At 38.3% G+C, this 144,179-nt stretch overlaps 1 pseudogene; it reads left to right on the forward strand.

The window, feature by feature from the left end:
- Positions 1-19,541: 19,541 nt before the first annotated feature.
- Positions 19,542-87,292, forward strand: LOC133756676 (POU domain, class 5, transcription factor 1-like; annotated as a pseudogene).
- The last annotated feature ends 56,887 nt before the right edge of the window (positions 87,293-144,179 follow it).

A 144,179-nucleotide genomic window follows, 5' to 3' on the forward strand; every position in this document is an offset into this window, starting at 1 on the left:
AAATTAGGAGCCAGGAGCCAGGAGCCAGGATCTTCTTCCAGGTCTCCCATGTGGGTGCAGGGGCCCAAGGACCTGGGCCATCTTCTGCATTCCCAGGCCACAGCAGAGAGCTGGATTGAAAGTGGAACGGCTGGGACCTGAACTGGCGCCCACATGGGATGCTGGCACTGCAGGTGGTGGCTTTACCCACTATGCCACAGCGCCCACCCCATATCTTGTATTTTTTTTTTAACTCTGGAAGCTAATAGGGCTCTGATGAAAAGAGATGAGTAAGAGAACATGGTCAGCCTGTGAGGGGCTGGGCCCCCGAGTCTGAGGGGTGAAGAGGGTAGGGAATATAAAGGCATTATTCCATTTATTTCCTGTTGGTACCACCAGATTGATAGCAGGATCTTGATGTGGATAGTGTGAGGGCCTGGTGTTGCATGATTTGGGAGGTGGGTAATGGTCCTAGGATTGTAATAGCTTTGGTGATAGCAGAGACCATAAGTAGAGGAACTGCCAGCATGGCCCCCATCCATGATGGCTTAATATTCCCTTAACATGACCAGTCCTCTTCTCTCTAGGCTATTGGGGCTGAACTGGATGTAATTTGGCTTCATAAATAAAAGCATGTGAATTTTGTTTTACCTTTGTGCCAGTGAGAAAATGAATAAATGTTGCTCATAATAATGGCTCCACCTTAATGTAGTTTGACAAAATCTAATACTACTCTTGAGAGTCCATTGAGCAGGGTTCCATGTGTACTGTATTTAGACAGATTGATTTAATATTGTCAATCAATGGTTTCTCCAGAATAGTTGAGAATACAGATTAAAACATACTGTGACTGATCCTTTCTTAAAATCAATTCATAAGAAAAAAATGAAAAAAAAAAAAAAACCCTAGAAGATGCTCAAGTCTGAAACCAAAATGACATATGTTAAGCTGGACAAAAAGTATAATTCAAGAGCTACAGGGTACATATCATGAAATAGAAAAATCATATAAATTTGTAAATCCTAGGAGCTAATATATCTATATTATTGGAAAAATTCAATCCATGCATATTATACTGCACTATACCTTCATTGCCTGACTGAGAGTGGAAATTATTCTCATCAAACTAAGTTATATAAGGAACACTGTCTTGGGGAATACAAATCCAGACCCTTATAGCAGAATTTCTTTTTTTGTGTGTAAGAAAAATTATAAGAGAAAAAGCTGAGAAAGACATGATCCCAAAGGAAATTGAGAATGCTACAACACCAAGTTAATTTTTGTTCTACCAAACGCTAAGAAAATAGTTTATTTCTTCTGAGAAGCAGAAAAGCCACTTTTCTTGGCCTGAGTTTCCATAACTAACATGTCTTTGATCTTTTTACAACAATATTTTACAAATTTTAGGTGGTAGGTAAACACTTTAATAAGCAAGCACTAATTTCCAAAAGTAAAAATTGTAAAAATGGCCATTTTTAAGATTAAGAAATAATAAAGTCAACTGTTCTATTAGTGATATTGACATTTGTATTTACATGATGTGATAAACCATAATTCCTACCAATTTTACACACACACACACACACACACCACACTCATACACACACACACAGACTCTTATGCACATATACTATGTTTAAGTAAAACTTCTCAGGAACCTGGTAACAGTCGTACCATCGATAGTCATTTACCAAGAGCCCAAAGTAATAACATTCACAGCTCCTTTCTGTTCCAGGCTTACACAAAGCAATGGTGGTATTTTAAAAATTCATGCAATTCATGCAAGAATGAAGGCTGTGAAACCATTTATATCAAAAGTCATGTAAAACTGATGGTTTATTGGGAAAACATAACATCACAGAACTTCAGACTTATTTCTATTCTTATGCACATTAAAATTTATTTGGATATCAAAGATTGGGCATGTAATGCAACTCTTATATAAATGAAAGCTATGTCCTTAGAATTGTATCTATAAATCACATTGAATCTGTTAAAAACTAATTAAAACTAAAAAATCAAAAAATGAAAGAAAGATTATGTGTATATGTACTTGGGAGAAGTGATCCTCTTATAAGGCTATCTAAGGTTTGAGATGGATGTTCTCATTTTATTTCATCAAAAACTAAATGAAAAAATTATTAATGAGTCAAGTTTGGTTAAAAAGGTATTATGTGATTTTATATGAAACATTTCACATGGAAAAAGAGAATGTAGAAAACATGCAAATTATTTACAATATCTTATACTGTGTGCATCATTCTCTATATATTCCTGAATGCTTTTAATTTATATGTCTGCTGACATTCAGTTATGTTAATAAATAATTTTTCATAAAAATGTGGAAGTACATAGATTCCCATTACAGCTATATTCGTATTTGTTTAGCTCAAAAAAGGCTTTGACCTGTAACCCAGGTGCCTCTAATTACCTGTGAAAAATGATACTCAGTGCCTAGAAGAAAACAAATAGCCTCATATAAAACTAAATCTTGAAAATGGTGGTAAATACCATAGCAATAAGCACCATTACAAAGAAACATTCAGCTTAGCAATACCATTTTTTTTTGTTCTTAAAAGTTGACACAAAGAACAATGTTTTGTTACCTTGGTTACTGCAAATTCTATACAATATACCTTATTGGTCTCTTAAGGCAACTTGTGTACATGAGAGTGTTGCTGTGGGAGGTAGTAATACAGAGACGTCGATACATTTTTACAGATTTCTTGGTGTGCTGTTATGAAGTAATTTTTGTGTATATTCACCAACTAAATAAAAATACACTTATGCAAACATTCTGTGCTATAAAAAACCATCCCTAAGTATACCTCTGCATATTTGTCAATTGTTCCCTAACACACAGGCCTTTTGACTTGGAAAGGAAATAACAAGAAGTTTTGTGGTCAGCATGAACTTTGAAAGTGGCTCAACATGCTTTTATCCCCAACTGTGGGATGTGAGAATTACCAGGCTGGAACTCGGAGAGAAGCAGCTTTGGAGTAATTTCCTTATTACGCTCATTGTTGGCCCTGGGAGGAGGGGGAATGAGTCACCCCCATGGGACGGTGGAGAGATGGAAGCGATGAGCCATGAAAAGACTCAGAGTCTAGACTCCCCTTCCTTGCACTGCTACTGCTTCCTTGGGAGAAGGGAAACTGACATTCTGGCTGCCCTGGCCACAGGCAGCTCCACGTTGAGGAGGCAGCCAATGGATGAGATGGCAGCGTGAGCAGCTGTCAGTCTGTCTCCCCATCAGAGTGATGCTCTGGTTGGAATTATCCCTACCAAATAAGGCAGTAAGAAGCCCATTCCCTTTCCTGTGTTGCCTCTCTACCTCTTCATCTGCAGCCCCAGAAATGTTTGCAAGTAACCTGGTGAAGAATAATTGGGAGAAGAAACGATTAGCTGTCCTCCAGTAACTGGTCTCCCTTTCTTTCTTTGGTTACTGAATTCTGAATCATACTGACTTATTATTGTATTACCAACTGCCCTGCAAAAACATATATTATACTTAGCCTCCCTCACAGCTAGATGTGGCCATATGATCAAGTTCTGAGTTATGGGACTAGACCAGAAGTGATAAATGGAACATCTGGGTCATGTCCCTAAAGGAAAGGATTGTGCCCTTTGTTGCTTGTTCCAACTTTTTTTCTATTGAGAATATGGCTGCTAACAGTTATCTTGAACCATAAGGTAGAAGTTATGGGTTGAAGAAGGCAGGACGAAAGAGATGTGAGTTCTTTGTAACTGTCAAGTGTCTGTTCTTCTTCTTCTTTTTTTTTTTTTGACAGGCAGAGTGGACAGTGAGAGAGAGAGACAGAGAGAAAGGTCTTCCTTTTGCCGTTGGTTCACCCTCCAATGGCCGCCGCGGTAGGCGCGCTGCGGCTGGCGCACCGCGCTGATCCGATGGCAGGAGCCAGGTGCTTCTCCTGGTCTCCCATGGGGTGCAGGGCCCAAGGACTTGGGCCATCCTCCACTGCACTCCCTGGCCACAGCAGAGAGCTGGCCTGGAAGATGGGCAACCGGGACAGGATCGGTGCCCCGACCGGGACTAGAACCCGGTGTGCCGGCGCCGCAAGGCGGAGGATTAGCCTATTGAGCCGTGGCGCCGGCCAAGTGTCTGTTCTTGTTCTAGACTGCAAGGATTAGATTTTCACAGGAGGGAAATAGAGTTCTAACTTAGCTAATGCATTGTTACATTGGGTATCTCTGGTAGAGCAGTGGAGCTGTAATATCCTCAAAATTTACATGTGATAAATCAAATTTTAACACAGAAAAAAATCACCTTGAGGTCATGTCAAAACACAGTAAATGTGCTGGATAAATTATATGCCAGTATGGTTAAGCAATGGTACTCATTTTGTCACACACTGATCTGGACATTGCTATGAAGGTAAGTCCTCATTGTGATTAATCTCACCCAGCAGTTGACAGTAAGTAAAGAATTTACTATTGATAATATGGGTGGATCTCTTCCAATTGACCAAATGTCTTAAGAGCAAAAAGCAAGATTTTCCAGAGAAGAAAGAATTCCATTATTTTATCTTATTTTATTTATTTATTTGAGGAAGACCTACAGAGAGAGGGAGAGACAGAGAGAAAGGTCTTCCATCCGCTGGTTTACTCCTCAAATGGCTGCAATGGCCAGAGCTGTGCTGATCCAAAGCCAAGAGGCAGAAGCTTCCTCCAGGTCTCCCATGCGGGTGCAGGGGCCCAAACACTTGAACCATTTTCCACTGCCTTCCCAGGCCATTAGCAGAGAGCTGGATTGGAAGAGGAGCACCTGGGACTAGAACAAGCTCCTGTATGGGATGCTGGTACTGCAGGCAAAGGCCTAGCCTACTATGGCACAGTGCTGGCCCCAGGAATTCCATTTTTAAAATGAGATTTATTTATTTATTTATTTGAAAGGCAGAATTACAGAGAGGTAAAGACATACACACACGCAAAGAAAGAGAGAGAAAGAGAGAGAGAGAGAGAGAGAGAGAGAGAGAGAGAGAGATTAAGAGACGATCTTCCTTCTGCTGGTTCACTTCCCAGGTGGCTGCTATGTCCGGGGCTAGGCCAGGCCAAAGACAGGAACCAGGAACTTCATCCAGGTTTCCCAAGTGGGTAGGGACCAAGCATTTGGGCCATCTTCTGTTGCCTTTCATAGGTCATTAAGGGAGATAAGTTGGAAGTGGAATAGCTAGGGCATGAATAGGCGGTGCTTGTATCAGAGTATCGGATGCTGGCTTTGTAGGTGATGACTTTCCCTGCTATAGCACCATGCCAGCCCCAAGAATTCCAGTGTTAACTAAAAATATATTTGAATGGGGTGGGGGAGGGGAGAGAGAAAGAAGGAGAGAGAGAGAGAGAGAGAGAGAGAGAGAGAGAGAGAGAGAGAGAGAGATGCCAGATATGTCATTCACTTGTTCATTATCCAAAGGCCCATTACAGCTGGGATTAGATCAACCTGAAGCACTCTACTCTGTATGCTAAAATTATAGAGAAATGGTTGTTAGGAAATACAATTTAGATTCTGACAAAACTTCCCATGAAACATTAGGAATGCCATTTAATGTTTAGATCACATTGCATCATCTCTGAGGTGAGAATATTGGGCTAAATGATTTCCGTGACCCCCTCCAGATCTAGTCAGTTCTAACTCTGTGACCTTAACCTTCCTGGTTAGAGGCTCAGGTAGGAAGGCAACATGGGGACAGAGATGGTGGCAGGGTTGACCAAGGAAGTGTGTAAAATTGTATGGTCACAGGTATGGCTTCTTGGAGTGCTGGTACTGGTTTCCCATGCCTTTCTTCCTACTAGATGTTTATTATTTAAGTTGTATGTATTGCATTAAGTTGGTGATATGTTACATCTAGAAACTCAGTGTCTGAGGTGATAGAGTTAATTATAATCCTTTAGATTACAAAGTAAAATCTAAGTGCGTAATCTCCTCTTTCCCCTCCCAGAAACCCATGTCTCAATGTGAAGGGCAGAACAGGCCTAATGACAAAAAACAATCTCCTCTTGTCACTACTTTTCATATTATACACTCCACCTGTGTTTCTAGGAATGTACAATAAGCTTATGAAGAGGGTGCCCCATAAAGTTGGAAGTGGAATGAAAAAGCTATTTTGGTACAAAAATTTGAAATTGATGGATAGTTTTTTTCATGATGTGTGTTTTATATGAACTTTTAAAAAGTCATATTCGGGAGATGATTCAAGGATTTTATTTAGCAAACTTGAGCATTCACAGAGTTTGGGTATGGAAAACTTTGATGATAGTGTCATTATTTTGTTTATTATTTAAAAATAACATCAAAAAGCCATTTAAAATCATAATTTGTTCAACGGTTCTTCTATTTGAGTGCTGTGTTTTACAACACAGACAATTCTTTTGACAGTATGTCTGTACCTGTCAGTTTTTCTTTAAAAATCTTAAATTAAAAAGTATTTTTTAAAAAATTTGGAGCCACAATCAAAATGAGGCTATAATCCTTCTGGAATGGTGAGAATCTATTTCTATCTATAATACAGAGTGTTGTATCTTAAAATAAGCATATTTAAATGTACAATGCAGCCTTAAGTGGCCACAGAGACAATCTTTATTTAGGGGTTGTGATTTCTCCACTCTTCCGTTTTCCTGTTGCTCTTCAAAACATGCCATAAAAAATGGGTTTACTGAGTTGTACAATACACCAGGAGACTGTTTGCTGATGGTGCTTTGAACAGGGTTGTATCAGAAGAGCAAAGGCTTTGTGCTCTGGGAACTATGTCTGCTCATTTGAAGCAATGTAATATTCATACATCGAACGCCTAAGATTTCCTAACTTTTATTTCATGCCGGCGTCAGTGTGTAGAAGTATGTGCACATGTGCTATGTTTCTATGTGTGCTCATGTGAGTGTGTGCATGTGTGTCATGTTGAGTGTTGGAAGTGGAAAGAAACCAGTCAGTTTCTCCTGGCATGTCAATTTGAATGCAGTCTAGAGCATTCAATCATTACCTTATTTTCTTAGTGTCAAACACAGTTTTGCCTCCTTGTTCATCTCTAACAGTATTGCCTGAGAGGCACCTTCTGATAACTATTATTCCACTTTTAGATCTAAAGGGCAAGGCTGCTAAGAAAATAAAATAGCAAACAACACAAGGCATCGAGGCACTTGACCAGAGATAGGAACCTGTTGCTGCCTTTGACTGAATATTTTCTTTCCTGTATTTCGGGGTGGAGGCAGCAAGAAAGGTGAAGTCATGAGGATAAGACAGAACAAAAAATCTGTGAGTATCCAAAACCCTGTACTTTTCTTTATTTGAGTCCATTTCTTTCCATTTTTGAACTGTTCCTAGAAAGGAAAATTACACACAAAGCTTAAAAGGGAGAGAGAGTTGGCATCAGTGGGTTCTGTTCTTCAGCTCCCATGTTAGTATTGGCCTGTTTGCCCTAAAGGAAGTTGACATAACCTTTTATGAACTATCAATTATTTATTTGAAATCCTGACATTCTCCAATTCTCCACAAAACAAACAGCATCTTTCACAGTGTGATAGAAATCACTGTGACAGCTTGATTTGCATGTTTGATTTATAAAATTACCTTTATTAATTTTATGAAATGTCGAGGGTTGAATAACTATGGAAGAAAAAGTACATCTAGCTTCTCTTTGTTGCATTTCCCCTATCTTGATTTTCATCTATTGAGGAATGACAACATAGGGGAACTACTCCCAGTGGGAAGCAGGCTTTTAGAACTTTGGCTTAGCATAGGATACATTTTATTGTAAATACACCACAGTTGTGTTGTTTTAAATTAGTCATAGTATTGTTAGCTGATTTGCACAAGGAATTAGCTTCATTTGGTGGCAGAATTGATATTCATCCAGTCTCAACTATCTCACTCTTACTGCAGTGTTAGTCTAATCAGCATATGAGATCAACCGCCTATCTTTGGGCCTCTTTTGGACTTTAACAATATAATGGGGCTATTCTGTATTTAATTCACAGAATCTGGTATGTCTCCAACAGTTTACCAGATGGATCTCTAGTCAGTTTCTTCTCAAACTCTTTATTAAATATTTATAGATCCAGATTGCAAATAGGCCCAGCTTTGCCCCAGGAGGAATGTGCACAGATCTCTGGACCTGGGCAGATCAGCTCAGTCAGTTAGGGGAAAAGAGATAAAATCTTTTCTCTTGGAAGTTCTGGAAGGAGCTTGAATAATTGCGTTCCTGGTGGTAGTGAGATCATGAGCTCTTGAGAAGCATTCTGGGCAGTGAACAGGTCACCTTGAAAATAGGAAGCTGTTGTTATTACAGTGGAAAGGGAAAGATTCCCACCAAGTTCACGAGTGTTTGGAGCCAAGATTTGTCACTCCAGGAGAAAATGTGGAATCATAACAGCATTTTTGCTTAAGTGACACACACACATGGGGAGTTGCCAGAACAAAGTGTTAATGAGATGAGTTTGTGAAAAATTTGGAGATTTAGAAACACTTAAAATATCATTCACTGGACATATAGAGAAAGGTGTTAAAAGTGAAAATGCCAAAGTTGTTCGAATCTTTTGCTGAATTGAGGGTTGCGAGGTGTGGGAGGGGATGCTGAGAATGGTCACTGAGGCAGAGAGGAGTCGTGTTGCTCTCAGAGTGAGCCAGCCACCCGCTGCCTGTCAAACGGGGCTCCGTTAAGAGCAAACATGGTGATCAGTGGGTGTAGAACTGAGAGAAAACCCTTGCGTTCAAAAGGGTGTATGGTGCTTGCAGAATAAATGCCAAGACTACAATGTTCACACTAGATATGACTTTGCAAGCTTTGGGTGTTTGGATAGATTCTCTTAAAATTGTCCCAAAGACTAAGACACCAATCCAGAGAAGTATGTTGTGCCAAATAATACCCACATGCTCAATTTGAATGCCACGAATAAATGACCAACTCCTGCCTTTCAGTGTATTCATTCCAGTAGTACCAGGAAATTTTTAAAGATCTTATTAAAAATTTTAAATGACAGTACAAATTTGGCAATATGTGAAACCATGAATGCCCTTTTCATTTGGCTAACTGCATGAATTAAATTGAGTTACATATAACCATAAATGTACTTTATGACAAATAATTTTTACTATCATAAATACTGAGTTTGATGCTTCTCCTTGAGCCAAGAAAGCTAGCAGCTGCTCTTCATGGTAAAGTATCTTCTTCTATTTCCAGTTCTATTGGCTTAACTGTTTGTCACCATCATTTTATGGTATACAGGGCACTTTATTATGGACTGCAGAAGTATAAAAGAAATGGTTTATTGACAAATTTTTGCATTTGGGAAAGTTAACCTTTTAGTAGTGGGGGAAGGGAGGGGAAACATACATGAAAACTCTTAGAAACATTTCCACAGAAAAGTGTGTTTGACATGGCAAAGGGCATATACAGAGTGAATGAATGATTAGGAGCAGACAGAGTTAATCAGCATTTTTCCTGGATGTGTGGATGTTCCTAAAGGGTTATAAAGGTAGGTTGAGCCTTAGCATTTGGCATAAGTTGGGAACAAACAAGTATTTGCTGTTGATTATGTGTAAGGTAGGCTCTCTGAAAATAGTCTTCTCGGCCGGCGCCGTGGCTTAACAGGCTAATCCTCCGCCTTGCGGCGCCGGCACACCGGGTTCTAGTCCCAATTGGGGCTCCGGATTCTATCCCGGTTGCCCCTCTTCCAGGCCAACTCTCTGCTATGGCCCGGGAGTGCAGTGGAGGATGGCCCAAGTGCTTGGGCTCTGCACCTGCATGGAAGACCAGGAAAAGCACCTGGCTTCGGATCAGCGAGATGCACCGGCCGCAGCGGCCATTGGAGGGTGAACCAACGGCAAAAAGGAAGACCTTTCTCTCTGTCTCTCTCTCTCACTATCCACTCTGCCTGTCAAAAAAAAAAAAAAAGAAAGAAAATAGTCTTCTCTTGGGAGAACAGGTTAGCCTCCCAGTTCTGGGTGTTGATCAGAGCAGGTGTTAATTCCGGTTGCTGTTGTGGAATTGGTTAAAGCATCTGGGTGTGCAAGGTTAAGAGTCTCACTCAAGCACACCTACAGGCACTGCTGTGTTTTGGAGAAAGGTCTGGGTGAAGCATCTGCAGTGCAACACCTTATCTGCATTGACAACACATGATTCAGCAGGCCCAGGAACTAAGGACACCTTTGGGTGTACAGGGTTACCTTCCTGTGGATGGAGGTGAGGCAGGAGGATCTGCTGTCTCTCTCCCCAGACTGGAAACTACTGCAAGGCTGGCTGCATCGTGTGGCAGCAAGGCACTTGTCCCTTCTAGAACCTGTCTCTCAGGATTCCTTTCCAGCCATATTTGGGAAATGGTTTTGTGGATAAACCTATAGCAAGCTTGCTGCAGCAGGTTGACCCTGGGTTGGGTTTGAAGCCATTCTGCCAGTCTCTCAGAGGACATCAAACAGCAAATGGAGCTTTATTATATGGAATTTGTCTAACTTCATGTAAATTCTCAAAATGAAGATTATCCCATCTGCCCACACTTGAGTCATGTGAGGGCTGATGTAAAGACACAGTTATCTATTGAAGTCTTCAGAAAGAAAAAGCAATAGAAAGTATGGTTATATTTTGGAATTTGTTCTGGGGTTACTTTGGGTTTTATTTGTCTTTTCACAAGCATAGCCTCATTACCGAGGAGGTTTTTGGACTTGGTTTTGAAACAGAGATGATAATTGTCTGTTAGATGGTAAGAAGGGCACTGTGGGAAGTCAGGCTTATTGTCCACAAAATCAAAATAATAAAATTCAAACAGTATTTCTTTTCTTGAGTTGTTAAAAGCCATAACTTCAAGAAAAGAACATTTTTTATTTTTCTTCATTCAGAGTTCACCAACTCAGACAGGCTGAGCCGGGTCATTACCATTCTCATCAGTTCAGATTTATATGATGCATGCATTGAAATGAACATCTGGACAGTTAGAGAATGCATTTCACTTGAAGGCCCTTGTAGCATTTTTTTTTATATTTAGAGCACCCTTTTGGAAAACAACATTAGTAGAAAATAACATACAGCATAAGAGAAATATTTTTTAAAGCAAAAAATTATTAGAAATGTGATTATTAAGGATTTTTATTGCCCACAATAAAGGTATAAGTAGGATCATAAAGCACCATACAGAAATAAAATCTATTGAGTATTTAAGCTTTATCTTACATCCAGAGAGTCAGTGAACTTGAACTCATATGTGACTTCCACAGCAACTAGCTGTAACCACAGTTTCCAGCTGCCTCTCAGGGCCAAGAGGAGATTTTCAGCCTGGATAAGTATTTCATAGAGACATTGGAGCCAGGTGCTTTATGTAGTAGGATTGGTGATTCAGCATGTGGCATTTCACAATGTGAGTCAGAATTAAATGAATGTCTCAGTATTATAGTTGGGGAGCTAATGGAAGGGCCACCTCTCGGATGAGTCATTCAACACAGATCCTGCTCTGGGCCACTTGCTAAAGATTGCGCAATCATTTTCACAAGCAGCTAAGAGGATAACCTTGATATTCTGCCCTTTCTAAGTTCAGATGATCAAGCTGCTCATCTCTGTTTCCCTAAAATAGATTCAAGATACAAAACTACTGTTCATCTTCATTATTTTTCTTTTGCATGTGTGTTGTGTCCTATTTATTGCATAGGAAAAATACAATTATTATATTTTAACTCAATATATTCTTTTATGGGCAAGCTACATTTGATATTTATAACCTGTCTTTCCTCCAAAAATATTTCAGGCAGTTTATAAAAGACACAGATATGCTAAAACTAGTCAAGCAAGGGCAAATGAATGTGATTACGGGCTATGCTAGGTCAAGAGAGAATTTATAGGCTAAAGATAGCTTCTGAAACTGAGCATCAAATTTAGCTTTGAGCTTCCTGAACATTATTTTCAACACGTATCATTTTGCCTTTTTTTTTTATAAATGTCAGTGTCTGCATTAGCATCTTCTATTCTAGAATATAAGCTCAAGAGGGGGCTGGCACCAGTGGTATATACCACACGACACACAGGTTGAGTATAGTTTATCAATCATATTATAAGTTTTATTGAGGATAAATCAGAATATAACTTGAGAGAATCTATGTAGGATGAGGCTTCAATGGAAGGGAAAAGCAATTATTTTTCTCTGTCCTCAGTGAGGTCACTAGTCAATTAGCTAAAACAACTCATACACTTGAAATACATGTGTCTGTCTCTCCCCACAGACACATGTAATGAATGTTAGTAGACTCCTCAGTGGGAGTGAGTGTGAGAAAACGCAGCTCTTAATAAATGTGTATTGGTGTTTGAGTGGTTGTAAATGAGTGGTGGGAAGCTCATTCTCAAGGGAAATATTTTGCTCCTGTAGCTGGATGCTGCCTAGCTACCCCTGAACAAGGATCAAAGAAGCAACCAGGACAGTCTCTGTGCGATTAGGGTTCTGTTGGATGTCTACTCTGGGCTCCATTAACCTATGCATTATTGTATCATCTTGACATTTAAAAAAGGAAAGAAAGACGAAAAAAGAATAAGAGAATGAAGAAAGAAGGGATAGAGGGAGGAATTGGGGGGGGTAGTCAGGAGAGGGAAAAAGAAAGGGGAAGAACTTTTAGGCAAATTCATTAGCCTTTCATGTGAAAAATATGAAAATCATGTAAGTAATTTTTTTTGTTTCCTAAACTTAATTATCACAAAAGAGTTAGATATTTGAGGTTTTTCAGAAGTAATGGTCATGTATCTCTCTCTTGTGCTTTAGGAAATAATTTTTGAAAGTAGACTAAAGCGTCAGACACAGATAAGTGAATCGGTTTATTACTGTCACAGCTGAATTGAAGAGCAGTATCAGAATATCACCATGCTAGCTTCTCTATCATTTTGTCTAAGCCAGAATGGGATGACCCAATTGGGAGACTGAGTCTCTGGAGGTAACATACTTGGCAGATTTGCTGTTTGATATCCTTGTCAAATTTAGGACAAAGAGACTGATCTTCAGATCTATTCTAGAAGCTTGGCCTGGCCCTGTGGTGGCCATGCCACTATGTGGGAGGACAAATCCAAAAACAGTGAAAGAGAGGACTGTACCATGTCTGGTCTTAAACACCAATTTCCATCTGTGTTGCAGGGGTCAGGAAGGGTGAGGACAGAGACCAAAGACATGCCCCAAGTTGGGTGGTTGCCTTGCACTACATGTGAAGCTAAACACACACAATGCACACATGCACGCACACACACACATGTGCTTGGGTTCTGCATGTGTGGCTACACTTGACAAACAGGAGAACAAGGAAATGAAACTCCCTTAAACACAGGCCTTGTATATCTTTATAGCAATTTGTTTGGTATACAGTAGAAGTTCAGTGGCTATTCACTGAATGCATTACTGAAGAATTTATTAGATATTACCCATGGGTGAACTTCTCCACATTTAATTCTCTGCCACTTTATAGGGAAAATGATACTTTCTTCACGTGGAACCTGAGAACCATTTATTCTAAGACCTATTTTTGTAGGACCACACCTTGCTTGAACTCCTCAGGGTATGATTGGGCTGGCTGGTGGGCTTGAAGGTTTAAAGCCAGTCTCTTTACAATCTACATCAAGCAGAGAGTAAAGATTGGGGCTCTGTGGTGAAGGGTATATGAAAGAAGAAGGCAGGTGGGCAAGCCAAAGGACTGCTTTGTGTTGGAAGATGTGATTTTCAATCCCAGGACCAGCCAAATCTTCACTGAGGTCTACAATGTCCACTGATAACTTTTGTATTAGTAAATATCTCATAGAAATTAGTGAAACGGTTAGGTTCTGCCTTCTGGAATCAAGAAGCTAAAATAACTTTATAGCATAAAAGCAGCTGTAGCTAAAATTAGATTGTGTAGGCTCCTGAAAGCATTGGTCAATATCCCTATTGATATGTCAACACAAAATCTATGAACTCCGCTAACAGTGAATTTTTCTACAGAGGCTGTTAGTGTAGCTACCTACCCTACATAAAACTAGGCTAATTCCTCAGGGGCCTGGTTAGTATGGCATTACATCAGAAAGTCAATAATAAGGCAATGAAGTTATCAGAATTTCCATTCTAAAATATGACACTTTAAACCTCGAAGCATGAATAGAAATGGAATAATATTCAAACTTTTTATCAATTTTCACAAGTTATAATGGATATTGCAATTATTTTGTGTAAATTACATTACCAATTCTAAAAGTTGCATAAATTTTTAAATTTCTGGAAGGAAAAGTGTTATAATTTGACTTGCAAATATTTTTAGCAAACAAAACAAGTTTTAGAAGTTGACAAAAATGGATATAGAATGTATACAAATATAAAATGTTATTTAACAAACTAGGAGAGCTAAATCTTCAGTGATGCCGAGAGATTTGTGCGTGTAAGGAAATACAAATTTAGCTATTATTGTTTGCAAACTTTGTAGCTATACACAGGAATGTGTCTCTTCCTTTCCATTTGTGTTGTTGACAACCTCTCATGCCTTCATTTTATCTGACCTTCCTTATAATGGACCAACTTCTTTCTCCCTGGTCCTCAAACTCGACTCAATATCAAGATCCTAAAACACTCTCCTGTTTAAAAATAACAAGAAAAAAAAAATAGTATAGTGGTTCCCAATGGGTCTTCTGATACTGTATCTTGTGATTCTTTTATGGTTCTGTGTGTCCCTTTTGTCACCTTTATTGTTCTTTCAAACTTAGCTGGAGACCAAAATCAGGTAACCCACTGTTTTATCAATATTAAAAATACATATTTTTTGTTTGAGAGGTAAAGTTGCAGACATAGAGTGAAGAGACAGGGAGAAAGGTCTTCCATCCTCTGGTTCATTCCTCAAATCGCTGATCCAAAGTCAGAAGCCAGGGGCTTCTTTCGGGTCTCCCACATGGGTGCAGTGCCCAAGTACTTGGGTCATCTTCGACTGTTTTCCCATGTCATAGCAGAGAGCTGGATCAGAAGATGAGCAGCCCGGGCATGAACCAGTGTGCATTTGGGACCCAGGCGTTGCAGGGGGAGGCTTAACCTACTATACCGCAGTGCCAGCCCTCCTGTTTTCTTTTTCTCTAGGACACTGTAGACTTTAGTTCTGATCTTTCCACCTTAAATGCTCTTGTCTAGAACTTTGAGAGGATTCAGAATTTTTTTCTGCTCTGTGGCCTGAAGAAGTCTTTAATTCTGACATCGAATAGAAAAGCAGGATATGTTTTGGCTTTGAATGTTCTGTATTAATTTTGCTTGGATTAGAGTGTACTTTAGAAAATTTTTAGCTATTTTTTTCCTCATGATCTCATGGAAACTTTCTTGTTTTGTATTCTTTAATATGTTTTTGGCTTAATGATTGGCTTTGTTTTTCAAGGAAGCTTGTAATGGTAAGTAGGCTTATATTTATCTGTCCTGAACATTATCTTACTCTCTTCTCTCCCCTTCTATTTCCCTCCTCTTTCCCTACCCTTTTCCTTCCTTCCTTCCTTCTCTGCTTCCTTACTGCCTTCATCCCTTGCCTCCCCACTCCCCTTCTCTCTTTCTTTTCATATGTTCTTCATTCTGTGTATTTATTGTGTGATCATAAAAATCTCTTGATTTAGAAAGGGTATTTTATTTTTAGCCGTGTCTGTAGTATTTCTCTTTGTTTCAAATTTATTACTGTGTTCTTTAATATTCTTGCTTTGAACATCAGTTTTATATAATGCTGGATATTCACTTTTTATATCATTCCATTTTCTTATTTTACATTTAAATGATCATCTTATTAAAGCTTTCATAACACAACACAACACTTTGTATTTATGGATTTTTTCTTCTTTCTTTGTTTTGCTTTCTTTCCTATTTTTCTTGACTGTGCATGTTTTCCTCTATTTTTACTTATTATTTATTTAATTATTTTTCCCCCCTGCAATGTCTTTGAATTGGCATGCAGATTCTTTTAATATTGCATATACTGATGGCCCAAGGCTTATAATGCTTTGATTTATGATCTTTAGACTTTATGATGGAACAAGAGCAATACACATAAAAATCATACGTTGGGTTTTGAATTTGAATCATTTTCTGGGCAAATGATACTGTCTCACAATGCTGGCATCTGCAACTCTCAGGCAGCGTGGTGATCACAAGAGGAAGCATCTGTATTGTACAGTGCATTGTGTTGTTAAGTGGTGACAGTCTGTAGTGTAGATGTAGTAAATGCATTTTAGGTTTATGATATTTTCACCTTAGGAAGGGTTCAGCTGAATGTAACCCCATCATAAATCAAGGGGCAGCTTTACTTAATGTAAGTTATTTGGTGCAAACCTGATTTGCTGATTTTGCTGATAAAATGTAAGACAATTTTCTTTTAGTCCTATTCCACCATGACAGATAACTGTTTTAGTTGCCTCTCCTTTGGGCTTGTAGTTTGAATGTGGGTATTGAAATGGAGCTAAACAGTGATTGCGTCAAAGATCTTAAATCATGTTTTCCTCTATGGAGTAGGATTTGAATTGGACTCAAATTCCCGTTCATTATGAATCCCTGCAACCTTAACTGTGGCCATTCTCCCTTCCATTTCTCCTCTTATTCTCCCTCGCAGGAACTATACCCACTACTTTTCAGTTGGAAGAAGAAAAACCCAAAAGTACAGTTTCAAAAGTTTGCTTCTCCAAAGTTTGGCAGTGTTGGTGAAAACAGCCACCATATTATTGACTCAGCATTATTGCTTCTAAAATGCCACTGACGGCGTACAGGACAGCTGAGTTGTACACTCACTATTTTATCCTAGAATGCTTTGTTGTTCCATTTTGCTTTCTTTACTTGTCAATGTTTATTGTGTTCAGCTGTGCACCTTGCAGTTGTTTATCTTCTTTTTAGTTGCTGCCAATCATGAGATACTTTATTTGGAAAATTTCCTTAAGTTTGTTCATTTGGGAAGACAGAATGGAAAATGGAGATGATGTGATATGGCTGCATTCTTCCATTTACCATCTTTTCCAAAGTTTTGCATTCAACTTATACTTTTTTCCCCTCCATGTTTATTTACAGATGTACTTATTTTTGAAATTTCAGCTGAAACTACTGCTCGGACATGTTTTATAATTTGATGCCTGTTGAATGAAGTGATTTTTCTTTCTCATTTATTCTGTGTTCCAATTTTGAATGTAAGCTCTATTCTTAGATTCAGGAGTGATTATGTAAGTGTGTGTCCAGTCTGCCCATATGGCTTATTGTTTTGCTAAATTTGATCATGGGGCCTCTTATTCATGTTTTAAAAATCCTACAGTTTTTCACTTGCTGCTTTCATATGCTGATTTCATATCGTGCTTCATATTCATTATATTGTAAAGGTTTTTCCATTACTCAGGGAACAAATAGAAATTGAAATGTTGTATAGAGACAGGAGATGAGGTTTTATTTAATTAAACAAAAATAGTGCTCTAGACCTTGCATTGAAAGGCAGAGGGGAGGAATTATGGAAAGCCGTACTGGTAAGAAGAACGCTAAGGGATCATTTAGAAAGACATAACAAACAAGATTAAGATCAAAATATTTCTTTTGAATGATATTAGTAAACGCAGAACATCAGTAGAGCTGGTTCCTTTTTATTGCGTGGCTCATAAAAAAATGTTAGGCTGCCATGATTTTCTAACTTTGTGGCCCTGGTTTGATTTAGACAACCTCGTTGTCAGCACTGGCCTTCTGTATTAAACATAAGCATTACAGGTGGCTGCAGTTGCATTCGAAACCTTCCATAGCGTTTGGTTGGCATAGCAAGAGCCTTGCTCACCAGGTGGTGGGAGGGGACAAGAGGAGAGGGTCTCCTTAGGTAACAACATATACTTTGAGTTTGGTGAATAATGATGATAGAATTGGTACACATTAAGTTACTTGTGCTTTTTCCTTCGTTTTCTTGATGTTTAACATGGTTGAACACGAGTTTTTCCTGTGGCATAACTGGTTACATTTTCCACTGAGCCTTGTTAGCTCTTGTTTTTGAAGGAAAAAAAAAAACACTAAGAAATATGCAAAGTCTCCTTGAGTGAATAATCTGAATTATAGAGAGAATCCACTGCTGTCTTTCTCAGCGGTGATTTTCCATCTGAGTGGCTCCTGGGTAGTTAGTGCATAACGCTGTGTTGGTGCTGGCTGGGTGCAAATTGCCTTCCTCTGAAGATGCCTGTTTTGTACCATTACCTGCCTACAGCAGAGCAGGGGCCCGCCAGTAGAGAAGTCTCTTTCACCAAATACCAAACAAATTAACCTTTTACTGTGTTCCTAGGAGCCTCTCACGACAAGGACCACTCCAGTGACATCACTGGTGGCAAAGGTTAGCCGAAAAGTAAAATGAAATCATCCGGCCAGGCGGGCCCTGTGGGAGAATCAAGCCTTGTAATTAGATTGAAGGCTCCTAGGAAACGAAGCCCTGTTGCAGGAAGAGCATTTGCAGAAGCTAATTGGGGTAAGCTTTTGCATCAGAGCCGGTGCACCGCATCACTTACAGCCTTGAAAATAGCTGTAATGATGTATGAAGATTGAGTCAGTCCCTAATTTTAGCAACCTAGCCTAAGCACGATTTACATGACGAACATGCTGTGGTCTGATCTGTGACTCCAGACTCCAGAAAGATCCCACTTTTCAGACTGGTTGGGATGGGAGGGGGGAACGGGATGAGAGTTGCAGGATTAGGGCAACCCTTTGCCGGCAGATGCGGAGTACTGTGGTGGTGGCTCTGCCCTTGGATCTGTTGTTCTGGCCTTGTCATCTAGTGGGTGTGGTGTCTCCTGTGTCCTTTGCCCTCCCACTTTTGTGTTTTCACAGTGTGGAGTCTGTAGCTGAACCTAGTCATTGTTCTACATGATTTCTGTAGTGAATTAGCCAGCGAGAGAGAGAGAGAGAGAGAGAGAGAGAGAGAGAGAGAGAGAGATCCAGTTATAAGGAAATTGAGATCAGCAACTTCCTAGCTGTAAGAACTCAGACCAGAAACAAACTGAGTTTGGTGGAATGAGAAAGTCAGCAGAAGGGCTGGCGCTGTGGCGCAGTGGGTTAATCCTCCGCCTGTGGCGCTGGCATCCCACATGGGTGCTGGTTCTAGCCCTGGCTGCTCCTCTTCCAATACAGCTCTCTGCTGTGGCCTGGGAAAGCAGTAGAAGATGGCCCAAGTGCTTTGGCCTCTGCACTCACGTGGGAGACCGGGAAGAAGCACCTGGCTCCTGGCTTTGGATCAGCGCAGCTCCGACCATTGCGGCCACTGGGGAGTGAACCAACAAACGGAAGACCTTTCTCTCTGTTTCTCTCTCTCAATGTCTGTAACTCTGCCTCTCAAATAAATAAATAAAATCTTTATAAAAAAAAAGAGAAGGTAAGCAGAGAACTAAACTAATCTTGTCTTGTACGTGTCTGACTTTAGCTTCAGACCAGACTTCACTTCTGATACATGTAGTTCTCTTCTGGCACTTCCAGCAACACACCATCTGAGGACTTGGTGTTTCAGGACGACAGCGCACCACAGCGATTTAGCATGTAGGACCTGCCACTTACTACCTGTGTGACCAAGGCATAGGACTTATACTTTCTGAGCCTCCAGTTCTCCATCTTATAAGATGAACTTGGCAGAACCATCTCTAAAACTTGAGCAGTTAGGTATTAGCTTTGGCAAAACAGGTAAGGGAGAGGATATGCGTGAGTTGTTATTTACTTTGGTAGTCAGATGATAACAACACTAACAAAAACAGAACAGACTTTTACACGAATGATTCATATGCTAAGTAGGGTGCTAAGCACTTTGGATAGTGAGGTTATGGAAAATGAACTCCATGGCCAGCGTCGCGGCTCAATAGGCTAATCCTCTGCCTGCGGCGCTGGCACACTGGGTTCTAGTACCAGTCGGGGCACCGGATTCTGTCCCAGTTGCCTCTCTTCCAGACCAACTCTCTGCTATGGCCCGGGAGTGCAGTGGAGGATGGCCCAAGTCCTTGGGCCCTGCACCCCATGGGAGACCAGGAGAAGCACCTGCCTCCTGGCTTCGGATCAGCGCGATGCGGTGGCCATTGGAGGGTGAACCAACAGCAAAAGGAAGACCTTTCTCTCTGTCTCTCTCTCTCTCTCACTGTCCACTCTGCCTGTCAAAAAGAAAAATTAAAAAAAAAAAAAAGAAAATGAACTCCAGACTGCTCTATGCTCACTGCATGAGAGAGGAAACTGAGACATTTGGGTACTGTCACAAATCTAGGAACACAAGAAATAATGGTTCTTCAAAAAAATCACAGACAGAAGCCTCATAAAAGGCTCATCTTGTGAAACTGTGTGTAATGATACTGAGTCATTCATTTTCGGCACATCACTATAGCTATCCTAAACTAAACCCCTCCCCTTCAGCGCACATTAAATCTGTTTATTTCCCATATCTGGATTCCTTTTTACATTCTGCACTAGCTAATCTCTGGTCCTATTTCAAATCAGAATCTGGATATTATTTACCATCTGCCTCTACGGGATGCACTTGCCAAGTCCCTTAATTTGCTATAATTGGCAGGTTTTCAGTGTACATAATTTATATAAAAAAAGCTACCCTGAAAAAGAAGATTAATTAAACCGTTTCTTCTGGGTCTCTAAAAGTGTAGTGGTTTCCAAGAGGACGTCTTTAAGGCCTTAAGGTCTTCTCTGTGTATATGCTGTCACAGCTGAGCACATTAAAAATGTATGTTGGGTTGGTCCCTGGTGCCTCTGAGCTGGTCAGAAAGATGTCATTGGCACCTGGGTAACATCACAAATACTCACTGAATTAAGCAGCTCGCATTTGCATTTGCGTCTTTTGTTCCAAGCTTTCCAAACACTAGAAACTACTAGACTGCAGGATAATTTATGGATACCTCTGTGTTGGCAATTCTGTCACTGATATGATAGGAAACACTAGAGAAAATACACCCAGATGCACAGAATTCTAAATAGAGTAAGTGAGAGACCACAAACTGATTCAGACAAGCAGCACATGTGGCTAGTAAATAGACGATTGACAGATTTTTTTTTTCCCTTTTCCCTTTTTCAGTCTTCTGCTAAGCTCATGATCCAGAATGGGACATGCCCTAGGCTTTTGGAGGCATTCTGGTCCTTCCTCAGCTTCTGGAAAATTCTACCTGGGAGTCTATTTCTTAATCCATGCCTATAAACAACTGGCAGATTATTATCCACTCCAATGGTAGGAATCTCTATGTTCTCCACATTTTTTTGAGTGACTTACTTACCACTTTTGGAGTAAGTTCTGTAGAGTCACACAGGGATGAACACAGAGTTGTCACATATTGTCACTCTTTGTGGAATGCCCATCTTTCCATTCTCGTCTAATCCCCACCTTTCCCTCCAGATCTCAGTCCAAATATTGCCATGCTTGATGCAGCCTCATCTTGGCCTGATGTGACGTAGGTGGCTTCTTATGTGCTTCACAAAAGTCTCTGAAGCTTAAGAAATAACTCAAACATGTGACCAGTTCCTATTCATTTTCCCCAAGGACTGACTAAGGGTCTACTTAGATCACCTCACTGCTTGCTATTAATTAAAAATCCCAGACCATGAAGTTACACATTAACTTGTAGCTTTTTGTATGTTAGAGCTGCAAATCATCTCTGCCAAGTGGAACAGATTATCCTAAAGGTTTATGGCCCTGTTGGATGTGAGCCAGTTTTGTCTCTATGCATCAATCTTATCCCAAGATTGTATCTATCTATACAGCTTCTAAAATGCTCTTTCATCTGGTCATAACATCTTACTTATTAGTTAATGAGTTGAATACAACATGATTGTAGTATATATGTAAGTGGGAATCCTGGTTTTGAACTTCAGGGGGCTACAGCACCATCTATACTCTTCTGGACTGACTGGAGTCTTGCATTGAGTATAAGCCCCATGAAGGCAGGGACCTTGCCTTTATGACTTTGAACACTCAGTGCACATGCTCAATGCCTGAGTCACTCAAAATGTATGTTGTGGGAATACGTGATTGTATACTTTAGTCTCACTCAGTCTCTGCATTATCGTTGCAGATCAGTTCAAGGACCCTATGCCTCAAAGTACAGCTTCTACTTTGGGAGAACATAAACATGGACTCAAAAATGTTGTGAAAGTCTTTGGTATGACTTGATGAACTCTTGTGTTGTAGCCTTCATCTTAATCTCTATTTATTACTTCTCTATTGCTTTGTAGTGTCTTTGGATTAAGAATAAACAACTTTATTCAACACTCAATATCGATCTAAGCCAGGACTCCTTCCAAGGGAAAATAGAAATTTGTTTTTTAACTGTAATGCTTAGTTGTTGTGGTTGACTGAGAACATGAAGGGAATCTTTTTTTTTTTTTTCTCCAAAGAACACTTTGACCCTTTGTGAGGAAAACAAATTCTAAATAAAGCAGTTCTATGCCTAAACTGCTTTTATCAACCTCTGTGACGTTAAGCTCTAAAAGTATTTGCCTAAGAACATTAATCAATATGCAACTTATGATTATTTGTTTTGAACGATAGATTTGGAAGATCAAATCACAACCAGTAATATTCTATATATAACATCAGATTCAAAGTATGCATGCATATAAGCAGGCTTTCATGTGTGTCCTCAATAATCTATGGCAATTTCTGCACATTGCCTTCTTGTCCTTTCCTTTCTTTTCTACATACTGCCACAACAATACATTTTCTGTCAAAGTACCACTTTAAATGGCTATTTTTCATTTTGTCTATATTTGGAAATGTACTCAAAGAGAGTGCTGAGGAGGAATAATGACTAGGATGAGCATTTTCAGAAACTCATTTGTAAACCATATCATGGAATGAAAATTAAATGTCCTTCCAGTAGGTATCCAACAACACTTATGCTAATTTCTCATATTTGAGAACATAAAAATAACCAGATTAGTTAGGCATAAGCTCCATCTACTATGCACAGATTGTCAACAAAATTTGTGGAAGACCAGAGACATTGACTTTTAAAATATTGTTAGGGTTGTGTTTTCGATCAGCAGTTGGTAAACTTTTTCTGTATAGGGCTGTAGTAAATATTGTTGACTTGTGGATCATAAATGCCAGTCTCACAACCATTCAATTCTGCCATTTTCATCTGACAGCAACCATAGATAATATCTAAACAAATGGATGTGACTATATTTCAATCACTGTACTTTATTTATAAAAACAACTGATGAGTTGGATTTGGCCCATGGCCTACAGTTTGCCTATGCCTGCACTGCCTTTATGGGTGTTTCTTCCAGTTAGTTCACCTTCACTATATATATATATATATATATATATATATGTATATATATATATATATATATTTGTATTTTGTAGAGTTGTCAGAAAGAATCCACCCAAATTTCCTTGGCCTGTGGAAGGTAAAAGGCAACTGTATGCATATATCTATTTACTCAGGAATGTAAATGTTACTTTAGGAAAAAGAGATACTAAAATACTTTGAGGGCAGGTGATTGGTGGTGATTAAGATGCCCCTTGGGATGCCTGCATCCCTATCAGAGTGCTTGGGTTCAAGTCTTGATTCTACTCCTGATTCCAGCATCCTGCCATTGTGCACCCACTCTGGGAGGCAGCTGTTGATGGCTCAGAGTCAAATCCCTCCCATCCACATGGGAGACCTGGGTTGAGTTCACAGCTCCTGGCTTCAGCCTAGCTCCGGTGTTGTTGGCATTTGGAGAGTGAACCAGCAGATGGAAGCTGTCTGATCACCTGCCTGCTGCTTGCCTGTCTGTCTCTGTATCCCTGCCTTTCAAATAAATATAAATTGACAAAAACAAAACAAAACAAAACAAAAAAACTACTTTGAACATATATATTTTGTTATAAGTATTGCATTTATGGAACTATCTCCATGTTGAGTAATCAAATGCTATGATAGGAAAGAGGGAATAAAATTTCTCTTTAATGCTCCAAAAGTGTCATTAATTCACAACAGCATAGGATAGGCTGGAGTTTAGGCCATAAAACAGTTCTAAGGCCATGCAATTTTACTCCTTACTTCAAGGCAGTAGTATCTAAAACATAGAAACTACACACCTATTAGTTCCAAGGCTTGGTGATAAGTTGCTTAGTGCTTTCTTCATATTACAAAGAGGATAAAAATCTTTAGTCATTTTGCTGTAGGACACGAGAAACTTGCCACTCCCGTCTTGAGATTCTAACTCAGTACTAAGCTCATTAATGATTGAGTACATTAAGGATGTCCTTTATGTCAGAGATATTTACTGTGTATCCTTTTGCCAGGGATATTTAATGCATGAATCCAACTACATTTCATCTCCAATTCATAATGGAAAATTAAACAAACAAATGAAAGAACAAAACACAAACTGGCCATCCAAAGCCTCTGTCCCAGTCCCAGAAAATGAGATGATGGAAAATTCCCAGTGAATATGTGCTAAAATATGGTTTGGACAAAGTAATTTTTTCCTCCACATTGAATCCCGTTGTTTCGTATTAACCAAAAGGATTTGGTTGTCAAATTAAAGATCATTTTAATAGAGGATATCTAATAAAAAATGGGAGGTATTGTCATTTCTGGGCTTCCCCTCACAGCATGCCAGAAAGAGAAGAAATTCTGCAATTTAACTCATTTAAATCTTTGTCATTATCCTTATCTCAACACTCACCTTTAACCTTTGTGTTGTGGCTAAGAACTTTGGATAAAGCTCACTCTCAGCCAGCGGCGTGGCTCACTAGGCTAATTCTCCACCTGTGGTGCTGGCACCCTGGGATCTAGCTCTGGTTGGGTCGCCGGATTCTGTCCCGGTTGCTTCTCTTCCAGACCAGCTCTCTGCTGTGGCCTGGGAAGACAGTGGAGGATGGCCCAAGTGCTTGGGCCCTGCACCCATGTGGGAAACCAGGGGGGAGCACCTGGCTCCTGGCTTCGGATCAGTGCAGCGTGCTGGCCTTAGCTGCCATTTTGGGGGTGAACCAATGGAAGGAAGACCTTTCTCTTCGTCTCTCTCTCTCTCTCTCTCACTGTCTAACTCTGCCTGTCAAAAAAATTAAAAAAAAAAAAAAGCTCACTCTCATAGCTGTTGTTGCTACTAAGAAACTGCTTGGGACTCTGATACCTCTAAGGAACTGGGACTAGTCTTACAGAAATTATACTTTTTTTTGGTATACCTATTTACTGACATTTATTAGGTACTATGTTTTCACCGGCATGCTTTATACACTCCTATTAATCTAAAATTCTGGGAAAATATAAATTGCCATTTCTTTTGGATAAATACCAGGATCAGAGTAGTCACATGACTTAACTTGAGACCATTGGCAGCACCTTCCAGATCTGGATTTCAAGCAGAGGCCTCTCTAGTAGGAAGCCCCATCTCAAAGATATTCGTTGTTATTCCTTAGCAGTACACAAGCTGAAAATGTGCACAACATATTGTTTAGCAAAAATGGCAAGATCCTAACTAGCAGCCAGGTGATATTTCCCCACTTCTTTCAGTGGGGCTGACCACAGCCCCTAGAAGACCACTTTGAAGATACAGCTATATATATGAAGTGGGGGTGTCCTTCCAGCACTGTCCAGTTAGCCAGCGGTAGTCCACCAGATCACATGACATTTAGGGGGAGGAAAGGGCATAGGAGCATGGGAGAGTGTGTTGAGACACTATACAAGAGACAGGAAGGAAGCAGCATCTTCCAGAATGTGTACTGAGAGCTCCCACCGAACTGGAAAGTTCAGGATGGTTGTTCAACACCTGAAGTCTCCAAATCTTCTGTTGCAGAGTCACCTGAAATGCTTTTTAAAAATGCAAAATTCTGGGCTTTGTTCCTTGAGAATCTGATTTCAGTAGGCCTCATTGGTGCCCAGGAATCTTTGTAATCAACATTGATTTTTAAGAATAATTAACTGCGAGTGGTGACAAGAGTCTGGGGCTGTGTAAAGAAGGGAATAATTCCAAGAAAGGGGAGTTTCTAAAGATTGATGCCTCACAGGGGAAGTGCACCAGCAGGTCTTCTGTGCCCTGGGAGGGGTGGGCACACGCAACCCTCCACAGCTCCTTCCTCTGGAATCCGTTGTAATGTCAGCACAGCCTCCTCATGTACGCCCAGTGTTCCCTTTTATCTGGTTTCTGTTTTCTTTCTCCTTACATATTTAATTAACATTCATGGGCAATGATATTAATTTGATTAAACTAAGGTTCCTCTTTCATTATTTAGTGATAACAACATGAAATCACACGAATTGAGAGGCTAGAAAATATAAATCAATCCGAATTAGGAAAAGATTCGTGGTTTAACCAGGTAACATTTCCATGGATGTAAACAAATATATTATGTATAATGAGTTGAAGGAATTGGTATGAAATTGAATTTAAAGCCTTAATTTAAACAAAGTATGTTCTCTAGTTTATATCCAATCAATACACATGGCACACAGAATTTCATAAAATATGATACAGTACATTGCTTCCTCTACACACCATTCACTGTTTTTAGAAGTGTGGAATATTATTGGATGATAAATATAATTAAATAGGGCAAAACCATATGAATTAAAGCCAGGAAGACTTTTTCTTTATACAGAATTAGAGGCTTGCTGTGGAGCTTGTAGGCATTACCACTATGCTATCAGCAAAATGTATTAGACCCTGAGGAATAGGTCTTTATTATCAGTTATGGATTTGGTGGGCTTTAAATTAGAAATAGAAAAGCTACGACATTTTTCTTTGAAAGCAAAGAAAGGAAACTACTGAAAATTTTAAGCAAACAATTAATGTTATCTTCAAATATAAGAGTGTTTGAGTTTGTACACAGCTCGCTCCCTAGTTACAGCTGAGATCCACATTGCATGCACAATTGCATGCAAATTGGACTTAATTTACTGCATGCTTTGCCTCTTCAATTAAATAAAATGAGGAGATGATTTTTACTTGAGAAGAGTAAAAATTCAATGTGTTAAAATGTTTTACCTTTAAATTTCCCATAAATAGCTGTGTACCCAAATGTTTATTTGAAATAATTCACTTAACAAGTATGTACTGAGTTCAGCTTGGCCTAGAAGGTGTGGGTCTGTCCTCAAGGAGGTCTGTCCTCAAGTGGTCTGGGCTCACTGGGAACAGAAAATACATCAACCCAGTAAAGATGATTTGCAGTTTTATCTTCCCCAAAGATCTTCTGTGTGTATTTTCTTGTTCAAACACTATCTTCCCACTTATCTGTCTTCAAAGTCCGCATAATTACCTGAAATATGTAATCTAAACCTTTAAATGAGGCATACTGATTTCTTAGAACTTCTCTTAAAAAGTCTCACAAACAGTGACTTAAAATAGTTCAAATATATAGCCTCATGGTACTTGGAGCAGAAATCCCAAAGAAAGATATTGATTGAACTATGCTCCTAAACCTCAGGGCAGACTCCTTCTTCACCTCTTCCAAGCTTCTGCTTAGCAATCCTTGGCTTGCAGCTGGAGCACTTTAATCTTTGCTTCCAGTGTCCCATGATGTCCGTACCTCCCATGTCCACGTTCAAATCTACCTCTTCGTATAAGTACACCCATTCCATTGGATTGAGTGCCCATTCTATTCCTGAATGACATTATCTTAACATAGCTAACTTCATCTTGAATAATAGCCCTATTTCAAAACGAAGTTCATATGCCGAGGTTCTGAGGGTTATGACTTCAAAATGCATTGGGGAGATAGGATCCATCACTTGATAGGAGGCATTTATGTGCTTCCACAATCCTGCCTGTTCAGCCTGCTTTCATTTCTCCTTCATTATAGGACAAAGGACCTGCCAATTATTGAATTAGTTCTCTGTGGCAAGCATTTTACTTAGTTAAGTAATTAATAATTGGGAGAACTCCCAAGAGGGACATTATCCTCATTTTACTGGTGAGGAATTTGAGGACTAGAGAGTGTTGTAAGTCTGTTTCTAGGATTTACTTATCCTCTGGTTCTATAGCTCTAATCTCATTGCAACAAGAAGCCTTCATGAAAACCCAGACAAAATTGGGTTTCCCTGATAGTCCCATGGTGTCATGGTTTCCCATAATAAACTTCATATCATTTAAATTTATTCATCATCTAACCATTTGATTAGTGTTTGCTTTTCCTTCTAGACCATAAGCTCCATAAGGTAGAGCCCATGCATTTCTCTAGGCACACAGGTATTCAGTATATTTATTTTTTTTGAAAGACAGAAAAACTGAGAGAGAAAGAGGGAGAAAGAGGAAGAGAAGAGAGAGAGAATGAGAGAGAGCAAGAGAGATATTGTACATCTGGTCGCTCAGTCACCAAATGGACACAACACTCAGTCTGGTCCATGCTGAAACCAGAAGCCAGGAACTCCATCCTCATCTTTCACATGGGTGGCAGGGGCCCAATAATTGGGCCATCTTCTGCTGCTTTACCAGGCACATCTGCAGGTTGCTGGATCAGAAGCAATGCAGCTGGGACTTGAACTGCTGCTCTGATATGGAATGATAGTGTCATAGGCAGCAGTTTAATTCACTGTGCCCACAACACTGGTTCCAATAAGTTGTAGAATTAAGATTTGAAATTTTCACTCCAAAGCCCAGAATTGCTGTTTCAATAATAATTAAGGCCTAGACACCTGTAGTGTGGTAAATATTTGTAGGAAAGTTGAAACTTTCCAAGTTTTGATAATGTATCTGCTGAAGAAAACAGAAAAGAAAGAAGAAAGGAGGAAGGAAGGAAGAAAGGAAGGAAGGAAGGAAAGAAGGAAGGAAGGAGGGAAGGAAGGAAGGAAGAATAAAAAAGGGAAGGAGGGAGGGGAAATATCTTTATAGTCTTAGAACAATATCTATGACCTACATTGAGTCTGTTCTCTCTGTACTGATATCACATTCATATGAGAATTGATGTGAAAATAAAGAGAAAACGAAGAGTAGATGTTGTGGCACAGCGGGTTAAATTCCCTCTTTGGATTCCTGCACCCCATATCAAAGTGCCAGTTTGAGTCATGGCTTCTCCACTTCTGATGCAGGTTCTTGATAACGCATCCTGGGAGGCAGCAGAAGATGGTGCAGGTATTTGGGATCCTTCTGGCTATGGCTTGGCCCAGCCCCAGCTGTTGCAGCTATGTCAGAAGTGAGGCAGTGGATGTAAGACCTCTCTCTTTCTCTTTCTTCCCCCACAGCCCACCCTCCCTGGCTACATACAACCTGCCATTCTGTTTTTGAAGTGGGTGAAAATAGATAAACATTAAAAAGGTTAAAATACATAAAAATTTTATGAACTTGCACATGTGCATGGGAACCCTACAAAATATGAAACTTGAAAGAAGACCAGATGGTTGAATTATAAATATTCTCTTCATAAGGAAGAGAGAAGTGGGGACTATAGGTACGTTTGAAGGAAAAGGGAATGATTTTTAGGGGAATTGAGTGGGTCTGATGAATAGAGAATGGTCTGGTACCAAGTTTCTCTGTGCTTTAGGTATGTTAGTTGACCTCAGTCCATTCCTTTATGATATGAGTTTAATCTTCCTTAAGTAAGGAATGTTCAGTGAGAAGACTGAAGGTGATTATGCTCCTGTTTGGCAGATTCAGTATTAGCAAGTCCTTCTCTGCATTTGTTGCTTTCCATGCGCTCTCAGTTTGAAGTTCAAGGAGGCGTATGATGGTGTATTGTTTTCCGAACCCCAATACTCTTGACATTGCATTCAGGATGTCAAGATGAATAAGCCCCATTCCTGATCCTCAGGGAGTTCATAAGCTAGTAGAGAAGACACAGAGGAGGAGGAAATGACTAACTGATGATGAGGCAAGGGCCATGTGGAGGGCGTATCTCAGGGGAGTCAGACCCAAGTCAGGTCATGCAGACAGGGAGACCAGTTAGGAGGACTGCGTGATGGAGTGAAGAGAAGGCAGCCAAGGGATCATTGCCCTTAGGCAGAGAAGCAGGTGTGAATGGAGACAGTCCTTGGTAGAGGGTGGTATGTGCCCCAAGAGATCAGCAATTTGGTAGACAGAAGACTTGTTGAGTTAAATGAGCTGCTTGTAAAAGAATTTTTTCCGGTCAAGTCAATTTATTCATATTCTTACTGATATATACTACATATTTCTGACTCAGCTCAATGAAAAGTGGAGTTTTCAAATGGTTCAAGTTTTCCAAATCCAGAAAGGGCTCTCTTTGGAGGTATGAGTTCCCAGTCTTCTGGGGGTGTTTGAACATGATATGGCTGAGTATTTCAATCCTTTGTTATAACAGTACTTCCCATCATTTTTTTATGCCATGGAACACACAGAAAACCTTAGTATTTCATGACACCTTGAAGGGACAATGAGTAGCACCTTGTCCAGAGAATTTAAGCAGTCCATACCCCCTCCCCTGTAACTCCTTCATGATACAACATATGGAATGTTGTAGAATATAGAATTTAATCTTTCTGGAGTTTTAGACATAAAAAAATCAAGCTATCCTCTAATCATGAGGTTCTTTAAACAGAAACATTTCTTTTCCACATTCTTCATACAGAATCCCAGAGTAATATATTAATGGTATAAAGCAGATTATGTCACTTCCCTCCATAAAACTCTTTACTTACCTCTTAAAACATTTCAAAGAAAATTTGCAATCATTATCTTGAACTAACAAGCCCTGTACAGTTTGGTCCCTGCTTACCTCTTCCAATTAATTTCTTACAAGTTTCTCTTTTTTTCACTATAATCCAGTCCTAGAAATTTCCTTAAAATTTTCAAGTAAGCCAAACCCACTCCTACCTCAGGTTCTTTGCACAGGCTAGTACCTCCAAGGGCAAAGACGAAAGTTAATGCTTTCTCATACTTCTATCTTTGGCTTAAATATTATATTTCATAAGGCTTTTCTCTGACTGCCATAAATATCTACTTATTGTGGTATATATCGCATTGTCTGTTTCATCAAATGTTGTATTTAAACATTTACCCAGTTTGATCGTCTGCTCTCCCAATGCCCCCTCACCCCAGCCCCACACATGTATCACTTATACATAATTTCTCTGACCCGTGATTTTGGCCCAGGTAGAGACCTTGCTCTACTCAATACTCTCAGCCCAGTGCACATTGCACTGCCTGACACACTGTAGGAGCTCCGTACTCAGAAGCTGAATGAATGAGTGAATTCTAACATTTTAAAGTGAGTTTAACAAATGGAATAACATGAGTTTTGTACTTCCAATGAAGTTAGATATTTAATGAATGAGATGAGATAGAGACAGATACAAAGGATGGATTTAAGTGAGTGGACACATTGGGATGTAGGAATTGAGAAATGTGGCATGGAGGAAGCTCTAGGTGTCCTGTGAAATATACTTTTAGAAACCATGCATATGTCTGCGAGTGTGCATGTGTGTGTGTGTGTTAAAGAGAAAAAGAGAAACATGTCATTTCCTTTGGTTGCTTCATTTCCCAAATGCCCACAATGAGCCAGAAACTCAAATCTAAGTCTCCCACATGAGTGGCAGGAACCCATTACTGGAACAGTTACTGCCGTACCCTAGGAGAGCTGGAATCAGGAGCTGGAGACAGGACTTTTAACCCAGGCACTCTGATGTGGGACGCAGGCATCTTATTCATGTCTTAACTATTAGACCAAATGTTTGCTCCCTCCTCCCTGAATTATTAACATGAGAAAGTAAGGTGTATGTGTGGGGGAAGGGAGCTCCAAAGTATTTCAGGAGAACTTATTATGAATAAAAATACACAAAAGGAGATAGGTTCGGAATCATAAGTAACGCAATTCAGTTTATTATGGCAATGGTTCTCAGTCAGGTATGATTTTATTCCCTAGGGCACATTTTGTAATGTCTGCTGACAGTTTTGGTTGCTTCAACTTTGGGGTGCTACCGGCATCTGTTACAGTCTAGACAGTAAGCTAAACAATTCTTCAATGCACAGGGCCCTTCATCTCAATAAATAATTATCCTCCCAACATTTCAATAATACTACTAAGAAGTGTCCTATTATAGAAATATGTAGGAACATCAAAGAAAATGCAACTAAAAGCAGCCTGTTTAGTGGTATAGATAACATAATAGGGCCTGCACCAGAGGCATGACCAAGGGAGAGGGAAAGGACTGGATAGATTTACATTATTTCACAGCTGTCATACTTGGGATTGCCAGGGACAGCATGTATCCACTTCATTTCTGAGACTTTAAGTATAAAGTCTTGTCCCTTTGATTCAGTTCACATGCATTTGGAAGGGAAATACCACAGTCTTGACTTTTTGTCCATAAATGCTTGGAATGCCCCTGAGGTTTCTCCAGCATTTCGTATCACTTGTTTTCATCAGCGGGTGGAGAATTTAAAAACATGTATTATAATAACTAACAACTCTGGAGCTTTGGTGAAGGAATTTGTATTGCACCATATTTGGGGGTGGGATGAGTGGAAAAGGAAAAAAAAAAGTAAGAGGAGAGGGAGAGGCAAACACAGCAAAGCATGGCAATTTTAGAATTTCTATTGTAGAACATTTGTTTATAGAATACTTGGACGATGAGGATATTTGAAAAATAGAGTCATGGTATCTTCGAGTTGGAAGGTTATCTAGTCCAGTCTTTTTTTATTTGAGCACAGAATCAAAACATTAAATGGGATGGCTGACTACTCTTGTCTTTAAGATATTCAGTGCTTGGCCAGCTGCCAGGTTACTCAGTCTGTGCTCACATTTGCAGTGGGTTTCTAAGATTTCAAGATGTTGGCAATCTGACAAAAGCCTATTCCAAATGTAACTGGTATCTTTATTAAGGTATAGCAAATGAGACATGAATAAAAACTGTGCAAAAGAGCCAAGGCAAAAATACAAGGTAATTTTTAATTGGACTTCACCTTTTATTGGGTGTGTGTGACCTCAGCAAAAAAAGAAGCATCCCTGGCCATATTTCCATCCTGGCTTCGTCTAGTCTGGGAATAGCCAATTATCAGTGATATCTCGGTCATTGTTCTGATGCCAACCATGGGAATTTCGACCTCCATGTTTGATAACATAATCAACGCCTCATTGGTCAGTAGCCAAAGCCAGACCCCAACTCACAGATATGGGGGGTGGGGGAGTGAGCTGTATAACCTACTGGCTTGATTCAGGATTTTAAGGCACATTTAGTTCACTTATGCTATCGTGCATTCTTGGAAATGTGTATTTTAAATTGCCCATGCACTTTCATCACGGAAGTCAAGAGCATGTAAGTTCCTTGCCTTTTCTGGAAGGAACATTAGACATGGAAGCTTTAACACTCCTAAGAGAGCAGATGTCTGGTCAAACTTTTGCAATTCATAATAAATGGAGCCCAGGAGAAGGAATTGCTAATGAAGTCTGGGAATGAGTGAGGAGGAAAAATATTCTGTTAATTATTCAGAGAGGGAGTTAATTTAGAAAAAAGGTGATTGGTAATTAAGTTTGTCCTCTGGGTTTCTAGGTGTGGCCACCTGTGACCAAGGTTTGTAGATAATGGGAAAGAGGGAAGGGTACCTCTGCACACCACGATTCTAATGACCACGGGTCTGTGGAAATGCTCAGTTAGGTCATCTTCTTTCCTGTTCTCACTTCCGGCCTGCCTGCTCTGACTTATAGCCCAACATGTCCATAACACCTTGTGGAAAAGACACCACATAATAATCGACGCCATGTTTGTGAACAAGATATATGTCCTCTTTCTCTTTATAATGAGAATTCCATGGGAGACGTGAGGCAAAACTAGAAATTCCTTTTTGCATATCGGATAGAACCAACAGAATATAAAACAGAAAAGGTAATAATATAACCACATATGTGTTTTTCAAGAAAAATTGAAAAGGAACAAACAAACAAACAAACAAAACACACACACAAAACAACAATACCTCCTAATTTACTGATAAAATTCTTTGAGTTGGGTTCAACAGATTTAATAGTCTGTAGCTTTCTTTTTTTTCTTTTTTTCCTTCAACCACCGATGACCTTGGTTTCTTGTCAAAATCACTGGCCAGTCTTGTGGCATAACAGGTGCCTACCACTTTTGGTTCAAGTTCTGGCTGCTCCACTTCTTTTTATTATTGTTTATTTATTTGAAAGGCAGAGTTACAGAGAGACCTGCTCCACATCCCTTCTACTTCCCCAACAGTATGCCTGGGAAAGCAGCAGAAGATGGCCAGAGTGCTTGGGACCCTGCAACCACACGAGAGAACCAGATGAAGCTCCTGGCTTTGGCCTGGCCCGGCCATAACCATTGGGGCCATTTGGTCTCGAGAGTGAACCAGCAGATGGAAGACTCTCCCCCCACTTTCTGTAATTTTGCCTTTCAAATAAATAGAATAAATCTTTACAAACCAACAAAATGTTCAAACAATAAAAGATCACTGACAGCACTTCAGAAACATACAAGGCCCTTATAAACTTTGTAGTACTCAGTTTTCTACCTTTGAGTCCTGATTGTGCTCTGCTAAGTTTATGAGCAGAAAGAAGAGTTTCTCATCGAATGATTTTCCAAACATAGAGCACTCACTTAATATTTCATTTTATAGTATTCTCATACCTCCACCAATTATTTAAAAATTTTAACATTTTAAAAAAAGATTTTATTTATTCCTTTGAAAGGTACATACATACACATACGAAGAGAGAGAGAGAGAGAGAGAGAGAGAGAGAGAGAATATATTCCATCTGCTGGTTCACTCCTCAAACGGCCAGGGGCCAGGAGCTTCTTCTGTGTCTCCCGTGCTGGTGCAGGGACCCAAGCACTTGGGCCATCCTCCATTGCTTTCCCAGGCCACAGCAGAGAGCTGGATAAGAAGAGGCTTGGGGAGCCCTCCTTTCCCTTGGCGGGACACAGGGCTTCAGACTTGCCTTCTTGCCCCCACCAGGCGGTGGTAGTGATGGGCCAGGAGGGCACTCGAACCTGGCTGAGCCTCCAAGACCTTCCTGGTGGGCTGGCAATTGGCGGGGGGGTTGGGCTGGACTTGGAAGTGTAGCGGATTCCCGTGTGTCCCACAGTGGTGTGCCTTCTGTCGAGGGGTGGCGCAATGTGCTTCGCAGCTGGCGTGAGTCTCCTGTCTTAAGGCAGCCTGGAGACCTCTCAGCCCCGGGGGGCCAGCAGGTGCCTCCCCTGAGCTCTGCTCTACCCGGTCTGGTGCTGTGAAGCTGGAGAAGAGGAAGCCGCAAGAACCCCAAGGAGTCTCAGCACATCATAGCTCCACGGAAGAACTCCAACAGTTTGCTAAGCTCGTGAAGCAAAAGAAGATGACTGTGGGATACACCTAGGCCGATGGTGGGCCTCAGCCCGGGGGCTCTCTTTGGAAGAATGTTCAGCGAGAGGAGCCTCTGCGGATTGGAGGCCTGCAGCAGAGTTTCTAGAACGTGTGCAAGCTGCGGCCCCTTGCTGCAGAAGTGGGCGGAAGGAGCTGACCTTAAGGGGATTTGCAAAGCAGAGGCCCTGGTGCAGGGCCGGAAGAGAAAGCGAAGGGAGCGAGAGCACTGCTTGAAGAGTATGTTCCTGCAGTGCGCGGAACCCACGCTGTCACAGCTCGGCCAGCAGCTGGGGTCAGAGAAAGACGAGTGTGGTTCTGCACCCGGCTCCGGACAAACGAGCGATCACTGTCAATTCCCAGCGTGGGGATGTGGGGGCTGCCGGATCTCCCCTCTCACGGGGACCTGGATCTTTTCCTCTGGCGCCGTGGCCCCGTTTCCGTACCCCGGGCTCTGGCAGCCCTCACGTGGCTACTCTGTGCGGGTCTCCGCTCCGTGCTTGCCCAGACGAACAACCAGTACTGCCGGCCCTTTCCAGGAATGGGGAGTGTGGGTCAGGGGAGACACTAGGGAAAGAGAACCTGGGGTCTACGCCAGAGAACCTGCGCATGGAATTAAGTTCTTCATTCACTAAGGAAGGAAGGAGTTGGAAACACGAGGGTAGGGTAAGGAATTTTGGGGGAACTGAGTGGAGGAAAGGTGAAATTCAATGATACTCTTGAGTGTCGTCCCCACATCACTTTGTTTTTAGATAAAGAAGCCTGGGACACAATGGATAAGAAAAAATATTTTATTATTTTTCAAAATTGTATTTCATTTGAATGGCAGGCAGGTAAAAATCTTCCATCTCCTTATTTACTTTTCAAATGCCCTGTTCCGCCAGGACTGGGTCAGGTGGAAGCCATCTGGGTCTCCTGCAATGAATGGCAGAGACCCAATGGGCTGAGCTGTCACCTGCTACCTCCCAGCGTGTGCATTAGCAGAGAGTTGGAATCAGGTGTGGAGCTGAGACTAGAACACAGGCACTCTGATTTGGGGAACAGGCAGTTCCTAGCAGCTTCCGATCTGGAGCCCCCTGCTCCTCTTTTGAAACTGATGCATAGTAATTGTACCTATGTGTGGGGTACATGGTGACATTTCAATACGTGCATGCAATGTGTAAGGATTCGATCAGGGTGACCGATATATCCTTCTCCTTCCACCTTTATCATTTCTTCATGTTCCACCTGTGGTTTACCTAGCACTTTCTGGATTTTCATTTTTTTTTCTTTCTTTTTTTTTTTTTCTTAATTTTTTCTAATCTAAGTTATACAAACAGGAAAGCAGCACAATGTCAAAAAAATCATGACTTAGATGAATATATTTCTATATGCTAAATAAAAAAAAGCTGTACTTCAATGTAATTACTACAATGAAAATTACATTTAACTTTTCTTAGTACAAGAGGCTATATTAGCTATCCTTGACCCAAGTATGTGTGTGTATGTGTGTGTGTGTAAGTTCAAGGCTTATCATCATTGTGAAATGCAGACTTCCAGTTGTTCATGCATAGAACAGCAGCAGAAACTGCAAAGCTGATTGCCGAAAAGCTGTGAAGGATGTGTTCTTGCAACAAAGCACATGGGGTCTTGGTTCCAAGTAGGAAAACAACACTGTTGTTCCATACTCCCTCAGTGAATCACCCTAGGGAATGAAAGGCCATGAGACAGCATGGAAGGGAGCGATGGACAGTGGCCCTGCCTGCCTGCTAATCAGATTGTGCTTGGCTTTACAAAAAGAACAAAATTCACCCTTTTAATAATTCCCTTAGACAGTAAAGCCAAGTTGGCTCTCCAGCCAGCTCTTGTTTGTGAAGTGTAATTCTGTGGTAATGAGCTGGTGACAATGTGAGGAAAATAGTCTAAACATTATGAAAACTATTTCCAAACATGACTAAAGATCATAAGGAAGAGAGAGAAAGAGAGGGAGGGAGAGAGAGAGGAAAGGGAGAAAGAAAAGGAAGCAAGGACACCGTGGAGGAAGTGCTAATGGCTGCTTCCAAGGAATTGGGAGCACAATGGATACACATTATTACCTATCAATATAGTAGGTTCAAGGAATGAACTCTGTTGAGATTTCTAGTCATTTTCATCTTCCAACTCAGAAAGGTGCAACTGTCCATTCCACTGTCTCTTCCTTACTACAGAGATGCTTCATTCTGTTGCAAATGAATGAGTCTCAGTCATTCTCACAAGATTTCAATGTATTTGCCTTTAGCTAAGTTTAATATTTTCTGAGTAGCTATTGATCTCTTCCCATTGATAAATAATGCCCAACACCTGCGCTTTCCAATTTTAATGTATGTAGACTTGGCAGTTGGGCAGCAATTTTGGGAACAATAACTATCAAGTCTCTCTTGCTCCTTTCTACTTATCCACAGGTAATCTTTTAAATGCTGGGAACGAGCTAGGACATAGGGTTGGTGGTAGAATCTGTTTCCCATGAGGAAATATATATTTTTTATGTAGAAAAGAGAAATGGGATATAGTATTTTCTTTTAATTTTTTTCTTATTTATTTTTATTATATTTGAAAGAGAGAGAGAGGAGATGGAGAGATATGTTCCATCTGCTGGTTGACTTCACAAATGTCTGATAACAGCCAGATGTGGGTCAGGTGCTTGGAACTCAATCTGGGTCTCCCTCAAGTGGGTGGCAGGGGCCTACAGATACTGGATTTTCTAGGAAAAGGAAGATATGTGCTCAAGATGTTTTGTCACAGGAGGACAGAAGCAAAATGTGTTGGATAGGCAAGTCAGGAGAAAGAAAGCAAGGCTTTTGTATTCAACAACAGAAAAGGAATAAAAAGTAGACTTTTCACTGCATGTTGTATTTTATCTTGCTCCTAATAATATATATATATATATATATATATATTGTATATAATACTATCCTGTGTGAAAATATGGGATCCTTTGCATTTTTGATCATTTTCATGTAAAGTAGTGAGGAGTTCTCTTTTTCCATTCTTCCTGAGATAAAGCAGGAAAAATACTTCACAAGCATACTGTGTTGAAGAACAGATGCAAAAGAGATTTCAGGAATTTGATCTTTGTATTAAGGACAAGAAACACATTGCTGTTGCTGGCTTTTCCTGTGAGTTTTGAGTGGAAGCTTTCAATTTGTTGGTGAATCTATCAAAATTTAAATGTTAATATTTGCTATTCTGTCAGTGCATAGATGACTAGTAAGGTCATGGAAAATAGTTAAATTCTTTTTGTGCATCCTTTCGCTATCATTTTCCATTTTCTCAGTCTCTTCTATTTTAGTGTATTGAGTAAAAAAAAAAACCAAGGTTTTTGCTGGAGGCCTTTATTGGGGATTTCAGAGGATGATTGTTTTTGATAAAGCTTTTAAGATAGAAGGACCATTTTTCTTTTATCAGTTGGACTATAAAACTAAAACGTGTCCTTACACCGGATGACAAAGTCTTTGTTTACATGTGTACTTAGTTCTGCTGAGCTATCGGTTCTCTGGTGTGTAATATTGATGATATTTTTCTTGCAATCTGTGATTTATATCCTGCATTAAAAAAAGAATCCAAGTGATTCAAGTTTCACACTTTTTCTCTTGTTAAAGGTTGATCTGTAACTCTTGGGCATTTATAAGGGAAGGCATGTTGCTGATGCTCCGGTCAACCACTGTTGGAATTCAAGTTTCTTTTTCCCTGAAATGTGTTTAGGAGACTGGGGGCTTGTTTTGCAGACACATGGCATCAACCATTAACTATCTACATCACATTCCTTGGCAATGTGTAAAGGCTTTCTTTCTAAGTTCAAGGTTAAAATTCTACCTGTTAGGATATTAACTTGACCTTTCTTATTTTTTTTTCTGTTGTTCTTAATTCTGAGCAAACTACACAACCAAAACATAATTCCAGAACCTGGCTGTCAGGAGAAATTCTCTTAATTCTTAATATGTCTTTTTTATTCAGCAACAAAATTAGTTTAGGTGTTTTAAACATTAGACTGATTCAATGTCTTCATTAATAGACTTTTGCTTTAGCTTGGACAAGATAGTCAAAGATTTATACATATAAGTTGGCAACTGAAGACCAGGCTGTTAAGAAATGGTAGATTTATATAATGATATACAATAGTACCTGAAACAGTGTCTTTTGTTTCAAAATCTACTGTTTCTAAATTATTTTCAAAGCTATCATTAAGAGTTTTCAGCAGTAAAGGGGCTAGTGTGATAGCTAGTGTGATAGTGTATTGGGTTAAACTGCCATCTGCAATGGCAGGATCCCATATGGGCACAGGTTCAAGTCTCAGCTGCTCCGCTTCCAATCCAGATCCCTGCTAATGTACCTGAGAAAGCAGTGGAAGATGGCTGAAGTCCTTGGGCGCCTGAACCCCCCTGGGAGATCTGAAGCTCCTGGCTTTGGCCTGGCCCAGCCTCAGCCATTGCAGCCATCTGGGGAATGAACCAGTGCATGGAAGATTCTCTCTCCCTCTCTTTCACTCTGTCTTTTGAATAATATAAATGAATGAGTGAATAAACAAAGAAAATAAAGAAACCTTCTTAATAAAAGAATGCTTTGGATGTCTAGAAACCAATGTATCTGTTTTTGTTCTAAGGGCCTTTTAGAAAATCTCAAATTACTTCACAGTTGGAGCAACTAACAAAAGAAAAGGAGTTGGATGAAATTACACAGCGAGGCTGTAGTAGAAGTCTCATGAAATAGAACTGTGCCCTCTGTGGCGTGTTTGACTGCTCGTGTCCCGAGAGTATTGCTCGAGGCCTGAGGCCTGAATCTAGCAGTCCTGGCCATTTAAGGTCACAAGCAAACAAAGAAAGAAGGAAAACACAGAGACGTGATGCTTCAACACCCAGTAGCTCACCGTGTGGATTTAGTTACCAACATTTACTTAGCATGTGCTGCTCTAAGCACTCCTAGAATATAAATGACCTTCACAACAATGATGCTAGGTAGATATCATTTTACCCCATTATACAGATGAAGAAACTGAAGTACAGAGAATTTCAGTAATTTGCTCCTAAGTTGGTTTCAGCTACTTGATTAGACGTCAGCCAGGTGATCAGAACCCAAACCAGCAGCATTTTGAACCAATATTGCATTCTCTCAGCAGTCTAAGGTGATGCTGTTAATTATGCAGGACCAAGCTGCGGTATGAGACAGGACTCTGAGAGTACACTGTTGTAAAGCATCAGAGGTTTGTGTTGTTGCTTTAAAAACAGTTACTATGATAACCTCTCGGTATTTCTGCTCTTTTCATGGACTGAAAAGAGTAGTAGTTTGGACTCCCCCCTACCTATTTGGAAGCTCTGGTTAAACAGGGAATGCCTGGTGGCAGGAGAATGCACCTAGTTGTCGCTGGAGTCAGGAGTAGAATTGTAACTGAGAAAGTGTGTAGTGCCTGGAGCTTCAGGAGTGCTGACCCCAAAGGCCAGCCACAGGACTCAGACCCCAGTCCTCCTCGCTTCTCCTTCTTGGGCTTGGGCAAAGGTCTTGCTGTGGCAACTCAAACAGTAGTATGTTCTTCATACACATTCTTTCCCTAGCCCTGTGTTCTGGAGTGTTTAATTGGTCTGCAGTGATAAAGCAGGTGAGTAGGACTGTAGTAGTCTGATTCACTGAAAGACACAGGCCTAAGGAATACTTCCACAGCACTTGCTACGTGGGACTCTTTAATATCTTTAGAATAGTAAGGGCATCTCCAAGCGCTTTATTCTGTATTTGCATATCTTCCATTGTAAGATGGAAGTATTGTTCATATGAAGAAAATACTAAGTAAATGTAGTAATCAGCTATGCTTCCCAGGAAAGGGATTGATGGCATGTGGGATGCTGGGTTTTGCCAACGATGCAAGCTAGACATTATAGACTCCCGTAGAGGTTTAACTTGCTTTTGAAGATATTTTAGCATTATTTTTCTTACTTTTTTTTCTCAATTCTGATTTCATTCCTTGGAATTTTTCCACATTTAAACATTCCTTATTGCTACATATAGCTCACGGAATGTTGAATTTTTTCTTCCCCTCCTTTAACTATGGACATATTCCAAAATGTTGCAGTTTCTTCCAATACCAAATTTGATTCTATTGCATTTACAAACTGCTTATGTAGCTGGGTTGAAACTGTGATCTGTCTCATAGATATTACATTGTATAGCAGTGAACTCTTAAAAATTCTGTAAATTCAGGGCATTAACTTTGTGCAATTTCCACCCCAAGCTTATAATATAAGGGTAATATGAATTGACAATAAAATGTATTCATAAGTACAAATACTAGGTTTGAGTCTCAAAATCAATTACAAATAAATTCAATTTTTTTTATAATGATTCCTTTCATTGAGAGAAAATTTGTATCTCCATGATGCTGAACATTTGAGTAGGGAATTTGGCAAATCCAGGACACCTAGAAATAGCAAAATACAACAAATAGAAAAAGCATCAGCAAACATTATAACCACATTTTACCTGTATGCTTTGTTGTCACTTAGATTCATTAACTTCAAAGTGGTAATATTCTCACTTTTATTATTTGAACATATTTTCTGTCTTTGTTTTTCCATCCACATGTCTTAAAACAAAATATTGCAAGCAAATATCGCAAACACATTACAATACAGTGAAGGCTCATAAAAAGGAAATGTTAGCATCTTTTGAACCTGAAAAAATATTTTTGTAATTCGCCCTGTTCCTTGGCAGGAATTATTGACAACAGTGTGACAATCTGGTTCTCATTTTTCTTGCCTTATCACCGCATAAACCTACATTTAATAGACTAAGTCAATAAATCAATCTTTTCTAGAAAGTATGAGTATCATTTCTGACATAGAAAAAGCAAAGGAATGTATAAGTGATGGAATACTGTAGTTTGATGGATGTCAGCAGAAAACGACAGCTTGACATGAAACGTCAAACTTCTGTGTACACTTCCTGTCTGGTGAACTCTCATGGGACCATTACTGAGCAGGGACACAGATCCTAGTGGCCAGCTTCCCTTCCTTTTAACCCCTTCCTCAACACTCATTCCCTCTTTGTTGACGTATTATTTTCTACGCATAAGGCAGACAAAGGAGTCAGCTTTAGATAAAGCTGTTGTCTTCTTGAAATTGTATCAGTGGAATTCATGAAATCTGAGCTCTATATATTAATAAATAAAAAAGTAATAGGATGCTCATAATTATTTAAGTCTTGATTAGCTGAAGACCGTTTCTTTTTTAAAATTTTATTTATTTTCATTTTATTTTGAAAGACACATGCACACACACATACACACACAGAGAGAGAAATACCGAAAAAGAGACAAGGAGACAGAGAGAGATCTTCCATCTAATCATTCACTCCCCAAATGCCCACAACAGCCGGGGCTGGGCCAGGCTGAAACCAGGAGCTCAGACTCAGTCTAGGCCTTCCACATGGGTGGCAGGGAACCAGGTACTTGAACCATCACCTGTTGCCTTCCAAGGTGCACATTAGTAGGTTGCTGGATTGGAAGTGGAGCAGCTACGACTCAAATCAGGCACTCTAATATGAATGTGAGCATCTTAACTGCTATGCCGAATGCCCACCTTGCTGAAGACTATTTCTTACCTCTCAAACAACAAAGTCATGTCATATGGCCAATAGGCTCTTGAAACACACACTGCACACTTCCAGCCAAAACACACGCATGCATGTGCATGTACATATAACCCTAGTATTTACCCACAGCTATTCAGGAATACTTTCAGAAGCTTCCTCATCTGTGTTCACGTTCCTCTCTGAAAAATTGTCACTTTGAACCCCCATTTTCCCTTCAAATGGCTTCTTACATTCCAGTAATCCAGCTGAGTGTCATCGAAACATAAGTTTTCGTAAGACATATTTTATGAACATTCCATGGGGTCCTTGTATCATGAATTTTAAATTGCTTGCATCAAAATAAAATTATCTTTTAATTCGATTTTCCATGAACTTTTGAAGTACCTTCAGATGTTTCTCTCTCATTGAAAACACTACTTCAAATTCTTGGTCTTCACTGATCTTTTCCAGCGGATCTCAACTGTCTTGGCCACTGCAAGCCTTCCAATGATGCAATACAATACACCAGTGCACGCTTCATCTAATTTTCTTTTTATTTGATATTATTTTCTGTTTTTCAATTTAGGCTATTTTAGGTTTATGTTACTGAAGGAAAGGCATAATGTCTTCTGTGTGCTCCAAGCCGACAAGATGTCCTTGACTAAACTAGAATTCCTGGCAGGGAGAAAGGGTGAGACAATGGATAGGAATCTTTAGCCAAATGGACAGAATGATTTCTTATTCTGGTTGTAGGAACACGTGGGACTTCATCCCGCGGATTCTGGAGCTCCTGCTGAAGATCAGCTAGCTATCCTGGTAAAGCCCATGGCAGTTTTCTTTGCAGTAAAAATGGCTTTTGAGATAGAACCAAATTTGGCTTTAGAACTGCAGATACACATGAGAACTTGTATGTGTAGAACAAACAATTTCTTGCTGCCTATTGCTTGTGGGACATTTGCCAAGAAAAAACAATTTGCTTTGCTGAAAGAGCCCAGTTAGCCATTACAGGAGAATGTTTTTCCAAGATTGCTTATCGGTGAATTTAATAGGACTCAGAGGTTTGTGTGGTTTGTATAAAATGCTAGTTACTTTTTAAAACCTCCAGTTTCTCCCCATTTTCCTTTATGAATCTGAAATCTTTCCTAATTGTAGTACAATCAGTAAGATTAGTACATTTCTAAATGAGTAGATAGTAATGGATAATTAAATACTTAATGATGAAATGGATTTAGCTAATATATTGCTGTTCCACACAGACAGCCCCTCCATTCAAAGAGACTCTTCAGTATGATACAGGAGTTCAAGTTGTTAGCTACAGATCTGGTTTTGTAGTTGTGTACTCTGAACATGAGAGGATTTCTATAGGGAAGATAGGTCTTTGTTCCCCCTTGACTGATTGATTGATAGGCTCATTCACTTAACAAGTGTTATTGGGCCACATAGATTCACACAGAGAGAAAAGAGTAAGACTATTTTCGTCCTTAGTGAAGTCAGAGTCCTGTAGTAGGTGGCTGACATGGAAATTAAAGCTTACCATACAGAATACTAAGCAAAATGAAAGAGGCTCAGTGCTTCTACTTGAATCAGACTCTCATGGAAACACTTTGAGTGAGCCCTCAACTTCGCTTAATGTAAATATTTACATGTATAGAGTTTGACAAAAGAGAACATAGAGCTGAGAGACTTTAACTCACTTGTGATAGCATGATGTTATGAGGTCAAACTTGTGATTTGAATTTGAAAATCAGAAAATCTACTTTGACTTGTGAAAAATTCCATTGGTTTTTTTGGCTGATCCAGTAATTCTTCTCAGAGGTCAAGAGTGATATGGAGGGGCCGGCGCCGTGGCGCACTAGGTTAATCTTCTGCCTGTGGCGCTGGCTTCTGATATGGGTGCCGGTTCTAGTCCCAGTTGCTCCTCTTCCGGGCCAGCTCTCTGCTGTGGCCCAGGAGGGCAGTGGAGGATGGCCCAAGTACTTGGGCCCCTGCACCTGCATGGGAGACTGGGAGGAAGCACCTGGCTCCTGGCTTCAGATTGGTGCAGCCTCCGGCCATTGCGGTCATTTGGAGGGTGAACCAAAGGAAGGAAGACCTTTCTTTCTGTCTCTCTCTCTCACTGTCTGTAACTCTACCTGACAAATAAATAAATAAATAAAATCTTAAAAAAAGAGTGATATGAAATTTCATATTGAAATTGAAATTGTGTGAATAGTTATCAGTATAATTATCAATCTAGTAACTGTAAATAAAATCTTTATCAATAGAACATGGATAAGAGTTGCTTTTCCCAATAGTGAGGGTGCATGGAGTATTGAATTTTGCTTGAAAATAAGTTAAAAGTGATAAATAATATGTAAGTTATTAAAATATTAATTATTTTATATTAGTTAGATATTCCTTAATAAACCTATTTCTGATTCAGTACTTATCCCAAAAGATACAAATCTTCAATGAAAGGACAGATGTAGCTGGGGAAAGAAATCAAAATTAAAAAAATAATTTATTTATTTCCCTTTTATTTGAGAGAAAGAACGAAAAAGAGAGAGCTTGATCTCCTATCCACTGATCCACTCCTGGAATCCATGCAATAATTAGGACTGGACCAGGTTGAAGCTTGGAACTCAGAACTCAATCCAGGTCTCATACATGGGTGACAGAACCCCAAGTGCTTCAGCCATCTTCTGCTACCTCCAAGAGTGTTCATTAACAGAAAGCTGAATGAGACCAAGGTTGAAACTCAAACCCAGGCGTTCCAATGTTGGATGGCATGGTCACAGCAGAGACTTGAACACTATGGTAGGGGGCTGCCCTGGTAGAAGAAATTTGAATCCTCTATTCTAGAAAACCTTTGAGGGAGAGTTGAATATAAATGCCATTTGCCTTAGAGGCATTTTAGAATTGTCTCTATTTCTTATGTAACTTTTTGTTAGGAAAGTCTCCCAAGGGAGAACATGGACTACCCAAGCTGGTTTCAGGGTGCTGTTGCAATGGGAACTCCTCCCTACCTCCCTTCTCAAACTAGGAATGAAAGAAGTGTAAATGCTTGCTTTTTCTTTATTAATCTATGTTTTCTAAGTAAGGAGCCATTAGAGGAAAAGACTCTGCTCTTACTTTCACCTCTAGATGTAGGAAATTAGTCATTAATTAGACTAAAATGCAGGCATTACTTGTAAATTTGCCTGTGTTTTCTGGTCTCATTAGTGCTCTTCTGGACTGCAAGATAATGAGCATAATGTAATTAAAGAGTAAACACTAGGCAACTACAACCAGAGTCGGTACTTTTGGTAACAATCAGAGAATGAGTAATTTCTGCTCAATGAGGGTGGTCTTTTCTCGATTTGAACTTTGCTTGTTCTCTTTCCCCCTGTGGCCAGAGACTTATGTAAAAATCCCAGTTTATGCTGTAGTTTGGAGAATAATACACAAATTGTAGTGTTGAGGACAGAGACACAGAGATATGGGGGCGAAAAGGTTGATACCCTAAGGAGAAAGCTGAAATATCATGCAGGTAGAGAAGTCCTGCCAGGGAAGAATTGGCAGCTTCCTTTTTCAGGGAAGGAAAACCGGCTTAGAAATGCAAAATGTGATGGTTCTGTACTTAAGGTATCAGTTTGATCAGTTGGAGACTGAAAGAATTAGAACTGAACATTTTCCTCAAAGATTTAACACGGTGACAGTAGCAAACCCTATCTCATGGAAAATTGGAAGGTGAGGATTTCATGGAGCACTAGTTAAAAATTAAGACCCCAGAAGATCTCTCCATCAGTAGTCAATTTCCCTAACTCTCAACTGAGCATAGAGCTGGTAGGTAAGAATAAAGTCACCTAAAGTGTTTCATGATCTGCATAAAATAGACTATGGAGCAGCATTTACAGATTCAACAAGCACAAGGCATCTGTAAGAGTACTTGATATGACTTGACTTTGTTGAGGCCTGAATGTGATCACGTTGGTGATGCAATCAAAGCATCTCCTGCATAGCCTATCTGACCAATCAGTGTTGGCTCTCAGTGAGCATCTTCTCTCCTTCCACAACTGATCAGTGTATTGTAATAACTGAAGCAGAGCATTGGGCATGGGGCTCTTTGTTGGGGTTTACAGCTAGAAATGAATGAGAGAATAAAAATGTGATTATTTTCAACTGAAGAAAATTTTGTGTATTTAGTAAGTTCAATATTCTCAGACTCATTAAGTATTTGAAGAGTTAGCATAATTTTTTTCAGGTGTGAATTAGATATCTTAGGAGGAGTTTAGTTATAAAAGTACTTACAAATTTGAGAAGTCATGGATGCTTCAATATATGCTTATTGTAAATGGCAAGAGAATCTCTTTTTCTTTAATGTTCTTTCCCTCAGTGGATAGATAAGCTGGGATATTCTCCCCCTTTTACAGAATGGTACCCTAAAGGGCTTGTCCTGTGAAATATTATTAAATGAATAGGAATTTCTCCTTGTTCCCAACTCCACATTTATACCCTATACCTTTCCATGTACCCCCAGGCACACCTGATACCATCTCCATTGTCTCTGGCTCTCACAGGTGAATTGTTACTTCTCTGCCTGTGTCTTGATCGCTTCTGCATTCTATCAACATCTTGTTTTCTAATTTGCAATCTTAGGGATAGTATTGAACTAAAGTGAAACTTACTAAGGTTATTATACTAATCTATACCTGTAAACTAATGAGATAGAGCTGGATGAAATCCCAGAGATTTTGTTCTCATTCAGTGAATAAAGGAATTTTTAAAAATTATTTATGAGAGAGAGAGAGAGAGAGAGAGATTGAGATTCCCATCCACTGGTTCATTCCCCAGATTTTTGCAACATCTTAACTACTAGGCCAGTGATCTACTTCAGTAGAAGATGTTACTTATGGCCATTGGTAGATAGTAGACTCACTGTTAATTCTATATAACCCAAAGGACTGCTTGTACCCATGACTAGTAGAGATTAATTAGGAAAGACATTTTGTGTGTATGTGTATGAAGATAGACTTCTTAATTCTTTCCTATCAAAGTATCACGTCAATGAATGACCAATCATTGTCCTAAGGACTCACTCTTTTTCATCAGTTTTAAAAGGCACAATTCTAGGAAGCACAAAGATGTCGTTGCCAATTTGCTTTCCTGAGCACCTGTTGTGTCTGAGTATCAGAGAAGGCAATATGCAATATGAAACTACCAGTGCTTATGATTTTCCCTCTTCAAAGTAATGGATGGCAAAAGGAAGAAATCTAGAATTCATTACTTCAAATCATTTGTTACCTAAGTGGATTTTAAGCCATGTTGTAGAACTATTATGATTCACCATCACAGGAAAGGGACAATTTATTCTGACCTAGGAAGATGCACTGGGTATGATATATGTTGAAATGATTTGTTAAAAAGAAATTATTTCTAGATTAAACTTCCTCAAGTTACAGTCTAACCTTTTAGGAAATCTTTTTCATTTATGCTTTGCTGGCCATATATTGAGTTTTCACATTTTGCATTTCTGTCATTTTAACTAATAATGTTTGATGTGACTCCCTGTCGTCATATTTCTGCTAATTATTCTCTAGCTGCTGCCTGTATTTGCCCCCTGGCAGGCAGAGAAGCAAATGTTTGTAATTCCAAGTCTCTAGAATATTTAAATTTGATTAGTCGCAAAAATATGTTTCTTGTTCATAAACATTATGGCTCTCAAGCTAATCATAGTACAGTGATATGGATGATTTTGATTGCCACCTGTCTTTTGCAGGCTGCTTCTTCCTAGTTTTTCAATTTTTCAGATACTGTTTGCTTGCTTATTTTGAGACTATTTCAAAGAAGAGAGAATGAAACATTTACTTGTCAGCAGTATTTTTTTTTAATCACACAGCAGAACAGTATTGATTTCATCAAAGCATAAAGGCTAAACATGAAAATCTTAAAAAAAAAATAAAAGGACCCACATGCCCTCAATGGAAATTGCAAAATAGCAGTTGGCTTTCACCAAAACCCTGATAGACATTAAAATGTGTGCTGTTTGCATTTTTTTTAGACGAGCTAAACTCCAAGTTTATTTTTGAAGAAAAGTGGACAAAGACACTCAAAGTATGCATAGGGGTGAAAAATAAGCACAAATGTGAAATCCTGTGTGAACAAACAAAGTTAGCTTTTACTTAAACTTGACTGTTTTAAAAGATTTCCTTCAAGTTTTGCTTTTTGGCGCTAAGGCTACAGAAAGGGGAAATGACCTAAACTTGCTACGGTTTTAGATAAATTTTGCATGTTGGAGAATTTCTCAACTCAGGAGTACGTTATAATCATGCCAAATCTGTAGGATCCATTGAACAAGACACATCCTGTTTTTTGATGGGTGTGATGGCAATCCTCTTTTCTTCATAAGAATGAGATGTAAATAAACCACTTGTGAAGGGTTTTTCTTAATAGGATACATGTGCCTTAGTTGAGAGAGATGATCTTTTCATAAGTATGTATTTGGTAACTGTCTAAATGGTAGGGCTTTGCATATTTTATTACGTCTCCTTACTGCTTTGAAGTCATTATAGCTTCTCTAAAAAGTAAAAAGAACTCATTTAAAACTCATATGCTTAAAGATCTGCATATCTAATCTGAGTATTTAGTTATGAATGCTTTATTGTACAGAAAGATATAGTAGCTTTGTCATTATTGATTTTTCCTCCACTATTTAAAAAATTATGCTAAATTCACAAAGCTGTTAAGTGGTAAAAAAAATATTTGCAGAACTTATTTGTGAGGAATTACACATAAATGAGAAGTTAATCTTTTGGAAAATTTTCTCAGGATTTCAATGTAAAGAGCCAGCTTATGAGACTGATGTAATATATTTCTGTTTACAAAGCACTGTTAAATGTGTCCTTTTATTGATTCACAAAAATCCTATGATGTTGCTACTGCTGTCAACCTAAAGTTGAAGCAACAAAGACTAATGTATATGCTGCTTAGCCTTCCTATCTTTCTGTTATATAATCTCCATTCTCTACCACGTCTTCTCTTTGCCTTATTGTGTATTTCCAAGACAACCTGGGATGTGCACATTTTCAAGGTTATATGCCTGTGCCAGCTTCTTGCTTTTGAATAGCTTGATTTTATTCAGATTGTTATTTCAAAGAAGTTGATTGAGATAACTTATAGTGTTTTCAGTGTGTCTGGCACATAGTAGGAACCCAGATATTTGTTGAATTAGTGGATAAAATATGTAAGGTAAAAGGAATGGATGATTCCATGTTTTATTGCTCAGATAGAAGTGATTCATTTTGAGGGAGGCCATAGGAAGCAAACAAGAAAGATGTGGTTTCTGAATCCTTACCGTCATTATCACCTGAAGAATTGTTATGAATACAGAATGTGAGCTCCATCCCTGATCTACTGCATTTGTCTGTTACTGTGCAAGATCTTGCCTTGGTGTGAAGACTGCGGTTGTATCTCCCAAAGATTTATGGGCTAGATGCATAGTGCTCTGTGTAGCAGTGCACAGTGTGGCACATTAAGAGTTGGGAAAGGTAATTAGGTAATGGAGAAATTACCCTTGGAAGGAACTCATGCTGGTCTCATGTGATGGGCTAGTTCTCACAAAAGCAGGCTGTTATAAAGCAAGACCACTCCATATTCTTGGCCCCTTTGCTATGTAACTGTTACACTTTCTGCTTTTCTACTATTTTGTGTTCCAGCCATAGAGCCCCCTCACTACAGGCCAAAGAGATGGGGCTACTTGACCTTGAGCTTGTCCTCCAAAACTGAGGGCTAAATAAACTTCTTTTCTTTATAAAATACCAATAGTCTATTATGGTAATACAGAAAGGACTAACACTGTGATGTGGCATGATGTCTGCCATTTTACCAGGTGATGTTGTATTAGGATTGTTGCACAGTGCAATGTCCTCAACCTTTATTACATGACATAATTACTTGGGGAAATAAAAGTAAAGTGATAAAATAAAATGAAATGACTAGTTCTCACTATAGATCAGTTATTATAGTCTTGGGATAGAGACATTAAATATTGATTTTTCTTAAAGCCCCACTGATGATGTTAGGGGGCATCCAGGAGTGAGAATCACTGCTGTAGTGTAAAATCCTTAATGGGCATCAGAACATCTCATCCTGTTATTGGCAAAGCATTGGATTTAATGTAAGATATTTAATTTGGTAGAGCCCAGTTTTATGATTTATAAGGCAGAGGTCATTTGGAAGTCAAGCTTCTTACATTGCTAACATTTAGCAATTCCAAGAATGTGGGACTCTATCTGTAGTATTTCTTAACAGTATTTATGGTTCTTCATTTATGTGGCTTCATAATGGGGCTTGTACTACGTGACTGTCAACTGTTCAAGGAACTCCTTCAAGACTGTGTAAAGCTGCCTTGGTATGTGTTTCAGTGCACATACATGCCACTTTCTTTTGCCAGTAGGATAAAATCCAATCAATTTCTAAGGAGTTTGGCCCTGAGCAACCAAACACTAAGAGATGTCTATGCTACAAGGCATTGATTCAACATCAGCTGAGGAAGCGCAGATATTGCTGATAAAGATCGACTCTCATCCAGAGATAAGTTCTTTTATATTTAATGGATTTTCTTTTATTTTTTCCCTCATCATCCTTTATTTATTTTTTTATTTGACAGATAGAGTTAGACAGTGAGAGAGAGAGAGAGAGAGAGACAGAGAGAGAGAGAAAGGTCTTCCTTCCATTGGTTCACCCCCCAAATGGCTGCTATGGCCAGAGCTATGCCAATCTGAAGCCAGGAGCCAGGTGCTTCTCCTGGTCTCCCATGCAGGTACAGGGCCCAAGCACTTGGGCCATCCTCTACGGCCCTCCCTGGCCACAGCAGAGAGCTGGACTGGAAGAGGAGCAGCTGGGACTAGAACCCGGCACCCATAGGGGATGCTGGCACCGTAGGTGGAGGATTAACCAAGTGAGCCACAGCACCAGCTCCCTTATTAAAAAATAAAAAAAGATTTATTTATTTGAGTTAAAGAGACATACAGAGAGACAGACATACAGACACACACACACACACACAGAGAAAATATTTTCCATTTGCGGGATCATTCTCCAGATGGCCACATTGGCTACGTCTGGGCCAGGCTGAAGCCAGGAGCTTCATCCGCATCTCCCATGTGGATGGTAGGAGACTAAACACTTGGGCCATTTTCCATTGCATTTCCTGGGCCATTAGCGAGGAGCTGGATTTAAAGTGGACCAATTAAAAATGGGGACATGAACTGGCACACATATGAGATGCTGGTATTGCAGGCAGTGGCTTCACCAACTACGCCACAAGGCTGGGTCCCCTTCTCATCTTTTATATGGAGTATAGCATCAAGCAGAAAAATAAGAAAAGCTATAAGAAATCTGAGTTTGAGGGTGCATTTCAGGTTAATTAAATGCATTTGAAGATAATTGCCTTGTTTAGGAAGCAGTGGAGGACAGCAAAAATTTTTGCAATGGAAAAATTATCTGAGACACTGAAATATTTGCTGAATTAATGAATGAGTCCTAATAAGAAGTTCAGCCAGAGCTATAAGGAGGCTGATTAGTTGAAAAAGATGAGATGGCTATTAGCTTATTTCCAGACAGGGAATACTGAGTTAGATGTGGGAGATGATAAAGGGCATAGAAAGGAAAAAATGATGACAGACAAATTGCCACTTGGGAGATAAATATTACATTAGAGTTGTGCTTCTCAAACTTAGACATGTCTAAGAATTACCTGGAAAGCCTGGAAGGTCCTGATTCCTTGACTGCACCTCCAGAGATTCTGGATTAATGATCTGAGGCAAGGCCCATGAATTCACATTTTGAGCAAGCTCTTAGGTAGTGTGGTTCTGATGCTGCTGGTCTGAATACTATGTTTTTAATAGCTTTGCATTTAGACTTGGGAACCTGCAGTAGAGTATTTTGCTTTCAGTTTTGATTCTGCCCCTTCCTGGCTCTGATATATTAAGCAACTCTACCAACAATGCTTAAAATGCCATTATGTATCACTTTTCCAGGGATTTTATTAAAGTGCAGATTCTGATTCAGTTGGTCTGGGATGGGGGATGACCTTCAGAATTCCTGACCAGCTCCTAGTGACATCCGTGTAGCTGGCTCCTGAATCATTCTACCATCACCCAGTTCCCACACCATCATTTCCAGAGTGATCAAATGCCCCTGCCCTGATGTGATTGCCATTGAGGGAGCTTTTGCCAGAACGGAGCCAATGCAGGCACTGTGCCCTCGAACTGTCACAGCTTTCAGCTAAATAACCCTTTTCTCTTTATAATGTTAGCTGCTTCAACTATTTCATGATAGTGACATAAATCTGACTAATACTTTAGTAGGTTGATAGAGACAGGAACTAGAAAAGACAAGTCTGAGGTTTGCTCTGACTAGGAGAATTTGGGCATATTTATAGCAAAACAGAAGTCAGAAAGAGCTGGCTTATGAAAAATGTTGATTTTAGGAGAAAGTAGCCAGCAGTTGAAAATATAAAACAGAAATATACTTGAAAAATAATTTTATCCTGAAATACTAAATTTAGGAGCTGTACACATATGATTGAATGATATTTTTGAATGTGTGGGTGTCCACAGAGAAGAGATTAAGTACAGAATCTGTGAGAATAGATAACATTTGGAAGATGTGAGAAGGAAAAGGCAACATCTAAAGTCAGATCACATGTTAGCACCTTGTCATAGCAACATTACTTGTCCAACCCCGGGCTACATCAACAGATTGTATGTCCTCATGACAGGATAACAGTCTTTTGAGTTTCCTCCGTGCTGCCTTACTTGGAAATTAGGAAGGCATCCCATTTGTGCGTGTAAGGTTTATGATCAGCCATTCAATGAGTAGTGAAAGACATATATCTAATATTTATTAATGTCTTGGAGCAAATCGTAGGCATGTTGAAAATACTGCAACTGAAGGGGAGCACAAATTTTATGTAAGAACAAAGAGGAAGAAGTGAAGGATTCTGCAACTGGATATCCACAAAAAAGATATTTCATGCCTTGATTTGCCTATCAATTCAGACAGGTGGGCATATATGAAGTTTAAGAGAAAATTCTTCTCATTAGCTGATGGAGCGCAGCATCTTCACAGAGATAATTGATTCATTGGGTGGAATATAAGTGAATTTGCCCAACAGTTAGTAATCACATGATTTTAAAAAAGAAGTATGCTTGATTTAAGATACAAGTATTTGATTATGCCACAATGAGGTTTAGCGATATTCTTAAGGATGCTTCTAAATAATGGCCTCAGATACTAAGACAGGTTGGTGAAGAATTTCCTTTTTCCTTCACCCTAAAAAACTGGCTCTTGTGATTTTTGGGTACTTTTATTTTTCCCCTTTAAAATTTAAAGTACTTGGTGTTAAAATCCGGCCATTTTAAAGTTTGACTCGCAATCATCTAGACTTCAAATCAACAGAGGTCTCTTTCTAACATTGATTTACTCTCAGAGGGTCATTCATAAACATATTCATTACAGACACACTCCACGGATATTCAATAACACATCAATCACTGAGCTGTTTACATTAAGAGACACAATTGAAATTGAACAATATAATTCAATAAAATTACTGGTCTTTTTATTTATTCATCTAAACCCTAGTTGCTCAATCACTGTAAACAGATCCATTGAAAACAATTCACTTTTCTGTTGTTTCAAGATTGATCTTCTCAAACACATGATTATTCTTAATTCAGACAAAATATTTCATCTCTTTAAGTACATGGAGAGGAATTGGAGCCAGCTGAATGCAATAAGGGATGAGGAAGGAAGACGCTCAATAAAAGGAAATGAAACCTGTTTACAAATCTGGGATCTAAACACTTGTGAGGTTTGTGGTTTTGGAAACTATATTCATATGTTAGAGGAGAAAATGATGAATGTTGGATAAACATGAGTTCAAAATGGCCTGGGTTGGATTCTTATTCCTCTTTGCACCCTAGGATCCCCTTTTAAGCAAAGAGATCTTCTTGACTTCAAAGAATGTCCATTGAGGCAAGAGATCTATGAAATGGCAAGAGAGAGAGAGCAATCTGTATTCTTCTGAGAACTTCCTGATATATCTACTATTCAGTAGACAGAAGATAAAATATGGAAGCAATCATAAAAACAATTAATGTACATATTCCTCATGAGATACATCAAATTATTGTTTCAAATAAGTGGTAAATCTTGGTTTCCTCAATCTGTTTTTTGTTTCTAGTCCTTCCACTCAGAATATATGATACTGAAAATATGTTAAACATGGCTCTTGGGCAAATTAGAAACAGAGGATGGTAATGCATTAGGAACATTTTTTTAATTTTAATTTAAGATGTTGCATGTATTCAGGAGGTAAAGAAAGTTAATTTAAGCACATTCTGGAATTATAAGGATGACCAACAATGAATCAAATATTGTTTCAGTGCCCTTGGGCATATGCGCTTATTATTGACATTTGAAACTTGATAGTTTTTAAAGAAATAAAACAGCCTGTTGGAACTACTGAATATGTGGTCATTTAGGATCAATGTGACTTCAATTGATGGGTTACCAACAAAGATACTGGACTGTAGGAGGTTTTTAATTTGTGGATTTTGGAATTCTGATGACTGGAAAAAATAGGCTGAAGGGAACTGGCATTTTAATTCCATGTGGCTGAGCTTTTTAGTTGCATTCAGACACTTCTATTTTTGCTTCTTCAAGCTGGGCCCATTTCCAAGTAGGAAGCTGTGGAATTACTGCTCTCACTCCCACATTTAGGGCAATCCCCTATAATACTAAGGTTAGGTCAGTCTTTTCCCTATCCACCGCAATAAACCTACAAATAGATCAGATTTCTTGATAAGCAACAAGAGAAAAAAGGACAAAAGATTGTAAGTGAAACATTGAACCAGCTTGACTTGAATTAGATCTGAAGCAACTGCATAACCTGTAACATTCGTTTGCATAGTGCTTTGGCCTGAGAGTCTGGTTGGTTTGGCCTCACATCTAAGTTATACTTTATTTTTTTCTTCTTCTTTTTCCTTATTTTTGTTCATTGTCCTGCTGTGTTCAGATAATTCAAAAGGAGAGCTCTTTGTGTTTTATGCAATGGAAATTCTTCGTTGACGCTTTAGCCTTGAAAGGCACTGACTGTATCTAAAAACAGAAAAAAGTGTTCCCTCGCCCTGCCCTGCATTGGTTGTTTGGAAACAGCTGTTTGACGCCAAGTTTGTACTTCGCTCTTATCAGCCCATTTGGTGAGATCAGAATGTGCTTGAATAGCTTTGAAGGTTAAAATATGTTGACTGTGTTTTCTGCTGCTACCATTCCAGAAGGCCAGCTAATAGCATCACTGACTGTCAGCAGCAGCCAGGCTCTCTGCTTCCTCATGATCATGACGTGTAGTAGAAATTTCCCTGGCTTCCATACATTGTCATCCTGTGTGTCACACTCAGGATAAGCATAGCAACATGGGCTGCCAATGGGCCTGACAGGTCTAGTCTACCAACATATGGGATGGCCCCTCTGATATAAAACACAATACTTGCATGCATCGACTTTTCATAATTTAAGAACCAAGTTTGTTATTATCCTTTCCTCAAGCATAGCTGTTGTGCTTAAGGCATCTATACCTTTTTTTTTTTTGAGAAAACTGGAAATTATGATTTTCATACTCAACCTCAATCACTTTAAGCACTCCAAAAAAAGATACTCCATAGGTCTTGGTTGCTGCTTTCAATGTTTCTGTTCTTTCAAGTCCAGCTCAACAGGAAAAGATTGCAAAAAAGCAATTGTCAATACAACACAAGTCCTTCATAACATAAATAGAAGTGCCTTTGATTTTGATAATCATTTGATCTCCCCCCACCTAGATACCCTTTATTTAGGGAATATAGACTTCACGTATTTCCTAAGTACAACTTCAGGAACATAGTGATTCTGCCCACTGCACCCACTCTCTCACCCACACTTCCATCCCTTTTCCTCCTCCTTCTCCTATTCCCATTCTTATTTTTTACTGAGATCTATTTTCAATTAACTTTATACATATATGATTAAGGAAAGTGTTCAACAAATTGTATGAAAAAAAAAACTGTTCCTCAGCAATTGAGACAAGGGCTATTCAGAGTCATTGCATTTCAAAGCATCAATTTCACTTCTATAGCTTGCATTTTAGGTGCTCTACTAGTTATTACGGATCAGGGAGAACATATGATATGTGTCATTTTGACTGGCAGATATCACTAAGTATGATGTTTTCCAGTTCCATCCATTTTGTTATGAGCAATAGGAATTTATTTATTTTTTTACTGCTGTGTAGTATTCCATGGTGTACATATCCCATAAATTCTTTATCCAGTCTTCAGGTGATGGACATTTGGGTTGATGCATATCTTAGCTATTGTGCATTCAGCTGCAATAAACACAGGGGAACAGATAACTCTTTAACATGCTGATTTCATTTCCCTTGGGTAGATTCCCAGGAGGGGGATGGCTGGGTCATATGATAGGTCTATATTCAGATTTCTGAGATATCTCCATACTGTCTTGAGCAATGGCTGTACCAGTTTTCATTCCCAACAACAGTGGATTAGGGTACCTTTTCCCCCAAGCCAGCACCAACTTTTATTGTTTATTGATTTCTGTATGAAAGCCATTCTAAGGGGGTGAGGTGAAATGTCATTGTGGTTATTTGCATATCCCTGATGGCTAGTGATCCTGAGCATTTTTTCATTTGTCTCTTGGACATTTGGACATCCTCACAGTGCCTATTTCAATACTTCACTCATTTCTTAACTGGGTTGTTTGTTTTATTGTTTTTGACTTTCTTGATTTCTTTATGTATTCTGATTATTATTCCTTTATCAGTTGTATAGCTTTCAAGTAATTTCTCCCTTTCTGTTGGTTGCCTCTTCACTTTGCTGAGTGTTTCTTTTGTGGTGCAGAAGCTTCTGAATTTGATGTAATCCTATTTGTCAGTTTTGGCTTTGATTGAATGTGCCTCTGAATTCTTTGCCTATGCAATGCCTTGCAGAGTTTCCTCAATGTTCTCTAATATTTTGGTGGTATCAGGTCATATATTTAGGTATTTGATCCATTTTGAGTGGAATTTTGTGTAAGGTGTAAGGTAGGGCTCTTGCTTCCTACTTATGCATGTAGAGATCCAGTTTTTCCAGCACCATTTGGTGAAAAGACTGTCCTTGCCCTCCAGGGCTGGATTTTAGCTCCTTTGACAAAGAAAAGTTGCTTGTAGATACATGGGTTGGTTTCTGACATTTCTATTCCATTACATTGTCTACATGTCTATTTTTGTACCAAAACAAGGTTTTTTGATTATAACTGCCCCATAGTATGTCTTGAAATCAGGTACTGTGATACATCCAGCTTTGTTTTTGTTGTATAAGATTGCTTTAGTTATTCAGGGTCTCCTGTGTTTCCAATTAATTTCAGCATCATTTTTTCTATAACTGAGAAGAATGTCCTTGGTGTTTAGATTGGTACCACAAAAATTGAATCTGTGTATTACTTTCGATAGTATGGACATTTTTTAAAAAGATTTTTATTTACTTATTTGAAAGTCAGAGTTACACAAAGAGAGAAGGGGAAGCAGAGAGGGAGAAATCTTCCATCTGCTGTTTCACTCCCCAGATGGCTGCAACAATTAGAGTTGCATTGATCCAAAGCCAGGAGCCAGGAGCTTCTTCCAGGTCTCCCATGCGGGTTCAGGGACCCAGGGACATGGGCCATCATTCGCTGCTTTCCCAGGCCACAGCAGAGACCTGGTTCAGAAGTGAAGCAGCCGGCCCTTGAACTAGCAGCCATATGGGATGCCGGCACTGCAGGCAGCAGCTTCACCAGCTATGCCACTGTGCCATCCCAGAGTATGGACAGCTTGATGATATTGATTCTTCCAATCCATGAACAAGGAATACTTTTCCATTTTTTTGGTGTCTTCTTCTATTTCTTTCCTTAATGTTTTGTAACTCTTATCACAGAGATCTTTGACATCCTTGGCAAAATTTATTTCAATGTATTTGATTTTTTGTAGCTATTGTGAATAGGATTAAAGTTCATTCTCAGCTATGGAATTGTCTGTGTATATAAAGGCTATTGATTTTTATGTGTTGATTTTACATCCTGCCACTTTAATAAACTCTTCTATGAGTTCCAATAGTCACTCAGTGGAGTCCTTTGGATCCCCTACATATAAAATCATGCCATCTGCAAATAGCTTGATTTCCAACATCCAAATTTGTATCCTTTTGATTTCTTTTTCTTGCCTAATGGCTCTGGCTAAAATTTCCAGGACTGTATTGAATAGCAATGGTGAGAGTGGGCATCCTTGTCTGGTTCCAGATCTTAGTGGGAATGCTCCCAACTTTTCCCCATTCAATAGGATGCTGGCCATGTGTTTGTCATAAATTGCCTTGGTTGTGTTGAGGAATGTTCCTTCTATACCCAATTTGCTTAAAGTTTTCATCATGAAAGGGTATTGTATTATATCAAATGCTTTCTCTGCATCTATTGAGATAATATGATTTTTGTTCTTCAATTTGTTAAAACTGATGCATCACATTGATTGATTTGCAAATGTTAAACCATCCCTATATATCAGGAATAAATCCCACTTGGTCCAGGTGAATGATCTTTCTGATGTTTCATTGGATTCAATTATAGCTAGTATTTTATTGAGGATTTTTGTGTCTATGTTCATTAGGGAAATTGGTCTGTAGTTCGCTTTTCCTATTGTGTCTTTTTCTGCCTTAGGAATTAAGGTGATGCAGGTTTCATAAAAGGACTTTGGGAGGATTCCTTCCATTTCAATCATTATGAATAGCTTCAGAAGAGTTGAAGTTAGTTCTTTAAATGTCTGGTGGAAATCCTCAATGAAGCTCTCAGGACTTGGGCTTTTCTTTGTTGGGGGGGGTGGTTTTTTAACATCTATTTCTTTATTTGAAAGGCAGAGTAACAGAGAGACAGAGGCAGAGAGAGAGAGAGGTCTTCCATCTGCTGGTTCACTCTCCCGAAGGCTGGCTGGAGCTGGGCCATCCAGAGTCAGGAGCCTGGAGCTTCTTTTGGATCTCTCATGTGGGTTTAGGGGACCAAATTCTTCAGCCATCTGCAGCTGCTTTTCCAGACATATTAGCAGGGAGTTGAGCTAGTGCCTCTATGGGATGCTGGCCATGCAGGTGGCAGCTTTACACACTACGCCACATTGCTGGCCCCTGTTTGGATGGTGTTTCTTACTGACTCAATGTCCATCTCGGTTATTGATCTGTTTAGCTTTTCTGTGTTTTCCTGGCTCAATTTAGGTGGGTGTGTGTAACCAGGAATCTCTCTATTTATTCTAGATTTCCCAATTTGTTGGCAGACATCTCTTTGTAGTAATTTCTGATGTTTCTTTTTTATTTATGTGGTATCTCTTGTAACATTTCCTTTTTCATCTCTAGTTTTATTGATTTGGCTCTTCTCCCTCTTTTTATTTTTGGTTAGTTGGGCCAATGTGTGTCAGTGTTATTCATTTTTTTCCAAAAACCAACTCTTCGTTTTGCTGACCTTTTGTATTGTTTTTTAGATTTCAATTTTGTTTATTTTTTCCCTAATTTAAATTATTTTTTCTGTCCTGCTAATTTGGGATTTGGTTTGCTGTTGTTTTTCTAAGTCCTTTTTTTTTTTTTTTTTTTTGACAGGCAGAGTGGATAGTGAGAGAGAGAGAGACAGAGAGAAAGGTCTTCCTTTTTGCCATTGGTTCACCCTCCAATGGCCGCTGTGGCCGGCGCATCGTGCTGATCTGAAGCCAGGAGCCAGGTGCTTTTCCTGGTCTCCCATGCGGGTGCAGGGCCCAAGGACTTGGGCTATCCTCCACTGCCTTCCCGGGCCATAGCAGAGAGCTGGCCTGGAAGAGGGGCAACCGGGATAGAATCCGGCGCCCCAACCGGGACTAGAACCCGGTATGCCGGCACTACAAGGCGGAGGATTAGCCTGTTAAGCCACGGTGCTGGCCTAAGTCCTTGAGATGCATTGATACCACATTTATTTGGTGCCTTTCCAATGTCTTGATGTAGGCACCAATTACTATAAACTTTCTTCTTAACACTATTTTTCCTATATCCCATAATTTTTGATATAATGTATTGTCTTCATTCATTTTCAGAAATTCTTTGATTTCTCTTTTAATTTCTTCAATGACACATTGTTTAGTCAGGAGTAGGTTGTTCATTCTCCATGTGCTTGCATATGCTCTATAGATTCTTGAGTTGTTGATTTCCAGCTTCATTTCATTGTGGTCAGAGAAGATGCATTGCATGAATTTGATTTTTTTTAATTTGCTGAACTTCCTTTATGGCCTAGCATTTGGTCTTTCCTAGAGAAAGTTCTGTGCACTGGTGAGAAGAATGTGTATCCTGCAACTTTAGGATGTAATATTCTGTATATGTCTGTTAGGTCCATTTCGTCTATTGTGACAATTAACTGTGTTGTTTCCTTTCTGATTTTCTGTCTAGGTGATCTGTCCATTGCTGAAAGTGGGGTATTGAAGTCCCACATCACCACTGTATTTACGTCTTTGTCTCCCTTTAGATCCATAAACATTTCTTTTAAATAGCCATGTGCCCTGTAATTAGATGTGTACACATTTATAACAGTCACATATTCCTGTTGAATTGATCTCTTTATCATTACATGGTGCCATTTTTATCCCTTTTAACAGTTTTTGTGTTAAAGTCTATTTTTTTTCCTGATATTAGGATGGCTGTACCAGCTCTTTTTTGGTTTCAGTTAGCATAGAATATCTTTTTCCATACTTTCATTTTCAGTCTGCATGTATATTTGTTGATGAGATGTGTCTTGTAGGCAGCAAATAGATGAGCTTGGTTTTTAATCCATTCATCCAGTCTGTATCTTAACTGGAGAGGTGAGGCCATTTACATTCAAGGTGACTATTGGTAAGTAATGACTTGGCCCTGCTATTTTTCTATAAATATTCCTATTGCTTATTTTGAATTTCCTTTGCACTTTTACTGGGGGGAGATTTTTCTGCCTTTACCTTCTTTCATAGTAATGTCCATGTTTCCATGTTTCTGTGTGTAGCACATCTTTAAGCACTGTTTATAAGGCAGGACGAGTGCTGACATATATTTTTTTTGACAGGCAGAGTGGACAGTGAGAGAGAGAGAGAGAGACAAAAAGAAAGGTCTTCCTTTGCTATTGGTTCACCCTCCAGTGGCTGCTGTGGCCAGCGTGCTGTGGCCAGCGTGCTGTGGCCAGCGCACCACACTGATCTAAAGCCAGGAGCCAGGTGCTTCTCCTGGTCTCCCATGTGGGTGCAGGACCCAATGATTTGGGCCATCCTCCACTGCACTCCTGGGCCACAGCAGAGAGCTGGACTGGAAGAGGGGCAACCGGGACAGAATCCAGCGCCCCGACCTGGACTAGAACCTGGTGTGCTGGCGCCGCAAGGCGGAGGATTAGCCTATTGAGCTACGGTGCCAGCCAAGTGCTGACATATTCTTAAAATTTCTGTTTGTTACAGAAGTTCTTTATTTCACCTTGATTCATAAACAAGAGTTTTACAGGGTGTAGAAATCTGGGTTGACAGTTTTTTTCTCTTAAGACGTGGAATATATCTCGCCCTTCTTTCCCAGTCTGTAGGGTCTAATGAGAAGTCAGCTATGAGTATAATTGGAGATCCTCTGATATTCTTTTCTCTTGTGCACATTTTAGAATATTTGCTTTATATTTTACTGTGGAGAGTTTGACTACAATATGTCATGGTGAAGATCATTTCTGGTCATGTCTATTATTCTGTGTGCTTCCTGTACTGGGACGTCCCTTTCTTCAAACTGGGGAAGTTTTCTGTAATTATTTTGCTAAAAAGGCCTTCCAATCTCTTATCTCTTTCCATGCTTCCAGGAACTCCTAAGACCAGTATGTTGAGTGCTTTGATAGTATCCCATAAGTCTCCAACACTTCTTTTTAGTTTTTTAATTTCTTCTTTTTTTTTAATTTTTATTTTTTTGGTTTACTGTAAAATTTCAGAGATGTGTCTTCTAACTCAGTTATTCTTTTTTCTGCCTCACCACATCTGTTTTTCAGGCTTTCCATCACATTTTAGAATTTGTTCTATTGTATTATTCATTTCTTGTATTTCATTTTGATTTCTTTTTAAAATCTCAATTTCAGGGGAAAGTTTTTCATTCATGTCTTATATGGATGTCTTTAATTTGTGGATTTGCTTCTGATCATTTTTAAGTAGTCCTATGATCAATTTTTTGAATTCTGTTCTGGGATTTCATCAATCTCTTCATCCTCACATTCTAGTACTGAAGCATTGTGTTCTTTGAGGGTATCCTGTTGTCTTCATTATTCTTGTTTCTTTAATTGCTGTGTTTATTATTTGGCATTTATGGAGCTATTTGTTTGTTTGTTTGTTTTTTTTCCTATGATGCCTTTTATCTTTGGACTATGCCCCTGTGGCTTAGAGGAGTATCAGCTCTCTCAGTTAATACCCAGAGGCGTATGCTGGGTGTAGTCAAGGAGCTCTGTTCAGTGCTCCAGGTGTGGGGATTGTCCAAAGTGACACCCAATTTGAGCATGGTTAGTATCTCTCTTTCTCTTTCTTTCTCTCTCTCTCTCTCTATCAGAGAGGAGGTTAGTTCTGTTCTGTTGACATAGTCTCATGATCACCTCCTCTCCTCAAAGGAGACCAATGCTGGATGCTAGCCCCAGTGGGTATAATATTCGTCTGCATTGCCACAAGAAACACATAAAGGATCCATGCAGTCTTTGGTCTGAGCACAGATCCTGCAGCAATGACCATTGCTGCACAATCAGTGTGTGGAACTGCCCACAGTGACTGCCCAGAGACCTAGCCACACTCTGTGACCTCCCACACTGTTACAGTGTTTTCACAGTCCCAGCACACAAGCCTAACACCATCACAATCAGCCAGCCTCTGGTCTATTCTCCCAGCCAGAATCAGGCATTCCCTCTCTGCTGGTTGCTGGGCAGGCAGACACTAGCTGGAGCAGCTGTTATGTATCATCATTCAGTCTTCTTACAGATTTCGATCATGCCATATTATTATTGTTTCTCAGCTTCTAGAATCCACTCATTGCCTAACAAGATCTTTTATATATTCAAAAATCCTGTTAAATAATCTCATAAAAAAACCATAATCTTAGTTTAAGAGCATTTTTGAAAATATGCTAAGTATTGCAATTGGTGGTATGCTCACATTTATCTCCAAATAATGTACAGTGTTTTGTCACTTATTTATCTAGTTGTTTATATGTTTAGCTGATGCTTATTGCTGACATATTTAAGGGTTTTGACAAGTGTGCTCTATTAGCAGAAAATAGTGTTCCAGGGAAAAAGTATATTATATTTCAGTTGAAAAATCCAGCAAATGTTGTAGTTACTATCTGACTTACTGGACTACCTTTGGAAGGGAAGAGGAAGAAGTAGATCAGCCAGTCTTTCAAGTCACTGATGTATTACTCTGTGTGGATTTCTCTCAAAGATGTCATGAAAGTTTATATATATATATATATATATATATATATATATATATACATATATATATATGTGTGTGTGTGTGTGTATACATACATTTACCATTATCCAAAAGGTAAAATAATGTACTTAGAATAAACATAAATTTAAAAGTATTTGTATTTGACTTTTATTATTTTTTGTTCCTCAATTTTCTCCTCTAACTACAGACATTCCCTGGACCTCAGAGGAGTGCCATGCAAGGAGAAAACCAATGAGCTATATGGAAAGTCATTATTATTATTATTTACAAAATTTAGTGTACATTATCTCAATATTTACATTTCATCATTCACTTTTTAAAAAAAATGTGCTTATTTATCTGAAAGGCAGAATGAGCATGCAAGAGAGAGAGAGAGAGAGAGAGAGAGATCTCCTACTTACTGACTTATTTCCTCACAGGTCAAAATAACCAGAATAGCTGAGGTTGGGCCAGGCCAAAGGAAGCCAGGAGTCAGGAAACACATCCAGGTTTGTCACTTGGGTGGTAGGAACTCAGGTATTTGAGAGATTACCCATTGTTTCCCATGCACAATAGTGAGGAGCTGGATTGGAAGCATAGCAGCCAGGGCTCCATTCTCAGCTCTGATATGGGATGTGATGTTGCAGTATCACAATGCAAGCAGTTATAATCTGATTTAAGTGATTTGAAATGTAACTGCTCTGAAGAACAATTAATTGCCACACTCAATGATCATGACTCCTATTTTTATTAAAGCACTTTACATAATAGCCGAGACATGGGATCAACCTAGTTGTCCATCTATAGATGAATGGATAAAGGAAATATAGTATACATACAGTTGAGTATCAGTCAGCTGTAAAAGAATGGGATCTTGTAATTTATAGCAACATGGATGGAACTGAAGAAAACCATGTGCAGTGAAATATGTGAGGCATAGGAAAAAAAAAACACATGTTCTTATATTTGGAAGTTAAAGTTCAACTCATATGGAGTGGGCATTTAATGTAACATTTGAGACACTGCTTGTGGTATCTGCAACCCATATCAGAATGCTTGAGTTCATGGCCTAGCTCTGCTTCCAATTCCAGCTTCCTGCTAATGTGTACACTGGGAGATAGCAGGTGATGGGTCAAGTACTGGAGTCTCTGTCACCTATGTAAAAAGCCTGGATTGAGATCTAGGCTCTTGGATTTGGCGAAGCTTGGCCCTGGTCCATGAGTAAACCAGCAGATGAGAGATCTCTCTGTCTATCTCCTTGTCTCTCTGCCTTTAGAGTAAAATGAAAAAAAAAAAAAGCAAAATAAGTTGAGCTCCTAGAAGCAGAGTGTAGAATAGCGCTTACCTGAGGCTGTGAAGACGGCAGGGAGGACTGGGGGTGTCAATGGGTACAGGTGTGCATTTGAAGAGGTGTAATAACTTCTAATGTGTTGTAGCACAGTTGAGTAATTGAGGCTGACTTTTAATTATACATTTCAATAAATCAGATAGAATTTTGAGTGTTCCCAACACAAAGAAATGATAAATGTTTGAGATGCTATATATACCAATTATCCTGACCTGATCGTTACACTTTGTGTATATTGAATTATCACATGGCACCCTATAAATATGTTTGATTATATGCCAATTAAAATTTAAACATTTGTGGCCAGCGCCATGGCTTAACAGGCTAATGCTCCGCCTTGTGGCGCCGGCACACCGGGTTCTAGTCCCGGTCGGGGTGCCGGATTCTATCCCGGTTGCCCCTCTTCCAGGCCAGCTCTCTGCTATGGCCCGGGAAGGCAGTGGAGGATGGCCCAAGTCCTTGGGCCCTGCACCCGCATGGGAGACCAGGAGAAGCACCTGGCTCCTGGCTTCAGATCAGCGAGATGCGCCGGCCGCAGCGGCCATTGGAGGGTGAACCAATGGCAAAAAGGAAGACCTTTCTCTCTGTCTCTCTCTCTCACTAACCACTCTGCCTGTCCAAAAAAAAAAAAAAAAAAAAAAAAAAATTAAACATTTGTAAAAACTACTAAATTATATTCTTTTTAAAAAAATATTTATTTAATTACTTGAAAGAGTTACAGAGAGGCAGAGGCAAAGACAGAGAGAGAGAGAGAGGGAGAGAGATTGGGTCTTCCGTCCGCTGGTTCACTCCCCAATTGGCTGCAATGGCTGGAGCTGGGCCCACTTGAAGCCAGGAGCCAGGAGCTTCTTCCAGGTATCTCACACACATGCAGGGGCCCAAGGACTTGGGTCGTCTTCTACTGCTTTCCCAGGCCATACCAGAGAGCTGGATCAGAAGTGGAGCAGCCTGGTCTCGAACTAGTGCCATTATGGGATGCCGACATTGTAGGCAGCAGCTTTACCTGCTACACCACAGTACTGGTCCCCTAAATTATATTCTTATATGGTTGGTATATCTAAGTTTTCCACATCTCTGTGTTCTGTTTCCAGTATACCTCCTTTACATAATATATATTAAAAATGTGCTAAGTTAGTGAACTAAGATTAGAGTATCTAATAACTGTTTCAACCAAAGATGTCCCAATGAAACATGGGTGATAGAGCTACTTATTAGAAACCATATTTATTTAATGTTATGCTATTTTGCCTTAAGCGATATTTCACAAACTTTTTGTTCAAGGGGCAAACAGTGCCAGTATTTCATTTTGTAAAAAAAAAAAAATTACTTATTTATTTGAGAGAGAGAGAGAGAGAGAGAGAGGGAAAGAGGGAGAGAGAGAGAGAGAGAGAGAGAGCATGAGTGAGCGCTCAAGTGAGCTTGAGAACTCCCATTTGCTTGTTTAGCTCTCCAATGCTTGTGATGGCCCCAGGGCTTGGCTAGAGGATAGCTAGGGGGTAGAAACCCAAGCCAGCTTTCCCACATGGGTGAGAGGAAACCAATGGCTTGAGCGTCACCAGTGCCCCTCAGGTTCTGCATTCCTGGGAAGGTGGACACAGAAGCTAGGTCCTAGAGTGGAACCCAGGCACTTTGATGTGGGATGTGGCATCCTAAGCAGTATTATACCCATTAAACTAAACCTTACATTTGCAATTTTCCTCTTCTGAAATACTGTCTCTGTCTTTCAAAGACTGAGCTTAATTTTGGGATGATTTTCCCCATCTATAACGGTTGTTTCAATTCAAGGCTCATTAAAATGCGTGTCTATGCTCATAGCTGTTTCATGATGCTATTAGGATAAGTACTTTCTGAAGTTTTATGGGTTCAGACATTGAATCTAGTTAATATGCAGGTGTTTCTAGTATGTCAACCTGCAGCAGTCATTGACAAACCTTAGCATTGGGCTACAGTCTGTGTATGTGTTGCGTACATATGCAAAAGTACAGTAGAGCTGAGAAATGACTATGGAGATAAAACCATTCCTCATGCCTAACTCCCCACACATATAAAAATGATTACTGTTAAGTGTATGGATTATGCCTAAAATAGGTTATTTTATATTTAATTTCCCCTAAATACATTGTAAAAGTAAAATTTTAAAAATTCAAACCGTTTTGAATATACACGTGTACTTTACATCTGAAAACCCATTATTTCTAAGTAAGTCAAATATTGAGAGGTTTGTATCAGATTAAGAGACAAAGGATAATTAAAATAACTAAGAAACTATCTGGAAATTGTGACAAAATGGAAGAGTGAATCTATTTTTAAAAGAAGAAAAACGTAGCTAAGTCTTTTTTGGGGTATAAGAATTTTCAGAACTATTATAAATAGAAGGGCCCATCTCAGCTTGATTACTTCAAAACAGCTTCCTGCAACCTCCCACCAAGTAGATGAGCAATTAGTATAATCACAGCAATAAGTCAAAGACACTTGCTGTTCAAACTTGTGTCGCGACTTTTCCTTTTGGCATTGCTCCTAGGCTGTTCCAATTGTAGACACACAGTTACAAATTCCCATGTTTAATAAACTTTTTTTTTTGGTGAAATGAAAAATGCCGAAGATGTACTTTCTTTTTGTTTCAAGGTTAAGTAGAGGGCACTGGATGAGTAAAGCTGTGCTGAAAACAACAGTGGCCAAGGCAGGAATATTCTCATACCCCAAACAGTCGGGCAGATGGAAGTCTGGCCAGCAGAACCATAAAGCATCGAGTCTGACTGTGAGTCAATCTGTCAGCACAAGTACAAGGTGACTCGGGGAAAGATTGCATTTTGTTTTCTGATAAATACTCAGAGGTTCTAGCACATCTCTCTGTGTTGCATATTATTGGCATGAAATGGTAAAAACTACTTCATAAAGGGAATGAGTGAACTTTTAACAATTGATTCTCTGCTAAAAAACAAAAAGTAACTAAGAGAATTGATTTTTTAAATTAATTTTCAATAGATGGATATTAGAATTGCCTTGTGTTTACACTTTAGTCTGAGATATCTGTATAGCATTTGTACATTTCCTGTTATTTAGTTGATCTGGTACACAGAGAATAGTTTCTAAAAAGAAACAGCACAATAAAATGTGCTTCGCAATGCAGGTCATGTGATTTTTGCTATGTTTTCAGAGTATTTAATTTTAAGATTTGTTTGGGGTCTTAACTACATATTCAAATAATTGTCACTTCAAATTGGCAGGATTGTCTGGACCTTCTTTGTCAGAAATTTTAAGAAAAGTTTAATGTTGTTGAATAACAGTGGGAAGAAAGCATTGTGAATCTTAGATTTTTTTCCGTCTTCCTGGTTTTACTGGGCATTCTGAATATGAATGCCCCGCCTATTTCCATCCTATTGTTCCACTTATGATAGCCTTTTTTTTTTTTTTTTACTAGTTTGGAAGTTTTTTCTGTGGTTGTTTCCAAATGCTTCTTTTCTTTTGCCTCTAATTAAGGAAATTCACTGACTTGCGGGGAAATTAACAATTTCTAATTTTCATGAAACTCTGCTCAGAAGCTAAAGAATGAATATAATAAAATAAATTTCATAAATTGCAAATTGTTTTTCATTGTGAGCATGGATTCTTTTGAAGTCAAGGGATTTGGACTTCTCTCCTTAAATGAGGGGCACTTTCCTCCACATAGATTTGGAGGATGTGTTCTCAGGGACTCTATCCCTGCAAAACTTTCTAACTGAACACACATGGTTTTAAGAAGTGAAATTATTGGTAACAGTGATAAGCATCAAGACACAAGATCAAAATGGAAAAAGAGAGAGGACAAAAGAACATTGCTCTGTAATAGTGTAAATTATCCTGAAACTGGATACCTGGAAAGTTGAGAACAGCAGGAAGAGAAAAGAAACATTAGAAGCAGAAATTCAAAGTCAAAGGTCATTCCCATAGAGGAATCTGATATCAGCTAGCAGTGAGCATTGCAAAGCTTGCTTCATTTTTAAGTGTCACAAAAGAAAAAGGATAATGCAAATATTTTATATGTAATTTTTCATATATGTCACACATGATGGCAAAAATAACTGAAAGAATTCAATTGAAATATACTAGCATCAATATATGATTGTTTGCAACATAAAGGCAAATGAATACTTGATGATCTTGTGAAGTTTGATGTTTATTTGAAGAATAACTCACCCTTGAGTGCTGTGGGTGTTATGGGCTGGGTTGTGTCCCTTCAAAATTCATATGTTGAAGTCATAATCTTCAGTTCTTCAGAATGTTATTGTGTTTGGACAGGAAGTCTTTAAAAAGGCAATTAATTAAAATTAGGTCATTAGGGTAGGCCCTAATCCAATATGGCTGGTTGCCTTATAAGAAAAGGAAATTTGAATCCAGATGTGCAGAGCCAAGACCATGTGAAGAGACTAAAAGATCATAGCCATTTGCAAGCCAAGGTGTGAGGCCTCGGAGGAAAACAACCCTGCTGGTATCTTCATCTTGAACTTCCAGTCTCCAGAGCCATGAGAGAGTAAATGTATGTTGGCTAAACCATCCATTCTGTGGCGCTTTGTCACAGGAGCTGGAAAAACAATACTACAATGGGATGGTATTTAATCCAAATGACATTAGAAGAAAGTGATCCCTACAAAACAAGGAACACTGATGACACCTTGGAATATGTAAAGGGTATCTTAGCTTTCACATATCCCAAGTGATCTGGCAATGAAGAAGTTTTATGAGGCTCTCCAATGATTTTTCTTTGCAAGCCACAGAATGATGTGTTGAGAAAAATTAAAAAAAAAAAAAATCAACAAGGCCCTTGGATGGGTGGAAGACAGAATCCTGAAATGAAGCATGTTCTGTGACTGACCAGTGCTGTGAGGGGTAGTGAGAGGCTATGCATATATGTGTGATGATCCAGAATTAAATGACTGTTTTTTTTTTTTTCTTTTTCCAAATGGCTTTTTTTGCAGGAGTCAGCTTGCTCATGGGTCACTCCTCTGGTCACCAAGGAATTAGAGTTATTTCATTGAATTCCCGCATTTTTTATTTAACCAAAAAAGGGAACTTGGAAATAGATGAAAATTATGAAGCACATGCAAATATAATGTGTTGAATAGAATTTACTTTTTTTTTTTTAAGTGAGGCAAGGAGAGACACCCTAGAGCTTTGACTTTCTAACAGATGAGTTTTTTCCATAATATTACAAAACTAATAGACAAGGTCACTGCTTAGCACAGCTGCTTAAAGAGTTGAAGTTCACATTTTTTAGGATTTGGATCTCAGAGTCTTTTTGATATTTAATGAATATCAAACTATGGTGGTTATTATAGTGATCATCTTTTCTGGAGCCCAAGGGGGAGATGGCGGTCATATATTTGCCTGCCTACTACTTTCTATTACCTGCGTTTTCAGAGGCTGTAGAGTGCTTTCCCTTGGCTTTTGGAAATATAATAATGCAAAGACAGGCCATTCTTGTCTGCCGTTTTTTTCAGTGTGATACACTTTAGTGGCTGGAGTTATCTCTGCTAAACTGGAGTCCCCAAAGGCTTCAGCTCTGTCACAGAGGAGGAAATGTTCTGAATCTGAAGCGATTTTTCCCATTTTTGGCTGCCCCAAAGCTATTCCCCATCTCATTCAGCAGGGGACCCAGAGAACTCAAAGCAGTTCTCCTTGCTCTGGGATCTCACTGTCAGCTTTGATGCTGACCAGCAAGCTACTGTTCAAGCAATTTTTTAGGAAGGAAGGAAGCTGCATAACCTGATTAAGCATGAAGACATCATTTTAAAGGGATGCTCTGTTCAATTCACAGCCATGTTCCTTTCTACGAACATGCCAATTATTAGCTAATCAATATGCTCAGTACCGCCCTCCACATCTTTGCAATGTTCAGTGCTATTTTTAATCTTGCATCTACAACCGGAGACCTTTTATTTTGCTGAATATACTGAAATTAGAGACATAAAGATGACAAAAAAAAAAAAACAATTCAGAAATGGATCAAGAAATAGAAAATATTGGGGAGACTGTTTCCATCTATTGTGTTCTGCATATTATTTTTAAATTTTCAAATCTATTGCCTTTGTCTTTGAAGCCAGCACTATATATCTGGATGCTTTTTTAAAGTAGATTCCTATCCTAAGGTTTGTGGTCACAAATTGACCTGTTACATTAATTTATCAATATGTCTTTTTCTTCTGTGAATTTCAGATCAGTTTGCAATGGCTCTTTGAAATAGCTACTCTTGTTCTCATTTTACAGATGGTGATACTAAGGCAGAAAATGATAAGGTAATTTACTCACAGTTTTCCAGAAATCCATACTCTATCAACCTCAAATTACAAATCGTAGTGCATGCTGGGGCATATGTTGGTCCTCCCTTTGATGAATGGGGAGTAGGCAGGGCTTGATAACCTTGGAAGAGACTTCCAGCTCTATAATACTAGGACCTTAATTCTGATGAATGGGTCTGAGGGTAGCTAAAACTGATCTATTCCCCTACATATTAGTTTAAAATTTAAGACAAAGCACACAGTCTTACAAAATGATAATTTACTTCGCTACTAATTTGCAGGAAAAGAAATCCATTTCTGCCAAGCAATGCTATATCCTCATTTATTTGTGAGTGTGAGTTGGTGGAAAGTCCTATCTCATTTACACTGTTGTTTAGAAACTCTATACAGGACTATAAATTAGGAGAAGGACACAATAGACAGTTCATTTCAAGCTCAATGAATGACATGTTTGTACTAGACCATGCAGCATGGTTTCTCTTTAACTTCTATTCTGGGCCTCAGCTAATTGCACTCAATAAATAAGTTGCTGATACTCAGATGGTTCCCAAGATTAATTAAGCAAGATGCATATTTCCCAGTAGATCTGTGACTAAGGCATGGATTTACATTTTTAAAAGGAACTAGCAGATTTTTAACAAAGTATAGTCTTCCTTGTTAAATTATCACTTTATTTTAATCTTAATACCTTGATTCATGACACATAGGAAGGACAATCATCTCATCTGATGGTAGCTGGGTAAGGAGAACAAGTTTCTGTATTTTTTATTCACTATTTCTCTGAATGCTGAAGGAAGGAAATGATGTGCTCTAGAGACAGAAGCTTCCCAGAGTGGAAATCTGATCACAGGTACGTGGATCAATTTCTCCTGAGCATCAAGGTTTTCTTTACTTTCAGGAGTGTGTCTGTCACCTTAGAAAACCTGCTGCAGGTGTCCTGGGGCTGTGCTGGCGCTGAGGAGCTGGGATTTGGAGACGCTTTCTGTTCCTTTTATCCCTGCCTCAGCTCTCTTGCTCATTTCACCAAGATTGCATTCTGGTTTCATCTTCAGCGTCAGAAAATCTAAAGATCTAGAAGATGGTATGAATTCACCTACATTTAAGCAACTGGAAATTTTACAAAAGGACATGAAAAAGAATGTTCTCTAACAAAACAAGAATGAGAACAGAACCCTTTATGAGGTGTTTAAAGAACTATGGAAATGAAGATTTATAAGTCAGTCTGTCATATAAGGCAGCATATGTAAATCCATGTGAAAAAGAAAGCAAATTCTATCAGAAGATTACATATGCTTCTATTTTCTCCTCTCTTAACATTTTCTCCTAGATACCTTGCCTGTAGGTACCAAAGTAGCTATGCAGGCATTTCAGAATGTTCGTGGACAGACAACATTTAAAGATAAGATGATTCTGCTGCAAGCAACTTTGGAATCCATGCATACCAGGGGTTGTCACAAAGTTCACAGAGGGAGTAGTGTTTGGGCTGGTGGTTAAGATGCTCACATGTTGTTTTGAAATGCTTGGGTCTGATTAACTCCCTGAGGCTTCTGACCCCGTCTTCCTGCTAATGTAGATCCTGCAAGGCTACAGTGATGGCTCAAGTAATTGGGTTCCTGCCACACACAGGGGAGTTCCCTTCTCCAGTCTTATCTGTTGTGACCATTGGGTAGCTCTCTCTCTCTCTGCATATCAAATACAATTTAAAAAAAATATTGAAATGAAAATACTATGCAGGGATTTCAACTTTTTTTTTCTTTGCACCAACACAAACTTTTCATTCCATTTTCCATGAGTTTTTCGACGTTTACTCCTTCTACATTGGTTTAGGCAGATCTCAGACAAACTTTTACAGTGAGCAGAAGCAGAGATAAACTCTTGGCAGGTGCACATGACCTTTTCATCACAAAATCTTATTTAAGGATACATTGTTGAGATAAAGAATCCTGCCAAACTCAAGGCCAATGTATGGTGGTTATAATTTCACAATACTGAAAGAAAAATACTTTATAGAAGGCAGCACTTCTTAATAAAATATGGAACATCCACACTGTCTTATATATGTATTATATATTCTTGACAGTTGTTCTCATAAATATCTGAAAAATTAATGTTCTGATACCTTCAGTATTTGTCAAAGGGATATGGTACCTTAGTTTAGGAGACATGGTGTTTTGACAGGAGACTCATTTTGTTTCTGTTCCATAACCAGGGGAAAAAAAGTAGGAGACAACATTTTTAAAAAAAGTTTAGAGATAGGATGCTGACCTGAAAAAGCCATAAGTAATGTGTTGATAGCTTCAGAATTGAAATGTGTTTGAATGTTTCTGGTACATTGCTGCAAAATATGATTGAAATTGACAAAAGCATAAAGTGGAATTTTCCCAAATGATACCTGATTCTCCACAAGTTTATTATATAGTGTTGGATACAGATAAAACATTAAATATCAGACTAAAACCAACCAACCAAACAAACAAAATGGAGCTGGCACTGTGGCATAGCAGGTAAAGCTTCCACCTGCAGTGCCGGTATCCCATATGGCATCTGTTCGAGTCCTGGCTGCTCCACTTCTGATCCAGCTCTCTACTATGGCCTGGGAAGGCATAGAAGATGGCCCAAGTCCTTGGGTCCCTGTAGGGGCATGAGACACCCAGAAGAAGCTCCTGGCTCCTGGCTTAGGGTGGACCCATCTCCTGCCATTGCCGTCATTTTGGAAGTGAACTAGCAGATGGAAGACCTCTCCGTCTCTCTCTGTCTACCTCTATGCAACTCTGCCTTTCAAATAAATAAATAAAATTCTTTAAAAAATACATATCACAGACTATTTTCTTGATGTTCAGTGAGAAAGGAGACATTATTTCTCTCATAAATTACTCTTAGATATTAATAATAATGTTTATTAACATTAATATTGTTAACATTCATTAATGTTTAATAACAGTAATTTATGCTCAATAAAATATATTTTAAAATTAAAAGAATAAATCCATATGATGCAATATTTGTATCTGATGTTTCAAGTAGCATGTGGCCTACGATATTTAGGATTTATTTCTGTTGGCACAGAATAGGCATTTTGACAACTAAGATGAGCCTGTGCCCTTCAAGAACTTGCAAAGCCATGACAACTCAACTTCTTTAGGCAGTCATATTCTGGGGACATATTTAGTGCTCTTTGGAATGGAAATGTAAAGACAGAATGTGTACCTTGTACATTTAAGCTTTCATAGCCCTTTCTTAATTTCAATATTTTACTCAGTGTTCCAGTGATAGTACATGATATAATCAAGTTTAGAGCCTGACTTTTTGAGGCTTGAACCGTATGCACTTTAGGCATATTACAATAAGAAAAATAATAAATAATAAATTCAAAATTATATAACAGAGTATTTATTTAGAATGAGAAAGCAAAACAAAGTACAACTTTACAAAGCTGATCCAGAAAATCCAGAAAATAACATTATATGTGTAAGAATCAGCTATCCTTTGTCTTTCTATTTTTTACTTATTGAACATTCTAGTTACTGGTGCATCAAGCCCATGATTATAAAGTAAATTGAAATTATTTTATTGCAAAAGTTAAAGAAAAAAAGAAAGGAGGGAAATAGTGGGGACTGAGGAGGGAGAGATAGAGAAGGTTTCCTTCTTAGAACTGTATTTATGAAATACATGAGATCTATTATCTTTATATTAAAAAAATAAAAAAAAGAATCCACTACCCTAAACACTTCTATATTTTTTATATTTTTGGCTACATAGTTTTGATTAGCTTTTCATATGACTGTATACTACAATATTTTTTATGGAAGTCACAGACATATAATCTGTTATTGCTTCTGGTATGGTTAGTTTTTTCTTTGAAAATTAAAACATTTAATTATAAATTAAGACTAAATTTAAATTCTTGACAGTATAGAAATGTTTATCTCTGTTTCAGAGATATCATAATGTCATGGAAATTTTGGAAATTGTGATCACATTTAGGAATTGCTGTCACACACACACACATGCACACACATATATACATTCTCACCATTGTTTTTCTTCTAGTGCTCACACACTTCTGGTGCCAGGTTATCATAGGCCCATTCATTTTGCAGTTCCTTCTTGGGCCCTGCACACTGGTGTCATGATGCTATGAGAGCCAGCACAATGGGATGCTAGAGTATTCCTGGAACCCAAGCCTACATATGGAGAAAAAGCAATAACCTAACTGCATGTTAAAGCTATTGCAAACTACTCAAATACATTTTACTGAAATCAAATTAAATTATTATACCAGTTATCTACTAGTGTGCTTTAAAAAATCTCACAACAAAGTACCATAAAGCAATAAACTTTTTTTTTTATTCCTACAGTCCTTTTGGTTGTGTTTTTGGAACTGCAAGGGGATGGCTTATCTCCACTTTATGGGTTATCAGTTGGGATAGCTTGACTGCAGCCAGAAGACTAAGATTGCTTTTGCTATTACTGTCAAACGTCGTCACTCTGAGTCTCCTCTATGTAGCTTCTGTCTCCATGTAGAGATTCATTCACTGTGTTCTTCCTCTTGACATGTCCTCTGTCTCCAAAGACTAGCCTAGATCTGTTTATAAAGCAGCTGGATGCCCAAGACCAAAAGTAGAAGAGGAGCGTCTTCTTTAAGCAGAGGGTTAATGTTCAACCTCTGCAACATTTTGCTGATGAAAACAAGACAAAGATCAGCTCAGTTCAAGGACAGGAGAAATAGACGTCACTTTTTGATGGGAGCAACAAAAGAGTCACCTTGCAAAGGAGTCTGAAGAAGGGATGATTTATTAGGGGCCATGATTAACAATTTACTACAGTCCTCTACTCAGCTTCCTTGGAGTTGACTCTAGAAATGTCTGAGACTATTGTCACCTGTCTTTGGCAGTGGTGTGACACAGTGTAAAGAGTGGTCTTAACCAATGGCAATTAACATATTTTAGTTTTGGAAAGTATTTTTAAAAAGATCAAATGAATATATTCTAGGGTCAGGCAAGAACCTTGCAAAGCCCTTCTGCAAGTGAAAATCCCTGAGGATTAACCTCATGAGCATCAATGTTTACCTGTATCCAGGTGTTAATATCTACTTTCTTGATCAGGTCAGGATGGGTTGATTCTCTTTCTTTCCTACCTACTCCATATCTTGAACTGAGCCTTCAAAAAAATAACCCAAGTTAAGCAATTTGTTAAGACTTTAGCACTAATATGTAGTCTAAGACACTAGCATTTCACTACTGAAATTCCTCCAAGATCCTCTAATTCAATTCGTGCCTCTTTTGCTTTTGCACAGAAGTTAGAATGAATCTTTTCAAAGTTGGGTTAAAGCATAGGATTTTTCTGCTTCCATAGGCTTCAACTAACTCCCAACATATGAAAACATATTTTTTAAAATCTTGTCTATATTTTTAATTGGCTGCCTCTGGGATATGATTTTTCTACCACTTTCTGTATTTTTTCTTTTACTCTGCTTCACTTTAGTTTTCTTAAGCGTGGGTAGAATGTAGAATCTTTAAGAACACAGATTTTTCTCATCACTGTATTCTCTGGGCTTTACCTGGTTATAAGTCAGTGACATAAAAATTGTTAAATAAGTAAAAATTATGATACGTGCAATTCCTCTCTAAAAACAATTTATATAAGACATATATTATCATTCCACTTTAGAGGAAATTTGTAATAGATGAAATGAGCAAAGTTACTTTAGGCAAATGGAAAAGGTAAGGCCCAGACATTGTTTTCTTTTTCTATTTTTTTTTTTTTTTTGGTGGAGAATGTGGGCATTGACCCCACCACCTCTCACAGACATTGTTTTCTAATGTTTATTTCTACTAAACATTTTCAGGATTATTTCAGTAGAAGATGAACTTAACCCATATTCCTACTGTATTGAGAAATACCATGGACACACAAAAATTGACTTTATTCTGAATCACTTTTTGATCCATTCTTTTGGAACTAGTGACAAAATAGTTTAAAAGCAACAGTCACAGGCATTTAACCCTTAGCATACCATGATGGGACATGTTGTGGTCTTTACCAGTAGAGGGAATTTAAGCATGAGTTCAACATCAAACCTATTGTTACCTACCTACTATATTAAAAAAATAATATGGAAGCCAACATTTTCTTTCCTCAGACAGCTCTCTTTCAGAAATGAGTAGTGAGTGACTTCTTAATGCAGCTCCAGAATAGAAAGCACAGACTAACTTTTCGGAAGTATTTCTTTTTATTTCTTGAATGAGGCACAATAATTGGAAATATACAATCAGCGTCCAATCACATCATAACTTTCCAATCTCTTTATTGTATTAAATATTGCTATTGCTTGAATGTGGCCCTTAAAGTACATGTGTTGAAAATGCAATTGCCGGCCGGCGCCGCGGTTCACTAGGCTAATCCTCTGCCTTGCGGCGCCGGCACACCGGGTTCTAGTCCCGGTCGGGGCGCCGGATTCTGTCCCAGTTGCCCCTCTTCCAGGCCAGCTCTCTGCTGTGGCCCGGGAGTGCAGTGGAGGATGGCCCAAGTGCTTGGGCCCTGCACCCCATGGGAGACCAGGATAAGTAGCTGGCTCCTGCCATCGGATCAGCGCGGTGCGCTGGCCGCAGCACGCCAACCGCGGCGGCCATTGGAGGGTGAACCAATGGCAAAAGGAAGACCTTTCTCTCTGTCTCTCTCTCTCTCACTGTCCACTCTGCCTGTCAAAAAAAAAAAAAAAAAAAAGCAAAGTATTAGGAGGTCGGGTCTAATGGGAGGTGTTTAGGTCAAGAGGACAGAGTGGTTATGGTGAAGTGGGTTTGTTTGGAAAGCAGGTTCAGTTTTCTTTTGCTCTCTTGCTCTTTCTCGCCCTTCCACTTTCTGCCATGGGTGACATAGCAAGAGGGCCCTGACAAGATGCCATCACCATGCCCTTGGACTTCCCAGCTTCTGGAAGTGTAAGCAAAAGAAACTTCTAGTATTTTTAAATTACTCAGTCTGTGGCATTCTGTTACAGCAACATTAAATGGACAAAGTGAGGTACCATTTGGTTCAAGTTGGGTTGCTCTTTTAGTTTGATTTTGCATAAACCATTTAGGAATAGAATTGATGGGGGAGCTGTGTGCAGCAAGGAAGCAAGAACAAGGGGAGGCAGCCTAGAGACTACCATACCATAAGCATCTTGCTTGTAGATGGTGTAGATTATGCTCAATGCCAGTTCTTTCCCCGTAGGATGTGGATAATGAAGTTCGTCAGCTACTTGAGGCAGTCAGAGTACAGATGGAACAAGCTACCGCAGGCTCCAGGCAGAGGGAAGAAAAATAAGAATGAATTCCATTGCTTTGGAAAAGACACAATAAGCAAACAAGTAATAGATTTAATAAAGAACTAGTAAAAACTTTAAAATATTTTAGGAAGATTTCTAATCACACATATGTCTTCTCCTCAAGATATACTTAGATCATGGGTCAAATTTTCTCTAGAAATCTATTAGATATGCTGACAAATTCCTTAATAAGCTTTGGATATTAGCTTATTCCTTAATAAGTTCTAGAAAATGATCAACCAACATATTTATTTATCAAGTAAACAGTACACACTGTGTAAGCAATGTATGGATATTACTTACTTAAGGCATTGTTCTTATCTTATGAATATTGTCCTACGATTGGGGAGGAAATACACATTTCTCTTCTTTTCTTTATTTCCATTAAGCCAAAGGCAGCATTTCTACTTCCATGAAAGATTTATTAAATTCAAAAATAAGGAAATTGCAGCAAAAAAAGCATAGTTTTTAGACCTTTCCACATTAAAATAACATTAAAAAGGATGAAAACAAAGCAAATTTAATTTGTCTCCCTGATTTCTCACTTCTTTATTCATTCTTTTCTGCCTTCTATTAATTTTCACCAGAGCTAGATGGGGTTTTCTCTTAACTTTCAAATTCCCTCACTTTGTTGGTTTAAGCGATGCCCACAGGGGACATTTTTCAAAGTGGTATGCTAGGATTTAGCTGTGGGAGGCCCATTAATACACCACATAGAATTTTACTCCCCATAATGACATTTAAAGAGAGCTATTTGTTTTGACTCTGTGCTTTGTGTGTAGGCCTGAAGGTTACCATAGTAAAACTCCTTTGGCAAATGTGCAGTCAGAAATTTCTGGGTTAAAGTGGTGGGGGGTAAGGAAAGGAAGAGGACAACTCCAAAATATTTCATGAGCAAAAATCTCTATAAAAGGCATATAAGGGAGGGGCTCTGGGGTCTGGTTTACCCTCAGTTCTTTCTCTAAGAAACAAGAGCAAATTATTTTCCTTTCCTCTCTCTACCCCCAAAACCCTGTATCGACCTTTTGACAAATTCTAGCTTTTCTGGTTCTTGTTGCAAATTGGATTTTATGGTATTATTATGTCATTTTTCTTAAAAAGTATTCGATTTCTTGACTTTGGTACCAAATGATCATGAAACTTAAAGCCTCAGGGTTCATAAACAAAGAACATTGAGGCTATATAATTCTGTGTTAAATTTGTTAATTTGCTGCTACTGAGAGCTGTGAAGAATTGGGGTAGTTTTTGGGGCTGCATTCATTTTCCCTCAGCTATAAACATGGAATGATTGAGTTGGAGAGAAATTTCCTTACACAATTTTTGACTCATTGTAAACACAGAAAAATATTTGCTTCCTATCTCTTTTTAAATTTGCTACCATTTTGGATAAAAGAACCAAAGAGAGGTATGCATTCTCTTAGTGTAACAAATCTTTTGTAAGTAACTATAAAGACAAGAAAATAATAACCATCACGTCTCCTGTAGATATGCAGCTGAGCAAGTTTCTTTTGACCCTTCTCAATCTGTTCTGTCTGAATTCTAACAGGTACATGCGAATAATGGAACATCCTCTTCCACTGTGGCTGAATGTTCACATTACGTCTTGATGATTCATGTATTTGAAGGGAAATTGAATTAACCAAGGAAGGAAATAAAAAATTTAAGAATAAGTTTAACAAGATCAATTCTTTTGTAATTGGAACGTTTGCTCTCAGCCTTGAAAAATAGCATTTAAAAAGGTGTTCATGGTCTGTGACTATCATCTGTAAAGTGAAAACTGTTTCCTGCCCAAAGGCTCAGCTGAAAATGGTGTCTTTGAAGGGACATTTTCATTGTACAGAATCTCACAGCAACTTTATATCATGTTTTCCCCTACTTAATATTCTTGTCACTATTTTGCTTTAAACAATGGCAACTTATCATACACTCAACTCCTAAACCTTAGATTATCTCTATTAAAATGGGTATTTTTAGAATTCTTCCATATTAGAATAATGTGCTATAGGTTTTTTTTTTTAATTTGCCAAACTCTTTGCTACTATTTGTTTCTTTTATTATCTATGTGACTTGTTTTTTTCTGGAAAAATTTATTTATTTAATTGAAAGGCAGAGTAATAGAGAGTGGGAGAGACATAGATGATGCTAGTCTAGACTGAAATTGTCAGGAAGTGAGCAGCAGTCTGCAGAGGAGCATGGAGGCAAAAAACAAGAAGTGACAACTATGGCGTAGACAAATGACGATGTAACACAGTTCCCATTCACATATACTGGGGGAATCTAGATCATAAAAGAGATGGGACGGTTGATCCTCAGTCGCGCATGTACACTTATTTAATTTTTTAAATTATCAAATTGTGGTATAGAGAAATACAAAATATAGTAACTTATGCATTTATCCTGGGAATGTAACTTCATTTATCCTGGGAATGTCTCAATTAATGCTCATCATTATGTGATCATTCTCTTCCAATCATTCAGGAAATTAAAAAAAAAAATAGTCTTCTAGTTTGCAGTGGAGGAAATATATACATATATATTATATAGTGTTATAAACATAATGTTTCAACATATGGAAGCATAAATTTCTGTAGATATAAATGCCTAAAAGATTCTCTTAAATGATTCTTCCTCTGCATTATGCTTAAGGAAGACTTCCTCACTGCAAGATCAGACACATTTTCCTTTAGATTCTTTATCCTGTCAGTTTTCACACAGATGATAAATCTATCTATATATTCTGGTGGTGGCACACACATGTGCAATACAAGCTAAAATTTAAACAAATTCTATGAACAGTAAATTGAATTTCCTAGCAACCATATAGTTTTTATTTCTAAATTCCACACTGTAGATTCTAGAATTTTACTTGGCTCCCTTTGGTGGAATTCTTAACTTATTCACTGATCTTTGTAATTTCAAAATTAGTGAAGCTTTATGGAACATTCTAAAATATGAAACACAGGCAGGTGTTTGGCCTAGCAGTTAAGACAACACGTGGGGATGTGTGTTTCCCACATCAGATTGCCTAAGTTTGAGTCCTGTTCTGCTCCTGGTTCCAGCTTCCTGCTCATGTTCACCCTGGGAGGCAGCAGGTGAACTCAAATTGTTGGATCCCTGCCACCTTTGTGAGAGACCCAGACTGAGTTCTGGGCTCCTGGATTTGGCCTGGCCTCCTCTCAGGGGCTGTGAGATCTGGGGAGTAAAGCAGTAGATGGGACATCTGTTTCTGACTCCCTTTCTCTCTGTGTCTCTGCCTTTCAAATAAATAAAAGTAAATGTAACAACAAACTCTCTTAAAAATGTGAAGAAAATGAGAGCAGAGACCCTACTCATTAAGTTAAAAAATCTTTTTCAGCAACCTACCTACCAACGTTTTCATTCAGACAGCCTGTATTTATATTTGTATAAATTAAAGGAACGTAAGTTTGGGAGAGGCTAGTCACACACACTGTTCTTGGTTCTTCTCTCTTTTCAGTAGGTTTCTTTTATGCAATTCAGTTAAAAGTACCTTCAATAAGTTGTATCAAGTTTTTTCTTAAGAACAAAGACAGTTTTATTCATCCATTTCCAATCTGTATACCTTTAATTTCCTTTTCTGTCTTACTACAAAAGCTAGAACTTTAGTAAAATGCTGAAAAGGACCTTTGAGAAAATACATCCTTGTGTTGTACCTTATCTCTGAGAAATTTTTGCTTTTCTCACCTCTACGTATAATGATAGTTGTAGACTTTTTTGGTAGATACTCTTTATCAGCCTGAGGAAGGTCACTTCTGGTTTTAGTTTACTGAAAGTTTTTTTTTTTTTTTTTTGGTGAAAAATAGGTATTGGATTTTGCCAAATGCTTTTCCTGTGTCTATTTATATGATTACACAATTTTTTGTCTATTAATAAAATAGATTACATTAATTAATTTTTGAATGTTGAAAGAGTCTAGCAAACCTGGGATAAATCTCATTTGGTTGTGATGTCTACATTTTTTATACATTCTTTGACTTCATTTGTTTATGTTTTTGTTTTTTCAAAGATTTTTGCATTTATGTTCATGAGAGATATTGGTCTGTGGCTTTATTGTAATGCTTTGGTTTGTTTTGGTATTAGAGTAATGCAGGCATCTGAGAATAAGTTAGGAAGTAGTCTCTCTGCTTTCCCTCTGAAAGACATTGTATATAACTGGCACAATTTTCTTATTAAATGCTTGGTACAATAGTACTAGTGAACTCACTTGGGCTAATCTTTCTGACTTGGAGGGTTTTTAATTACTGATTTAACTTTAAAAACTAGATATAGACCTACTCAAAAATCTACTTGTATTTCTTTTTGTGGGAGTGTTGGCCGTTTGTGTATTTCAAGGAATTGTTCGATTTCATCCAGATTATTGAATTTGCGGGCATACAGTTGGTCATGGTATTTCCTTATTATCTTTTTAATGTCCAAGAAATCTATAGTGATGTACTTTCTTTTATTTCTGATGCTAAGAATCTCTGTCTTTTTCCTCTTTTTCTTAGTCTGGCCAGAAGTTTATCAATTTTATTGATTTTTTTCAATGAACCAGTTTGTATTTTGTGGTTATCTCTATTGATTGCCTATTTTCAATTTCATTGACTTTTGGTCTAATATTTATTACTCCTTTTCAGACACATGGACTAGTAGACCAGGACAAAAGCCTCCTAAATGAATCCTCTCATTGACAGCCAACAGACCCTTGACAAAGGTGACAGAAACCACCTGTAAAAAAGGACAGTGTCTTCAACAGTGGTGCAGGCAAAACTTGTTCTGGTGTGCAGAAGATTGCAACAAGCTTCCTTCCACCACCTCATTCAAAAATCAGCTCAAAAACAGGTAAAAGATCTAAATGTGATCGCGATGTAAACTATGAAACTCCCGGAAGAAAACATAGGAAAACACATGAAGACATTGGCATAGCTAATAGTTTTTTGCATGAGATGCCCAAAACACAGGCAACAAATGCAAAAATAGATAAATAAGATTATATCAAACTAAGAAGTTTTTGCAGAACAAAAGGGAGTTTCAACAGAGAGGAAACAGCTGATAGAATCAGATAAAATATTTGTACCTTATTCGTCTGACAAAGGATTAATATACAGAAGATATAAACAAACAAACAAACAAGCAAATAATAACAAAAAGACCTCAGCAAAAGCAAAGCAAATCAAAACAAAACAGACCCAAATGACCCAGGTAAGAAACAGGCAAAAGATCTGAATAGACATTTCTCAGAAGAAATACAAATGGCCAACAAATATGTGAAAGAATGCTCAATGTCATTAGTCATCAGGAAGATAAAAATAATCAAAATTGCATTGGAGTATCATTTTACTCCATGTAGGATGGCTATTATAAAAAAGACAATAAATAGTAAATGTTGGAAAGGATCTGGAGAAAAGTGAACCTTTATATATTATTGGTTGGAATGCAAATTCATAGTCATTATGGAGAACAGTGTAGCAGTTTCTCTAAAATCTAAGAATACCATCACATGACTCAGCTATTCCACTTCAGGGTATATATTGAAAGAACTGGAATTATATATGAAAGAAGTGTCTGCACTCCCAAGTTTATTGCAACACTATTCATAATAGCTTATGTATGAAATCTACTTAGGTAAATGAATGGATAAAGAAAATGTGTATATACAAAATGGAATATTATTCAGCCTTTAAAAGAATGAAACTCTGACATTTGCAGTAAAATGTATGTAATTGGAGGCCATTATGTTAAACAAAATATGACAGACACAGAAAGACAAATGCAGAATTTTAAATAAAGAAACAGTCAATCTGAATTTAAAACAGTGATTAGTAGAGGATGAGGATTGTTGAGGAAGGGAATGGAAGAGCTTGGATAATGAGCACGAAAATGTTTTTGGATTGATGCAATCACAAGGATCCTCTACAAGGAACTGGAAGACAAGAGGTAATAGGCTCTCAACCCAAACAAAAGATAATAGAAAGGCTAGTTGTTTGGTATGATCTGTTTCTGCCATGTATATTTAAATACTGCAGTGAACTCCATAAAATATTTTATATATTCTTTCAAAATTACAACCAAAGAAAAAAGGTATTTTTATTTTGGTGCAAAAAAGTTTGAAATCCATGCATAGTTTTTCGTAATACATATTTCCATGAACTCTTTGAGATTACCTTATATGCATGGATTACAAAATTCTTGGTATGAAAGCAAACCCATCCTTTACATTTTAAAAACTTATTTATTTAAAAGGTAGAGAGTGAGAGAGACAGGGAGAGAGGGACAGACAGAGATTTTCCAACTGCTGGTTCAGTATCCAAATGCAATAGCCAGACTCGGGCCAGGTTAAAGCCAGGATCCAGGAACTCAACCTGGTTCTCCCATGTGAATGGTATGGACCCTTGCACCTCCCAGAGTGTACAATCACAGGAAGTTGGAATCAGAAGCAGAGCCAGGACTCTTATGGTGTGTACGTGTACCAAGGAGTATCTTAACCAGTGTGCCAAATGCTTGCCCCTTGTGCCAAATGCTTGCCCCTTGAACTTGTGGTGGTTTAATTCCATTTTTTCCACTAGGTTTTTGAACTTCTCTCAAATATTTGAGTTTTGCTTTTATGAGCTTCTGTAACTATCTCTGTCTTTTAACTAGTTAAATTACACCATTGGTATTACACCATTAGGGATAGAGTTGGATTAACACCTACCATATTTGTTACTGCTTTCAATTTGTTGCTTTGTTTTTCTTCCTCCAATTTTGTCTTCCTCTTTTTCTCTGACTCTTGTCATTTTAACTGAGTATTTGGTTTGATTTCATTCTCTTTTTTTTCTTAGCATATCAGCATACCTTTAAAAAAATTTTGGGGTTAGCCTAGAATTTACAGTATACATCTAATCCAAGTCTACTTGAATACTTTGAATATCTTACAATAAGATGATACTAATACCTCTCTCTGATCCCTTCTATCCTTTCTATCACTTCACTTATATGAGTACATAATCATATATTTATTAATTAATATTCACAATTAAATATATTATTACTATTATTTTGAATAAAACTTTATTTGCTAGGCCAACTAAGAATAAGACAATTCAGTTTTTATTTTAATTTCACGCTTGCCTGCTTTGGGGCTCTTCCTTTCTTTATGTAGTTTTGAGTTCCTGACCTATGCTAGTCTTTTCCTTTTCTCTAAATAACTTTATTTTTTTTAAAATGCTTTATAAAACAGACCTGTTGGCAACAAATTTCCTTATTTTCTTGGGGAAAGACTTTTCTCCTCCTTCACTTTTTAAGGATAATTTCACGAAGTACAGAATTCTAGGAACTTTGTATCTTTCTACTAAATTTTGATTCCACTCTCCTCTTATGTGGTTTCTGAGAAGTCATCTTATCATTCTTTGTTCTTGTGTAAAAGGTGGTTTTTTTTTTTTTGTGGCTTCCATCAGGATTTTTGTGTTTTATTTTCTATAGTTTGAAAAAAATATGTGCCGTTGTGTGTGTGGATTTTTTAAAAATTTATGTTTCTTAGTTTTTTTCCTGAGTTTCATGTAGTGTGATTTGAAGTCTGATATTAATTTGCAGAAACTCTCAGCCAATAGTGTTTCAAGTATTGCTTGTGTTCCTCTCTCTGTTGATTCTCTTTCCCATATTCCCATCATACACATTAGGACCTTTTGTAGTTGTCCCACAAGCTTGCAATTTCTGTTCTCTGTGTTTTTCTGCATTGCTTGCTTCGCTTTTCAGTCTTTCAGGTTTCTATTGAGATATATTCCGGCTCAGAGAGTCTGTCTTCAGCTGTGTCCAGTCTAGTAATAAGCCCATCAGGACATTCTTCATTGCTGTGACAGTGTTTTTGATCTCCAGAATTCCTTCTTAGAATTTCCATCTCTTCATTTACATGGCCCATCTGTGCTTGCACGCTGCCCACTTTCTGCTTACAGCCCTTAGCATACTAATCATAGTTGTTTTGATTTCTCTGTTTTATAATCTCAGTGTTTCAGCCATGTATGGTTCAGATGCCTGCTCTATCTCTTCAAATTGTGCTTTTTGCTTTTTGGAATTTTTTGTAGTTTTGTTCTTGACAGCTGGACATGTTGCACTGGGTGAAAGGATGTGCTATAAATAGGCGTGGTGACGGCTGTGAGTGCTGCCGGGGAGAAGTCATCAACAGTCTATGATTAGGTCTCGGCTTGCTAGGGAGCCTGAGTCCTAGACTGTGAATCTCACAAGTGTTTTTCAGTTGTTGCTGTTGTTGTTTGTTTGTTTTTCTGCTCTCTTCTTAGTTGGGAGAGAAATGGCTAACTGTGGCTTGGCCTTGGGTATTTTCCTCATCACACATAGAAAACTAGAGTTGACCTGAGCAGTCTCTGTCCCCTCTCCCAGATCAGCCAGGCTCTGACAGCACCCTAGCAGGCTAAGTTCCACTTGTTGGGAAGAACAATGTACTCTGCTAAATTTTAGAACTGTTCCTTTCTGCCCCCTCCCCCCACCATCACCACCACCAAAAGCACAGCTGGTTTTTCTCTGCTATGTGCTGTGGGAATCCACTCGCGTTCCTGGAGGTGAAACTCACAAAGCATGGCGGTGGTCCTATCACTGTGCCACTGGAGGTGTTTAACTAGCAGAGCTGTCCACACTGAACTCCAGCAACTCCTTGGCTACCATTCAGGTTTGCCCACCAAGGCCCAGCTTCCTGCTGTTTCTGCTCACAGCGGCAGGAGTGGTGAGCCTTCACCCTTCCTGTTTGCCTGTCTCGCCACTCCAGGGGGCAGTGGTTTGCTCTATGTCCTCACTCTTAAGGACCCCAGAGAAGTGCTGACTTTTCAGTTTGTTCAGCTTATTTGTTGGGAAGGAGCTTCAAGGCTCCCAACATGTGGAACCACAAATTGTATCCTTCCATTTTTTAGATCTTTTAAAAATATTATTTACACTTTTATTCAATTCCTTTATATGATCATCTGCCTATCAGTATATGAGCCTTTTGGGATTCAAATTGCTCGCTTTATTTGTATTATGATTATCTATTGCATTAGTATTTTTTAATCCATCACACTTTTATGTGGGGAAATATTTGAACTAGTTGCACCATTATATCTCTTGGTTGTAGCCACTTTCCTACTTCTAATGGTTGGTATGTAGATTTCTGTCTATTTTTCACAATAAATTCAGCTCTCTAGGTTTGTCTCTTATTGCTATTTCAAAGTATTCATTCATAGCATTATTTGCTATTTTAAAATCAAAATTTCTCATATATTTTTTAAAGATTTATTTTATTTTTGTGAGGGGCAGAGTTACAAAGAATTACAAGTGTTCTACCCACTGGATCACTGGATCACTCCCTAAATGGCCACAATGGAGGTAGTGGGCCAATCTGAAGCCAGGAGCCAGGAGCCTCCTCCAGGTTTCCCACGTGCGTACAGTGGCCAAAGCATTTAGGCCATCATCTGCTACCCTCCCAGTCCATAGCAGAGAGCAGGATCAGAATAGAGCAGCCAGGACTTAAACCAGTGCCCATATGGGAGTCCAGCACTGCAAGCCAGGGCTTTAATCCACTGTGCCACAGCAGTGCCCCCTCACATGCTATTAATTTTGTGTTCTTGATCTTCCTACATTTGGTATTCTTGAATTCACTGAATTGAATTTATATCAGGTAATTAAATTATTTTACTTTTACTTGTTTATTAACGAAAGCATTTTGAGTTATGAGAAATGTGACATATAATTCTCTTTGTTATTATAAACATTTAGTTCCGATTTTTCTTTTCACCCTAGGATTTAATTTTTTTTTTGACAGGTAGAGTTAGACAGTGAGAGAGAGAGAGAGACAAAGAGAAAGGTCTTCCTTTTTCCATTGGTTCACCCCACAATTGGCCGCCACGGCTGGTGCGTTGCGGCTGGCGTACTGCGCTGATCCGAAGCCAGGAGCCAGGTGCTTCCTCCTGGTCTACCATGCAGGTGCAGGGCCCAAGGACCTGGGCCATCCTCCACTGCACTCCTGGGCCTCAGCAGAGAGCTGGACTGGAAGAAGAGCAACCAGGACAGAATCCGGCGCCCCAACCAGGACTAGAACCTGGGGTGCCAGCTCCGCAGGTGGAGGATTAGCCTAGTGAGCCGCGGCGCTGGCCAAGGATTTAAAAAATTAAAGAATCTGCCATAGTGAGTTTTTGTTATCGCTATTGTTGTTCTTGTGGTTATTTTGCTATTTTATTGCAGTTTGGACAAAAATTATTATGGATAGTATATCCCCATTTCCTTGTGTTTGTTACATAGGTTTTTTCCCCATCTTATTATGACATGGATTTTTATAAGTTCCAAAGGCCAATTCAAGAGAAAGTGATCTCTAACTGTAGGGTTAATGAGAAGGAATCTATTTAATCTAACTTATAAACTATTCTGATCATTATATTTTTATTTTTAGCCTTTCTTATTCTGTCTGTTTCCATTATAAATTTCCACTACTCATTTAGACATCTCATATTTAATCTTTGTTCATGTTCTTATCTCTTCATCTTTCCTATCTTCTTTCGTGGAGTCTATATATATTTTCATTCTTGAGCAGTCTAAATTTAATTAATTTTGTTGGAAAATCACTGGGTGGATTAGTCTATTCTGTGCCTGTTGAGTACCACATATTCTCCAGGCTTACGTATGCGTTTAGTGGAAGTTCTCATTTTTGAATGCTAACTGTCACTCTACCTGAGGTGCTCTACAATAGGTTGATCATTCTCACTCTGTTCGCTTGACTATGTCAGAAGACGGATTTGTAAACTAAATCAGGAATCTGTATCCTCAAAGAAATGAAAGAACCTGGTAATGGATATATCTAGCATGCCTGAGTTTTGCTATTTTTTTTTTCAGTTTTAGAATTCATTCCATTTTACTATAGAAGAACTTGTTAGCCTAGACTGTGTAGGAACCTGAGGCTAGAATTATGTTGCTTTAAGTAGTTTTGTACTGACCCCTTTAACTGTAAATTCTACCAGTGGAATATACCTACAACAGTGAAATGCTTTTCTTACTTAGGGTGACATATCTTGGGGGTCCCAATAGTCTAAATTTTTAGACTCTCCTCACATGTTACATATGTTACATATGTCTCTATCTATGAATTCCAATGATGGGTATAGTTTTAATTTTTCCCATGGAGAATTTATCCACTTAGTAGGGTATCCTGTATACATTTGTACATATGTTGTAAATATTCATAAATGTTCTAGTATAGATAAATATTAGTATCCTATTCAAATGGCTTCAGTTAATGATTTAATGACAGAAATTCAACCTAAGACTGGTTGATTAAATCTTTTTCCAGGATTCTTGGGATTTGAGGTAGTTGGAACTGCAAGAATATGAGCCCAAATTCCTGGAGCTCAAATCTTCTACATGTAGAGAAATCTTTCTAAATATGCTTACAAATAGGTATAGGGTGCTGCTGGCTGGTAGGCTACTCTCTGGTTTCTATTCATACATCCTCCTTGTGTATACTTCAACCAGGTAACTGTTGTGGTTACCAACAGTAAGTTGGATCCTCCACACATCCTACCACCAGATACGCAACATCATTGCATTTGTAATTATGAAATTTAATGGAGTATTTTTAAAATTATTGAAATTAATATCATGAAGTCACAAAAGAGAGTTTACTTAGTCATTGTTTCATTTTTCTAAGTTAACAGTTCTTCCTGGTTATGAAAGTTTAGCCAAATGATAAGTTACGGCCTGCCCTCTGGGTTGAAGTTATCTTTTCTTATCATCTCCAGCATTGTGCTAAGTATGTGACAAACTCTAGCCCCATCCATTGCATTACTAAATCTTTCTTAACACTTATGACCTGAACATAGAAATACATGACAGATACACAAGTTGGATGATCTCATAACACTGAGCGAGGGACATAATGAGTGCTTGAGCATTACACCGATGCATAATTTAAAGCATAAACTAATTAAATTGCTATTCTTTCCTGAAGGATTTCATATATTCTCTTAAGAAATTCTCTTAACTTACCTGTGTTTAACAAAGCTTCCAGATTTTTCCAGGGATCTTTATTTCCTTGATGACATGTAGCTGACTGATGCCCATAGTGTGCTGGGTGATCATGGCTGATAAACTTCTCTTTTATGCTTTCTCTCCATATGTATACATATGCTGGGCATTATTATGTTTTGTTGTTTCCCACAAATGTACCAATATTTTTGTGGTTATCAGAACGTTTCATTGAAATTTAATTTGTATTTCTAATTGCAAATTTATAAATGTGAAAATATTTGTTTTAATGAAAAATAAATTGACTAATTTGATAAGGACAAATTGAATTCAGTGGTATTGCCACCACAGTAAACAATGGGAAAAGTTTTGCAAAATTCTAGAGGGTTTTGTGTTTGGATAAAACTGACAGGTTTTTAATGCAAGAATGGTGAATGGAATATCAACCAGCAGATCCATACTCAAAGAAGATTTATCCTATTGTCAAAATGTTGGTGAGATAATATAGATTTTGTGGTCTAAGTTCATATATATGTATCTGCCATTTTTTATGGTTTTCAATTATAAATAATTTTTCCATTGGTGAATCTAGCCCAATCTTATTTTTGCTATACTTTCTAAAAAGCATTATTACCCTTAATAGAATTCCACTCAATTTGTTTTCATTCCTCAGATGTTATCTATATTGATTATTCTCTATCATAGCTCCTTTAGCCCTTTAATTTTCAAAATCCAGAAATAGATGAATTATTCCAATGATATATATGAGTGCATGTGTGGTGGAATGAGAAGGCCATGCCAAGATGGCCACTGGCAAGCGAGCGTCAGTTACTCAGGAATGGCTTTGCAACCCACTTGGCAACAGAGCCTGCCTGGCAATAGGCTGTGATTGGTTAGGGCATAGACCGCCCCTTGACTGGATTGGCTGCCTTGGCTATTTAATCTCTGTACCAACTGAAATAAACGAGTCTGTGGGCTGCTCGCCTCTGGCCTGCTTTCACCTGACTCTTGAGGTCTGTGTGGTGACTCCGCGCCTTTTGCCCCCACCACGCTCCTCCTCTCAGAACAAATCAACGTCAACATCTGGCGCACCAACGTGACTGAGAGAGAGACAGAATGTCGGACTTGGCGAGGTCCCCTCTTGATTTTGGCAAGTAGGCCCCTCAGTGTTTTGTGTGCTGTTTGGTTCTGTGAGGGTGAGCACAGAACCCCCTCCTATACCCTTCTTTGTCCTTGTCCTCGGTCTAAGTGGCCCCAGGTTAGCACACACCGCCCTGAAGCATGCGTCGCTTCTCGGCTCCTCCTTTTAGTTTCGGTTCGCCTGGCACATTCACATAAGGGACTGATCATCCCAGAATTCGGAACCAAGTCATCTTCCCTCACTGGAGAGAGGTGACGCTCCGGAGAACACTGTGTGGGCATACAGCCTTGATCTAATGAATCAAGGAAGTCCCCCACTAAGCACAGGACATACTTACGATCTGATACACCATCTGTTTGTCTAAGGTAGGGAAACCAGTGCAGAATGCCATCAGCCGCTGAGGTGCTAGGAATTTGCATTGTTATGGCAGCAGTGCTGCATGTGTCTTTCCTTTGGCCAGAGTTGGCATGGCGTGCCACTCTTAAGCGCTCAAACATGGGAAAGATACCACCCTCTCAGAATCCTGCGCAGATTACCAAACATAGTGAATCTGTGAGTGATAAGAGCCTGACACTCCAGGCTGCTGCCTCACAGGCAACAGTTGATGACTTAGGGGGAGAGAGCTTGGACAGTGAAAATGACATGACAGCAATCAATGTAGCAATGTCTAGTCAGCCACCCCTCACAAACCCATGGGATGAACTTAGACGACCTCGAGGCAATAATTCATGTGAGGCCATCCCATCCACACCCAGTGAGGATCCCCACATTTATGGCAGTCCCTGGGCACCCCAGGCTCTCAGGGCAACCGCTAGACCCCATCCCACCTGCACGTTTGCTGTTAATGTAGGAGCGGATGCAGAATTCAGGCCCTGGATTCCAACTCCCATAAATGTCCTTACTAAGCTAAAAAAGGCTTCTCAGGAGTCAGGCCCCAACTCTCCCTACTTTGAACAGGTGCTCATACAATGGGCAGCGAACCTTCAAACTCATTTTTTTAAATTAATTAATTAATTAATTTTATTTTATTTTTTATTTTTTTATTTTTGACAGGCAGAGTGGACAGTGAGAGAGAGAGACAGAGAGAAAGGTCTTCCTTTTGCCGTTGGTTCACCCTCCAATGGCCGCCGCGGTAGGCGCGCTGCGGCCAGTGCACCACGCTGATCCAATGGCAGGAGCCAGGTGCTTCTTCTGGTCTCCCATGGGGTGCAGGGCCCAAGCACTTGGGCCATCCTCCACTGCACTCCCTGGCCACAGCTGAGAGCTGGCCTTGAAGAGGGGCAACCGGGACAAAATCCAGCGCCCCGACCGGGACTAGAACCCAGTGTGCCGGCGCCGCAAGGTGGAGGATTAGCCTAGTGAACCGTGGCGCCGGCCTTCAAACTCATTTTGACTTGGTTACACTGCTCAAAGCATGTCTATTGAGACCACAGTTCTTACAGTGGAAAGCCTCCTACGAGGAAGAGGCTGAAACTGTGGCAAGGAATAATGCTGCTTATGGAATTACAGTAACCTTTGATATGCTTACAGGCCGCAGCACCTACATATATCCTCATGAACATGCCCACATTGGAGAAGTTGCCTACTTTGATCAGGTTAGAGATTTGGCACTTAGAGCCTTAAAAAATATAAATCCTCCTAATTATAGTCAGCTCTTTAGAAACCTAGTTCAAGGCCCAGGTGAATGGTTCCCCGATGTCCTTGCCAGAGTCTTGGAGGCAGTAGAGAAAAGATTACCACTTAGCCCTAATCAAGACAATCTTGGTCAACCAATTGGCTTGGGAAGGTGCTACCAAAGAGAAAAAAGCTGCAATTGCCCCAGTCCATAAAAAAATAGCCCTGCCATTTGCCAAAGATACGTTTTTCATGCAACCAGCACACTGAAAGATCAGTGCTCGGTCATACATTATGTGGGTGATATCTCACTTGCTCACGAGAATGCAGCAACTCTGAAGACCTAAGTGAGACAGTAAGAAATTGACAATTCCTGGGATTGTCTATTGCCACAGAAAAGGTACAACATTTTCCTCCCTTTCAATTCTTGGGTTATCAAATCTCCTACCATATATCTCCAATGGGCCCAAACCTAAAAGTCAAGCGTAAATATTTACTTAATGAACTTCAGCAAATATGTGGCCAAATCAATTGGATGAAGCCCTTCCTTCTCCTAACACCTGCAGAGCTTAGACCGCTATTCAATTTACTGACTAAGAGGAACAGCCCTTCTTCAAAAATCACATTGACATCAGCAGCTGAATTCACTATAGAAAAGATCAACACCCAGTTGTCAAATTTAAAAACCTTTTGATATGACCATCAGGTAACACGGACCACTTTTTTGGGTGCAAACCCCTATCACAATTAGATAGCCTGGAGCGAGTGTCATAAAATAGTTAACAAAGTAGATGCCACCCTTATGATGGGACTTAAATTAAGATATTATGCCAAAAAGATATTTAACATAGAGCCAGACATAGTGGTCCTACCCCTATCACAATTAGAACTGTCCACATTGATGCAGAATAGCACACTCTTTCAAACTTTAATGATAAATTTCCCAGGACAGGTTGACAATCACCTGCCAGTGGACAGGCTACTCTAAACATTACAAATCTTAGAAATAGACTATCCCAAACATGCTTTCCCTGCTAATCAACCTATACCCATGGCACCATGTGTGTTTATAGACGCCAAGTCACTGTTTGGAATAGTGATCAAATCTTCATCAGAAAAAGATAAGATCCATATAGAACCCCATGGGGGATCAGTACAGTTGGGAGAAATAAGGGCAATAGTCAAGGTTCTACTCCTTAGCCAGGATGGGCCGGTAAATATATTTTCAGACAGCAAATACTCAGCACAGGTAGCAAAGACGATCCCTTTTGTAGTCTTTAATCTGACTAATAAGCCAATTGACCAGATGTCCACAAGACTTAAAAAGCTGAGAACAGAAAACACCCATGGAATATCTCACATGTAAGATCACATACTGGGTTATCTGGCTTTATTTTCCAAGGCAGCAAAAAGGTTGATAGCCTGATTTCCTACAACATGGCTTCCATTGGATACCTAGAACAAGCCCGTATTCTACACCAAAAATTATATGTCAGCAAGCAACATAAAATTGCTTTTCCCGGAGCTAACAATGAGCCAATGCAAATACCTAATGCACTCTTGCAAGAATTGTGCACCCCTCGCCCCCTTAGGCCCACTGCAACAAGCAGGAGTGAACCCATGAGGCCTTGCTCTTAATAAGCTCTGGCAAGTGGACGCCACCCACATTAACTCCTTTGGTAAACTTAAATTTGTCCATGTGGTGGTAGATACTTATTCAATGGCTGTATTTGCAACAGCCTAATCTGGAGAAAAGGCTAGTAATGTGATAAAGGTGGTTAAGTCTGCTATGCTGGTCCTTGGTGTCCCCTGGACCATAAAGACTGATAATGGGCCAGTGTATACATCACAGGAATTTAATTCGTTCCTGAAATCCTGGAACATACAGTCTGCCACAGGTATCTGATACAACCCACAGGGACAGTAATCATTGAAAGAACTCATAGGACGATTAAAGATCTCTTACAAAGACAGAAAAACAATCATATTCCCCCAGACCCACAGCTTGCTTTGACTGAGGTCCTTTTCATTATCAATTTTATTACTTTTGATTCCCAAGGGATCAGCCCAGCTTATAAACACTGGGGGTCCTTTCCATTCCAGACCCCAGACCCTATGGTTAGGTGGAAAGACCCCCCTGACACGAGAATGGAAGGGACCACACCCTCTGCTAACCAAGGGTCTAGGATATGCTTATGTCTTTCCAGAAAATGCAGGACAGCCCATTTGGGTACCAGTCAGAAACATCAAGCCTGCAACTGACAGTCAACCAGAACCAGCTGAACAAGCCTGAGAGTCTGCCTTGTTAGCAGATGCACCTGCCCTATCATCCCTACCCTGAGAAATTGCCCATAGCCACATTTGTTGCTGTTTCATACCCCACTATCTCTGGTCAGCCACTCAAATGGCCCACAGCCTGTGTGCGGTCATGCCATTCCTGATAACCACTATTCCTCATTCCTACCCCTATCTGAGCAAGCACTCCTGTGGTCTCCCATTTTGAATGCTGGTTAGTCAATGACACATAAGATCCCCTGGGGGACAACCTAAGACAGGCACAGCTGCGTACGGAGACCACATGGAAACGGGGTCAACAATGGTATGGCCAAGAATCATGCCTTCTGTTGCTCAAAAATAAGCAAAAAAGGGGAAATGTGGTGGAATGAGAAGGCCATGCCAACATAGCCGCTGGCAAGTGAGCCTCAGTTATTCAGGAATGGCTTTGAAACCCACCTGGCAACAGAGCCTGCCTGGCAATAGGCTGTGATTGGATGACTTCGGAAACTACTTGGCAACAGGTTAGGTTAGGGCATAGACCGCCCCTTGACCAGATTGGCTGCCTTGGCTATTTAATCTGCTGTACCAACTGAAATAAATTAGTCTGTGGGCCCGACTCCCGGGGTCTGTGTGGTGACTCTGCGCCTTTTACCCCCACTATGCTCCTCCTCTCAGAACGAATTCAACCTCAACAGGTATGAACTCATATGATTCTTTCCCTTTTTGAGTTATTGTGAATAAATGAAAATAATCTTACACCTTAGGAAAAAGATTGTAAAATAGACTTTTTAGGAGAGGCAAGGCAGAGAGGATCAGAGATTATGTTGTAAATCAGATTATCTGAATTGAAATCTAAAACTTGCCATATCCTTAATCAGTGATTTTGGTCAGCTTATTAGGATTCTCTGCATCTCAACTTCATGTTTATTAGGTAAAATGAAAAAAGTTGTTATATCTACTTCATATGACAACTGTGAAAATTAAATTACAGGTAAAGTCCTCTATAACACTGCCTCAATATCATTAGCTAACTGTAATCCATAAATTCTGCAGAACACTTTTAGATTTTCAGCATTTGAGAACTAAACCTACAATTCACTGTACTCAAAATGTTGCTTTGTTCAAAAATATGTACATATAATTAACAATATTCATTTGTTTTTGATAATATTTTGTTAATAATTTATTTAAAAGTCACAAATGTGTGTTACATTCAGGAACAAATTAATCAGACATTAGTACTTTCATAGAAGAAAGCTGTCTGGTAGTCTGAAGCAACATCTTAGGGGGAAATAACTAAACTTAAGGCCGGATTATCAAATGTAGCAGTTCAGTGGTTCAATTCATACCTGACAGGCTTCAAAGACTTCCTATGCAAATTGATCTCCCAGCTGCAAGTGTAATTAACATGGGTTTGTTGCAAGGATCTGTTCTTCTTTCCATTCTTCTTCATGATTATTTTAGTGGTTTAACAATGGCCTGCAATACTTAATCCACTGGTAGAGCAGATATAAAATTACTTTACTCTTGCGTGTAAAATAAGACTTCTATCTGCTTTAAAATGCATTCTGCCAACTCGATGAGCTAAAGTTGACACACCAGGTGAAAGTGCAGCAAAGCTGGATGCGACAAAACAGCCTTTTCTCTTCACTTACTTGAACGGATCATTTTTTATTTTCTTAGTATTTTATACATACTAGTGCATGTACTATTACTATTTATTCTTGGTTTCAATAGCCATGAAGAATGCTTGTGTGTGTGTGCCTGTGTGTGCGTGTGTCCACATACCCGTGCACTCATGAGCAGCTGTCTCTGTGCCCTGATGGGAGTTGGGAGACAAGCATTTAACCCTTCCTTGCTCAAGGTCACCAAACCCAACTGGACTTCTCTTCAGCCAGAAAAAGCCACAAAAATTCTTTGTATCATCATATGATAGGCTAACTAAGAATCACTTTCAGTGTTATTCATAGACTCATCAAGGTTCCGTAGGCACCTACAGAATCTATTCGAAGAGCATGTTCACACAATGTTGCCCATTCACACTTGAATAGGGGCATCACTGTGAAACGGATTTGCAACAGCTCAGTACTTTAACAAGAATGAAAAAGAGCTCTGCTGAATATGTTTTACAGAAAACATTGACTAGTTAAAATCAACTAAAGTAAGAAATAAATTATATAGTTACTTCCGTATTGCATTATTTAGAAATGGAACAAAACATTTAAAAGTAAGTATCTTACAGCAAAAGACCTGTATTCAGTCTCATCTCAGGTTTCACTTATAGAGAGCATTGCATTGTTTAAGCATGGTTTCTTTTCCTTTTTATTGTTAATGGAGATTTATGTGATTTCCATTACATTTCCCAGTTTCCAATAATGCTTTGATGTCTCCTTGTACATGTACAGGAAGTTTCTCTCTATGGTTAGACTGCTAGGGTGATGAATGCTTCTTCTTCTTCTTCTTTTTTTTTTTTTTACTTTACTGTACTAGATAGATTTTGTCAAATTGTTCCCAAAGTGCTTAAATATATACATGTGCTATGGACTTATTTGTGCCCCCATCCACCCTCCAAATTCACATGTTGAAGCTCACCATGGGCTTGGTGTTTCCATAAGAACAAGAAGAAATACTAGAGCTCTCTCTGCCATGTGAGGACTTCTGTAAGCCAGGAAAACGTCCCTCACCAGGGACCAAAGCAGCTGGCAGCTTGCTCTTAGAAGTCCCAGGTTCCAGCGTAACAGATACAAACATCTGGTGTTGAAGCCACCAAGTCTATGGCATTTTGTCATGGCAGTAGAAGATGGCTACTATAGTAAGCTTTCACACACTCTGAATTCTTGGGAACACTTATCATTTCTTGGCTTACAATGTTGTAAATAGGATTTCATATGAAACCATATCTATTTGCAGGTTATTAAGGTGATGGATCACCTGTTCAACATGTACTGGTTCTGCTGTACTTCTCCTTGGGGACTTTCTCTATGTATTGTCTACTCTGTTTTCAGAGTTACTTTCAGATTCATTTGTGTTAATTTATATATTGAGTACTTACTCCACAGATTGTAGTTTCATGATGAATGCATCTTTTGATGCATAGAAAAGAAGTAAAGATATCAACAATGAAAATTATAAAACACTGATGAAAGAAATCATTAAGGACACAAAAAAATGGAAAGCTCACGGACTGGAAGAAATAAAATAATTAAGAAATCTATCTAAGCCAATTTAAAGATTTGATGCAATTCCTATCAAAATACCAATGACATTCTTTATAGAATTAGAAAAAAAACTGAAATTTATACGGAATGATAAAAAGACGAAGAATAGCCAAAGCAATCCTGAGCAAGAACAAAACAAAACAAAACAAAATGAAAAAAAATCAAGCTGAGGGGCCTGTACTGCAGCATAGCAGGTTAAAGCCCCAGCCTGCATTGCTAGCATCCCATATGGGCACCGAATTGAATCTTGGCTGCTCCACTTCTGACCAGGTTCCCTGTTAATGCCCCTGCAAAAGCAGTGGAGGATGGCCATAGAAGAAGCTTCTGGCTCCTGCTTTAGATCAGCTCAGCTCTGGCCATTGCAGCCATTTGGGGAGTGAACCAGCAGATGGAAGACCTCTCTTTCTCTCTGTCTCTATCTGTCTCTCTCTGTAACTCTATCTTTCAAATAAATAAAATAAATCTTTAAAATAAATCAAGCTGAAATCACAATCGCTGACTTCAAAGCATAGTACAAAGTTATAATAATTAAAATAACATGGTAGGGGCCAGTGTTGTAGCAGGTTAGGCCATGGTCTGGGACACTGGCATTTCATAGGGGAGCTGATCTGAGTCCTGGCTACTTCACTTCTGATCCAGCTCCTTGCTAATGTACCTGGGAAAGCGGCGGAAGATGGCCCTAGTGTTTGGGCCTCTGCACCCACATGGGAGACCCAGAATTCTGACTCCTGGTTTTGGTCTGGCTCAGCTCTGGCTGTTGTAGCCATTTGGGGACTAAACCAGTGGATGGAAGATCTCTCTGTCTCCCTCTCTCTCTCTCTGTTTCTCTGCATTTCAAATAAATAAATAAACTAAATCTTAAAACAGCTCAGCATGGTAACTGATATAAAAACTGGCATATAGATCAAGGAAACAGAATTGAGAGCCCACAAATTAATACCTCCCCATAAAATAAACAAAAAAAATTTAAAAATAAATACATTTTTAGTGTAATTGTAAGTGTAGTTGTTTCTCTTGAGCATTTGGGAAGAAATGAGATATTGTATTAAAAGTATAGAAACATGGGGGCCAGTGCTGTGGCGCAGTGGGTTAACCTTCTGGCATGAAGTGCCGCATCCCATGTGGGTGCCGGTTTGAGACACAGCTGCTCTGCTTCTGATCCAGCTTTCTGCTATGACCTGGGAAAGCAATAGAAGATGGCCCAAATTTGGGCCCCTGCACTCACATGGAAGACCTAGAAAAAGCTCCTGGCTCCTGGCTTCGGATCTGCATATCTCTGGCCCTTGCAACTAATTGGGGAATGAACCAGCAGATGGAAGACCTCTCTCTCTCTCTCTCTTTCTCTCTCTCTGCCTCTCCTCTCTCTGTGTAACTCAGACTTTCAAATAAATAAATAAATCTTTAAAAGATTGCATTTTGGGAGGGGTATGAGTGGGAGGGAAATTATGGGGGGGGGAGCCATTGTAATCCATAAACTGTACTTTGGAAATTTATATTTACTAAATAAAAAATAAAGTAAAAAAAAATTGCATTTTATCACTTTTTTTCAATTTTGAAATGATTCATTTCATATATTTGAAAGACAGAGTTACAATGTGGGGGGCAGAGGGAGATAAAGAGAGAAATCTTCCATCTGCTGGTTCACTCCCCAAATGGCTGCAATAGCCAGGGCTGGGCCAGGCCAAAGCCAGGAGCCAGGAGCCAGGAGCCAGGAACCAGGAGCCAGGAGCTTCATCTGTGTCTCCCATGTGGGTACAGGGGTCCAAGGACTTGGACCATCCTCTGCTTCTTTCCCAGGTACATTAGCAGGGAGCTGGGTCAAAAGTGGAGTAGCTAGGACTTGAACTAGTGCCATACAATATACTGTACGTATTTTAGACACTGGCTAAGCCAGTTATGCCACAATGCTGACCCCATATTTTATCATTTAAGACATGCCCATCTTGTTGAAGTCTCATGGACTTGAATAAAATGGATTGCAAGATAGTTGTCAACATAATCAATTGACTTGAAAATAAATGAATAATTTCCAGTGACCAAAATCTCTGGGTATATTTATTAGTGAGTCAGTGTAAAAAAAAGAGAAGTTTAATTATATAATCTTATAATTTGCTGATAGGATAATATATAATTATTAATATATATTTATCATATATAATATATATTACATATATTACATAATTTCAAAATGCATTTAAATTGTCCTTCTCTGTGCTTCAATTTTAGATGAAATTTGTATATTTTTTTTATAGCTCTTTTGTTCCTTTTTTTTTTAAACTTTTATTTAATGAATATAAATTTCCAGTGTACAGCTTATAGATTACAATGGCTTCCCCCCCCCATAACTTCCCTCCCACCCACAACCCTCCCCTCTCCCGCTCCCTCTCCCCTTCCATTTGCATCAAGATTCATTTTCAATTCTCTTTATATACAGAAGATCAATTTAGTATAAAGATTTCAACAGTTTGCACCCACATAGAAACACAAAGTGAAACATACTGTTTGAGTACTAGTTATAGCATTAAATCACAATGTACAGCACATTAAGGACAGAGATCCCACATGAGGAGCAAGTGCACAGTGGCTCCTGTTGTTGACCCAACAAATTGACACTCTAGTTTATGGTGCCAGTAACCATCCTAGGCTGTCGTCATGAGTTGCCAAGGCTATGGAAGCCTTCCAAGTTTGCCAACTCTGATCATATTTAGACAAGGTCATAAAAGACAGAGTGAGGATAGTAACCAATGATCCTAAGAGTGGCATTTACCAGGTTTGAACAATTATACAGCATTAAGTGGGGAAGAGGACCATCAGTACACACAGGTTGGGAGTAGAGCCATTGGTGGTAGAGTAGAGGTTATGATTACAAAGGAATGAGGCCCAAGTGCACTAGACAGGGCCTAGAACAAAGGACAGAGTCAAAAACTATTGCTCATACAAAAATTGAAATATAACAAAAAGCCAAAAATTCAACTCCAAAAGGAAGCATATTGTAGCTTTAAAATCTCTACCTTTTGATAGTGAATACAAATTATTGATAATAACTTTTGAAACCCCAAGCAACTTATCTCAGCCATTTTTGGAAATTATCAACATTAGTGAAAGAAAGATTACATTATTTTTCTATCTTTTCATAGAAAATGTTGCAAAAATATTGTTAGATGAGGACACAGTTAAAGAAGATGAAGATAAGACATGTATGAAAAATATACCACAGAGATAGATGGTTAATTTTAAAATTGTTACAGCATTTTATTTATAGAATCTTCGATTAATTTAACTATCTAAATTTCTGTTCTTATATGTTTAGTTATTTAAAATTTTTCTGTTTTGACAGAAAGCTCAAGCATACAGGAAGTTGCAAGCGCACCACAGAGAATGTATTTTTCCAGGATCATCTGAGGAGCTGACGTTACGCTACATGCAGTAAGTCAGCCATTTCCTCCAGGAGCTCTGATTCCTTAGTGAACAAAGATATTTAGACACCAACATATGTATATTGGATGTGCTCATTGCTCTTTGATGTTACTGTTATTTTTCTCCTTACCCTACCCTTGTTATGCCTGATCACTTAGTCTTGCTCAGCTCTACCTATCAATTTTAAATGAAGTTATTCAGGAAATAAGTAAGAGGACAAGAAGGAGAAGAGATAAAGGTTGTCTGAGATTGAATAATCTTCAAGCTCTCAAAATTCACCCTCCGATCAAACTATGTTAATTATGATGTTCATTCTTTCTTATCTATTTCCTCTTCACTAACGTATTACTTCCAAGAGGGCAATACTTACTGTCTTTTTTTGTTGCTGTGGACTGCTTCATTCCAAGAAGAGTTAGAGAGAAGGGGCAGCATTTGCTGCTTTCTGAGTATCAAAGAGACATATCTCTAGCTTATGACATGGAGAGTTACTGCAAAGATGTAAATTATCTTGCGTTAGAGATTGATTTGTTCAAAATTAGTAAGAACATGAGTGATTCCATCTTGATTGGCTTAGTGTTTTTCTTTTTTCTGTCAAAGGGATCACCCTATCATATTTTCCTCAATGGCTTCTAAAATAAAAATATTATATTACTCTTTTGGAGAAGAATTTTTATTATTAAATCATTTTCCACATAATATCCTGAAAAAAGAGCTAGATTTATCTGACCCAATGATCTATTGTTTGTTACACATGCCTAATTATCTTCTGCCAGGAGACTTGCAACCTGTGAAAAGTTGGCTGTTCAGGAAGAAAAAAATGAAAGTTGAAAAGTAATGGATCATAAAGAAAAATTACATTGTGGGTCACAGTTAAAGACAAGACAAGTTAATTATGGCATACTATTGTTCCAAATTAGTATAGACATTAGGAGGTGTTATTGGTATTATACCATGCATTCATCAGGAAGCACTTACTGATAATTGGCTTAGTTTGGAGCATTGTTGTAAGAGCCGCAGATATATCATCAGATAAGATGCACACTCTACATGGAAAGAGCTCTAATCCGGTAGGGAAATCAGTCCATATGTGAATAATTACTTTGCAGTGTGATAAATGCTTGTGGAAATGTGTCAGGATGCTGGGGAACTCGGGACTAATTTATCCTCTTAGCATAGTGGGGTTATTAAGCTTGGAAGAAAGATATACAGGTGTTCCAGGGTTTTACCTTGTCATCACTGCTAGTGAATAGCAGGAGAGATTTCTTCTATGATACCACCAACAGCTTCTTGTAAATTATTTACATACAAATATGAGAATTCACTGGTGGGTGACATTTAGGGATGCGGTTAATGATTTTTGACCAATGCATGACGATAATGAGCCAGTTAAAAACAGGATGAACTGCTAAATCCAAACAAGCTGTGGAACTTTTCACAATTATACAAATCCTATTCAGTTTTAAAACTTTTGAGCAGCGTTTCCTCCATTCATGCACATATGAAAAGCTTGTCTCAGTTACAACATTTCTAATACAAAATGCTATATGTCAACACAGTATTGCTTAAAGGAAGTATTTTGAATTTGTTTCTATGTTAAAGAATTCTATTCTATAATGAATTTTAAGAAAATAGCTCTTTCTCTTTCCTATGATTCTTAGGAATAAAAAATATTCTGGGAAAAATTTATTTGTAATTTTAGAGTCACTGGATGAGAATAACAAAAAGTGGCTGTTCTTCGTTACTTCAATTTTTCAAATGGTAGTCTTTCCGTCCTACCATTTTTTAGAATTACCTCAGTGAGAGAAAAGTTCTATGCCAAACACTCCAACAATATGGACGAAGCACCTAAGGTAAATTGACAAGGGGGTCATTGGAATTAGGAATGCAACAGCAAATTCTTGGCTATGTTTATGCATGCTTGTCTTTGAAATCATATAACATGTGAAGTAAAAGGAAACACATATATTCATAAGTTCAACTTTAACTTAGCTCCAAAATAATACATATTTGGGGCTAGATATTTAACTGTGCAAAGGTCATAAAAATCATTTAACATTTTCATTCATTCATTTATTCAAGTATGAATGAAGCAATTCACATTATCATAGAAATAGCAGTACAATACTGAATCGTTACAGAAGCTTCTCAATTTGATGTAATCCCATTTGTCAATTTTGGCTTTGATTGCCTGTGCCTCTGGGGTCTTTTCCAAGAATGCTTTGCCTATGCCAATGTCTTGCATGGTTTCACCAATGTTCTCTAATAATTTGATGGTATCATGTCATAGATTTAGGTCTTTGATCCATTTTGAGTAGATTTTTGTGTATGATGTAAGGTAGGTGTCTTACTTCATACTTCTGCATGCAAAAAATCAGTTTTCCCAGCACTATTTATAGAAGAAACTGTCCTTGCACCAGGGATTGATTTTAGCCCCTTTGTCAAAAGTAAGTTGTTGTATAAGGTTGTATTAGCTATTCAAAGTCTTTTGTGTTTCTGTATGTATTTTGGCATCATTTTTTCAAAATCTTGAGAATATTGTCATTGGTATTTTGATTAGGATCACATTGAACCTGTAAATTACTTTTAATAATATGGACATTTATATTATGTTGATTCTTCCAATCCATGAACATGGAATATTTTTCCATTTTTAATGTCTTCTAATTTGTTCTTTAATGTTTTATAATTCTTATTGTAGAGATCTTTAACATCCTTGGTAAAATTTATTCTAACATATTTGATTTTTTTGTATCTATTGTTATTGGGATTGATCTTAGCAGATATTGCTCAGCCATAGCACTGTTTGTGAATACAAAGGCTATTAATTTTTGTGAGTTGTTTTTATATCCTGCCACTTTAATAAACTCTTCTATGAGTTCCAATAGTCTCTCTGCATAATCTTTTGGATCCTGTCTATATAGAATAATGTCATCTGCAAATAGGGATATTTTGACTTCCTCATTCCCAATTTGAAAACTTTGATTTCTATTTCTGGACTAATGACTCTGTCTAAAACTTCCAGGACTATACTGAACAGCATTGGTGAGATTGTGCATTATTGTCTGGTTCTGGATCTCAGTGGGAATGTTTCCAACTTTTCCCCATAGGTTTTTCATAAATTGCCTTGATTGTGTTGAGGAGTATTCCTTCTATATGCAATTTGTTTAAAGTTTTCATCATGAACGTTTTCATCATGAAAGCACTTATTCAAATGCTTTTTCTGCATCTGTTGAGATAGTAACATGATTTTTGTACTTCAGTTTGTTAATCTGATGCATCACATTATTGATTTGTGAATGTTGAACCATCCCTTCATACCAGAGATAAATCCCACTTGGTCCAGGTGAATGATCTTCCTGATGTGTTGTTGGATTCAATTGGCTAGTATTTTGTTGCAGATTTTTATGTCCAAGTTCATTAGGAAAATTGGCCTCTAGTTCTATTCCTCTGTTGTACCTTTGTCAGGTTTAGGAATTAAGGTGATGCAGGTTTCATAAAAGGACTTTGGGAGGATTCCTTCTCTTTCAGTTGTTTTGAATAGCTTGAGAAGAGTTGAAGTTAGTTCTTTAAATGTCTAGTAGAATTCATCAATGAAGCCTTTGGACCTGGGTTTTTCTTTGTTGAGACGGTCTTTTTTTAAGATTTATTTATTTATATGAAAGGCAGAGTTACAGAGAGCCAGAGGCAGAGGGAGTGAGGTCTTCCATTCACTGTTTCACTAGTGAGATGACCGGCTGATCCAGAGCTGGGAATCTAGAGCTTCTTTTGGGTCTCCTGTGTGGGTTTAGAGGCCCAAGGATTTGGGTCATCTGCCACTGCTTTCCCAGGCACATTATCAGGGAGCTGGATTGGAAGTGGATCAGTGGCTGGCACTGTGGCAAAGTGGGTAAAACTGCAGGCTACAGTGCCAGCATCCCATATGGGTGCCGGTTCGAGTTCTGGCTGCTCCACTTCTGATCCAGTGCTCTGCTGTGGCCTGGGAAAGCAGTAGAAGATGGCCTAAGTCCTTGGACCCCTGAACCTGTGTGAGAAACCTGGAAGAAGCTCCTGGCTCCTGGCTTTAGATTGGCACAGCTCTGGCCATTGCAACCATCTGGGAAGTGCATCAGAGGATGGGAGACCTCTCTTTCTCTGCATTTGGCTTTGCCTCTCTGTAACTCTGCCTTTCAAATAAATAAATAACTCTTGAAGAAAAGGAAATGGAGCATCTGGTAGACAAATTGTGCCCATTCTGCTTGCCGGCCCAGCAGGCAGCAGCTTTACACAGTGTTGGCCCCTGATTGGAGGGTGTTTATTACTGACTCAATTTCTGTCTCAGTTATTCATCTGTTTAGGTATTCTGTGTTTTCCTGGTTCAATTTAGGTGGGTTATATGTGTCCAGGAGACTATCTCTTCTAGGATGTTGGCAGACATCTCTTTGTAATAATTTCTGATGTTTCTTTTTATTTATGTAGTATCTCTTGTTACATTTATTTTTTCATCTCTAGTTTTATTGATTGAGGTCTTCTCCCTCTTTTTTGGGGGATCAACTGTGTGTCAATTTTATTCATTTTTTTCAAAAAACCAGCTCTTCATTTTCCTGATCTTTTATATTGATTTTGGGTTTCAATTTTGTTTATTTCCTCTCTAATTTTATTTATTTATTTTTGTCATGCTATTTTGGGGTTTGGTTTGCTGTTGTTTTCCTAAGTCCTTGAGATGCATTGATAGTGCATTTATTTGGTGCCTTTCCAATTTCTTGATGTAGGCACCAACTGCTATAAAATTTCCTTTTAACACTACTTTTCCTGTATCCCATAAGTTTTGATATGTTGTATTGTTGTGTTCATATATTTCCAGAAATTCTCTGATTTCTCCAATGACCCACTATTCACCCAGGAGCATATTGTTCATTCTCTATGTCTTTGCATATGTTCTATAGGTTCTTCATTACATTGTGGTGAGATAAGATGCATTGTATGAATTTGAGTATTATTTTGAATTTGCTGAGACTTGCTTTATGGCCTAGCATATAGTCTTTCCTAGAAAAAGTTCTATGCACTAGTGAGAAGAATGTGTATCCTTGGGGCCAGTGCTGTGGCATAGTGTGTAAAGCCACTGCCTGCAGCACTGGCATCCCATATGGGTGCCAATTCAAGTCCTGGTTGCTCCCCTTACAATCCAGCTCTTTGCTATGGCCTGGGAAAGCAATAGAACATGGCCCAAGTGCTTGGGCCCTTGCATTCACATGGGAGACTGGCTTTTTGCTTTGTATTGGCACAACTCTGGCTATTGTTGCCGTCTGGGGAGTTAACCAGCAGATAAAGACCTCTCTCTCTCTCTCTCTCTCTCTCTCTCTCTGCCTTTCAAATAAATAAATAAATCTTTTAAAAAAAAGAATGTGTATCCTGCAACTGTAGGATGTCATGTGTTGTAGATATCTTTTAGGTCCATTTCAAAATATAGTGTTGATTAATTCTGTTGTTTCCTTGCTAGTTTCTGTCTAGTTGATCTTCCCATTGCTGAAAGCAGGTTATTGAAGTCCCCATCACTATTGTATTTGAATCTATGTCTCCCGTTTGATCCATTAACATTTCTTTTATATAGCCAGGTGCCCTGTAATTAGGTGCATATGGGTTCATAATAGTCAAATCTTTGTGTTGAGTTTATCTCTTTAACATTACATAGTGCCCTTCTTTGTCTCTTTTAAAAGTTCTTGTGTTAAAGTCAATTTTGTCTGATATTAGGATGGCTACACCAGCTCTTTTTTGTTTTATATTAGCATTGAATATCTTTTTCTGTCTTTTCACTTTTGTCTGCATGCATCTTTGTTGATGAGCTATGTTATTATAGGCAGCATAAGTGAATTTTGTCTTTTAATCCATTCAGCCGTTCTGTATTTTTTTAACTAGAGAGTTGAGGTCATTTACATTCAAGGCGACAGTTGATAAGTAATGAATCAGCCCTGCCATTTTCCCATAAATATTCCTATAGTTTGGTTTGAATTTCCTTTGCACTTTTTTTTTAAAATATTCATTTATTTGTTTCAAAGTCAGAGTTACACAGAGAGAGGAGAGGCAGAGAGAGTGAGAGAGAGAGAGAGAGAGGTTTTCTATCTGCTGGTTCATTCCCCAGTTGGCCACAATGGCTGGAACTGCACTGATTTGAAGCCAGGAGCCAGGAGCTTCTTCCAGGTCTCCCACATGGGTGCAGGGGCCCAAACATTTGACTCATCTTCTACTGCTTTCCCAGGCAATAGCAGAGAGCTGGATCAGAAGAGGAGCAGCCGAGTTTCGAACCAGTGCCCATATGGGATGCCGGCACTTCAGGCCAGGGCATCAACCCGCTACGCCACAGCACCGGTCCCTCCTTTATACTTTTACTGGGAGATTTTCTGCCCTTACTTTCCTTCATAGTGATCACTGTGTTTCTGTGTGTAGCACATCCTTAAGCATTTTTTGTAAGGCTGGACAGATGGTGACAAATTCTTTCAATTTCTGTTTGTTATGGAAGGTCTTTATTTCACCATGATTCATAAATGAGTGTTTTTGCAGGGTTTAGTACTTTGGGTTGACAGTGCTTTTCACTTAAGACTATGTCTCTCCATTTTCTCTTAGCTGATAGAGTTTCTGATGAGAAGTCAGCTGTGTGTCTAATTGGTGATCCTCTGAAAGTAATGTGGCTTTCTCTTGTACCATTTTAGAATCATTTCTTTATATTTTACTGTGGGGTATTTGAGTGCGATGTATTGTGGTGAAGATCTTTTCTCACCATGTCTTAGGAGTTCTATGTGCTTCCTGTAGTTGGGCGTTCCTTCCTTTCACCAAATTAGGGAAGTTTTCTTTAATTATTTCACTAAAAGGTCTTATAACCCATTCCTTTTCTACACCTTCAAAACTCCTAAGTCATAAATGTTGGTCATTTGATAGTATCCTTTTCAATTATTCTTTCTTCTGCCTCACCAAGTCTGTTGTTAAGGCTTTACAACACATTTTTTATTTGATCTATTGAATTCTTCACTTCCAATATTACATTTTGATTTTTCTTTAAAAACCTCAATTTCTTGGGAATAATTTTCATTCATGTCATATATAGATTTCTTTAATTTGTGTATTTGCTTCTGACTACTTCTAAATAATCCTATGGTCAAATTTTTGAATATAATTTCTGGTATTTCTACAATCTCTTTATCTTTACATTCTAGTGTTTAAGTGTTGCTGTGTTCCTTTGGGGGCATGATGTTGTTTTCTTTATTCTTGTTTCTTGAATTTCTGCATTTATTGTTAGGCATTTGTAGAGATACTTTTTGGTTGTATTTTTCCCCTGTGATGGCTTTTATCTTAGGACTATGCTTCTGTGGCTTAGTGGAGTGTCTGCTCTTTCATTAAATACCCAGAGGTGTGTGCTGAGTGTGGCCAGGGAGCTTTGTTCAGTGGTCCAAGGTGAGAGGAGTGTCCAAGGTGACACCCAAGTTGGATGTGGTAAATCTCTCTCTCTCTCTCTCTCTCTCTCTCTACCAGATGGGAGAGTTTGATCATCTCTTGGCCTAGTCTCACTGTTGCCTCCTCTCCTGCAAAGAGATCAATGCCTGGGCACTAGCCCCAGTGGGTGCAATATTCATATGCACTGCCACAAGAACCATACAAAGCATCTGTGCAGTTCTTGATGTGAGCACAGGTCCTGCAGCAGTGCCCCTCACCAGGCAATCAGGGAACACTGAGCATGTGGCATCTTGTGCCCTCTCACACAGCCGGTGTTTTCACAGTCCCAGCACACAATGCTCCCACAGTCAAGAGCGCCCAGCCCCATATCAAGTCTCCCAGCCAGACTCAGGCATCTGCTCTCAGCTGATTGCTGGGCATGTGGACAGAAGCTGGTACAGATGTTATGTATATCAATATGGCATGTTTTCTTTCTCAGCTAGTTACAGGATGTTGGTGATGGTCTGGAAGAAATATGATCCCTTTTTTCCCTCTAGATTGGTAGGTTCTCTGTCTCCCACAGGGTTCCAAGCCAGACTCATGCCAGGCCCTTCCCACAGCTTTATTGCCAGTTTCTTGGGTTGCTGTAGTCTGGTCTCACCTCACTCTTCAAAGCTGGTGCTGAAACTCTTGTCTGCTGGAGTCCTGAGTTGTATGCATCCACACTTTCCATGTAGATTGCACTAGAAAAAACAAACAAACAAACAAACAAAAACACTTAGCAAATGAAGAGGCAACTGACTAAATGGGAAAAATTATTTGTAAACTATACAACTGATACAGGTTTAAGAACATAAAAAGAGCTCAAGAAACTCAACAATAAAACAAACAATCCAGATAAGAAATAGACAAATATTATATGTTCTTCCTGATCTATTGTAACTAATAAATCACTTAAGAGGACATTTATAGAAGTGAAATTGACACTTTGTGATGTGAGGAACATTTGAACTATTTATTGAACTATTTATTTAATGTAGGGTTAATCGTATGTGTATAAAGTTAATTGAAAATAGATCCTAGCAAAAAATAAGAATGGTAATAGAAGGTGGAGGAGGGAAAGAGGTGGGAGTGTGGGTGGGAGGATGGGTATGGTGGGAACAATCACTATATTTGTAGTTATATTTCTGAAATACTTGAAGTTTGCATACCTTAAAAAAGTCTTCAGAGTAAAAAAAAATGAATCCTATAGATATGGTATATAACCATGGGTTTAGAATCTTACAGGTAAGACTAACAAATGGACATGAATTTTAGATAAGTGTAAATAGGTGCCATGGGTAGGAACTGATGGCAGGACCATTAAATTTGATCTGTGGAAAGAGTGTGTGTACACGTGCACATTTGAAGGTGTGCGTGAGAACCTTTCCTAGGAGGAAGGATGTTTATGTTGGTAGCTTAAAAATAAATAGGGGGAGCAGAATTGTGGTACAGCAGGTTAAGCTGCTGCCTGCAATGCTGGCATTCCATCCGAGTGTCAGAGTGCAACTGCTTGAGTTCCCACACAACTACCTGCTAATGTGCCATTCATGTAGCAGACTTGGATGGAGTTTCAGGCACCTTGGTTCAGCCTGAATCAAAGCCCAGCATTGTAGCCATTTGGGTAGTGAATCAGCAGATGGAAGATCTCTCTCTCTCTCTCTCTCTCTCTGTGTGTGTGTGCATGTGCATAGGTGTGTGTGTGTGTGTGGCTCTCTGTTTCTTCCTCTATCTCTGTCATTCTACAATTCAAATAAATAGATAATTCTTAAAAATGAATAGGAATCAGAATAAATATGCTCTGTCACCTACAGCACTAGTTTAAGTGTATGGAACCTACAGTGTTAGGAAGCTATACATGGAACAGTGGTTTTGGAAGCAATAATTTCTTATGTGTGTGTTCTCAGGTGAATAATTTAACATTCAGGTTATGTGTAATTTAAGCACATTTTTAGTTGGAAATTCAGTTGAATAGCTGAACTATTCTTTAGTGGTTAAATTTTTTTTTCTGCTTTGCAAATTTTATGACTGTAGATTACCTAGACAGTTCATAGCTACAACTTATTCATTTTAATTTTGAAGCTTGTCCAACATTTTAAAAAATCTGTATCTGGGGCAAATTGTGAATTCTGAATGAGTATAAAGCTAGAAATTCAATAAAATGAGAGTTTTGACTTCTGAAAGATGTGTTGGTAGAAAAAATTTACTTCTGCTATTTATATTTCTTTTGTGCAGTAGAATAAATAGAGGGCATGAATTCTAGGGTGACAGATGCAATGCAGTTTCTTTCAAGGTCTGAGATGGAGAAGAGTTCAGTATGAGAGCAAGTGATAGTGAGGTTGTGAATTCTGATCACTCAAGTAAACCAACTGACAAGAGCTTTACTTCTGTCAGGTTATGAGAAGCATATTCTTGGGAAACAAGAGGAAAAATATTAAAACCTATAGTTTTTTAACTATAGTAGTAGCAGTTAACCTATAGTTATTAAAACCTATAGTTTCATTCAATATTTGTTACATAAACATTTACTCAGTATTTTCTGTTTATAGATACCATGCAAATAAGGAATTCAAAGTCTAGTAGAACTGGCAGATATGAAAAATCAATTATTTCATCAACACTGACAGAGTTAATGGTAAATAGTGCTCACTGGGATAAAGTGAGCACCTGGCTCCCTAATGTAATCTTTACCCAAAGAATGAGAAATGAGTACTGTTATCAGTCTAATTTTATAGAATAAAATGAGGTCAGTATTGTACACAGTTCACTTATGTAGCTTGGTAATTGCTATGACAGAAGAAAATGCAAGGTTTTTTCCCCTGTATATATTTTAAATCAATATTTCATTTAGATTATGTTTGGATAGCAAGGTTCCAATATATCTCTCCCTTGGTTATGAGATCCTGTAATGTTACTACTTTCTTACATTTCAATGATACATTTGTCAAAACTAAGGTATGCACATAGGTCCATTGTTATTATTTAACCTCCAGATTCTTTTTGAATTCTAATATTTTCCTTTTTTTAGTGTTTCATAATCCAACTCAGCACATCACAAAAAAGGTTATGTATGACATCTTAAGATGGAGCACAAAGAAGACTCTCTAAGTAGTATGGGAGTGGACAGAAGGAAGAGATGGGGAAAGGATCAAGGCAGAGGTCCAAAGAAATGATCCTTACATTTGGATTTGAACATTCTGATAAACATACCAAAGTGAAGAGCAAGGGAAAGTATTAAAGACAAAGAGAAAAACATGCTACAATATGTCGCAGTTGGGTGAGTTGTGAGTGCTCCAAAAGTTTGGAGCACATTATATATTTAGAAAAATGCCAGGAGGTAAGATTAGAGAATAAGGTCAAGGTGAACAGTCAATGGCTTGGGTTACCATGTTTACCAACTTTCACCACATTTTACTGTTTTCAGAGACTTTAAAAGATTTAAATAGAGGAATAGTGGTCAGTATATAATTTCTGAAAGTTAAATTTGTGATATCATGGAAATATACAAGTTGGATTTGTTCTAAAGAGAGTATTTATGATTCTTTTGTCATAGTCTCAATGAGAAATAATGTAAACAATGAAGAACTGAACAAATTTTACACCAATAGATATGGAGCAGTCATAATTAAAAGACATGCATGGGTTTAAGGTAGCATTACTTGAGAGAGATTGAGGTTTCAAGTTTATTTATTTAGTTTTTTATTCAGTGTTATCCATCAAAATGGGAAATAAAGTTAAACAGGAATGCAAATAAGATTATATGCTCCATTTTTTGGCATTTTTTTCTGAAAGTTACTTTTTACAACTATTAGCAGGGTCTCAAGAAGCAATTAAAAAATAATGATATAAGCATATCTGAGATGATGACATAGATTGGGAATCCCCTTCATTATATCTATGGTTCTAAAGCCAGGTTCAGTGTGATGGTATAGGGTGAAACTCACTGAAGAATGAAGAATCAAGAAGAAACTATGTAACGGAAAAACCAGACCAAACTGAACAACAATATTGAGAATGAACTGTTAGAGAAAGAAGAGAAAATTTGCACTGAATGAATGAAAGAAAAGAGGATTTCCAAAGGGAGAGGTGGTCAACATTGCCAAATGTTTCACAATTATTACACAAAAACAGGAATGAAAGTGAGACATTTCAGCTCTAGCTCCAACAGATAAGTATCTTGGGTGTCATCACCCCTCTTCTTATAAGAAAAAGGCTGAAAGACTGAAAATCAGCATTTTTTTTGCACCCAGTAAAGGACTGAGGTTCCACTCCAAATAGCCACCCCACTCTGGGGAGCTACAGAGTACAAGAAGTGAGACCTGACATCTGGTACATGGAATGGAACCCAAGGGAACCATAAACTCATAGGAAGACTCAACTGGTAATTTTGTCAGATTGAGGAGGTTGAGTATGAATTAGTCTGAGAATAAGAAACTCTTGGGATCTCACAATTTCAGAAGTTTTGCCTGGTTCTCAAGAGAAAGAACCATGAGACAGTCCTGCACGGCTCTAGTCAGAGGAAGGTAACTGTGAAGAGAGAAGCTCAGACAATGCTTCATTACAAAAGCTTTCTCCAGGAGAAAATATCAGAGCCTTAACCTACTTAAGGCATTTTTGAATTCCAGTCCAGTCTACCTTTTTTTTTTTTTGTCTCGTATTAAGATAAAAAAAGGCCAAGTCACAATTGTGAAGGCAACAGCCCAAAGATACAAGGCAACTCTAAGAGCAATAGTTAATCATAGGGTCATAGGAAGTCTCCCCATCCCCTGCCACCATCCACAGGCTCCAATAAATAACAATGGATATGGTTGAATTTTCTGCAAATAACAAGTGTCTGAGGAGCAGTACACAGAGAAGTTCCAAAATTAAGCAGAACAAAATTGCGGATATTGAAGTAATTTGAAAAGTTTGGCATTTACAGGTACAACAAACATCAAACACAACACATCTACTAGACATATTAACATAAAATCTTACACTAAAACCCAATTCTCTGAAATTCTGTTACACAATACATCAAGTCTGGATTTCAACAAAAATTATAAGATAATTCAAAATGCATAAGCAAAAAAATAAAAGCAAAGAAATAATGAAACCCAAAGCCTAAAAAACAAAACAACCATAAGAACCAGACTGAGATCCATTTTAAAATTATCAAACAGGGCCGGCACCGCGGCTCAATAGTCTAATCCTCTGCCTGGAGCACCAGCACCCTGGGTTCTAGTCCCGGTAGGGGCGCCGGATTCTGTCCCGCTTGCCCCTCTACCAGGCCAGCTCTCTGCTGTGGCCTGGGAGTACAGTGGAGGAAGGCCCAAGTGGTTGGGCCCTGCACCCCATGGGAGACCAGGATAAGTACCTGGCTCCTGCCTTTGGATCAGCGTGGTGCGCCGGCCATTGGAGGGTGAACCAATGGCAGAGGAAGACCTTTATCTCTGTTTCTCTCTCTCACTGTCCACTCTGCCTGTCAAAAAAAAAAAAATATCAAACAGGCATTTAAAATAACTATGATTAACATGTTGTTTTTTCACAGAAAAAGTAAACAACCTGCAGGAACAGATGGATAATGTAAACAAAGAAATGGAAACCCTCAGAGCAAGGAAAAAGAGCTGAAAACAAAAGGAACACTTTGACAAAAATGAAGAGTGCCTTTGATAGGCACATCAGAGAATAAAACACAATCAACAAAGAATCAGGGATCTTGAAGATGTAAATAGGAATATATGAAACTCTAATGGAAAAGAAAGAAAAGGAAGGAAGGAAGGAAGGGAGAAAGGGTGTAGGGAGAGAGGGAGGGAGAAGGAAAAATAATAGACAAAAACACCCAAGAACTGTAAGAAAATTTCAAAAGTTTTTAAAGAGTAATTGAAGTGTCAGGAAGAAAAAAGTAAGTATAAAAATATTTGAGATAATAATTGAAAAATTTCCCAGAAGATGCAGGGAATAGTATGCAGCGTAAATTTCAAAAATTAATATACAAATTATAAAAGCCAGACTTAAATGGAAAATCTTGGAATAAACCAGAGGCAGGGCAAAAAATACCACCTTGCAAATATTGGACAAAGGAAAGTAATTATATAGGAATTCTCATCAGACATCATGAAAAAAAAATGGCATGAAATATTTACATAATAAAAAACTGAAAAATCAGGTAATTTAGAATTCTACGTTCAAGGAAATTATTCTTGAAAATAAAGGAATAGTAAAGACTTTCTCATGTAAACAAAAGCTGAGAGATTTCATCACAGCAGACTTCCCTGTAAGAAATATCAAGGAGAAAGAATATAAAGAAATGTTCTCATTAAAGAAAGGAAGAAAGTCAGAGATAGAATAAATTAAGGTAACAGAATATCTTATTTTTCCTACTCTTAATTGACCTAATAACCCTTAAAGGCACTAATAGTGACAATGAATTGAGATATTATGGCCTATGAATAAGTAAAATAAATGACCCTTGGGTCACGAGGGATGGGGATAGAAATGGAGATTCTCTGTTGGAGTTTTCCTGCACCACATGTGAAGTGATGCATTGTTATTTCACACTGACTTTAGACTATACTGTATGTCACACACTCTAGGACAATCACTAAACAAATTGAGATGTGTAATTGATATGCTAAGAGAGGAGATCAAATAGAATCCTATAAAATGCTCAGTTACAACCAGAAAAGGCAGGAAAAAAGTAAACAAACAAAAAAAAAAAAAAAGAAAAAGTGTAAGTGGCGATGCGGCTCAGGCTTCTAATATGGGCGCTGGTTCCTGTTCCAGCAGCACCTCTTCCATCAGGCTATCTGCTTATGGCCTGGGAAAGCAGAGGAAGATGTCCCAAGTGCCTGGGCCCTGAGGAGGCTCCTCGATCTTGGCTTTGCCATCAGCCCAGCTCTGGCCTTTGTGGCCGTTTGGGGAATAAACTAGTGGATGGAAGACCTTTCTGTCTCTCCCTCTCTATGCCTGTAACTTTGCATCTCAAATAAATAAATAAAATGAACAGAAAATAGTTACAAACATGGTAGATATTTATCCCATCACAATAATAATGACATTAAGTGTAAATAATCTAACTACACTAATTACGAGATCCAACTCTATGCTGTCTACATGAAATTCTCTTTAAATATATTAAATATAAGAAATCCAATAGCTTAACAACAAAGGAATGAGGGGCCAGCGGTGCGGTGTAGTGGGTTAAACCACCACTTGCAGCATTAGCATCCCATATCAGTGATGGTCCCAGTCCTGATGGCTTCACTTCCCATGCAGCTTCCTTCCTGTTAATGGCCTGATCAATACAACATATCAACTGGATCTGATCGACATTTATAGAACACTCAATCCAACAACAGCAGAATACACATTCTGCTATACTTCACGTGATATAGACATTAACAAAGACAACCTTTTGGGCAATATAGCCACCTTAACACATTTATAAGAATAGAAATCATACCTAGTGTGTACACAAATCACTATGGAATTAAATTACAGGAAAAATTATAGAAAGAAGATGGAAAATTGTCAAATATTTGAAAATTAAGTAACATTTTTCTAAATAAAAAATGGCTTAAAAATAAGGCTTAATGAAGCCAGTGCCGTGGCATAGTAGGCTGGACCTCTGCCTGTGGTGCCAGCATCCCATATAGGCGCTGCTTTGTGTCCTAGCTGCTCCTCTTCTTACCCATCTCTCTGCTTATGGTCTGTGGAAGATGGCCAAGTGCTTGGGCCTCTGAATCAACTTGTGAGGCCCAGAAGAAGCTCCTGGCTCAAACGGACCCAGCTCCAGCCATTGCAGCCATTGCAGCCAGCTGAGGAGTGAACCAGCAGATAGAACACCTTTATCTCTGCCTCTCCCTCTCTCCATCTGTAACTCTGCCTCTCTAGTAAATAAAATATTTTTTAAAAAAATAAGGCTCAAGAGAAATCTTAAAATACTTTGAACGAAATGAAAATGAAAATATAACTTGGTAAAACTTACAGGATGCAATGAAGGCACTTTTTGGAGAGAAATATATGATATTATATGCATACATTAGAAAAGTGAAGATATGAAATAATAGATGACTTTAGGTATGGAGTGTTCATCAATAGTGGGACCTGCCAACTGATTTCAGTGCAGTAAGGAAAAGGTAGGTAGAAGAGAATACATCCATGAGTATAAACTAATCTTTTAAAAAATAAGTCTGTGAAAGGTTGTTTATGGTTTAGAAATGCTAAGAAGCTTAGGATAGAAACTGGATCCAAATGCATTATGGGCTAAGATATCTATACACTGGTTCCTCCTGCCATCTTTGCATTTTCTTCAGCTTAACTTTTGGATTACTACTCCTAAAATGGAAGGAAAGACACATCAAATTACTGAGTATTTAGTGTGAATGTAGACAATTAGACTGAATTTATGAGTAGACACTGAGTGAAGGAGGTCACACAAATGCTAAGGCAGGTGTGGCTTCTGGACCAAGGTAGGATAAAGTGATGAGGAGAAATCTGGAGAATGGGCCACTAACTTGGGAAGAAAATGCCCAGAACGATAGCACACAGAAGCAGACTTGGTTTTTGTGGCTTTCTACCTGCTGTGTACTAATCTTCATCAGAATACCATGCCTGCAAAATATATCTCTGTGGGGTTTCATACCCCACACTTGCTGTCACTGTCAAAGCTACACTCAGGATTCAGGCAGTGGCCTCCATACTTCTGCTCACTTCCTCTCCTTCTATCTAACTCATCCCTTGCTCAGCAACAAGACCAATGGTCTGAAAAGTTCCCACTCAAAGTCCTTCTCTGGATGAAATAGTCTCACTAATTTCCGCAAAAACTATAAAACTGGGGGCCGGCATGTTTCATGGGGACACTACTGCCTGTGGCAAGGGGTTACACTACTGCCTGCAGTGCCGGCATCCCATATGGGCACCAGTTGGAGTCCTGGCTGCTCTACATCTGATCCAGCTCCCTGCTAATGCACCCAGGAAAGCAGTGGAAGATGGTCCAAGTGTCTGGGCTCCTGCACCCATGTGAGAGACCCAGAAGAAGCTCCTGGCTTCTGGCTTTGGATTGGCTCAGCTCTATACTTTGCGGCCATTTGGGGAGTGAACCAGCAGTTGGAAGACACCTCTCTCTCTCTCTCTCTCTCTCTCTCTCTCTCTCTCTTTTTTTTCTCTCTCTCTCTCTAACTCTGTTTTTCAAATAATTTTTTTTTAAATAAAAAAGATGCCTGCATGGCCTATTGGAGTACCTAGGTTTGAAAACAAGGGGAAAAAAAACAAAAAAACAAAACACCAATAGCTGCTTAGTATACATGAAGGACTGATTCCAGGATCACCATGAATGTCAGAATCTAAGTGTATGTTCAAGTCCCTTTTATAAAATGGTGTAGTATTTGCACACAGGCTATGCCATTGTTCCATACACTTCAAATCATTTCTAGAGAATTTATAGTACTTAATACAATATAAATGCTATGTAAGCATGTAGTTGTCACAATACTGCATTGTTTAGGGAATCACACAAAGACAACAAAGTCTGTACATGTTGGTACAGATGCATTTTCCCCTAGTATTTTTTAATCCATGGTTGGCTGATTGCATGACTCAGCACCTGTGAATACGGCATGCTGTATGTAATTGCTCTGGCCTACAAAGTTCTGAGTTAGCTGACGACTCTATAACTTCCCTATCATTTTCAGCCACTCTGCTTATTCTTCAGCTTGCTTGGCTTACTCTTTCCTCAGTGCGTTTCTCACACTTGGTTTCTCTGCAACACATCCGGATATTTATAATGATGCATTGAACTGCCCACTCAGTTTCTTATTATCTCTCTTTGCACTAGTCAATGAGCTTCATGAGGTCATGGATTAATTTTGTAGCCAAAACAATGCTCAATAATTAGTCTCTGAATAAACATATGAACATTTGAGTGTAGTGGGTTTGGAGCATAGGGAAATGGAGGACCCAGATTTGGAACTAGATGAATAATGAAGGTTAGTCTAAGCAGAAACTGTAATTTTTTCTTTCCTCTGTTTCCTTAGGTTATTAGTACAAATTCTGCAGTATCACAGTACTCATTATTTGTTCAAGTACTTCCTTTTTCTTTTTTTTCTTTATCCTCCTTAGTAATATATTATTTTCTGTACTTTTGTTAATGCTTTATTAATAATGCCATCAATTATTATGATTTAGTTAATGTATTTTATACTGAAGACAATCTTTTTGAAAAGTATTATCTCACTCAATCCTTATAACAATATTCAGCTGTCAATGTTATCATCCCAAATGTGTATAGAGTTTGCATCTTGGTAACTTGCTGAAGATCGCATGGCCAGTAGATGAAACAGAGCTTGAACTCAGGACTGTTCATTTTCAAATTTCCTGCTCTTTTTTCTGTGGACCCAGGACACCCAGGCCACTGTCTTTGGACAGAGCTTATGATACATTTTTAGATTGACTAGAGGCATTTTTTAAGCAATTGAGCTGCTTTTGACTTATTATATAATAAATATTTAAGCATGAACATTAAACATATAAAGCAGGAATTCTAATTGCATATGAACTCTAAGTTTTAATTTGTAACTTTTGTAGACAAATGTCAACATAGCTTCATGTCTTTGGAAAGCTGGGAGAGCTAATTGTTTCAGTCATATCATTTCTATTAAAAAAGAAAATCGCTTGGGTGAAAATAATTACTCCACTGAAATTACCTCCTTGTTTTGATTATGCCATGGCTGTGGATTTTGGTTACAAAAAATGTCTTCCCTTTCACTTTTCCTGGTTTCAGCTCCTGCCTTAGAAGATCATCCGGTTTATACCCTTCCCCAACTTGCTTGCCTTGCTTGCTGTCTGTCTGCTCCCTTGCCAGCTCCATGGAAGTTGGGTACTGAGTGTCTTTTTGAAGCTCAGGCCTCTTTGTGGAATGCTATACTTGACTCATTGGTTCTGAGGCTGCTTTCTGCCCTAACAAAACCTACATTGAGCCACCCAGTCCAAGAGTGGCCTTTGTATCCTCACACATTGTGGCACTCACTCCAGGACATTAAGCTGTTCTGTTATCCTTTCTGTGAAGTGACCTGAAGTACCTCTGGGAATCTCAAGGGCAAGGTCAGAACACAATGGGCACTGAGCAGTCGGGGTCCCCTTGAAGACATGACTGTCTCTCTTATTGTCTCATTCTCATTCACTTCAGTGATCATCAGCAGGCGCTGTAAGTCTTACTCCAGAAAAAGTGTTTTATCGCAGCCCTTAATAAAAATTTAATAGCAGATAGGGCATTTTGGTGAGAGCTCATATTTGAGAGATTTTATTTCACCTAATATCCCAGTATATTATGCACTCGAGTAATCTATGGGCTGTTGTAAATAAAGTAAGCAGCATATATTTACAGAACTAAGCAAACTGCATTTATGATGCTATCCTTGATACTTTCTTTCACACTCTGATCAGTAATAGCTCTTTCTCTCATTAGTGTGCATCAGTGAGATGCTCCTCTAATTAGCTATAAACTTATTGCTGAATAGCAGTCATTTCAAGTACCATTTATTATTAAAACAAATACCTGGAAATGACACTATTAGTACAAAAAGATGAATCCAATTTTAAGCCTAACATTTAAAGCAAACTTAATACCCTCACTCCCAGAGGCAACACGCTGTCAGCGAGTTTTCTTTGTATTTTAAGATGTCCAGCAATCCGGGATTCATCAGAAGTATACATGTAACCAAAAACTAAAGACATTTTTTCTCTAGTTTTATAATTACTCGGAAAGAGAAATGATTGACAGTTTTGGGGAAGATGAAAATGCCCATCTCAACATCCTTGCTTGGATTCAGTTTTATCTAATCAAAGAATATTTGGGGAGCTTGCTTGGTACGGGCTCTGAAGCCACGGCGATGATGGAGGTATTTTCTTGGCCCTCAGGAGACCACGTTGTAGGGAGTGGGTTGATGACACAGGGAGATAAATATACATGATTGTACTGCATTGTGATGGGGGAAACTGAATGGATGTGCAGGAAACTCTGAGAGTGCTTGTGGATTTAAATTAAGAGGACGGGCCCTCGAGAAAGAGAATATTGAGGTTTAATGGATTGCATGTAACTAATATAATGCATGGAATTGACAAGGTGGCACAGGGCCATTTGAAGGCAATGGGTGTCATCCCTCAGCTTTATTCCCAACTCTGCCATCTGTTAGCTGTGTAACCATCTCTGCCGTTTAGTAGCTGGGGGACCATGAAGCTTCATCTTGTGACTTTGGGCAACGGAGATGTTGCTAGTAATGAAATGGAAATGGAACTTGAAGCACAGTTTCTGACCGATTTCTTAACTTCCGCTCACTTCCTTTCCTTTTCTCTCTCTGCTTCACCACGCCCTTCTTCTTCATCCACAACATCTTAATCTGGGACTCCAGGTCTTCCCATTGCTCTGTAACCTCATCCCTTTTTCATGTGTACTTTAGTTCTGTTGCCTGAACTCTGTCCCTTCCCTTTCACCCACGTGTCATGTATGAATTCTCTTTTTTCTTTAAGGTCAATGCTGTCAATACTGATTCCTCCCTTGGATCTTTCTGCATTCTTTTTATCTTCTGAACTTCCATTGCATTTTGTGTTTCTTTATTGGTCTTGGTTGTATTACATTGTCCATTGTGATTATCTATAAGCATGGCTTGTTTCTTTTAAGCACATTAGGACTAAGTTTAAATTATCTGATAAAGATGTAAATTCTGCAGCTAACACAGTGTCATTAATATCTAAACGTAATTATATTTATTTTAAAGCTAGAATAAATTTTCCTTAGGTATAAGTTAATAAAGTCTTAAATGTTCTTGTAGTTGAAACATTTTTACATGAAGTTTGCCAAACAGAATAGCTAGTATCAAAATCAAAAGCGTAAACAACAGAACGTGCATTGAATCACTACGCTACCAATAGGTTGTTTCCATATATCCTTTACTAGACAAATGATAAAAAAGGCCTTTGTTTAGAATCATTTTCTTATTAAATAAAGAACTCATTATATGTATCCCCTAGAGTTTACCTTTGGTTTAGGAGAAGTTCTCTAAACTGAAAATAAAAAGAAGAAAAAAGAGAAAGAGGAAAAAAAAAAAAAGAAATTTGCCATGCAATTGGACACTCTAAGCCATTTCAAAACTGTGTTTTAAAAAGAACGTTGAATAACACTGGGAAATACTCATATGGAATACTGAATGAAAGTTGTAGGATGCCAAATACTAATTTTAATAAATGACTAAATTTTATAGCAGACAAAATAAAATGTGCTGAAAAGTAACCACATGTTTAAATAACTGTTTCTGGATAAAATAAAATGCTAGTGACTTTTATTTTTTCTCTGTGATTTTAATAACATTTTCAGTAAATTCTTATTACTTTCATAACCAGAAAACAGTCAAAGTGTATTTTTTTAATACAGGAGTGTTTTCTCAATCAGAGATAATTTTGTTCCCAGGGGTGTATTTGGCAATTTCTAGAGATATTTTTGTCATAACAAAGGGGTGTGCTATTGGCGGCCATTGGAGGGTGAACCAACGGCAAAAGGAAGACCTTTCTCTCTGTCTCTCTCTCTCACTGTCCACTCTGCCTGTCAAAAAATAAAAAAATAAAAAAAAATAAAAAATAAAAAAATAGAAAGTTTATGAATCATCATTTTAAGTATATCCACAAAAATATGTAGCTTTCACCATAATCAACTTTCAGAATACAATTTTCATCCTGTAAGAAAACCGATTTGAATTAGAATTCACCCCCTATTCCTGTCTATACTCTCAGTGCCAGGCAAACATTAATGCTCAATGACCTATTCTGGACATTTTATTCCGATGGAGTTACACAATGTCTGAACTTATGGACTGACTTCTTTCACTTAGCCTTACAACTTCGAAGTTCAACCATGTAGCATTTACTAGTACTTTATTATTGTTGAAAAGCATCCTATTTTATTAATATGATGCTGAATGTTTGGATTGCTTCTACTTTTAAATATTAGAATATTAAAGTTGGAGTTTGTGAACTGAAGAGGCTTCCATAACTTTGGCAGCTCATGACAAGAGCCTCAGGTGATTACTGACATCTTAAATAAGAGTGTCAATTGTTAAATCAATAACAGGAGTCACTGTGCACTTACTTCCCATGTAGGATCTCTGTCCTTAATGTGTTGTATCACATGAATTAATGGTAAAATTAGTATTCAAATAGTACTTTATACTTTGTGTGTCTGTGCGGGTATAAACTGTTGAAATCTTTACTTAGTATATACTAAGTTGATCTTCTGTATATAAAGATAATTAAAAATGAATCTTAATGAAGAATGGGATGGGAGGGGGAGTAGGAGATGGGATGGTTTGTGAATGGGAGGGAGGTTATGGGGGGAAAACTATTATAATCTAAAAATTGTACTTTTGAATTTATATTTATTAAATAAAATTTTTAAGTAAAGAATATTGCGATATGAGCACGGTGTAGCAATATATTTATCCTCTTGTGTATATGTCTGGAAGTGAAGCTACTAGGTTATATGTTATGTTTAACATTTTTAAGAAAATATTTATTTTATTTATTTGAAAGTCAGAGAGAGAGAGAGAGGAGGGAGAGAGGAGGGAGAGACAGGTCTTCCATCCCCTAGTCTACTCCCCAAATGGCCTCTATGGCCAGGGCTGAGCCAGGTGGAAGCCAGGAGTCAGGAGCTTCCTCTGGATGAATGACATGAGTGTAGGGCCCCAAGCACGTGAACCTTCCTCCACTACCTTCTCAGCTCATCAGTAGAGAACTGGATTTGAAGCAGAGCTGCCGGGGATTGAACTGGTGCCCCCATGGGATCTCAGCCTTGCAGCCGGAGGCTCAAGCTGCTATGCAGAGCACCAGCCTCTTTGTTTAACCTTTTAAGGAAATTCCAGTAATTTTCAGGTTCCCTTGACCATTTTACATTCCTACCAGGTGGGTTCCAGTTTTTCAATATGTGTCACACCATATTTCACTAACTGGCTTTTTAATTTTTTTTTTTTGTTCCATAGGTCATTTATTTAGGCCCCTTATTTGCTATTGCTAATGAAGCGTGCAGATAAAATTCCTCTATGTACAACAATATCAATTGCTTCTCTCTCTCTGTCTCTCTCTTTAAAATTAGAACTCTTTCTTTTAATACACACTGGTCAATATTGGCTTCCAGCTTTATTAAGCCAAAAGCAATTTTTTTGCTTTTAAACTTCAAAAATTTGTAAAAGGTGAACAAATGTCATGTATTCATATATAAATAGATTTAAGAGCATAGTGATTATTCCCACCCTACCCTCCCTCTGCCTTCCTTTCTTATGACATACTTTCAGTTTATTTTATAGTCATAAGCTTAACCATCCAAACTAAGTAAAGAAGTCAACAAATAGTAAGAAGAAAAAATACTACTCTTCAACAATAGAGACAAGGGTTCTAAGCAATAATCAACTTTCAAAATGTCAATTTTACTCATATACATTACATCTTTTGTACTCTATTAGTTACCACAGATCAGGGAAAGCAGGAATGACTACTGTTTTAAGCAGCCTCTTTATGGGCCTTTTTGTCAGTTTACCTATTAAACTTCTGTTTGGTTTACCATTGTCATCCCATTCCACCGGTAACCTTTTTCAATTCCTAGATGATTGTCCTATTTGATTTAGACGATGCTGTGGCCCATGCATTGTTCACATTCTGATCCTATTGAAGTTAGTCCCCTTGGAGGAAGAAGATTGTTATTAAGTTTTTGGGGCTACTTTAGTCCTGGTGATGGAGCAGGAGTTGTGCGTGATAAAAATATGGGTTATATGCTTTTTACTGGCTTCCCTACTTGAGTCCTCCCTGTGGAGTAGGAGCTCTGTGTTAGAATTGAGTGCTGGTGCTGCTGTCCAATTTCTGCCACTATCCAGTATCTTCCTTTGCTCAGATTGCTGATTTTGCTGGCTGTTGAATCTATTGGAATAAGTCTTCCACTCTAAGTAGCTGAGGAATATAGGCGCTGCCACTCAGATATTGTTCTATAACAAAGAGTTGTGTGGGAATGGGGAACAGCATTATCAAACAGCTAGCTAGGTTCTCCCCCCATGTAGTGTGAGACTGGGTGGAATAATGGGAGCTCCCTCAATTCAAATGTATCAAGGAATAAAAGCATTCCCAAAGGCAAATGCCTTGATCTTTTATCACTCTTGCAAAACTTCCATTGATTTCATTAAATAAATACTTAATTTTTGTAAATCATTTAATCAGTCTCCAGAACCTTTAAATATAGTCTTTGATGACATTGATAATTTTTTAAAGATTTAATTTATTTATTGGAGAGGTAGAGTTAGAGTCAGAGAGAGGGAGAGACAGAAAGGTCTTCCATCCGCTGGTTTACTCCCCAAGTGGCTGCAATAGAGGGGGCTGGGAAGATCCTAAGCCAGAATCCTGGAGCTTCCTCTGGGTCCCCCAGGTGTGTGCAAGGAACTAAGCACTCAGGACATCTTCTACTGCCTTCCTAGGCTGTAGCAAAGAGCTGAATCAGATCAGGAGCAGCTGAGACATGAACCAGCACCCATATGATTGTTGTTAGGTTTGTATATGATAATGAATATTATGTCTTTGAGAATTCACCAGTTTTAGGGGCAGGCACAGCAGTTATGACCCTGTTTGAGATGCCCATATCCCATATTCAAGTGTCTGGGTTTAAGTATTGGTTTACTTCCAATTCCAGCTTCCTGCTAATTTGTACCCTTGGAGGCAACAGGTTATGGTTCAGGTATTAGGGTTCCTGACAGCCAAATGGGAGACCTGGATTGAATTTCAGACTCCTGACTTCAGCCTGGCCCAGATTTGGTAGTGGGATTTGGAGAGTAACTGGAGGATTGACGATCTCTGTCTGTCTGTTCATCTTTGTTTCTCTGCCTTTAGAATAAATAATAATGAACAAATAAGAAAAAATTCACCATGTTATCACCATCTAATAGCTTTCTTTATTCATGACTATTTCACTTTTTTGTGTGGTCTGTTTTGATCGAAATGAATATTACTACTCAAGTTTTCTTTTGGTAACTGTTACCATGGTGTGTTTTTTACATTTGGCTAACCTAGGTGTGTCTGTACTTATTTATTTATTTATTCTTAATGTTTATTTATTTGAAAGGTAAAGTTAGAGAGAGACAGAGACAGAGAAAAAGAGAGATCTTCCATCAGCTGGTTCACTCCCCAGATGGTCAAAATGACCAGGCTGGGACAGACCAAAGCCAGAAGCCAGGAGTTTCCCCCTGGTCGCCCATGTGGGTGCCTGGGCCCAAGCACTTGGGTCATACTCCATTGCTTTCCCAGGTGCATCTGTGGGGAGGTGGATTCAAAGTGGAGCAGCTCGGTCTCGAACTGACACCCAAATGGGATGCTGGTATTGTAGGCAGTGGCTTAACCTACTATGCTGCAACACCAGCCCCTGTGTTTTTATTTTTAAAATGTTTTTTAATGGATATATATATATATATATATATATAACATATAGTTGGATCAGACAACATATAGTTGTATTTTGTGTTTTCTAATCCACTCTTATAATCTGTGTTTTTAAGTTGGTTTAGACTGAGTCATTTAAAGTAATTATTGATGTAGTTGGATAGTTTTTTTGTTTGTTTGTTTGCAGTAGCCTTTTGTTTTCTGCACTTATTCTCTGATTCTTTTTCTCTTCTACTGCTGTTTTGATGTTTCGTCTGGTTTTAGTCACATAGTGTGTATGGTTATCTTTGCATTTCTATTTTTAGAATATCAATAATGTTTAAGATTTTTTAGTAGTTCCCCTAGAATTCAAAACATGCATTTACAGGTAACTAAAGTCTATTTGCAAATCCTATACTGCCTGACTTGGAGTGCAGCTGCTTTATAGGAATGTATCTATCATTCCTGCCTCTTGTGCCTTCGATTATTTCTGTCATTCATTCCACTTATTACATACAGTATTGTCAAATGTATTATTATTATTACTTTGAACAAATATTTATGTATGATTATTCAAATTAAGAACAGTGATTTTGTTTTATCTTTATCATTCCTTCTCTGGTGTCCTCCTGTTCTTACATAGACCTATCTTCCTGATTTATCATTATCCTTTTCTGCAAAGAACACTAACATTTCCTGCAGTCAAGCCTATTATGACGGTATTTTTAACACTTAGCATGTTTCATTTCATTCTCTTTTTTGCTTGCATGATTTTTGACAAGATGCCTATAACAATTTTTTTTTATCTTTGTTCTATTATATTCAAAATATTTGTATTCCTCTGGCTTCTTTCAAGATTTTTTTAACTTTATCATTGTTTTTGGCTGTTCAAGGATGAAATACCCAGGCTTACACATTCTAGTAACTGTCTGCTTGATGTCGCTGAGCTTTCTGGGTCTGTGGTGTGGTGTCTGCCATTAATTTTGGAAAATTCTCAGGCAAGATCCACAGGGCAATAAAAGCCGAGGTCATTAGTCCTTTAGTGAGAGTTGCTTTGTTAATAATGCTCAGGAATTTGGCTGTGTTTAATGTTTACTGTAGCTGTAAATGCCAAAGGTTTCAAATTCCTCTGCAGTCTTTATTTTTGTCTCCACTCTTGGCATTGGGGCTTCCCTTTAATACTACTCAGAGAGTATGTGTTCGATACACACCTTTCAGCTATAATCCACTATTTCCTGGAGATCTACTGATATGATGACATGGTATGGAAGAGAGGAAGAATTCTATAATTTTGCAATTAAATCTCATTGTTTTGCTGGGCCTGTGTTCCTGGCCCAAGACTTTGACACGTGTTTCTTAGTTTTTATCCTACTCTTGGTAAGGTGAGCTGGGAAGTTGAATGAGTGCAATACTCATTGCTTAGGTGGGATAAGGCCCTGGTAAGTGTGGCTCTGGAAAGACTTCTGTTTGTCATGCAGAATGCCCTGGGTCTATTTCAAAACAATGACTCTATTTCTCTTATCTCTTCACTGTGACTGTTGGGGTCCTTGGGATTTAAACCTATGAGAGTGAGCTGTCCCCCAAAGTCCACAGCCCTAGGGAGTTTTTCACTTTCACACTATTTCGTGATCACCCTCTAGTAATTTGTCAAAATTGCCCCTTCAATGCCACTGGCCAGCTCTTGGTGCCAACCACTTAAGAGCTACTAAGCTGATCTCTGCTGTGAGTCATTCTAGTCTCCTGACCCACCAGACTTGGAGCCTTGGTTTGCCTTGCCACCTGACTTTTCTGATGAGTTCAGGTGAAATAATTTAGTTTGTTCTTTTTGGTACTTAGAAGGACAGCACTGACAACTAACAAGCTCTTTTTAAGCCAGAATTAAAGCCGGAGATCATAAATAAATGTTTATTGGCATTGTGATGGCTGTTAGAGTCTGTTTTAAAATCTGTAAGAATGTATATCAAATATTTCACTCATGGTAATTCTCATCCGTTTCTCAAAAATTCTTAAATATTCAACAAAATGTTGCTTAATACCAATGTTTATTTCCCTGGATGCAATCTCTGGGGAGCTATCACAGTCTTTTTGTGAATATGGTACCCATGGTAACTCTTATTCTATTCTCAAAAATCCTTAAGCCTTCAAGAAAATGTTACTTAATAATAACTTTTATTCTTCAATATACAATCTCCAGGGAGCCATCAGCCTTTTTAAAGATAAAAATTTGATCACTGTTTATATGAAGGAGGAAATTAATAAACCAAAATCCTCTCATTAGTTGAGACTTTGAAATTTGAATCTTTCCATAGCTGAAAATAGCCGTTAAATAATAAAGCTTCTGAAAATAAGTTTCTGGAGCCCTCACCAAGGCATCTGCTGTTCTCCTTTGTTTATTACAAATTATTATTTATATTACTAATTTTTATTTCTTTTTCTTTAAAAGAAGTTTTATTTTTTAAAAAGTCAAATATGACTTTAAAACTGGGAAGGAAGGAATAGAAAATAATTTCTTAAGCAATTTAAGGTTTATCATTGATATACAAGATTTTTGCAGTATACTGTGTCAATTGTATTTGTGTTTTTTTATAAATAATATGTACAATTACAAAATAAATCAAAATATATTGTTTTTAATATTACATGTAATAAGCATTCTTTGGCAATAGACTAAAGCTGATTTTATTCTGTGATATTATGCAATGTATGCTTTTCTTAAAGTAAACATATAGGACCACTCTGTAATTGCAGTTCTAATGCTTATTCACATGTCCTAATGTAGGGTAGAGATATAACTATTAGAATTTATGGTATTTATGCTACATGATTATAGTAGTGACTATACTACCTTTCTCCCATTTCTAATTTTAAACAAAGATTAAGAAATGATAATTAAACACAATAATCTACTAAAAGTATTTCTACAGGTTATATTAATCTTATTAATGTCTTTACAACTAGTTTTTATCACAAAGGAATGTGTTTTGAATTGTATGAGATAAAATAGCTTATCTACAAGCTAGCTGTTTGTACAGTTTTATTAATATATTTTTGCATATTAATTTTATGTTTTTATCTCCTATCAGATTTACTTTGAGAGCCTGAGAGTCAACTGTTTTATATTAATGTTTTGTCTATGTGATTTTATCTATAGGAAAGTATTCATTATTTTCAAATTAATACAGAACATTTATCAAGTAGATCTATTTTGGTACATAAAGTAAGCGTCATAAATTTAAAAGAAGTCAGCTCATAAAATATCTTCTGTGACTGTAGAGCATTATATTATAAATCCATAACAGAAAAAAATATTTGAGAAATCCAGAAATATTTGTAAATCATATAATAAACTTCAACCCAACAGGTTGTTCAAAACAAAAATCATAGTATGTTTAACATGGTGAAAATGACATGGCACTAATGTAGTATTTAGGGAAAATTATTATCATTAAAGCCTATAGCATAAAGGATAAATATATCAAATCTTTGTCCACAGCTGTTTTCTTAAAAAAGTAAAGGAAAATGAACTCTAATCAGATAAAGAAAATAATAATAAGGGCAGAAGTTAATGAAATATAAAACAGTAAAAAGACTAGAGAAAATCAATGTAACCAAAGCATTTCTACAAAACAATCAATAAAGCCAATAAACTTCTAGGCAGGCCAAACAAGAAAAATATGGAAGGCACAAATTGCCAATATCAGGAAAAAGAAAGTTGACATCAATACAAATTCTATAAACTACTGAAAGGGTTAGTAAAGGAATATTCTAAATGACTTCATGGAAATCAACTTAAACGAAATGGAAATATTTGTTTAGATAGGCAAAAATCCCAAGACTCATTCCATAGATAAATTTTTCTCTAAATTACTAGATAATCTGAAGGACCCTGTATCTTTTAAATTGAATTTATAGTTGCACACTTTCCACATAGTAAACTATAGGCCAAGATCACTTTTCATGAATTCTAAATATTTAAGGAAGAAATGATACCTAAGCAAATTCTTCCAAAAAGTTTAAGATAAGTGAATTTTTTAACACATTTTATGCAGCCAGTATTACCTCAATTCTAAAAAGACATTACAATGAAAGAAATTTACTAATATCCTTCATGAACATAGCTGCAATAATTCTTCACAAATACTTAGCATGTAACTCTAGTGTGAGACAATATAAGCCAACATAGTCAGTTTGCCCCAGGAACTCATGAATAACTTTAACTTAAAAACTAATCAATATAGTTAGCCATGTCAATGAAAAAAAAGAGGAGGAAAAATGTGATCACTACAATAGACATGGGAAATTTCCAACACAATCCGATCTAGGTAGCAGACAAAACTCATAGAAAAGCAGAAGAGAAGGGCTTTCTCTCAATCTGGTATATGATACACATGATTAGCCTATAGCTTACATTATAACTGATGTTGAAGAACTTGGGTTGGAAGATCTGATAGTGAGAAATCAGTTCTCACATTGATAAGCTCCTGTGTGATTCCATTCAAAATCAGAAGTTTACACAGATTTCAGAAGTTATATAAAAATGCAAACAACATAGAATAATCAAAACTAATTTTACAAAGAACAAAATTACATGGCTGATACCACATGAATTTAAAATAATATACAACTCCAGTATCAAAACCTTTGAGTGCTGGTTAAACGACAGACAATTAGACCAGTAGATTAGATAGGATATAGACTCTAAGTGTAAAATTACATTTGTGGATGACTGATTTTTGTTAATTGTATGGTGGTAGTTAGCTGGAGAAATGACACTCTTCTCAGAAAACTGCATTGGAACAATTAATTTTGAATAGCATCGGCTTGTGTCCTTTGTCACTGTGATAGTCAGTTTTAGCTGCTAGAATAAATGTACTACAGACAGGGTGACTGAAACAACTTATTTCTCACCATTCTGGTGGCTGGGAAGTGTGACATCAAGATGACGACAGATCTGGTATCTGGTGAGGTCCTGCTTCCTAGTTTTCAGATGGCTCTCTTTTTGTTTTATCCTCACAGTGCAGAGGAAAAAAATGAAAACCATGTTTTCTTATGTTTTTTTTTTTTTTCTTGCAAGGACACTAATTTTATTCGAGAGGTCAATCTACATGATTTAATAATACGCCAGAGATATCACCTCCAAATACCATCATATTGGAGATTAGGCTTCAACCTGTGAATTTTGATGGGGATAGGCAGGACATCAACATTCATTCCATCCTGAATTCCATCCCTGAACCCCCAAAATTCATGTTCTTCTCACATGCAAAATACATGTGTTCTATCAATAGCTGCAGAATCCTGAATCACTTCAACATCAGCTCTACAGTCTAAACTCTCAACTAAATATGTCTAAATCAGACAGTGGCTCACAGTGCAATGTATATGAGGCAAAATTACTTTCCATCTGTGACTCTTTGAAACTAAATAAGTTATGTGCTTCCAGAATACGATGGTAGAATAGGCAGAGTATGGATATTCCCATTCCAAAAGGGAGAAACAGGAAGAAAGGAGAGAAAGGGATACAGATTTCAAGAACATTCAAAACCTGGTAAGGTAGCTCCCTGAAGTCTTTTTTTTTTTTTTTTTTTTTTTTTTAAGATTTATGTATCCATTTGAAAGTCAGAGTTACACAGAGAGAGGAGAGAAAGAGAGATCTTCCATCTGCTGGTTCACTCTCCAATTGGCAGCAACAGCTGGAGCTGCGCCCATCCAAAGCCAGGATCCAGGAGCTTCCTCCAGGTCTCCCACATGGGTGCAGGGGCCAAAGGACCTGAGCCATCCTCCACTGCTCTCCCAGGCCACAGCAGAGAGCTGGATCGGAAGCGGTGCAGCTGGGACTCGAATCGGCACCCATATAGGACTCCAGCACTGCAGGCGGCAGCTCAACTCGCTAAGCTGCAGTGCCGACCCCCTCCATGTAGTATTAAGTCTCTAGAACAATCTTTGTTGCCTGACTGTTCTGTGTTCCAGACACACTGGAGTGGCCATATCATTCCCATCACTGGATGAAGTGCAGCCCATGCCAGGGCTGTCTGTGGAGGCTCCTCCCATCACATTGCTCTGCCAACAGGGATGATATTCCCAGGGCTCCAGGTATCTTTGCCCACATGGCCTCTGTTGCAGCTATCTCTCCTGTTTACACCTACCTGGTGGCCATGATGATCCCTGAATCACCTCTATGGTCCTTTTTTTTTGAAGGGAAATATAAATTTGCAGCCATCCTTCATTCCATCTCACTTCCTCTGTTTCTGTTAGTTCCAGCGGGCAGTGTTTGGGCAGGTTTAATTTCATCTTTATTTCTGGTTTCTGTTGGGGTGACTGATTAAGCCCATGGTTCCTACCTACATTCATCTACTTATCAAGTTGTCATTCCTCCATACTTAGTATTCTTTTCTAAACACTCTTCCTCTCTGAGCATATATTTTCATTTTTGTAATATTGATGAACCGAGAATTTTTCAAATCTTTAACTCCTGGTTCTTTTTTGCTTAATAATTCAGTCCTCATTCTTTCAGTTTCTGTATGTACTGAGGAGGAACCAAGGCACTCTGTCAACACTTGTCTTAGAATTTTCCTCAGCTAATGATCTAATTTCCTTGTTCTAAGTTCTGCCTTCCACAAAACACTAGAACATGAGCATCATTCAGCTAAGTTCCTTGACCCTTTATCACAAAGATTGCTTTTTCTCCATTCTCTGATAACATGTTTCTCATTTCCATCTGAAACCTCACCAAAGTCACTTTCCATGTCCCCTGAGAATGCAATATGATCCCTTACCTTTGGTTTTGTTTTCTGCAGTTTCAGTTACACTTGGTCAACTTTCACTTGAAAATATTAAATGGAAAATTCCAAAGATAAACATTTTGTATGTTTAAAATTGTGTGCTGTTCTGAGTAGCATGATGATACCTTGAGCCATTCCACTCTGTCCCACTTTGGATGGGAATCAAAACTTTATTCAGCATATCTGCACTGTATATGTTATGGGCCTATTATAGGTCACTCATAGCTGTCCTAGACATTAGGTCAACTGTTGTGGTATCAGAGTGTTTGTGTTCAAGTAACACAGATTATTTGATAATATCCATAAAGTGCAACAGTAATGATGTTAACTATGCAGATGTGTCAAAAAGGAAGCTACAAACTGCTTTTCTTAAGTGAAAGTTTAAAGTTTATAAGAGGTATGTAAGTATGGGAAAATCAGTATGTATAGAGTTGGGCATTATCTGCAGTTTTAGGCATTCACTTTGGGTCTTGGAATGTATCCCCTGTGAATAGGGGGGGTACTACTGGATTAGGTTTTTCTTACATTCATTTAAAACACATCCAGCCTCTGTACATAAAGTCAGTTCCAAAATTACTTCCATATTTTTGGGTATTTGCAACAGCAGCACCCCATTTTCACTACCAGTTGCCATATTAGTCCACTTGGGCTGCTATAACAAATACACAAATATACTCCGGACTGTATGACTTAATAAACAATTATTACACACAGGTCTGGAGACTACGAAGACAAAGATCAAGGTGTCTATGGACTGGTTGTCTAGTGAGGGCCCATGTGCTGGTTTGTAGATGCACAACTCCTCATTGTATTCTAACAGGACAGAGAACAGAAAGAAGGGAGACAGGCACTCTTGTGCCTTTTATCCTGTGTCTAATCTCACTCAAGAGGGCTCCACTCTCCTGAGCTAACTGCCTTCCAAAGGCTCCACATTCAAATACTACCACATCAACTATTTTATATCAACATCTTAATTTTTTGGAAAACACTTCCAAGAAGACCCAGGGATCTCAACATAGAATACAAATCTCAATTTGCTGTTTAATAGGTAGTGTGATTTAGGGTCCTTCCCAGAGGAAGAAAAGGCATTTTCAAAAAAGGCACAACTTTTACCATTAGTTTCTTTTTACTGAGATTATAAATTAGCTACTTGGTGTGAGCCACTATAATATTCTGTTTGTGTTTTATTATTAGTTTTGTGTTTTATTATTGTGTTTACGATTATCCTATGAGAACATTCTACTTATCCTGATTTTTAGATGTGCATTTTTGGAAGAAGTTTTTCCACACAAAATTGTAGACTTCCTGGAAAGAATCCCATGTACTTGACTTCCTATATTATTCCGCATATTTAGAACATTTCCTGACTCATAGCAGGGATTTAGTAACTAATTTTTGAAGAATTAGTAGAGAAACTAAAGCTCATTGAACTTATTTGCCAATGTCATTTAGTTAATATGTGTTAGAATTGGAATTTCATCCATAGTTGCCATTTAGACTCCATAGTCTGTGTTTGGCACTGCATTAAAATAACAATTAAAACATAGAGTAAGAAATAACTTTGCCAAGAAAATAATGTTTTATAGATGAGATATTGGAATAAGAAATGAATTATGTGAAAGTTAGAATAAAGCACAGGCACTAGCGATTTGACAATGTTTATGGTGGTCTACATAGATAATTGAGCTTAGATTTAGTGAGCTTAGGGGAGTAGGAAAAAAGGAACAGATATAAAATTGTGGAGTAAACATTGGAAAATTGTTTATGTGTATGAGGATGTGCTTATACACAGTGGGAGAAGAGTCCTGGAAGAAGACATGTAGGAGAACATGTGGCAAATTATCTTAAAATTTTGAATTTGAGTACTAGGATATGGATAGCATCAAGTTTCTGTGTAGCAGGTATGACTAAGTCTAGAGAAGCAACATCCAAATATGGGCCTGTATCTTATTTTGTTGGTTAATCCCTTGATAATCCATGTGTTCTATTTATAGAAAAATTTGTTGTGTTCTATTTGAGATCACATTCCCTTACTCTGGTAAATTCTACAAGAACTTTGTGATGTACGTAATTCCAAAAGGATGATATGAGTAAGCATAGGCTGCTTCTAAGAGAATTTGAAATCTTTATTCTATTCCCACTGTTTCTTGCTGTCATATTTTCCTGCTGAGGTCTGTTTATCCACACTTTGTGGAGTCGTGCTTTCTCTAAAGCTATGTGCTTGCCAAAATACATCCCTGCTTTTAAAGTAGTGATACTCCATGCCTAAATTCCAAGATTAGACTCTCTTCATTTAAGAGAGTTTGTTTGACTCACAAAATAGACATGTGGATCAATGGAACAGACTAGAGACCCCAGAAATTAATTCATGCCTCTACAACCAAATAATATTTGACAAACAAGCTAAAATAAACCTGGAGAAAGGACAGTCTCTTTAACAAATGGTGCTGGCAAAATTGGATCTCTGTTATCAAAAGTATGAAATAAGACCCTTACCTTACGCTATACACAAAAATCAACTCAAAATGTGTCAAGGGCCTAAATCTAGGACTTGATACCATCAAATTACTAGAGAACATTGGGGAAACCCTACAAGACATTAGCATAGGCAAAGACTTCTTGAAAAAGACCCCCAAAGCACAAAGCACAAACGGGATTGCATCAAGCTAAGAAAATGCTTCACTGCAAAGGAAACACTCAGCAAAGTGAAGATGCAGCTGACAGAATGAGAGAAAATATTCGCAAATTTTGCAACTGATAAGGGATTAATATCCACAATCTGTAAGAGTCAAGAAATTCAACAACAACACAACAAATATTTCAACAAAGAAATGGACAAAGAACTTGAAAAGCATTTTTCAAAGGATGACATTCAAATGGCCAGCAGACACATGAAAAAATGCTCAGGATCACTAGCCATCAAGGAAATGCAAATCAAAAACACAATGAGGTTCTAGTGGCTGTCATACAGAAATTTAAAAAAAAAAAAAAACAACCAATAAATGCTGGCAACGATATGAGGAAAAATGTATCCTAAGCCATTGTTGGTGGGAATGTAAATTAGTACAGTCATGGTGGAAGACAGTATGGAAATCCCTTAAAAATCTGAGAACAGATCTACCATATGACCTAGACATTCCACTCCTGGGAATTTATGAATGAAATTTATAAAATTAAATCATCAGATGAAAGAGTTATCTGTACTGCCATGTTTAATACAACTCAATTCACAGTAGCTAAGATATGGAATAACCCCAGATGTCCATCAACTGATGATTGGATAAAGACAATATGGTTTATATACACTATAGAATACTACTCAGCTGTAAAAAATAAGAAATTCTGTTGTTTGCAACAAAATGGGTGAACTTTCTGCTGGATTAGTAAATTTCTCATCATAATTTGTCTTTCATTAGAGAGCCATTCTAAGTTGATGTATCTTTTATCAGACGATATAATTTCTAAGGATTCTGTCAAAGAATTACTCCATCTTATTAATCTCTGCTTAAATGAAAGCTCTACTAAACTCTTAGTGGGTGAAGCACACACACGTCCACAGAATTGACTGTCAATATTGTGTTAGTTTATTATGGCTGCCATAAAAAAATCACCAGAGACTAGGGGGCTCACACAACAGAATTTATTTTATTCACAGTTCAGGAGGCCAGAATTCTGAGATCAGAGGGTTAGTCAGTTTATTTTTTTCTGAGGCCTGTTTGTTTGGTTTGTAGATAGATGCATCTTGCTGTGTGTTCATTAGGTGGTCTCCTCATGTGTGCAAGTTTCTGTTCTCTCTCTCTCTCTCTCTCTCTCTCTCTGACTCTTAATCTCATCTTCTTTAAAGTAATACCCTATATTGGATTAGGGCTCATTCTCTTTAATAACATTTTCAAAAGCATTGTTGCAAAATACAGTATTTTCTGAGGTGTGAGGGGTCTACATAAGTTCATGTGAGGGGCAGATATTTAGCATAGTTGTTGAAATGCTACTTGAGGTGCTTGTGTTCCTACTGAAGTGCCTGAGTTCAAATTCTTGATGCAAACAGGCACTTGGAAGGCTAGGGCTGTGGTTAGGGTTAGGGCTGGGCTCACACACTTGGGTCTCTGCCTCACACATTGGAGATCAGAATGAGTTCCTGGCTTCATTCTGGCCGAGCCCCAATTTTTGTGACATTTTGATAGTGAACAAGTGATGGAAGATCTTTCTCTTCTTCTCTCTCTTTCAAATAATTTAAGTAAATAAATAAATAAGAGAGTCCATAAGTACAGATTAAAGGAAAAAGAATGAGGAGACAAAGTTAGAAACTGAGTGGCTAAAGTTTGTAAGCATATTGGCTGCTTGCTGAACTAATTATTATTGCCTATCACAACCAGATCATTTGTACTTCTTCATTTCCTCTTAAGAGTGTATTAACATAATACACACCAAATGAGGACATGAAATACCCAGGAGTCTCTGACAATGAAATTAATTTGCTCTTTTCTTGACTGTTAAAGATAGACATTTGTGGGTGTGAATTGTGATATATCACTATTTTAGTCATTTTGTAATGCTATATATGCCTTGAACTTTTGATGCTAATTCTGAAACTGCGGTTGTCAAGGATTTTATGACGTGCTATGTTAATTATCTTTCATTGTGGTAACCCAATAAAAAGTAAAGAAGCAAAAGCAAACTAATTTACTCCAAAAATACCTTAAGCTCTAGCAGTTACAACTGCTCGTGATCAGTTTTCATGAAGAGCTGAGGTTGGGCGCTTGGTATGTGGACAGCTTCATGAACACCGAATTCCAAAGGCGACCACAACCACCTTCCTGTGCACTCAGGTTATTTGTCTGAATGATTTGAGTCTTAAATCTTTTGTTAACTTTTCTGTGAAAAATATTGTCTTCTATTTGCCTCAGGGTATATTAGGTTATATGCTGCACATATGTAGCAACTGAAAATTGTTTTGATGGGTGTTTATAACTTTAGTAATGTCATTTAGAAATTTTCTTATCTTTCTCTTACTGCCTCTCCTTCTTTCTTTCTCTCCCTTCACCCACTTTTCCTCCCTCCTCCCTGTCTCTCTCTCCTCCCCTTTCCATTCCCCCCTTCCTCCCTCCCTCTCTTCCTTCCTTCCTTACTCCCTCCCTCCCTTCTTTCCTTCCTTCCTTCCTTCCTTCCTTCCTTCCTTCCTTCCTTCCTTCCTTCCTTCCTTCCTTCCTTCCTTCCTTCCTTCCTCCCAGAAAGGAATGTGGAATGAGATTTATAATGAGGTATTCCCAAGCATGAAAAAGATAATTTTTCCTCTCCAATTATTTAACAAAACTCAAAGAGCACATAAATTACAGAAAAGATGAGTTATCTTCTGGATGCTGAATGTAACAAATGAGTAGAATTTTATGATGGATGCAGTTTTTCCAAATAATGTCTTGCATAAATTTTTTATTGAAGAATATCCACCAAACTAATGACAGAATTTACAGCAATAATAATAAAAATAAGTGCTTGCTTTTGTCTTTGAATTGCCTCTAAAATTCTGAATATCATTTATGAAATAGTGTTTTAAATCCCCAGTCAGTGGGTTAATCTGAAGTAGGTATTAGTCTTTTTTTTTTAATCAACTGCAAAGTCTCATGTGCTAAGAAAAGGCTTGTCTGAGATCATGTAGGAAGATCATGCAACTAAAAGTATTTAGAATTTGGAGCTCACAAATCAGTTCATTACAATTTAGATACTACTGTTTTCCAGCAAATGTAACTTGAGTCTTAACTAAACATTTACTCAGTTTTGAAGTTTTTATTCACCGAGATAACTATCAAAATGGAAAATGCATAATGGCTCATTTGCAGAACATTTTACATCCTGTAATTAAGACTCTATGAGTCAAATTATATAGAGTCAGCTCTATTTCTTTTAGCAGATATAAGTGGAAATGAAGCACTTAGCATCTGCCTCTGAGTTCGACTTGGGGGCAGCTGTATTAACCTTTTGTGCTTACAGCAATGCTATTGGCTAAAAATTATTGATACTTTCATATAGAGTGAGTATAGTTGTCTAGCGTGAGTACCACACAATCATGTTGTTTTCTCATGCACTTGTTCTTTTGTGATTCAGTAATTGGTGAACATAATTGTCACCTACTTACAGATATGCGGAAAATATATAGTTTCAAATTACTCAAGTCATTTTAGCAGCATGCCTAATTTCCTATATTTTATTAAGTTTTCTCACTTTGCCAGTGGTGTTAAATCATGAACAAACTCTAATACCAGCGTCAGGCCAGTACATAAATATATAAATTAGGTCTGGGACAAGGACAAAGGTAGGAGTACAGCCTAGGCTATGCTGAAGAAATTATGCCTCCTCTATTAGAAGTCCAATCCAATGTTTCTTTAAGAATTTGTCAGCTTGACAAAGCACATGAATATATATGGGCAGAAACTTGCGTATGGAATGCCAGCTGGGAACTCCTACCGTGCATGCTAGGTACCCTGTAATAACAACTGCATTTCTATTCTAGTACTTGGCAATTTTAAACTATTATTTATGGTTGCCCAATTTTAAAATTGGAAGAAACTGTATCATTAATATAGAAATGTCATTAATATAGAAAAATTCCAAATCAAGTGTTATGCACTTGCTTTACATAAAAATCCTAGTTTGTATATTAATATGAATTATATTTGATACAAGTCATGAGATTTAAGGAAAAATGCCTAGAACAGAAGTGCGAATCATAATTTGTCACAATTTCTGTGGGCCAAAATTCTCTTCTTTTGTTCACGCAACAAAGCTATGAATGTGTTTCAATTCATAGATTTGAAGATTGGCTAGTTTCTAGATTTTAGCATAAATGTCTCATCAATCTAGAGTCAGTGACAGTATAAATCTCCACAATGGCCAAAATGCTCCCCAAATTGCGCATTACTATGTAGATTGCACTGAGTTCCACGATATCTCCCAAAGAAATGCTGACTCTTTAGCACTTCCACAGTCAGGAAAGGAAAACAAATATCATTTAATTCAATTGTATGAATGAGAAGGCATAAGCACAGGAAGACAAAGGTAGATCTTCAGAGTCATACAATGAACACAAATTGGACAAACTTTCACACTTCCTCCTTGAATCACCCCATCCTGTAGCTGTCTCCTTGAATCATCCAATCCTTTAGCTGTCTTTTGTAACAAATCTTTGTGGAAATTTGTAGCTTAAGACCAAGGGAAAGGAGTTTTTTTTTTTTTTCATAGGATGGACAAAGATATATTTTTCAAAGATTGATCAAAGGAAATATGATTGGTTCTGTTGGAGAGAAACCCCTTTCACCCACCGTGCATTCTCAGTTCTCCTCCCCTACCATGTGTACACGTTCCTGATCTGCCATGGGTTCTGATTTTTCCTACAAGCTCCCATTTTTACCCTGGTGTTGATGCCAGCTTCGTCCTGCTCGGGTGCTGGCACACCACATTAGATCACACTTCCTTGGGCATCCTCCTCAACCACTTAGATTTCAACTCCTTACCCAGCCCTACTCACCGTAACGGGGGCCCGCACAGCTTGCCCTTCTTACAGCCTCCTTGCCTACTTGGACTCTGACTCTCCATGCCAGAACATTCTCCACAAGGATTTCCCTCTTGCCTTGGCCTTGCCTGGACTCTGATCCAGCTTCTGGCTATTGCTGTTACCTCCCCCACCCTCACTCCAGACTCTAGGCACCAGCCTTTTAGGCCCCACATGATAGCTTTAAGCTGGTGTTGCTTAGGAAAGGAAGCTAAGAGAGAGGCATATGGTTAAAAGGCATATGGGGGAGAGAAAGAAAAAAGGAAGCTGAAAAACAGTTTTTGAAGTACTTGTGCAGATAATTGTGAATGCCAGTATCTTATCTGTCAGGTGAAAACATACAAAAGATCGACTTTGGACTCAGGGCTTGTCAAATATTTGTTCAGGTTTTTCAGTCTCACATTCAGCATTTGGAAAGCCAAAAACCAAATGCATATTTCAAGTTCATTTTTGTATCTCTGAAGTTGTTTGTGAACAATGATTGCCCAGTTATGCCAGAGCTTGTTTAACCTGATGAAAATACTAGTCATGGGAATATGCAATCTGTGTTTTGTTGAAATATCTTATGTTGATGTGGCAGGCATCTGACCTAGTGGTTATGTATCAGTGTCACACATCAGAGTGCCTGAGCTCTAAACCCAGCCCCTGATCCCTGACTCCTACTTCCTGCTAATGCACTACCAGGGAGGCAGCAGTGATGGTTCAAGTAATGGGGCTCGTGCTTCCCATGTGGGAGACCTGAACTGAATTCCTGGTTCCTGGCTTCCATTGCTAACCTGAGGGTCATTATGATCATTTGTGAAGCGAAACAAGATGGGAGTTCTGTCTGTCTGTCTCCCTCCCTATCTCTGATAAAAGTTTTTTAAGGTAATATCTCATGCTTTCAAGGTTAGACAAGAATTCTAATTAAATAATTTAAAATAAATTTATCTTATATGCTTCATATACTAAAATTCTTTTGGTTGTATGTAGGTAAATGCACACAGCATTTATTGTTGATTATGAAAATGATTATGGAAGCTGGTAATCCATGTATCAATATTTTTATGTATCAATATTGCTTAAGTAAATGACATGTTTTGATAATCAATATTATGTAATTTAGTGGCAAAATATGTAGTTCTTATATTCTTTTTGGGTACTATATCTATACACCTTTAAATGTCCATAAATGTTAATAAAATTTGAGTAACAACTGAGCTGTATTCAAGGATTATGAATTATAACATTATTCATTGTATTATATTATTGTTCTTATTCTAATCTTCATGCTTACATTTATAATATTAAACAATGTAACATTAAGTAAAATTTAACCATTAAAGTTTGGTTATTCATTTCCACTAACCCCTGAAACATGAGGAAAAAACGTCCTGTGGATGTTCTTCAAATAATATAATTTTTGATGTCTTAAAAATTATAACAAAAGCCCTTCACAGTCAAGTACAGTGATACTCAAATCAGTACTGATCAAGAGAGGAGCCACAACTATGGCTCCACAGGTAAACTGCTGCCTTTGATGCCATCATCTCCTGTGAGCTCCTGTTGGAGTCCTGGCTGTCCCACTGCAGGTCCAGCTTCCTGCTAATGCACCTGAGAAGGCAGTGCAGATGATCCAGGTAGCTGGGCCCCTGACACCCATGTGGGAGACCAGGCTGGAGTTCCTGGCTCCTGGCTTTAGCCTGATCCAGACCTTGCTGTTACAGTCATTTGGGGAGTGAGCCAATGGATAGAAGATCTCTCTCTTTCCCTGTCTTTTCCTCTGCCTTTCAAATAAAGGAATAAAGCTTAAAAAATTATTTGTCAAGATATAATGAAGTCACATAGAGATAAGAGAGATTTTAAAAATAAAAATATAGGAAAACCAGGTATACCCTAGATATTTGATGCTTCCATGCTTTCTGGAATAAAGTGAAGACTTCTTGGTCTCATTTTGTGCTGCAAATCCTCATTATATAGTGCAAGAACAATCTAACAGTTAAAAGTGTGAAGAAATTATTGTTCCTGAACTACCTACACTATACAAATCAGCTTCTCTTTAAATATTGCACTTTTAAAATAAAAATTCTGATTTATTATTGTATTTAAAATGTATTCTATACTAATGATTTTGGTTTTTCACCTCATTTATTCAATATTCAGTTAGACATGTATTATTAGGTGTACCTGTGAGATGTATCTTTGAACAGAAATTTCTTTCAGAATAGAGACAGAAGCCAATACTTTCCT

The sequence above is a fragment of the Lepus europaeus genome, chromosome 3 (assembly GCF_033115175.1).
Source record: "Lepus europaeus isolate LE1 chromosome 3, mLepTim1.pri, whole genome shotgun sequence".
In the NCBI taxonomy this organism is placed as follows: Eukaryota; Metazoa; Chordata; class Mammalia; order Lagomorpha; family Leporidae; genus Lepus; species Lepus europaeus.